This window comes from Apteryx mantelli, chromosome 1, assembly GCF_036417845.1.
Source record: "Apteryx mantelli isolate bAptMan1 chromosome 1, bAptMan1.hap1, whole genome shotgun sequence".
Classification (NCBI taxonomy): Eukaryota; Metazoa; Chordata; class Aves; order Apterygiformes; family Apterygidae; genus Apteryx; species Apteryx mantelli.
Genome location: NC_089978.1, coordinates 102337164 through 102443101, shown reverse-complemented (window position 1 = coordinate 102443101; position 105938 = coordinate 102337164). Strand labels below are relative to the sequence as shown.

The following is a 105938-nucleotide window of genomic DNA, read 5'->3' as shown; positions in this document are numbered from 1 at the left end:
CCTGAGAAAATCAAAGACAGAAATATTTTTGCTGTTGTTTTCAGTCTTTTAAACTTGCATTTTTTTGCAGTTGCTTATAAATTTCCCAAACTGAAATAATACTCTTTCCAAACTAACTCCAAGCTCCCCATACTCCTTCCCCCTCAAAAAAAAAAAAAAAAAAAAAGGGAAAAAGAAGAGGTCAGCCTGAAGCAACAGCCAGGATAGAAAACTTCTTCCAAGTAGTTAAAATTTGGCAAACCTATAAACAATGGAAAACAAACAAACAAGGCCTTAGCCTGAATATTCTGGACAGAAAAAAAAAAACCAACACAAAAAAACTCAAGACCAGAAACGTTTCAGCTTTTTCTCAGAAAGAAGTTAAGAGGAAACACATTATTTTAAATTTCTGTAAAACCCTTAGTCTTTTAATTGAAAACTCGGCCGTCTGGAACCAGGTCTTAATAATAGTATAGGAGGTGCCTTGGTGAGAGAGAGAGTCTCTTCTGTTCATTTCACATCTATCCCAAATCTCATACTAAGGATGCTCAAGGCTCTGAACATCATGCATGCAGGTACAGCAAGTCTAAGACATCTGACATATTCCATGTGTGTAGTGTAGAATATGGCTCTGTGTCACATATACAGTGAGTCTGATCTCAGTGACTATGTGACATGTACATCAGTTGATTATATTCAGTGTCGGGCTTACTGAATACTGGCTTTGAAACTGGGACTTGAGTCTGGCCCCTCGGCTTAAGGTGACACTACCTTTCAATATTATCATCCCCAGGCAAAGTTACAAACCTTTGAAGCATCAAAGTTTGCCCATGCGCAGTGGAAACTTGTTAACTTTGCTAAATTCCCCAGCAGTCTTGTTTCTACAATAAAGCAGTGGGCTAATTGAAATTGCTTATTCTGGCATGTGGTGGCATCAGAGTTCTGGGCGCTGGCACAGAGAACAAGAAGTATCTCTATTTTGTCTATTCAGCATTTCTGCTACTGAGGCCTGAGAGGAAAAAGTATCTCACTGAATGTGAAAGGACAAGGAACAGGGCTACTGAGGGTGGAGGGATAGATAGGAATGGAGGAAATAAGCTCTCTGGGGTGGAGGAGATGATGGAGTTGCATGGTACAGACAGGAGATTCAACTTCAGCACAGGGAATAACTGTAAGATCAGCCCTGGGCCCTGGGCTTCTTTTGGTAATTACTACTCTTGCTATGCTTTCTTGGGTTAGTCCTTTCAAATCTTGCTTTACATCATAGATACATCTTCTGATCCATTGTAATATTAGGACTCCATTTTCCTATTTTTATTAAATCTAACATGCCTTGGATTCTGTACATGAGCTCAAATGAGAGAAGCCAGTGAAGCCTTGTGACAGTTCCCATTGTCAATCTTCCATTTTACACAAGCCTAGATATTCAGTTTGGGCAGAGTATATTTCTGGGTCTGACTCAGGGATCTGAATTACTCACTTCAGGTGGAGAAGATCTGAGGAAGGCAAGTATCTGCCCTTTTAGGGTTAGCTGTTGAGCCAAGGTAACTTTTGTTGTGATAGCATGCCGGGCCACTTCCTATAACATAGTTCAAATATGACATCTCATTTCTTACAGCTGAGCATTTGATTAGGTTAGCTGGCTTTTCAACATATTTGTGAAGTATGTTATATTCATTTCACTGGCATTAGCCTGTTAGTTTAGAATAGTTAAATATCAGGAAGGACTGGTTAGTACAGAACAGAAGACCTAAGTAACACGGTGTTCTGCACTCCATTTCACACAGGAAAAGAACTGAGTCTGTCTATTTCAGGTATAAAGTACCTGTCTAAATTTAAGCATTGTTTTTATGTTAGTCTGACATGTATGTAATTGACACTGTGTAATTAGCATTTTATGAAATGAATATGAATATAGTTTGGTTCTTTGGAACATGTATTAATTCGGACTTCTAGGTGTCAAACACGGGATTTACATTTGATACCAATACACTTAGGATAAGCTTAAAAATCAGAGTAGGGATGTTACCTCAAATTTTTTATATGCTTACACTACTGCAGATGCATCTTGGCTACATCCAGGATAAGGTTGTTTAAAAAAAAAAAACAGCTTCAAAAAGGAATATATTTGTGTTTTCCCTGAAGTTAGTGGGATCTTGATAGGAATGTCATTTTTTAGGCACTTCAAATTTTATGTGTGCTTTTCATTTAGCTTTGTTATAATTTTTTAATTAGAAGTTTTGAAGATTTTGTTCTGCCTGAAATTTGGCTATAGTAGTCCAATCTTAAATAGCTGAGGTGATATCTTTAGAAAAACATATGTCAATACATACAAAATTTGGTTGAGGCTTACTGTGAAAGGACCCACTATGTTATATAGATTGGAAGGGTGAAAAAATTGGATTTGAAGTAATTTTTCTGCTTTTGTTTTTCATAACTGAATTTTATACACCAAGAGATAAACTTTATGTGCTGTGAGCATAACTGTTATGTGCTATGCTTATAAACTTGATGATGTGTGTATTGATAAGCATCATAGTCTGTGCATTCATAAACATGATGGGCCCTACACATAAAAATATTAGCTATCAGGAGTTATGTTAATTTTATTCTCCAGAAGGGAAAGGATTTATGGGCAATGCACTTAAGAGAGAACAGAGAACTAGTTTTGTGCAACCACTGGCATAGTAAGTTTCATGTGCAGCTGCTGATAAATAAAATCTTTTGTGGATACACTTTCACATCTCTACAGGCTTTTACCCAGTCTGCATTACGATTTTAAACCAGAAAATTTCTATGAAAGGAATAGTTGCGAAGCAGTTTAAAATACTATTTATGAAATACGATCAATGCAAAAGCACAAAACGCAACAACAAATGAAATAGAATGAGTAGAATCCCTTCTTCTCCTGCACTCGCAATCAGGTATCATAGCAGTTACACAAAAACCACACCTCATCTTTATGTTATCAACACTTGCCAGTCTTCTATCATCACCCAGAGAAAAATACTTTTTCTCATATATCACATAACTATATACACCTTCCACAATTAGTACTGATGCAAGAGATATCAGTAGATAAAGGCGAATTGAAGAAGATAGTAGTGTGTAAGCTGCAGTGCTTGGCCAGTAATACAGGGTAACCATGCTAATACCAAAAGATACATTAGTAGAAAAAAGAGGTTGCTTTTATAATGCACATACTTTGCATTTGCAGGGGCTCAAAAATGCTCTATTTTATCTCACTGGCAAAAAATTCTTTTATTAAACTAGCATATATGTAATCAAACTTTGCATACTGTTGATTTTACACATCTTTAAGGGAAGAAGAAATCTTTTTTATCGAAGAATATGGTTCTCCCAAGTTCTTATATGTATTCTCTGCACTGTACTGGATGTTATATTTTAAATTTCATCTGTAAGATAAAAAAACTTGGTGGAGGGGAGATTTCAGAGGAACATTACTTTTGCATTATATTATGAGTTTAAAACATTTTGACTTCAATTGCCACTGAGGCAATCTTTACCTCAGTGACTTGAAGAAATGCTTTTAGACTACAAAATATATCTGTAGTGCAGTATTTTCTTCCCTGTGGAATAGAATCCATCTTAAAATCCAGCTCAACAATCACTTACTGGGAAAAGAAAAGTTATGAACACTGATATGTTTGCTAAACAGTGACAAAATATAGGAGTTACTGATTTTGCCAAACTCAGCCGTTTTAAGACTTTTTTTTTTTTTTTTTTTAAAGAGAAGGATAAAAGCTGCTGTCAGGGCCGTGAGTGCACCAATATGCCTAATTGCCCAAACCAGCTTCATCTGGGACCTTTACCCACCACCCTCTGCGCACTGGCCCAGGAGCTTAAGCTTAGGCCCGGGCCCCCAGTTCTTGCCTGAGCTGCACTGCAAGTAGGGCTGTGCCTAGCCTTGTGCCCTGCTGTCCTGACACGTTCACTAGATTTCCCAGATTGACCTTGCACCTGACTTGTCACCTTGCATCCGTCTGATGATCACTACACTGTCGCTGGCACCTGATTCTGTCACCAACCCTGTTTGCACTGCATACTGTGGTACAGTGTCCTTGTGGGTGAGGTCACTGTCCCTGCTGTGTCATGGTCACCCTTGGCTCCCAGCTCGTCTTCCCTCCTGGAGCAGCCTTGCTTTTGCTGCTCCCTGACAACAAAACCATGCTAGTCTGTCATATCCAGGCAGCCATGAGCAATGTCAGATCTGAATCAATTTACTGATGTGCTTGTTAAAAATAAGAGTACCAGCAATGACTAAGAGGCCTGCAGTAATTAGAAAGCATTCAGTTAAGATGCAAGGCTTTTGAATCATTACCTCTTGACTGTGCCTGTGTGTAGCACAACAAATGTATAAAAGTTTTTTCATCTGTCCCAACATTCTGGGGACAAATATAATTCGATATTCTTCCCCATTTGATAAGTGTGGAGATTGGCAAGCACAGTTCTTTATGAAGAAGAGTACAAGAAACATCAGCCTCTGCATACAGTCTACCATTTATGATACATTGTGCCACTTTGTAGCTAGGGCAGCCATCAAAGCCATTCCCAGATCAGTGAAGGTCATGAAATGAACAATGAAATGGGAAACGCTACTCACTTCTCAAAAGTACTACTACAAAGAAGGAAAAAAAGAGAATTTTCACATCCATATTTAAATACATGTTCAAACTAGCTACATTAGGCATCTGTATCAGATGCTTGGGCTCTCCTTCCTTCCTAAGCAAAGAAGGCCAACAACATCCTAGTATATACTAACAGCAGTATAGCTAGCAGGTTGAGAGATGTGATTATCCATCCTCCCTTACTCAGCACTTGTTAGACCACATCTAGAATACTGCATCCAGTTTTTGCCCCCCCCAAATACAGGAAAGACATTTGGAGGGCCACCAAGATGGTCAGGCTGGAGCACTTGCCCTGTGAGGAAAGGCTGAGGTACCAGGGCTTGTTCAGCCTGGAGAAGAGACAGCTGCGGGGGACCTAAGAACAGCCTGCCAGGACTGGCAAGGAGGTTATCAAGAAGATGGAGCCAGGCTCTTCACAGTGGTGCATGGCAGGAAGACAAAAGGCAATGGGCATAAGTTGAAACAGAAGAGAATTCAGACTGGATGAGGAAAAGTTTATTCAACATGAGGACAACAAGGCAGTGCAGCAGGTTGCTCAGAGAGGTTATGCAGTCTCCATCCTTGGAGGTTTTCAAGAACAGATTGGATAAAGCCATGAACAACCTAGTGCAACCTCAGAGCTGACCCTGCTTTGAGCAGGAGTTGGACCAGAGACCTCCTGAGGTCCCTTCCAACCTATGATCCTATGCTCCTAAGTGTCTTCTCTCTTTTCACTGGCTGTATAGAAAGGCTAGGCTCTGAACTGGATGCTCTCAATCACAATTAGATGTTTACAGTAGCCAGTATGAGTGACTTGCTTCCCTCTTCCTCTCCTGACCCCCTAGACAGGATCTGGGAACCAAAAGAATTAAAGGAACCTATCCCAAATAAGCTAGGCTTTGACAATAATAAAGAATTTTATTGAAGTTTTTAAACACCAATGCAATACGTAAAGAAAAAATGTAATAGAAAATGAGAGATTCATGTGTTAAAATAATTTCAAATATTCAGTTTGTGATCATGTAGGTAATAAGAAAGAAAGAACATAAATGCAAGAAAAAATAATTAATGTTTTAAACTAAAAGATTAGTTCAAGGAACAGTATCAGGTATGGGAAGCAGTCTTACTGAAATTACCACAGAGAAGGTACTGAGGCACCTACAAATGGGAATGCTATGTGAATACAGATTCAAGGCTAAGAACAGTGTGGTTCAGAACCCTTCCTTTATTAATGTAAGCTTATTGTAATTTATATAAAGTATTTCATTGTTATTAGACTATTCTAATTTATATAAATATATTCAATTATAAAATCTATTTATATTCTATTTACAGCAATAAACTTATATTTACATACGCTGGCTTTCTGAACTTTGCCCGTGAAATACCCTAGCTCATCTCTGACTTGTAAATTTTGCAGCTCCAGTGAATTCTGGCCATCTTATTTCCTTCTTGCCTAAGTAAAGCTAAGTTGGACATTTGCTGCCTAGCACTATTACTTATAGCATCATCATATTCTACCACTTCAGTTTAACAGTACATTATTTCCTCTATTCTCTTTTGCAGGGTAATATTCTTTGCCCTACTAAAGGAGTTAAGAGTAAATTATAGGTCTATACTATTTACATATACATAAGAGAGGTAATGTGAATGTCAGTGGTGGTGGATAAGGTCAAAGGTAGTTCAAAATGCTTGGCACCTTGAAAGCCAGGCCACCACCATTTAAGTGTATAAATATAGATTTAGACATTTATATTTAATCTAAATCTATGGCTTTATTCAGGAATGTACTCCAAACATATCGATACTGGTAACACTTGACTGCATATTTAGCCAAACTGTAGCCATGACTGTCAGTGTTTAAATGCTCGAGGTTATTCTAAACAAATAAGTGTGACTACACTAATTTCAGACAGCTGTAGTATACTAGTGTACTAGCCATGCTTGCGTTATAGATTTAGCCATGTACAAAGACAGGAGCTGACCTTAATAAAAGAACACAGGACAATACACAATCCTGTCGAGGGAAAACCACTAATAAAGAACAGCCCAACTATCTCTTCACTAAAGCTTATGTGCCAATTCTTGCCTTCATCCTTGCCTGGAAAATGTTGCCAAAATACAAGCACCTGGTCCATCTCAGGATTTCCTGAACTGGTTTGGAGATGGTTGAAGACATTTTTGCTAAGGTCTTTTTATAAACATACCTGTAGTGAATAAATGAGCAATCAGACTTTCAGATCTCAGTTGAAGCAGAAAAAGGATGCATTACCTCAAGATTCTTTTGGGAAGGACCTGAACACCTTGCAAGGTTTTATCATTTCCTGATGCCTGAAAGCCATAATCTGTTTAACCTTCCCCTCTCGACCTTGCCCCCCCCCCCCCCCCCCCCCATCCTGGCAGTTCAACTGGTAGGTAGTTTAATGGGTCCCAGCACAAGGGAATTTGGGGTGGAAGTCACTAACAGTGACACTAGGAGATAGAAAATCCTATAGCCTCCTAAAGAGTGGGGATGGAGAACTGTAAGGTCTGACAAAGAGCCAAGTCAGCCCAACTCATTGCAAACCACCTGGTGGCCTTCTGGATTCATACTCCCTGTATAGCTCTACTGGGAACTGACTTACCACGTGAAGAGCAGGCTGGCTGACACATTAGCACTGAACCATATGTATGACGTTATTCTTCCAAAACTAGTTTCAGATCTGTAGCTGCACGTGTGTTTCCCCCACAGGTGCTCGTGGCATTCTGCCCTCCCCAGAGCGTTGCGGACAGCCTGGCAAAGCTGCAGCATGAATACCTGAGGGATAGCCTCACTCCAGCAGAAGAACCCTGCCAGGCAATCGACACGCTATTTTAGTAGCTCCAATGTGGCAGTCCCAGCGGGACTTGACACCACGGGCAGGCCCAGTGGGCCTCACCATTGGCATGCAGTGGTGATCATGAGGTGGGCAGGGGCATTCTCAGCATAAGGTCAGCACCAGCCTTGCCTGTTCCCTGGAATAGCATGCTGAGGTGAAACTGCTGTCCCCTGAAAAGCCTGCCCTACAGAGTGCTGGTCCACACAGCAATTAGCCTACATTAGCGATGCCACAGTATATGCTCCAGGGCTGAAACGGTGTGCATAGCCAGAGCCAGCCTGAAATGTACCTTGTAAGAAAACAATGTACACACAGCTGATTTGTTTTACATGTGTACTAGAAAGACCAAGCTGTTTTTATTCTGGTTTCCTAAGGCTGAGTGGACTGCCTCTTTATTAGTCCCTCAGTCCATCTCTCATAATAAATTTTAACTCCTGGTAAGGTTCAGCCACTTCATAATTTGACAGACCCTTCTTGGACAGGGATCTCAAACAAAGGAGGCTCAAAGAAGTTTTGTGAAAATTGGTCGCTGGGTGGATGATTGATCCTATTTAATTAGTTAATTTTTTCTCACTATAGGAAAAGCTGCACTATAAGCTTAACAGTGAATGCTTCTGTTTGGTCTGCCAAGCGGCACACACATAACCCCAAATGAACCACAGTACACAGTCCCCTTTGCTCAGATAGTGCAGAGTCACATGCTGGACCTCTGGGTAGTTCAGTGTCTGAGGTACAAAGGGAACCTGGAAACGTGAAATAAAATATTGGGCTGGGAGGGGATAGCAGATCTGGGAGGAAAAGGGGGTAGACAGCCATGCATTATTGCTTCTACTGCTTGAAGAACAATTTCTTAGTGTGGTGAATTCAGCTATGTGGCCAGTTTAGAGAAATGTAATTTAAAACCTGTCACAATTACTTTTTCCTAGCTAGCAGGAGGTTTTATGGTCATGTAGGCACACTAGCAGAACATACTTCTAAGAACTTTCTTGAATAGATTTGTGAAGTCAGGATACTACAAATATCATGTGTCAGAACTTCAAAGACAACACCCCTCCAGAGGGAACACAAGAAGCTTTCTCTTGACATCAAGAACAAAGTTTTCGTTTTAGCCAGCAAAGACGTACATTCTGCTGCACAGCTACAGAGCAAGGAAACTGTATTTTGTATCACTGGATAAGCTTCAAAAGAAGCTGCCAATGAAGGACCTAATTTTAACAGGATTGAGGACATTTTTTTTGACTCTTCCAGGAATTTCCTACAGAGAAGCAAAAGCTTTATATTGAATAGCTGTAGGTAGTTTCAACTTAACTGTGTTAAAATCAGCAGAACCAAATACAATTTTTTAGAGGGAAATGCATTGTGTTGTACTATCCTTCTGGATGTGAGTGAAACTTGATGATTATGTTAACCTAATGCCTTTTTCATCTTTCCAAATAAAGGGAAACCAGATCTTCCTAGAATTTGGAAATTTAGGAGGTAAAGGAGTTCCCAGAAGGGAAAGAGACAAGATTGCAGTACTTGATTCGCAACATTTGCATCTTCAGGATGGCTGATGTTAAGAGAAAACTGTTCTGCACTCCTACAACCACCATATTTATTTATCATAGAAACTGGTTTCAAAAGGACTTATATGACAGAACCTTAAAGGATACATCTTTCCTAAAATAAATACCATGGCCTTTTTCCCAGAGGCTTCTTCCCAAAAGACACCATTGTTTTGGGGAAGGACTTTGAAAATGATGCAAGCAACTTGTCAGACGTAAGATTTTCAACCTGCCTCTTTATAAAATGAGAACACCAAGGAATAAATCACAACCATTCAAGAGAATATCAGAGAAAACCCAGGGAGCAGCACTTTTTTTTTTTGTAGCAAGCCTCATCCGGCAGCAACAGTAGCAATTCTAGGACCTTCTGGTCCAGAGGCGTGCCAACCTACACAATATGCAGTATTGGCTGTCAATCCAAACCCCATACTATCAAAGCCAGGCTCTGATGATGACTCAAAAGCATATCTATCTACATTCAAATAGGTTACCATGGCAACCTCTCCGGCCTAAAAAGAGATGGACCACATTAGTTACTTAGCAGCACCTTTTTGACAGGCGAAACACAAGCTGCTCACTCCAGATGATGGTTTGATTTAGAATTAAGTCTGTCTGAGAGTTGCCGTGGCGTTCTCTGAAGTGTTAATGATGTAACCCAGAGAGAAGAACTTCTTCTAGGACTTTACTTCAAATCATGGCCTACCATCAAAGGGACTGAGCTATGTGGTGGCTTTGCCTGGGAGTCACAAGTTAAGAGGGCAGTTGACATCACCTTTTTCTACATTATGAAGAAATCTTTTCTAAAGTTCTCCTGAGCTAGATCCACTGGCATCAGAAGGCTACTGCACAGAGGATGTGCAAGACACCAAGGATTATTTGAAATGATACTTGCACAATGCATCTTCTAGACTGAAACACCTACTCAAAGTACAAATATTAGCCCCTGAAAAGGTCAAAGAGTCCCCATGACTGGCGTCAAAGAAGTTCAGAGAGGAATACACACACTCCAAAGGAAAAACTGCATGGCTACCAGAGCTTTTTAGGATTTGGGTCACAGAATAAAGTCACATATGGTTTCAGCACATATGGTTAAGAGGCAAGTGGTCACCTCCTACTCAATATGGCAAGATTTAAAAGGGAAAAACTGGCAAATATTACCCATAATCATATTCCACGATAAGGCAATAATGTGGTTGAAACAACTGAATGATTATCTATAGTTCAAAGCAGGAGAAGGAGATGGAACCAGGCTGATAAGATACTTAGCAACTTCAGTAGACTTGGGAAGTACTGAGCCCCTTAATTAGGAAAACATCTTCATCACAATGAAGAAATTGTAAATAGAAACTTACTGATGTAATTTGTGTTCATAAGAACACAGAAGTGACTACTGACAGAGCTATACTAAGTCTACGACAGGCAGAATGCTGGGTTGGAAAACTAAGAAGCCATCTTAAAATACTAGTTATGTGAATAGACATTCCTAATTCAAGATTAATGATGTCCTGGTAATCTTTGACAGGGAGTGAGAAGTTTCTGAAATTGTCTACTGCTTCCAACATCTGGAAACCAAGATAGGCAAACTGGCATCACATGCCAACTTGTACACTGTGCCCATAATCAGAGGCAAACAAATGAACCAAGAAACAAATGAGCAGAACTGGCCACTGTGGATGTAAGAAGGGCCATGTTTATCACACCAGTCGTCCATCCATTTCAGTACTGTCTCTTGTACAGTAACTGCCACTACCAGAAACTTTAAGGAAAACAATTACCGAACAAGCAGACCTAACAAGTAATTCCTTTCTAATCATTATCATTATCAGTTAGAAACCTCAAAGCATGAAAACCCATGTAATTTTCTGCTTTCCCCTCTGATTTACTGATCCCTCTATTCTGTTTCTTTGATACAAGAGAAAGTAAACAGGAACACAAATATTTATTTTATTCATCACTATATTCATCTGTCATGCCTTATCCTATTCTTCTTCTTTTAGATGACAAAACCTGTGTTTTCCCACCCAATACCAATAATAATAACAATCAGTTTTGAAAACCCTTTGTTTCGACTGTATACTTTTTGTGGTAGTCTTGTACCTTTGGAAACTCTTGGATTCTCTAACTTCCAGTCACAGCCACTTATATGCCGGTCCTAAGTCTACTTTGTTGACAGCATAGATGCAAATGCAGACCAAAAGTAGAGGAAAACAGGAAGGACTATATTTTTCAGTATAATCATACTGAAAGACAGACAGAAGGAGATATAGAATAGTCAGAGAAGGTTGACTGTAAATTTCTGATTAGGATACTACAGTGCTTTGAATGTTATATATTGCTTCACTTTGCACTTACTGAACTAAGAGAAACTTATACTGTTTTGTTGTTTCTTTTGCATTTGTTCTATTTTTCTAGTCTGTTGTATATTTTTTTCTCCTCTTTCAATTTTATTTCTCTCAGATCTCATTTCTCCACACTGTAGTCTTTCCTCTTCATTTTTCTTTTTATGTACTATTTTTTCTTATTTTTTCCTCAATTTTCTGCTTATTGTTACTCTTTTTGATCCCAAATATACTCAGTGTTCTAAGGGGTTTGTCTGTTAGGCAGAGAAAAACAAGTATTTCTTAGGAGCCAGTCTACTTATTTATAAAGAGTGTATGCAAAATCCTGTTTTAAAATTTGACACTGAAACTCTGTCTAAACCATCCCTAGGTTTTTGATGAAGAGTAAAAAGTATTGCAGAACTGGGAAGAAAAGGATTCTCAGTCTTTCCTCTCTCAACAGTCCCTTTTTCCCTAAAGAAAAAATTGTAAGATGTGGTAACTCCTCATTATGTAGAACAAAGTAGAAGTTAGCAAGTGCTGGATCCCCTTCTTCCGGATCAGTCTCTCTCACACATATTCTATTTCAGCTACTTCTTTCCAAGGCTGATCTCTTAGGAGCTCTAGGTCTCTTGCTGACTGTGTTTACTTTTCGCCTATTGCATGGAGTTCACTAGCAAAACCAGCTAATGTATACCCTTGTCTTCTAACCCTTATTCCCCCTCATGTCTGTCTGTGGAGTACCAACGCTACAGTTATTCCAGTACAACCATTTCTGGGATATATTACACAACAGATCAAGGAGCTGATCTGGTTTTAAAAACAGAAGAAAACATATCTGCTTGGGAGCTGAGAGTCCCTGCTTGAAAGACCCTCACTTCCCAAATCCTAGACCCAACCCTTTCCCTACCTGCAGCACAAAAGAGGACTTCTGGCTACTAGTGATGAGATAAAGCTCTGTCCTACTACCAGCCTAGGTGCTAGCTTTCCAGGTGGGCACTATTTTGGCAGAGTCCCAGCCTGGAAGGCCCTCAGATCCCTAACCCTAGCTCTAAACCTACCTGCAGTAGAAGACACAAGACCTACTCCCAATGCATATAGACGGACAACTTCATCCTGATACCAGCTCTCATCCTAGATATGTGGCCAGCGCATGATTCTGGTAGAATTCTAGTTCACAAGGACCTTGTTCCTTAATTTTAACCATTAGCAGCTTCAACGCTTTTTATCTGTTGAGTTACTGCACAAAAAATTTTGTAGACGGTGTGTGTGTGTGTGTGTGCATATATGTGCTTTTAATGTAATGGACATTTAAGAGACTATTGTACAAGAGAAGAACAGTACAGGTTATTCATTATCAAGATTATATGAACAAGACAAGACTATGTAGTTGTTATATGCTGGGGGGGGGGGGGAAGGCTACCACCTTATGTCCAATAGGACATTTTAACTTTCTCCTACACGATCTATGTGTTCTCAGTCCAAGTTGCCACATACCCATCTCTGTAAGCCTGGGTACAGCCAGCAAAATAAAAGCAGAGGATTACTGAGCAAGTGCACAAATGCGTGAGAATTCTGTAATCTGTTTAAGTGCTAGCCAAAAAAAAATTGCAACTTGCTACATGCTATATAGCATACTATAATATAGTAAATGCCACAATACATTTGTATGAGCTTTGTAGTTACATTGAACAGCAGAGCTAATCTTCCATTACTCTGCTGCTGCATGTCACCATCCAGAGCAGCAAGGAGATTTTAGCAAGGTTTACAAAATCCTGATGGGGCAGATCCCACTGTCACCAAGGTATGAGCTGCACTTCCTTACAGGTCAATTGGACTGAGCATATGCAAGATAGCTAATGCTTTCTAGATGTTTTTGATTTCTTGTGCAACATACCATGTATGCAGATATCTTAGGGCAAAATACAACAATATTAACTTGGGAGTCTTTTGAGTAGTAGCAGGTGATTCTGTATGCCTTTGTTACACTGCAGAATATGCATGTTGGCTTTCCTCATCTTGGGGGAAGAATTGCATTCTGATCATATTCTAAGGCAAAGAGAGGTGTCAAAAGCAGCTTAAAGTGGCCTCTCAATCTTTCCAGGGGTGAGGGGAACGAGAAATGACTGCTTAAACCCACTTAAACCATGCTGCTCCTGAACACCTACCACAACTTTAAGGTGCAATTTCATGGATGACTTAACCTAACCCCATGTTACTCAATGGGGCAGTCCCACGCTTCCTTCTGCCTTATGTTCCTGCCATCCCCTTTGCATCAGCACTTATCCTCGCCATACAAAAGATTTTTTTTTTCTGTCCGGGTCAGCGTGTCAATTACTCTATGCTCGCACTCCTATTGCTGTAGAAAACAGACAGAGCCTAAATGGCTGAAGGTGGAGAGGGTGTGGACTGCTATTTTCAACAGCAACAAAATCATAGCTCAGTTGAACTGCTTGTAAAACTGCATTTGTATGGCCATGGTTGGATAATTGGGGGACATACTACTTTGGCTGTTACTGCACCTACCTTTAGTTGTTTATTTCCAGCTCTGAAATTCAGAGAGAAATAACGGAATAGAGGAAGAAAAAGTAACAGCACAAGTGTTAGTAATATGTCCTAATTTCTTCAAGGAGCAAGGCTGACTGTGAACTAAAACAACTAGGTTAAAAAAAAATCAGGTATCAGAATTAAAATATTAGATGAAGGCCACATTCTACTTTTTGGATCTTTGTGGATATTCCTGGAAAAAAAAAATCCCTAGCATAGATTTACATTAGTAGGATGGAATCCTAAACTCTGGGCCATAATAAAAAGTGGAATTAAGTCTTCCCTCAAGAACCCAAGGCCTCCTTCCCCACCACATACCTACAGTGCGAGTGCCCCATGAGGCAACACCTTAGCGTTTTTATTTATTTTTAAAAATAAAAAAGAATACATATTTTTAAATACATCTTTTAGTGCGGGATGGGAAGAAACCCTGCACCCACCAAGCCCCCAGGACACCGCACCCCTCTCCCAGCTCCGGGCAAGGACACCCGCGGCAACAAAGGCGCGGCCCCCCGAGGCCTGCACACGCCGCGGGCGGCCCCCGCCTTACCTTGGGCCCGTGGGCTGCCGGAGTGGCACCCGTCCCTAGGGGACCCTGCTCCCCCCGGAGCCGCCCGGCCCCGCACTGCCGCCGCCGCCGCCGCCGCCTGCAGGCCGGGGAAGGCCCCGCCGCACCCCCGCGCGGAGCCGCTCAGCGTAAGGAGGAGGCGGAGGCGGAGGCGGCGCGCCCCCCCCCCCCCGGACCGTTACCGGCCTCGCGCCGCGGCGCGAAGGGAGCCACCCCTCCCCCACACCCCGGGACCCAGAGCGCCGGGGCCATCCCGGCCCGCAGCGGCGCGGATATCGTCACATGCCGGAGGGGCGAGGGAGCCGCAGTTGCCCCGACGACCAAGCCCCGCCCTTCACCCGTCGCTCTCTGCCCCACCCTCCCCACGTCAGCGGCCGTCTCCCGCCCGGCCGGGGTGGGGCGCTTGGGTAGCGTGATTGACAGTTGCCATAGTAACAGGCTCGCCCCGTCGCCATTTTGTCAGTTAGCTTTTTTAAAAAAAAAAAAAAAACAACAAACCTTCCCGCCCGAATTGTAGAAGTTTTTTTTTTTCCTTCCCACCTCCACTCCGAAAAAAAAATTATCAGGCAAGAAAACGGAAAAAACCACCACCCTCAAAAAACTGTCTTGGAGGGTCCGGCGGCGGCACGCGAGAAGTTCGCCCCGCGCGAGCGGGCGGGTACGAGCGAGGACAGGCTCGAGGCGGCGGCGCTGGCAGCGGTGCGCTGCGGTGAGCGGGGACGGCGCAAGGCCCCGGCGAAGCCGGTTCGGGAGGGAGGGAGGAGAAGGAGGAGCGGGCGGGGAGGGAGGGGGAGGAGATAGAGGCTGGCAGGCGGGGGAGGGAGGGAGTGAGGAGTTCCCGGGGGCTCGGTACGGCGCTGCGCTTCCCCCCCACCCCCTCCTCCTCCTCCCCCCGCCCGCTCGCGCGCGCCCGCCCGCCCGCCCGCCGCTGTCCCCGCGCTGCCTGGCCGGGGCTCAGGCCGCCGCCGCCGCGCCGAGCCGAGGCCGGGCCCCGCCGTTGCCGCCGCCGGGCGCTGCGCAGGTTTGGAACGCGCGCCATTTTGTGAGCGATAGAAAATCCAGCCCGGCCAGGAAGCGCCGCGGATCCGCCCGCCGGGCCGGGCCGGGCCCCCCCTCCCCGCCGCCCGGAGAGGAAGGCGCGCTGCCGGCAGCCCCCGCGGCCGCTGGCCCCTACACTCCGAGCGGCAGCGGCACCGCCGCCGGCCGCGCGGGCCCGAGCGCGGCGGGGCAGCTGGACTGCGGAGCGCACAAGAGGGAGGTGCTGCCGCGCCGGGGCCCCTGGCCGAGGCCGGGGGAAGCGCTCGCTCCTCGCTCTGCGTGTGCCCGCCGCCCGAGAGAGGAGGCCGCAGCCGGGCCGGAGCGCGGGGCCCGCCGCCCCCCACACGGGTAAGTGAGACACCTCAGCCGGTGGCGGGGAGCTGCGCAGCGGGACGAGCTGGTGCCACCTCCCGGCCCGGCGCGGTCGAGGGGGGCGCAGCGCAGGGGGCAGCTCCGCTGCCATCTTAGAGAGAGGAGGTGGGGAAAGCGCAGGGGCCTGCCGAGCCCCCGGCCGGAGCTAGCAGGGCCCGGACCCGCACCGGGCTTTGGACCCGGCCTTTCTCGCCGCCCTCCATACCGCTGCCCCCTTCTGGGGCTGGCCGGGCATGGCCGGGGGCAGTGGCGGCGGCCGCTCCGCAGCTCGGAGGCGGCGGCCTCTGCGGCCCTTTTCCCCTTGGTGCCTAGGAGAGGCTGTCGCTGCCGGTTTGGGAAGCGGAGCGGCGAGGAGGGTTGCGGGACCGGAGATGGAGGAAGGGAGTTTGCCTGGATCCTCTCGCTCTTATGCGCAACGCCCTGTGGTGGGCGGGTGCGAGGTCTCGCCCCGGTCTGGGAGCAGGGAGAGGAGGCAAGGAGGGTGTCAGGAGTTGAACAATCAGCTGAGCAGGTACCTGTTGTGGTGGAGGCTTTAGGTGCCCCTGCCTGCACCCCGGCAAGAGACTCGTGATAGGTGGGGAACTTGGAGGCCGATGAAGAAGGAGTACCTGTGTAAGACTACTGTCATCTGTGCTGGGGGTGGGGTGGGGAAGAGGGGAGAGAAGCAGTTGGGCATATGCATGCGGACATATGGGCGCTTCTATATTTTAGTGGTTAGCTGCAATCTTTTAGGAATTTTGCTTTGTGTTGCTGAAGAAATTAGAGACCGCATCTGATACATAGGGTGCGTTTTCTATGGAGTGGCATTTCCTCCTGCCCCCACAAAATCAGAAAACACAATTAAAAGTACTGCAATTTGAAATTTTGAAATGGGTACATTTTTGAATCTCAGTCAGCTTTGAAGTTTTCGGGTTAGCCTGTCCAAAGACTATGTAGGGGTTCTTTGATCATGTGTCTAGATTGCTACTGTTACTTAGTTCTCCTATTACTCTACAGTCATTGGGAGAAATAAACATTCATTGTTCTTTAAAATTAACAAGGAGAGAATATCTGACTCCAAAATAAATCAATAAGCATGTTTTTGACAATGTACAATTTTAATCCCAATGAGAGTGTGCTGTTAACTTTTGCCAGTAGGTATATATAGTCACTTTTACATGGATATAATATCCCAGGGGTCTAGATAAGTAGAAGTTAACTTTTTGTTATTGTATTAGTATTGCAGTTTCCTTTCCTTAAGAAAAGGAGTGTAAAGCTGAAGAATACATCAATGATGTCTGATGATAATTAAATACTACTACAAACAAAATGTTTTCTTATTTATCTGTCTGTAACTGTGCATAATTTGACTTATGTTAATGGAATAGTCTGTAGCCTTAAGAAGTTTTGGAAAAACTTGTTTCTCCTTTTCTTCCTCTTCCCCCCCAACATTTGTAGGTTGGATATTTTTGGAAAATTATACTTAATAAATTTAGAGTAATAACACTGAAATTAATTTTGAGTATGAGCTGATATTTGTCTGTTAACTATTAATCAGATATATTTAGTGAAATTTGGAAGGATGTATAGATATATATATAGAGAGAGAGACGGAGAGAGAGAGACTACTTTTGTAGGATATGCTTAATGCTTTTGGTTCTCTTGAAGTATTTAGAATTAGAACTTTTTTATTTGCAGTCTGAAGTAGACTGCATTGTGTTAAATTTACATTTTCTTCTATGAATTAAATATTCTGGCAAAGTCTCTGGGACTTACCAAGTTTAATTCATGGATTTTGAATATTCTTTGATTAAAGTAAGTCTGTCTTGTTCAAAATTGAATACAGAGCATAGTCTTAAATCAAGAGGACAATTCACACTTAAATTATTGTGCACGCTTTATAATTGTTTTGAGGCTAATAAATAAGAAAGACAATTTGTTACATCAGTAACAATGTTATAGTTACTGAATCAATACTTAGGAAGATTTTGGACTTGTCATTGGGACACCCCTCCTCCCATGTTGGACAGTTACAGAGAAGCAGCAGCAAGGATAATTTTACCAAATAGCAGCCAAGATTTCTCTATTTCAATGTCAATTTATGAGTAGTATTCTATTGCTTGTGCAAAATAATGATGTAGTAATCAGGAATTTATCAATTTTTAAAGTATCTGAGTTTTGTCGAGACTTGGAATTTACACATGATGCTCATAAATGACTTTTAACACACATGCTAATAGTTTACATAGAATAACGTGACCACTGTCTAGCAAAAACTGTGTGCCTTGTCTAAGCTTTTAAAGTTAAATTTAACTTAAGCATAGTTGCTGACATGTATATCACGTTTTGGAATCTTAATTCTGATAAGGCCTTGCAAAGAAATTTGTGTCTGGGTTAACTGTATTATTATGCTTTGCCTTAATGGACTTATGGTGAGATTGTTGGCTTTTTTTCACCTTGGTTCAAATGAGTTAATTGACACCTTAACATGTAAAATGAAAACCCCCTTTTAGGTTATGCTGTCATGTTTGAAATTATACCACCTGGTCATATGGTGGTATGCAAGATAACCAATTAATAAAACTCATAAAAATCTGAACTGAAATAGATGGTAATTTAAAGACTAAAATGTACTCTGACCAGAGAAGCAATCATGTTGCTATAATTATGTACCGTCTTCAGTGTTCCTCTGAAAACCTCTCTGTCAGGTGTGTTTAACCCTGACTGCAGAATTGTAGATTGAAAGTTTTTGTTATAATTTACGTTTTTAAGTAAGAATTGAAAACTGGTATATGTTTTGTTTTTCTGTAGTCATTTTTAATACTATCTGGAAAACCATTCTCCAAAAGATACCAAAATCCTTCTGATATCTTTGTTTTATGGAAGCATGGGAGACTTGTATAACTGCTGAAATCCTTTTGTAAATGGATCGTGGTGTTGTAGAATAGGATTATTTTGAGAGAACTGTCATTTTTGTCTTTATAACTGACTACAATGGCTTATTTTTTAAGTTACTTTACAATTTCATTTCTTTTTTAGTAAGGGTTTGTTAACTTATTTTTTTATTTTTAATATGACAGAACTTTCCTGTTAATCAGACATTTAAAAGTCTAAAGGAATTGATATGTGTATGTAGCGAGACTTCTTTTTTTCTATAAGACCATTTGAAATAAGTTTCCTTGGAAAAGTTTTTGTATTATCTTTCTTGTAAACTTGTGAGTGATGGGGGAAAAGTAAACAAGACATTCTGAGAAGGGGAATACTCTCTTCCTTCACCACCCTGTATGGGTCCTTCAAAAAGAGAATTCTGGGAACTATAGTAGTCTACTGATGACTTAAAAACACTGAAAAAACTTCTGATAATTAGAAACAACTGTTCCTTCCAGAAAGACACATTTGACAGGTACAGATATCTTATACTCTCTCTTGGAGGTGACACAGTATACCCACAGAATTTCAGTGACCTAATCATCAGTTGCATGTAGCAATTAACGTGGCAGTTTGTAATTGATCTCCATAGGTTATCTCCTTCCCTTGTTGGGAGGAAGATAAAATTCTGGTTTTGGTTCTGTTTTATCCAAGCACAATTGAGGAAAAATTAACTGCTTCTGCTAGTTCAAATGTATTTCTTTTCTTTAGGATAGGTCTTTGGTGCATACTTAGCTCTGGCTTTATTTAGTTTTTAGCTCCATTTCCCCTCATACTCATACATACAAGCTTTGTCCTGTATCTGTGGGTGCTTAAACATGGCTTACTTGGCTGTGAATACAGATCAGAAAAGGAGCTCTGCTTTAACTTTGCCTGGAAAGCAGATAGTGGTGAGGCAGGCTAAGTCATTCAACAAAGTGTCCCTTTGCCTCCATAAGGTTTATCTTCCCCTCTCTCCCTTCCTTTCTTTTCCCCCTCCCCAATCCCCAAGAGAAAGGTATTTTTTCCACAGTTGGTAAGGAAAGAGATGGGATGATTCATTCCAAAAAATACTGACATTATCATATCCTCATTAATTCCATACTGGTGTGTCCATATGATTTACAGGGAGAATACCCACTGAAGAGCTAGGCAGATGAAGGAGATAGTCCCCAGTTACTCTGCTGAAGTCCATACAATGTGAATACTTTGGAACCTCTGTTTGAAGACTAGATGGTAGCTATTTCAGTTACCTTGTATGACAGACATAATTAGTTTAATTTTAGCTCTGAATATAGCATTTCTTAAAATCAAGAGCAGCAAAAGTTTTTCTGCAGTTAAAATAACATAAGCCAGCAGCTGTTTGTAAACACTTCTTTGCAAAGTTTCTAGGATCCAGATATTGTAGCATTAAATACCTGAAAGTGAAACTGACTAAATGACAGTGAAATTAACTCCATTAACTGTCACTATTTTGTTCTAGCTGTGAGAAACCAAGCTTTCAATTTATGTATTATTTAAAATTCCAAAGCTTCTTATTTTCTTTCTTTTCCCCCAAAAGCAGATTAAAAATAGGCTGAGTTTTGGGTCAGCTAAAGGAAAGGTTAATAAGGTATTAATACATTTATGTGTTGAAAAGTTTCCTCTTTCTTTTTAATAACTGCTTGGATGGTGAAATAAGAAAGGAATGGAAATGTATAAATTGATAGCTGATGGCAGAGCTACTCTTGCAAAACGTGGTTGAAAAGATTCAGGGTGAATTTTGATGGGCTGCTGAAAAAAATCAAACTAGTAGAATGCTAGTTGCCACAACTATAATTAACTAAATACGTTTTAGTGATTAAAAGCAACTTGCCAGTGAAACTTCCAAGTCCTATTGACTTAAAAACCAATTGTTCATCCTGGTTTTGACTTCTTGGCTTCAAACATAGGTAGCTCACATTTTTGTTCATTAGAAACCCTGTTTACCCATATATGCACAAATCTTCGCTTATGTTACTGTGAACTGTGTAAATCACTAATAACTTCTCATTTACTTTGCTAGTGGGTATGTTGCTGAGGAGCCAGTCAGAGTGCAGCACATTCACTTGCTTTGTAGGGGAAATAGTTTTGTGTCTCTGCTATAAGTTTACTATTTAAACAGAAGGAAGGAGTAAAAAGAAGAAAAATATTGTCAGGTAGGGAAGTGCAAGTATTAGTACTTTCCCAGTTCTTTATTTTTCTGAACACAATAAATTTCCTTACATTGACCTCTGTTTGGTCTCTCCACTAATCACTACAGCTTTTGTTGCTACAAATAAGCACATAACCATATGTATTGTTGTTTTTACATACAAGTTTTACAGAAATTAAAAATAAAATACACAGGGTACATGTTTGATTCCAACCAAAGCAGTTTTTAGTACACTTTCTTTGAAAATCCAATTGATATTGTAATCTCAGTGACTTTCCTGGATCATTTCTGATTCTAGTTTCTTTGTTGCTATTCTTTCTAATGGGTAAGCAGGCATTAATTTAAAGGTATGCAAAAAATTGCAAGTTCATGTTTGAAATACATTGATGTCTGTCTTAATGCTACAAGAAGTGACTGATGCATGTAAATCTTGGGAGTTTCCCTTTCTGTAGAAGTTACTCATTACAAATGTTGGATTATAGTTTTGGAATAACATAGGCTAATGTACATTTTTCACTACAATCTGATATTCATAAGCTTAGAATCCCGTGTTTTTGTACTTAGGGTGACTTTGCTGTCAAAGTCCTCATGTACCTTCAAAAGTTCAGATTTTTATGGTAGGCCCTATGCAATGAAATAAGTGTTGCTGCAAATGCTAGATATGTACATGATTGCACGTATCTGTGTCTTTTCACTGAAACCAGTGGGATTTTTGCTGAAGTAAAGTTTTGTATGTACAAACTGGAGTCCTTGGGCTATAAACTTATGTTACACCTTCTTTTCCCCTCAAACAGAATCACTAATAGATGCAGTTTGGGGAGGAGGTCAGTTGACTGTGCAGTTACTGTATCTTCATGTTGAACAGTCCTTATACCTCCTCAAATTTGCCCTGAAGGTTTATTATTTTTAATATACATTGTGTTTTGCAGGCTTAGATTCTAAGTGAATTAATGTCTTCTGTGAACTATGTCTGCTAGAGACAGCATCATAAATGGTTCAGCTATGTTGAGGGCTGAGTGGAAAATATATATGGTTCTGTATTTAAAACTGTAGTTGAAAGCTGTATCATAAAGGCATACTTAAAAACTGTTTGGTTTTGCATTGTTGTACTGCTTAGAGAGCTGGAATCTGATTTCCATTTTGTTTTGTGCTGAACAACATGAAGTAAATATTTTTTTTTTTTCTCCGTTTAATCAGGATTTCATGACTTTGAGATGTTTTTCCATTCTTCTGTAATGTTCTCCTGTGTAGAATTTTTGTTATGGCATTGTGTAAATGCATACGTGTTTGTGGTTTGTTTGGTTTTTGGTCAGGTAAATAGAGTTGTGAGTTATTGTAAGTTGATTGTCTCCTGTAGTACAAAAGTTTAATGATAGAAGGTCTAAAATTTAATAATCCAGAGGTATGAGTAGAAATCGTTAATGGTATTTCATGTGGTCCTTAGAAGAGGATGTCTCTCCTGTCTTTGTAGGATTTGTACAGGGTTATTCTCACCTGTGTATTTTACACAGCGTGCAGTCATGATTTGTGGTTCATGATGTCCATGAGAGTCTACTTTCAATCTTTTTACCCATCAAAACATTCGTTTATGCATCTCTATGGAGCTAAATTAGCCACAGTCATGCTCACAGCATGGACGTTTTTAAACTTTATGAGCTTAGTTTTAAAACCTTGAGAAATACAGTTACACATGTGGAAACAGACTGTTGGAGCAGGAGTACTTAGCTGCCTTAGTTTAGTGGTTAATGATAATGTTGACAACTTTTGTTTTCATTTTTAATTTGATACTGGTTTTGCTTTCTGTGATGGAGATTAGAAACTTTTCTAATGCTTTTATTAAATATAAGGAAACATTAGAATTGGAAACAATTCCTAAATGTGGATGTGAAGGTAATACCTAGTACTTCATTGCTTAATTTGCATACTGCCAGACAGTTGCAGCAAACTAAAATGTTTGTTTTTGCAAAAACATTTCTGTTAAAAAAGTTAAGAAAACAAGGAAAACACACTGCTCTCTGGATATAAACCCATGTTATGTGTGTTATCACTACTTTTCTGCTCCTGTCCACAGAAGAAGTATTATTTAAAAAACAAAACAAAACAAAACAAAAAACCCTCCCCCCCAAGTAGTTTAGATGCCTCTGGTACAATAAAAGAAATGCTAAACTGGAATATTCCCTGTCATGAAACTTTTTCCTAGCACTGAGAAGTTCATGGTAGACTTATGTTCTGCAGTACAGGAGATATTTTCTTTTTTCATTCTGTCCAATGTAATAGAAGTTAATTTGTTTGATGATGAAAAAAAATATATATATTTTTTTTCATCAGGAGCATGTTCTGATTGAGTTCAGAAAATAAATTTTGTTGTGTGAAAATGATTTCCTTGGCCTTAGTTTACATTTGTTGCCTTTTAGTATGTTTCCAAGCCCTGTCACGAAACAGGGGGACTAGATGTTTTTAATTGACCTTCCTTTTGTCATTCATCATTTTATATATCTTTATCACATCTCTCTCTTCATTCTTTTCTTCAAAAGTATCATTTTTAGGCCTGTATACCTAAATCAGTATTTTGTTGTACTATTTGTCCTCACTCTTTTTCCTTAAGATTTTGGAAGTCTTATGGTTCCTACTTGACTTTATTGAGATGTGAAAATACGCAGTTATTTCTGTACAATGTGATGAAAAGTTTAACTTTTAGATTTCCAAATTTGAAAATTTTGCCCTTAATATTTCCTGATAAAGGATTCTGTATATTCTTTGTTTCTTTTTCTCTGGACTACTTTTCTTGTTTTGTCTTTTTTTTTTTTTCTTTTTTAGTCTTTATACCTTAAAGCAAAGCTTTGTTCGCATAAAACAAAAAAACTTGAGATCTGTGAATTGAGGTGAGATGGAAGTTCAAGATATATTTTTAGCAAGCATACAGTGGGCACAGAATACAATTTCTAAGTTACGTGTTAGTCATTTTATATATAAATGTGTATGTGTGTGTGTGTATATATATATATGTGTGTGTGTGTATATATATATAATTTTAAAACCACTCAGCTCCCAGCTTGACAAAGCCAATTTATTTATGTATTTGAGGAAACAAGTATGCCTTGTACGTTGTAAGTGTGGACTTTCTTCTTATATTCTAGTCATGTGTATATCTGTGGAATTGCCTTTGACTCAGTTATTTCCATAAAAATTCCCAAATTAAGTCAAGCACTCAAAGTCTGGCAAAAATGGGGAAATTATCTCTTGCTTTTGCTGTCTGCGATTCTGTGCCCCAGTGCAGGTCTGAATTGTCTTTAATCATGCATTAAAAAGCAGTTTTATTTTCAACAGGATCTTTGCTTCACTCACTGTATGGAATGGATAGTTCAGGAAAGATGCAACTGTTTAGATATAGACAATTTATATGTGTGTGTATGTATATAAAAGGTACAAGCTGTTAGTAATTGCACACCATTCAGACCTTGCACTTTGTCCGAGGTTTGTGACTCACTGGGCTTTGCACATGGACATAATGTTTTAGTATCTGAATCTAGCAAATGCTAACAGATTCTTTTAGCATCTTGTGGAAGAGAAATATTTTTCTGTGATAAGGTTCTAACGCACAATAAAATTAAGGCCAAAAATCTGCCAATTTTGTGTATCTTGCTTATTGGCAGCATAACCTGAAGCACTGAATCCCCCCCCCCCCCCCCGAACTTAGGCATTTCATATAATGCTTAATTTCTTCATGTTGCTTTCCATACACAAGAGCTGTTTGGGGCTTGCTAAGAGGAGATAAATACATATTAATACTCTGCTTTTTAGTGGGGAAATGAAAACAAAAAAGGGTAAAGTGACTTGCCCAAAGTTACATGATGATGTGGGGGGCAGAGCTGAAGTTACAGGTTTAGATCTCTTTTGTCTTAATAGCAGGATGCTGAGCATTTACAGTTGCATTTGATTTGAGTTTATATTCCAAGTGCTTTGTAATTTAGAGTAGTAGTCTGTCTCTCTTAAGGTTGGAGAGTGACTCAGCATATCTAGATAGTGGTCTGCTCACAAAACTTAGGATTTGTTCAGAATTTTGGTGGAATTAGAGTTACAACTCACTTTTCCCAAAGGGAATTCACTTGCCTTAGAAATGTATTTGCTTGCAATCTTTTGCCCCATTTGATATGCATCCCTCAATTTCTGAAAGAATTGACGGAGTAATCTAGGAAATAGTATCATTTACTGCATAGCTCTGATTTTGTTTCTGTGTGTCATCCTGATGTACTTGATATGCACCTGTTCAATGAATAAAATAGTGTTGGACTGTGTAAGTAAAAATTGTGTTGCAAAATATGTAGAAGAGGTAGAATTGATTATCAGGCCCACCTTAATTTAAACATTTCTTAACGTCTTAGCCTTTGATTTTTATGACAGTTATAAAGCTTTTTTCCTATGGAAGGAGAAAGAGGCATATAGTCTATTCTCCCAGTTTGTATAATTGAAACATCTCCATCTTGTTAGTACAAAAGCTCACACCTCTCCTACCTGATCTAGCAGGTTAACTATGACATCTAATAGAGTACTGATTTCTCAGTTTTTTGGGTCAGCCACTTGAGAGGGAAGAATTTGGAGAATGACAGGCTCCATATACAAGAATATACCAGTTGTATAAACCGCGCTTCATACACCTTGGCTTGGTTGGCTTTTGTGAGGCAACAGTGGCAAAGTGTCTTAAATTTGACTCTTCTACAGTAGTAATCTGCGTTCTAGTTTCAGCTGATCAGGCCTGTCATTGAGTTGTGAGACATTGCTCAGTAGTATGTCCAGTGAAGGGAAGCAGATTGACAAAAGCTGATGAGTAGAGACTGAAACTATTGGTCTTTTGCTGCTTGGCCTTTGCAGTGGCCAAAATGTTTTGAATGTGGGGAGATTTGGAAAGACTTTGTTATCTCTTTTTCATCGAAGGCAATTCTATCTTGCAGCATAAGATAAGATGGTAGGATGATATATATATTCAGTGCTGAGAGAATGCTGAGGGGTTTTGGCAGTGCAGCAAAGAACAGTGATATGGAGGAAAACCAGCAACATTGATTCTCTCCTCCCTTTCCTCCTACGCCAACCCATCCTCTCCTTCCACCCACCCAAATCTGTGTAGGCTTTCCTGGGGCTAGTGAAAGTTACTGTGTTCTCCCCCAAACTACATCTATGCCAAACTTGAAATAGTAGATAACGAGGAAGCAAAACATTGAAAATCACAACTTTTTGTTTTCATGAATCATTTACAAAGGGAATGTGGGACATTAGCAGTGATTAATTTGGTGACGTTATATGTGTTTGTTTTACAGCATTAGTTATCTAATTTGAAGTTCTTGCTGCAAGATGTAGAGGCACTGAAGTACTTTGAGGGAATTTGTTGAAAAAGTAGTTATAAGACAAAGCGTTCAACAAGCAGTTCTTTGAAGGCAATTACAGCTTAAGCAGTTCCCCTTCCCTCCAGATTCTGGCTGCTTGTTCCCACCTGCTTTGTGTTGGCACAGCTGTTTGTAAGACCAACCAGTGAATCAGACTCTGAAACTGAGTTGGCTGAAATATATAATTTTATATATATAACATTTGGGTGTGTGGGGGTGGAGAATCAGGTTACTTTTCAGTCAGATCAGTTCCCAGACCTGGTACACTGTGCTGCTGCTCAGACATTTGACAAGATAATGGAATGGGTTGTGTGGGTGGACAGGAACAGGGTGCTTAGAAGAGGTAGGGGCTGGTTAACTGGCTCTGGTAGCACTGTTACTTAATGGAGAATATCATTTTGCCACCTATCCTATAGTAAGTCGCTCCCCAGAGACATACACACACTCTTTCCCTCCTCTCTTAACTCTCTAGCTGTCTTGGACTCTTGCTCGCTATCTCTAACTTCTATGCTCACTCTCTCTCTAATGCTCCCACCCTAAAGCTGTCTTGCTTGTGTGCACTCTAACATGTGCTAAGTCTCTCTTAACAGAATCTCTCACTTGATGTAACACGTTCTCTTTCTCCAGCTCCTAAATCTTGCTTGCGCTCAGTCCTCTAACTCTCCTGCTTACTCTCTTAATCTGTCTCTCTTCTTGTCTTGAGCTCTTTTGCTAGTGTTCTCCCTCTTGTCTTTCCTCACTCTCACCTGCTCTTTTTTCTCTTGTTCTAACTTGTGCTCATGCCTTTTTTTTTTCTTTTGCGTCCTTTTTAGCACTTGTTCTCTTAAGCTCCTCTTTTTTTCTCCCTTGCTAAATCCATTACTCAGGTCTCTTGCTCACTCTTTTCTTGTGTGTGCTGTCTTATGCTTGCTCCTTCTCACTTGTTCTTGCACCCTCTCCCCTCTTCTAAGAACTACACTTCTGAGAGGGAAAAATACTTCAGGTTTCAAAGAAAAAAAAACCCTCTAAGAAACTCAAAGTTTTAATTTTTTGTTTTTGTGAACGCTACCACAAAACAGTGCAATATATAGATTAATTCTAAAGTCATCTCATGCTTCTGATGTTTTCACATGATTTCTGTACTGCCACAGGAAAGATACGTGCATACAAAATATTCATTGTTCCTGTTTGGAAAAACGGAAAGATTAATTGAAGTTTCTAAAGTTGATACTCTAATAAAAGATACTTTTCAGCAGTATTTATAGGATGTGAAGATAACTGATTGATACCAGAAGCTAAATCGCAGAGTAGAAAAGTTTATTTTTCTTGTTTCTACTGTACAGAGAGAGGCATTAAAAAAAATGTTTCTCTTCATGGTATCAACCTGATGACTTAAAAAACAACCCCTCCGCCCCCCCAACCAACACCCTTTTGGAAATTCCATGTTTGCCTGTCCTCTTAAGTGACCAGAGCTACTGGGACTATGCTATTGTTTCATGTATTCAGATACAAAGTATTTTTCTTAAAGTTACTTTGATTTTATTGATAACTGTTTACCTGTTTGAGAAAGTAGCTCTCTTTAATTGAGAAGACAGGAATGCTGATTCCCAGGGATGCTGATTCCCTAATATCTCAGCTGTGACTTCATCCACATTTTAATTATCTAAAGCTACCTCAAATAAAAACATGGAAGATAGGACAATATACTTGCTCTTTGTAACAGGAAAAAGCCACAGAATTTTTCCTCCCGTCTCCTTTGCTTCTCTAAGTCTTTGGAGTGGAGCGGAGGGAAGAGTACCTAAAGTCTGCTATATGGAAGGCATGCTTTACACACACAAAATCTGACAAACAACACCTTAACTTTTGTATTCTTGTGTGAGAAAGCCCGTAAACATAGCACTCTCCAATCTTGCAGATTTTTGTTTCATTAGGCCAGCTGCATTAGGTCAGGGTATGAAGAAGTGTATTATCAGAATGTACATGCTGACTGGCAGACACTATTCTGAATTACAATAATTGTTTTTGGAAATGTTCAGTTGGTCCCTTTTTGGTTAGTAAGTAAAAGTGTTACTTAAAAATGCTGTATCTTTAGTGACTTGTCTACCTTTTTTTTTTTTTTTAAATCCTTTCTATCTTCTCTTCTGCTTTGGGTCTTGTTGCAGTCTGCTTTTCATTAAATTTCATTCCTCGTATTTGTTTATGCATTTTTGTTGTTGTTGTTGTTAATGACTTTTGACTTGTGGTAAACAACATGGCATTGCTCAATTACTGGGGGTAGTTGAGGTTCCTTAGTCAAATAATGTTTTACATACTTTGATGTTTAGTGCCTGTCCCCTCCCTCCCCCATTTTTCAGCAATCCATTGCACTTTTCATAAATCCTTGTTTCTCTTTTTCCCCAGCTTCCTGTGGGTTGACTATTCTGTATTTCAAAACTTCCCACTTCTTTGCCTTTCAGGATGTCATCCATTTCCTTGACTCTTTCAGGAAAGGGAGGAAAACTGTTCAGTGTTTTCAAGCAATGTCTGTGTGGCAGACATAAACTCTACAGGTTAGCATGTCTCTTGCTTCTTCCTGAACACAGAGGTGCCATGAAGAAGGTCTCCAGGCTAGTAAGTCCTGTAAATCCAGTATGAAGCTAACCTAAAATATTTTTGAATAAAAATCTCTCTGAGCAAAAAAGGGAGAGTAGGCTTTGACTGCTCTGTGGGGACTGCCATGTGGGGGTCCATCTTCCCTCAGATAAATTCAGTGTAGCATCACCAAAATCCACCAAGGTGTCTTTTTCTTAAGCTATGAAATTTTATGTTCCCTTACGCTCCTTTAAGTTCAGTTCAAGTAGTCTCAAATTAGCAGTGCTGAATTCTGGCTTATTTCCAGACATGGCACTTTCTTGTTTAAAAAACAAAAAACAAAAAACTGTTGGGAAGAGGAAGTTCCAGTTCTAAAGCCTTCACAGGTGGCCTTCTGTCTCCATACTTAGATTGGAAAGAAAGATGTTAGTGGTGTATGTAGTGTTATAAGTTGGGACAGAGCTCTGTTATGACCAGCTTGACAGCTGTATTGTCATGTTTAGTATTTCCTTTTTGCCCTGCACTGGAAACTGGTAGTACTGAAGGGCTGTAGAGATAGGCTCCTTTAGGCTGCAGTCAGTCCAGTTGATGCACCTTGTGTGAGCTCTGAATCTGCTGTTTTTCTCATCTCTTTTTCTGTGCCTCTACAATTTCATATATTGCTCTGTTTCAGATGTGACGAGGAAAATTGTATTCTTTTTAAGGACGCTTTTGATGGCATCATCCACTGAACATGCAAAGTCACATTCATGATCTTTTTGTTGAGCTCTTTCACAAAGTGGAAGAAAGAGCAGATCTGTATCGAAAGTTATTTTTTTTACAACAGTACTTCTTAATAAACACAACACATAGCTACATGAAGTACTCCAGTTCAGTAATATTAGTAGACAATTAAAGAAAAAAATCTGCTTGAAAAGTTGCTTTGTTTTGGAGTCTTTCCATCTAGCAAGCTATTTTTGATAGCCTGCAAGGACTTAAGTGGGAGAATAAATGTTTTCTCTTCTTTATATTTCTGGGGTACCTCAGACATGTTGATCTTTGGAGGTCCATGGGGTCAGGATTTCAAAGCCTTTCAATTTTTTATTATTATTATTATTATTATTATTATGATGTTCTCATTTCCTTCCTGGAACATACCTTATTAAAGTAATATTAAGAATTTTTATCAGGGAAAAAAAATGCTACAGAAAACCAAATTCCTCTGGACAGAACTCTATCAGCTTGTGAAGCCAGTAGAGCTGCTATTTAATAATCAGAAAGGTATATAATATTAGTATGTCTTTTAGAATTATAAACTGATAATTTTATCAAAATTTAGTGCTATGTCTGCTTTTTGAACAACTGACTAATACTGACTAATAACTTGGAGGGCATTAGATTGATCAGTTTATGTCCAGCATAAGGTGCTGGAAGTGGAGTTCAGATAAACTATCCCAAAGTTTCAACTTTTTCCATTTAGCCTTTGCATTTCATAAAAGCCTCATTAGGCAAAGTTCACCTGAAAGGCCTCTGTTGGAGAGAATTTTCCTGGGCTTTGAAATCTTATTAAAAGCTTTCACCTTGATGAGAGATTTTTAGACTTTCGTCTTATGACTACTGTCAGAGAATATTTAAAAAGAAATTCCATATATTTCCCTTCTTGGTGACTATACCCAAAAGGGGATACAAACCAACATAACCCCAAGTTGATAGACTAAGCTTGGAAAACACATTGAGGAACATAATTTAACACAATTATTTTAGAAAAAAGAATTGTCTTGAGTTCTTTAAAGCCTTTAGTTTTTAAAGAGTACTCAAAGTACCTCAAAAAGTGTTGTATTTATTCAAATAATTTGGCAGCATCTTTAGAACTTAGAGATAACATTTAAATCTTCTGTGTTAAAGAAGTCTGGGGGACTTCTGAGCTGGGGTGGTCCCTTTCTTCAAGGATGCCTCTTGGTTGTTGCCATGTGCCAAGTAGGTGAGTGTTCAGTGTCACTTAAGGATCAATCCATTTCAGCTTGTTAAATACCCAGGTCTTCCCCTCACAGTGTGTATTTGAAACCCAGGAAGCAAACCTGAAGAAAGTTGTTTTTCTTTTGGGTCAGTGAGTGCTAAAGCCAAGCAAGGCAGGCAATAGACTCTCATCATTCAAGAGTGAGGAATGGGAAAGGGAGGAGTGCTGGCCGAAGAGGCACTCCCACTTTTTTTCTGGTAGCAGTAAACTATTAAGATTGGCTTAGCAATCATGTGCAACTTCATCCTTAGCTTTAACCTTCTTTTACTGTTGTCTGAGTGAAAGCAAATTGTCTCACATTTGCTGTGGACTGAAGGTGTGTGCATGTGTGTGTGGTTGGTTACTGAGGATCAGCTGATAAAGGGTAACTTCTTACAAACTTGACTCTGAATTTGAAGTGTTAGCTGTCAAATTGGCACTCTTCCACATTGAGCCAGCTTGAGAAGCTAAACACAAAAAAACTAACAATATAAGCATAAAAACTTTACTGCCAATTTAGCTACCTGAACTGTCTCATCATGAGGTGGAGAAGTCCCAGGAAGAAGAGCCTAGCCTATGTTTAGGGTATTTCTTCTAACTGTTAGTCCTGAGTTGGACCAGCTTGTGTAACCATGTACTTAGACTGAAGTTATGTAATGTGGTATAAACTGAGCTGACATCTTTTGGCACTGAAAGGTCTAGTCCCCGTTCCTCTTTTTATTCAAGCTCTAGGTTTTCTTACCTTCTGCTGAGGCAGTTCAGTTTGCTAAACCAGCAGCAGATGAACCTGACAAAGATGTGAAAGGTTTTTGGTTGGGTTAATGAGTTGGTTTGCTTTACTGCTTGTTCTGTCTGAATGCTGAAGCCTTCACAAGAAGGGGCACAACTGTGTATCTGGGATTTGGGAAAGAGGGAGAGGGCCTGCCCTTCTTATCAGTAGCAGCCTGGTAGATTATGCCTTACAACCAAGACAATTTCACTTTTAGATACAAAATCTCTCTGTAAGCACTTGATGCTTTGAACACTTTTCAGAATGGGTTTCCAACAGGTCTTGCACTCTTAGGGGAAACTGTCCAGCTTATTCCTGGAGGACTTCTGAATTAAGAGTTATTTTGTAAATTCTGCTTTTCCATAAGGTGCCTGTGACAGATTTAGAGTTCCGGCTCATAACCTTATTCTGGAATTATTCTGAACTATTCTAAACTATTCTGAACTATACTAAAACAATTATTCTGAACTATTTTTAGAAATCTGTGGAAATTATTTAAAACATAGGTAGAGAAGAAGTTGGTAGTTCCATCCTTTATGATTTACCAGTCATCAGAGCACATGCATGGGCTATAAATGGACCTCAGTTTAGTGTGTTTCTTGGCCTGAGAGGATCCAAACTCACATTTTTCACTTCCAGTAAGAACACCTGGCTTTTCAGATGTTTTTGGTGACTGTCCTTGAGTCCCATTTAGTCTGTGGTGTTGTACAAAAAAGGAAGAATCATGGGACAGAGGGGGAGAAGAGGAAACACGAGTCTCCAATCCAGTGAGTAGAATGCTTGCCATGAGGGAGGAAGAAAAGTAAATTTCTAGGACTTAATCAGTGCTTATGCCTTTTGGAGGAAATGGCTCCTAGAAAATGTTTTATTTTCTCAATGCAAAGATATTACGTGAATTATGTAAATGCAGCACAACCACCAAGTTAGGATTGGTGGATGATATGCAAATAAGATAGAGTGTAGGAGAGTATAGATGGGACATAGAATACTTTGTATGAGTAGAATTATTTTCAACTCATTCTTCAGTTATTTGTAAAGGACCTTTAACACGAAGTAATTTATATGGTGAAATTAAGTTAATTTTTTGAAGGATGTAATCTGGTAAATTGTGTATCCTTGCATTTGTGAATTCATATGGTGAAATACAAGTACTGTGCAATAATTTCAGAAATATATTTGAATGTATGTATTAAGTGCAGTTCATGAGAAATAGATTGTATTGTGCTTACGTTAAGAGATGTCTTGAATTTTGAGAACAGTGCTTTTCCTTAGCTCTTCATAAGACGATAGAAATGTTCCCTAGGTGATTGGTGCAGTACATCCAGAGTAGAGCAATTTTTGCTTTAGAATTCAGCTTTCTCTCTTATGGTTGTGTTGGTCAAACTGAGCCTGAATTAGGACTTAAGGCATATCCTGAAAGCCTGTGTATACCTAGGTTGGGAGAATGAGAGGTGAATGGTAAGGATGCTGGATTTTACTATGGTGAAAAGTCTTTTTCTGCTTGTTTTGAAGTGTAGTTGTCAGAGAAGTTTGTAGTTGCCGTATCTGATTAAATTTATTTCTTCAAATTCATTTATGTAGCCTATTATGATAGACACAAACTGTATATAGAAAAGGTTGTAAAAATTTTGCTAGTGTTCTTGAAGTAGAGGTAGTGTCTGTTATGACTGATAGCAAGCCAGCTGTTTAAGTGTGGTTTTGTGAGGTGCTTTGTGGCAGTTCAGTAAGAACTATCAAAGTACTCTGCATAGGCTGCTCTTTGCTTCTCTTGTGCTGTATTCATAGCCTACACAGCGAGCCTCAAATTTGCTCTCTACTTCTGCTTTTCTGTGGGCAAATTTGCTGTTTAGATAGTGAGCTTCTTAGGCAAGGGTCACCGTTTTGTTGTGTGTCATGCAACATCTAACGCAATGAAGTCCTCCCTGCATGAGTAAAATGCCCTATTTGTTATTCCAGCACAGTTCTAAAGTGTGGCTTCCTCCCTTCCAGTATTACTAAATATTTGGACTCCTGGCCCTGACCTAGGAACTGTTGGTTTCAAAGGTCCAGAACATCACAGACTGCAGGAAAATGCAAATAGAGTTCTCAGTGATCAAGTGGTATTATGCCGAGTATAAATGTACTAGCTGTTTGCACATGCTAGAGAAGAGTTGCCTTCTTATTTACTGTGTAGATGTTTAAGCTGAAAGTTAGACTCGGGCTCTGGTGCTCTGTGGAGTCAGCAGAAAGCTGATCAAAAAGGTGAATATTTTGCATCATGCTGAACTGCAGAAATGACTCAACAAAGCCTGGGCAGGTGCCAAAAGTGGCGCAAGAGGGGCCTGCACTGAATAGTTGAGGGCAAGGAGGGGTGTGGATGGGAACATAGCAGCCACGTTGAGATTAGCTTTGGCTTTTGTGGAACCACAGCCTGAGAATTCTTATTTTAATGAAATAACTCTGTTTGTTCATCAGCATTTTTAAATACATCTGGTTGTCATGGAGCCTAAACTTGACCACTGTCAGTTAATTTATTTTCAAAACTGTTAAACTTTGTATGAACTGCTGTTTGAAAGCATGTTGAACAGGATTTTTAAACATGGTGTTTCTGTACTGACATGTCTGGAGAAAGCCAGAGCTGGTTTCTGGTTCCAAGTTGGAAAGAGCTGGAAGAGCGGTTGTGGTATATGTAGTTTTGGAAGTAAAGGGTTCTTCCCCTTTTTCTTTAACTTTTCCATCTGTGAGTTTAGGATCCCAGTTACTTTGTTAGTATCCTAAAATCCTAAGAGTAATTCTAAAATGCCGTTCAAGTGCCTTTTAACATCAGTGGATCTAATTAAAAGGCAAATGTGAGTTCTGTAAGCAAACTGAAGTTGTAGTTCTGTTCAAGTTTGCTACACTTGCATCTTTACATGAGTTAACTGGAGGGAGCAGCATAATGGCTATTCCATATTCCATTATAGTAGTGTACTTGGGATATGTAAAAAGAACCATAGCACTGAGATTTTGAGTTGTGCAAGTAGAGAAGAAGGAAATCCTTCTAATTTGAAGAATGTGTTTAGAATTCCTTTTAGAAATAGCTATTTGTGAGCCAAAACTGCTTTGGTTGCTAGAGTGGCAGTCTGTTAAATCAGTTCCCCTCCCCCATCACTGCAGAAGGGGCAACATCTGCTCTACCTCTGAGGTACTGATTTTGACCATTTTAATATGTGAAGCTTGTGAGCTTGTCCTGCATAAAAATCGTCACCTGATGATAGAGGACTGTGTCCTCTTTACCCCCCTGACATGGGGGAGGAAAGAGGAGAAAGCTGGGGCCATCCTCCATCTAATGGCAGCCTTCTAAAGTGATTGCTCTCTAGATGTAGTCATTTGAATCTTTTTCCTTAGTCACTGGTGAGTTTACTATCAGAAAGAAGTTATGGCTTAAGCCATGTTGGGAAGACTTTAAGATTTGGCTTGCCCACTGATTTTTAAGGGCAATTTTTTTATTTTTTTTTTAAGAGAAGCTTCATGTTGAGTTCTGTAGGGTTTTTAGGATGAGAAAAATATGTAACTGTAACTGAAGAAATCTCTTCCTTTTTCTGCCCTTTTTAAATTCAATGGCTGAGAAATGTCTCTGTGCAGGCATCCCCAGCAAAACCTTTGAAGTGGGTGAAATCTGTCAAATGCATTAAGGAAAATTTTGGTGCTTGGGAGCAAATATTTTCATTTAATTTCTTTGGATACAGATAGAAATAGACAAGCTTCAGTTTTCCAGGGAAAATGGGGTTAAATCTGATTTATCATGATAATTATCATGATAATGTGGAAAGTTCAGCAGTACTTCTATATTATCACTTTTAATATCAGAAGTATACATACTCTGGCAGAAGATTTGGGGATTTGTGGGGTAAAATCTGGTGTAATTTGCACGCATACGTTTAACATATGGCCAGAGACTATGTAGCTACAGTCTGAATCTCCCAGACAGTAAAAGGCAAAGGTAGATTGTGGTACTGCAGCTATCGATGGGACTTATCTTGTGTGGCTCAATTAAGTAGCAATTATTCCATGGTGTGTTTGAAAAGGTTAAAAAATATTAAGGAAAAAAGGCACATAAGCCTTATCCAAGTTTTTATAAATGGTCACCATATATTTATAGAACTAAACAGCAGTTCGTGATATTTTATACAGAAGGCTCTATAGGTGTGTGTGTATCTCCATAGAGTAAAATATTTTGGAAGCCTTCAAGGTGAAAGGTACTACTCTATCAGAGCAGCCAACATCTAGGTTGTTGTAAACGTTATTGAAGTAACCAACTGTAGCTTGTCTTTTGAAACTAAGGTCACAAATTATCTGCTGCCAAAACTGAAATAAAGAAATAGTCTTATTTCTTTTAGACATATAATAGCATCTATACAGATAGTTTTCTAGAGATCTGTGTAAGTATATAAAATATTTTTATAACAGTTAGTTGTTGTCTGAGTAGGATTTTACATTAGTTATTCCAAAAGTTATTTTGTCTGTCTCTGTTTTTTGACCAATTCTTTTAGAGTAATGTTTATTAAAACATAATAATAACCTATGACTCTATTAATTTCCAGTTCCTGATACATGTACATTGCATCATGATCTGGAATTTGTCATGCTCCAGGGTAGAATTAAAAAAAGGGTGGTGGGAGGGGGAAAAACTGAACAGTTAAAATAACCAGTGATTGTGTCAAGATCCAGTAACACCTGATTTTTCATAATGGTGGGTCACTTGCATTCAAGAGACTCGAGCTTTCTATAATAATTCTTTGTTTTAAACCTTGGCAACTATCAAAATACTATACCATTCAGATGTCTGTTTTGTTTTCTTCCATTTGTTGATACTCGCTTTTGCTTTTTTTATACCTGTTTGGGCAAACGTTTGGACAGAAACTGTTGTCTGTACCTGTTGAAAAACATAATTTTATCTTCAACATAAAGGTGTTTCACTTAAAATATGCAGTCTGTGTTTGCAGGGAAGAACACCTGCTGTTCCCTCGCGTATATATGCACATGTAGTATGCGTGTGCGCACATGCGTGTGTGTATTTTTATGTATATGTAAAGTGGATCCTATCTCTTGCAGTTTTTGAGAGGTAGAAGCATTTCAGTAGACATCACTTGTCTGGAAAGTATTACAGGTGCTCTCCCAACTCTAGGCTCAGATAAATAAGTTGAAGTAGCTGCATCTGAGTACTCTTGCCAAGTCTCTGAAGGGTAGGTAGTCTTGTTTCATAAATGAAAGGACACACCAAAGAATAGAAATAGTAGTTAATGACCACTACATAGGAAGAATAGTAAGATTTACATAATTATGGGAATTTAGTAAAGACCTGTAAATAAAGTGATGTTGGCCACTTTCTGTTGAAATTTAAGTGTTCCTTTAATTGTTTGCTGCTTTATGGCTGAAAAAGATGGGGGAAAAGTAGGAAGTTTAAACTCTCTGCAGACTTTTTAGATCTGAAGTTTTAAACTGATGAATGCAAGTATATATAGGCATATGTTTTGTTTTGCATTTTAAAAGTTCTTTCCCCAACCAGAAGGAAGAGAAACAATTTCTGGAGAAGAAATGATCAATTTTTTTTTGGAGGACATCTGTAGAAAAATCTCTGCTCTGAAAAGCATTTCACAGCTGTGGGACTGAATTACACTGGATAAATTAGTTCACGGCCCTCCTAGATACTCTGCTTTTTAACATAACTTTACTTGTATGGTACTGTGCTTTTTATTTAATGTTTAACATATAGACTAAAATGGCTCTATTTCATAAAAATTAATTAAATCGTTGAATACCAGATGTCATCTGTTAAGGAAATCATAGTTAGAAAGCACATGTTGAACATGAAAAGGAATTAGATTGTTACATACGTCTGTTTTTGTAAGATGACATAGAAACAACTCCTACAGCAAAATATCTGGATTTCATAAATATCCTTCCTTTTCCTGGGATTGTGTTCAGTGTAGTCATATCTTGATGCTCATGTGTATATGAGTTGGAATTATTGTCAAGGATTGTGTATATGTGACTCCTTAGTAACGCATTTAAATTCAAGGTGACAATTAAACATTGCAAAAGGAAGTATTTGGTTATGCGTTCGGTCACCACAAACAGTTGTAAATGTTCTAGCTGATACTGCAGGGGATGGGCAGCTCCTGCTGTAGCATCTCTTTGCCTCTCTGGGATAAGGGAGGGGAATGTAAACAGAGTAGCATGACTTTGCTGTTCTAAAACTGTTTAACTCCACACTTAAAACTTAACCACATCCGTTTTGCCGGACAGTATTAAATGAGTGGAAAAAATAACAACTAATACATCCCATTTATGGTTCATCATATGGTCAGTGTACTGAAAAACACTGTAAGTTTGTGTTTCTGAAAGTAATATATTTTTAGTCAGTGAGTAAGTATAGAGACATACACAAATTATCCAAAAATTTATAAATGTTTGAACTTTCATAAGCACATGAGCTTTAGCATAAGCTTTTTTTTTTTTTTTTAAGTTGTATCAATTTAGTGCTCACTAAAACCATAGACTTTATTCTGTGTTTCACATGAACAAATATTTAAAAAAGTTCTGGGTTGTCTGGCTGTATGGATCAAGTGCAAGTTTTAGTCTGTTTAATTTCTTGTTCTTTCCACTTGAAATACAAGGAAAAGTGTACTTTTTTTTAGAAGAATTAATGATGTGTTCCTTTTCATTGATAATCAAAGGGCAGAATAGGTATAAAAATTGTTTGTTATAAATCAGACATTTCGGAGATTGAGATTGCACTCTTTGAAGTCTTATGTGAATTAATACTGGTATGACACCATTCTAGGTCCTTCTATGATAAAATAAGATGCACTTTAGTGTTTAGCATTTTGATAGCAACATTGGCTTAAGAAACACCTTTTCTCCCAGCTGTTTACCCCTGCTGCCAGGCTTCTCCTTCAGTTATGCTGTGCATCTGTAGTGAATCACATCAGCAAACTGATATGGGTTAAAAAATGATGGTCTTTTTTCTCCTGTTCTCTGTTTTTCCGCCTGGATCAATTTCCCAGTCCAGTTCACCAGGTGACCCTGTAGTTGAGTAGTGTTGCCTCAGCCAAGCAGGTAATGGCAAAAAGGATACAGGCACTTTAAACAGCGCTGCTTGAAAAGAAATTCTTGCTGAACCACAGCTGTAGTTCTGCCTTTGCCAGGTTTGAACTCTGGTGAGAAAGTTACTTTGTGATTTCAGTAAAGCTGTTTATGTATGCTTTCAGGCTTAAAGGGTTGATCCTTGCATCATACAGTATAAACCTAGTGAAACTAGGCATTCACAGTTTTTTCTTTTTAGAGGAAATAGTGCTTTTTTGAATGCTGAAAATAATGACTTTCCAGTATACAGGAATAATAATGGTAGGGTATGTTCTATTTTAGGTATAACTGTTTCATAAGCTTCTCACAAATTTTGATTTAGGAGCTGTTTCGCAAACTAACAAAGTCTTTTAGTTTAGTAGTATGCATTTACAACTCTTCAGGAAGAGTATAATGCAAGCTCTCAAGCTATTTTCTGGATGAATGGTGTGTCAGTGAAGTCTGGTATAAACTCAGAAAATTTTGATTGTTGTCTCCTTTTCACCCTACCTTGAAAGCTAGCTATGTACAGAAATGCCCTCTTCCTATAATTTTAAGATTCACTTTCTTAAGTATGGGGTAAGCAGACATATGAAGGTGACCGTGTTCATAGTTCTGTTGAATACACAAAGTAAACTGAGGAGAGGTATATTATTTTATCTTCATGGATTATTAACTTTGAAACCTAAAGATAGCCTTCAAATAGTTGCTGATTATTTCTGTGGAAACATTCAGCTAATAGGTTTTCCGTAGTGCCAAAGCACTTAAGCCTAAAGACAAGCATCTTTTGGCTTATTTGAGAGCATACTAAATGTGAGTCAGATCATCTGTTACTCTGTCTTTTGCTTACCACTCAGTATACTGGCATCAGGTATAGAAGCATTCATGTCACTATAAAAGTGGAGGGGTGTATTGGGTTTTCATGCTAAAACTATATATATACTTCTATGTATGTGACTTTTTTGTGAACCTGAGATAGTGTCCTGAGTTCTGCTTTGTCCATTAGATAAATGAAGTAGTCCGATTTTTTTTTTTTCCTTCAATTATTTCTTACATCTAACATTACATCTTTTGGTCCCAAGTAAAACAGAAGCAATAAATACTGCTTTCTTTTTTTAAAGCATTTTCAAGGTAATAGAGGTTAGCCTCTTAACAGAGGGCCGTTCTTATCCGTTTGTTCAATTTATATATATTAAAAACATAGAAAGGCCTATATTGCTGTCTGGAGGCACTAGTGAAAGCATTTAGACTACGCTATACTCTAAAAATGCATAACTAAATTCTGTTACCGTAGCTTTCCTCCAGCAACTATAATTTGACTAGGCTTCATTTTTTGACCTGATGTATGTTTACTTATATATCTAAACACATAGGATTTTACACAGTAACAAAATGCAATGTATGTGCTAAGTGCCATAACAGTGATTTTGGAATTTCTCAATTGTTTGTCTCTGGGAACTAGTCCTAGAAGTTAACAACAACAGCTAGCACCCTATGGAATTTATTTTTATGTTTATTTTTATTTTCTTTCTTCCTTTTTTTTTTTTTTTGGAAATTCCAGTAGTATTGGTTGTACTTCAAATTTTATTATGCCTGTTTTAAAAAAAATACCGATATACCAATATCTTATGTCAAGCAGCATCATTTGTTGTCCATGCGTAGTTTCACAAGTAGGCAGTTGAGATGCAGAATAACAAAAGCATAAGAAATTGTTATTATATACGTGTATATATGTGTATAGTCTTATATATGTCTTGCTCCATTATAATCCAGTATGTTCAGTGTTTCAATTTAGTGGTATATAGTTCAGGATAATTTTCCTAATAAATAAATATGTATTTTTGCTTCCAAGTAAGCATTTATATATTATGTTACTAGCAACAGGCCTGCATTTACCAAAGGCCAGTGACCTGAATTATGTTCATCTCTGACAACAGCGTGTGTAGTCATGAGATTGGCAGAGATTTCTCTGGTGTTTCATGAATATTGCTTTAGAAATTACAAAATAACCTTTCCACAGAGGAAAAGGAACTTCCAGAAGCTACCTGCTGTTAGTTTGCACAGTCTTTCAGTTTTTTACTAAAGGTGGCATATTGAATCTTGTAACATGATGATACTGAATAAAAAAAATTAATCTATACAAAGTGTTTAAATTAGTAAAATGTAAAAAATTTTTAAAAAAAGTAGACTTTTTTTTTTCCCGAGCTCTTGGGTGTGCTACATTTGATACTCTGAAAACTCTTGTTTAAATTTATCATGGATAGAATGTTTGATACATAAAACAGAAGTAAAATTGTTGCGAAAGCGTGTCTTTTCTTTAAAGTTGTTAATGACAGTTATCAACAATTTGCATACTTGCATTGGATGGAATGAGCAACATCAGAAACAATCTTTTAACTCTAGATGCTTTAATTAATATTTATTATATTATCTAAATGTTCAACTTATTACATGGCTTACCTACATTTTAAGTTTATGAAATAAAAAAGTTTTACGTATTACTGTTACTGTTTTACTGTCTCAAGATCCAGCCGAACTGGCTTCCTGTTGCGTTCATATATAATAAAAATGTCCCTGTTTGCAAAAACTCATAATCTAATTTGATATCCAGGCATACACAAAAAAAGGGAACAGAGGAAGATAATGAAACCTCTCCAGAGAGATCTCAGTAATTGTTTTTTGCACTTTAATTTTTAAGTTTTTATATGTATGACTGCTCTGAAACCAACTCTGCTGGTTTACAGCAAACCCTATTGACAAATAGATATAAGTTGGGTATTGAGTGTTTTGAAGGAAGGAGAGGATGCTGTTAAGGAACATCGTAGAATAAAACATTAGTACTCAAAGAGGCTAACAGGCAAACTGGACTCTGTGTTAGTGGGTGTTAGGAAAAGACAGAGACACATGAAAGCTTTATTTTTTCACAGCCACCACCTTTACAGTATGATGAAGTATAACCTGGGATAAAATATGTTCAGCATCTTTTGGCTAATTTATTAGTAAAGTTGAACCCAACATTTGAAATTATTCATAACAGTTGAATGGCTATGAATAGATAGGTAATCCCATCATCTGCATTTTGAATAAATCAGAAGAGCCTTGTGTGGGTAGGAAAATGAAGAGTAGAAAGCAGCAGTAATTAAAATAGGAAATGAAAGCTTGAAGTAAAGTTTTAGCATGGTAACTTCATACACAATTGATTTGTAAGGACTGCTTTCTTTTAAATGAAAGACCTTAGCTTTTATTCTTTTGTTTTGTTATACCACTTTCACTAATTTGCTTTTCAGCACCTTTCTTGTCATCTCTTCCTCCCTCAACTTCTTTATTTCCAATTCCCTTCTGTTCTGTTCCAGTAAGTAGATCAAATTGGATTCTTGAAGCCTAATAAATGTGACTGCTAAGGGGATTCATTTGTTCTAATAATGATCTTGCAAATTGTGTGGTGAGAGAGATTTATTCTTGACTCCTGTGGTCATCAGTTTATTATCTAAAGCAGGAAGCCCTTGCATGGGCTGTGGAGAAAGACTGTTGGCTCTAAGAACTTGGCAATGCAGAGGCACAGTAGAAGACACTCAGCTATCAAGTTTCATGTGTTGCCCTTGCAGCTATCGCATGTGATTCAGTTGTGTCTATTTTAAAAAGAAGAAAATGGTTTAAACTGTTAACATTTTTTCTTAATCCATCACTATATTTTTATGTTGAGCATCTGTGATACTGATGTCATCACAAGAACTCATTATCTTTGCTCTCCATTCATGTTTTAGGTAACTTTTTATGTTGTGGATTGCTTAGAATACAGTCCTGCAATAGACATCCACCTCCCGACTCCTGACCTTAATTCCACACTTTTATAGTACTACGCTAGTTCTTCAGAATGTGAAAGCTGTTGGGCAGTTTTAAGGAGCTTGAAGAAATACGTTGGTTTGTGATGGGTGTTGGATAGCTATGAAGTGGGTGGATGTGTTGATTCCCTGTCTTTAGAGTTATATCAGGAACTCTTCCCTGACTTCATGTAGCTCTAATTTAATCTTTTAAATTCTAAAATAATTCAGGTCTGTGTGTGATACCCTTCTGGTTTGCTCTCTCCCATATATTTTTTTTCTTTGTGAATCCTTTGCAAGATAGGTACCTTTGCAGAGTTAGTGTTATAAGTAATCTTTAAAAATGTTCTAGATTCATTTATGATCAGCAGAAAACATAGCTTCCCATATATATAAAGTTGCTTTACTACTATGACAAAATCAGCTGTGTGTGACTTAAACTGTTCTGTAGCTATAGCCTGGAATTCTCTGTGTTTATTGGATAGTACACTTTTATCAAAAGATTTCCTTTTTCTTATAGATGAGAATAAAGAGAATTTGCACTCTGTTGCCTGCAACACTATGTTGTATTTTGCTAGAGTTGCACTCAGTTTGACACAGCACTAGACTGTTGTAAAGCACTGGATATGTGTTAATGTGCATCTTTTGGAGGTCACCATGCCCATAGTAGAACTGGCAGAAGAGAATATATGAAAATACTACAGTCTTGTTTTGGCTGAAAATCAGCTAGGTTTGCTCAAACTATATTTGTTGATAGTTTGGACCAAGCTCACATAGTATTGCAGCTGATGAAGCAAATGAGGGGTCATCACATGATTCCTTGCTATAGTTGAGCTATGAGGTGGTAAAGACAGTGCAGTAATGTCTTCAGTCCCTGCAGCCACTATTGGAAAAGACTTTCTATAACCTTAGTGTCCATAGATACTGCAGTTAAAAAAAAAAAAAAAAAAAAAAAAAAATCTGAGTCAGAGAGAGCTTTTAAGAGTGGGACTGTAGTTCTGTAGCCTTAGGACATAGACTGGACACCTCTGGTGCTCCAGAACTTTGTTTGTTTGTTTGTTTGTTTTAATACAGTGACTATTTAGTGTGTCTCTATCTTTATCTTCCTTCCTCTCCCTTTCTTCTTGAATGAAAGTGTCTGTCTCTGCTGAGTTTAGCAGGATTAAGCTCAGCACAAGGCACTGCGTCTGTTTGTGTAATATATACACTTAGCCTAAGTACTAGACTGAATCTTTTATCCAAATTGAAGTGATTTAGGCACAAGAACGCCTAGTTTGTGGATCCTGTATAGCCTTAGGCGTTACTCATCAGCCTTGCCAAGATCATTGCTGTTGTGGTTATGGCAGTGAAATTCTAGGTGGCTGCTGAACTTCACTAGTGAAAACCAAGGCTTTTGATTCATGGTTGGGGATGGCCAGGTTTTGTTTGCCCCCTCCCTCTCCTGGAGGCATGGTAGCAAGAATTCACCTGATCATAAAGTAACAATTGAAGCACTGCAAAGTGTACTGCTACATGTGTTGGAAGAGTAATTTTTTCTTCCTTGTCTTGCTTTTGTTGAGTGTGTTGTGTATCTGTGGCACAAAGAAGAAGTCAGTGTGGTAACAGAAAAGGTAGCTGAGCTTAGGGTGTGTGCAGTGCTCAGACAGTCACAGCTGATGAAGAAATGAATGGGAACCACAATATTTTCCATTCAGATTACAATATCTAAGTCCATTTTAGCCTAAAAAAACTTTCTTGGAGATGCATATATCTGGATGTGTTTAAATAGTAATAGTCTAGACTCTACAATTTAAGTGAGCTGTTAGGCATTTGCAAAAGTTTTCTAAAATTCTCAGCTTGTAATTGTTTTGATGTTTTTGATACTTTGTCAAGTACCAATGGTATTTCTTTAGAGAACATGTGAAAAGCAAATAATTGAAAAATGCTTTGTCCAGTGATTGTTTAGTTGCATTATTTTTTTCATAATATTGCAGTTCTTTTTAACTTCTGTTAAAGATTTCTATTTAAAAAAACTCACCTTTTTCAATCTGTTCATCTTGTAGGAAGTTATAATTTTATTGTTCTGAGCATATTGTAATTTAGTGTATGGTGAACCTAAGTTCAGTTTCATGTGAGATACAGGAAAAAATGGACTTGTACGTTATGGACTTATGTGCTTTTATGTTTCTATGCTTTGTTGATTCAGTAAAATCCCACAGAAGTTTAGTCTTGTTTTATAAATATTGCTTTGAGTTTCTGCAAAAATCCAGAGATATTTAAGGGCTTTGCAAAGATGGTAACTATTAATAATTTCAATTTTGCAGGATTGAGAAAAGCGTTTTCAGAGGACCTCAATTTTCAGAAATGTTGAATGACACTTAAATCATTTTACCTTGAACTGTCTTTATTGTTAGGAAGTCTTTGCAACTTCTGTCTCTATTTTTACTGTTGGAAAACTTTATTTTGTGTTGGAACATCCTCATTCTTTTCTAGGGGATTTAGTTTTGTGGTTATACCTGGTGGATAGGTTGTGCTAAGCGCTACGTGAACCTTGTAGAATGGAGGTTTACAATCTTATACGTATCTTACTAATTAGTATTTATACTAATACTTTTTTCTTTCTTCATTTTGCAGTGTGGTTTGCTGTTGGAGTCCCTCCGCCCCCCACACCCCTACAGGATGATATGAGACTTGAAAGAAGACGATGCATACAGGTGATCCTATTTTCAAATGTTTTTAGAAGGGAAGATTTCTAGTGTTTTTGATTTAGTGTTTACTTTTTTCCCTTAGTCTTTCTGTACTCCCAATATTGTATCATTCCAACCTTAGTTGAATATTTAAGAATTTGCAGAATTATGAAGTATTTCTTTGTCCTTGAAAGTGTTTTGCAGTTTGCCAGGAAGAAAATGACTTTTCTAAATGGAAATGTATTATTTCCAAAGTTTTATGCAAAAAAGTTTTTTATTTTAAAGATGCTAAGTGCACTGCTTTTAGACTTTTCTTATTTGTTATTATCCCCTTTTAATCTCAGCCGAGTTAATAGGAAATGTATGTCACCTGTTTCATGGTACACTATTTCAATCTTTCATTAACTTTCTTTTAAAAGAACTGTTACAGATCTGTCTGAAAAAGTGTATACCAAAAAAACAGCTAAGCGTTCATTATACCTACTCACATCCTTGCGTCTAGCTATTGTAAAGGTTTCGCAAGAATTGACGAGATCTGTGAGCTTCTTGAACTCACTAGCCATTCTTAAAATTGATACTTTGGGAAGTTCTGCCATTTTTTGCTAAAGAAAATGCTGTGAGTACCAAGTGTACTTGCCAATCAATTAGCTTATTTTGAGTGATACTGTTGTGTTGGGAATATGTTTAATAATTTGACCTGAAAAATCATGATCAGCAGAAGTAGAATAGATGTTAGGTTGCACATGAGAAATGGGGTAATTCTTAAAACCCAAGTGCCCTTATTTCAGTCATAGCACTATCCATTGCTTATATTTTAAAGCATTTAACAGTGACGTACACATAATAAGACAGGTCTTTCATTTGCTTGTTCTGCTTTAAAACTCATGAATACTTGGGGCTGAAAAAAAGCTCGATGGATTTACGTATGCATGCAGATCATCTCCTGATTGACAGTCTTCAGTTGCATCAGCTGTTCATGCATAAACAGCTTTACAGGGTGTATTTACATGAAGCAGGTTGGATTAAGGCCAAGGTGCTGTAAGTGGATATTCATTCTGTAAAAGTAAGCATTTGTTCATCTACTTGAATGTTTGGAAAGTTGTGTGTTGATAGCTCAAATAAAGCTGGACCTAACTGGTTATAAAATGAGGGAGGAGGAAGAAGAAGAGGGGAAAAAAAAAAAAAGGTTCCAAGGGGGTGATATTTCATCTGTTTAAAAATATATATCGGGAGGAATAGCATTTAAAGCCTTAAAATTGAATCTGTTATGCCCCATAATTTGTGGAGCTCTGTCTAGTAAGCATTCATAGCAATTGATTGGATTGTAGGTCTTTTGTTAATTGTAGTATTGATTAAAATATAGCTCACCTTAAATACTGAGAAAATAGTTTGAAAGTTTTAAAAGTATTCACCCTGTAACTGAAAAGAGAGATAACTTTATAAAATATTACATTATGCACCTTATACTGTTTGAGAGGATTAGGCTTAGTATTTCTATGTGTTAAAATAATTTAAAGTAAAACTTCAGCACTTTCAGTTTTGCTCAGTTTCTGATGATGATGAGCAGCTTACAGAATTATGACTTTAAGTGATAAAAATGTATACAAGATTTTGGAACATGAGATTTTTAAATAGTATCTTCTAAAGCCCAAACTCTCATTTAGAAGTCCCATAGTAAATACAGAGTGAAAAACAGTGGTACCTTGACAGAGATTTTTGGACTTCTGACATGTCATATAAGTTGGAAATTAGACAGTTTCTTATTAGTTTTCTGTTTATTAGAAGAGCCAATATTAGTGTGCTGAGGTTCTGAGAATAAACATGATTTGCGGGCCTTAAAATGAAAAAATGTGCTGTCTTTATTTTATAAAATAAATATTCTGTAATTATTCTCTAATGCAGTAATAGCTCAGCAAGGGTAATATGTCTCTGCTGATGCCTGTCTCAAGTTCAAAGTAACTGGTCAGAGCTCAGTCCGGAAATTGAAAGGTTCTGTGTTGTTGAGGACGGTCCTTTTGCACTCTCACCAAGGGCAGGTTTCTGTCTTGGCTTCTGAGGGTGACCAATCTAGAGTTTCAGAGATGCTTGTCTATGTCTAGGCTACCTTGGTTAAAGACTATGAGCTTGTACAGTGTAAATAAATTGTATGTTGTAATGGGCATCGGTTCATCTCAGTGGAAACTGACCTACTCTGAAGCCCTAAAATTAACCAGGGTGTATCTGGGGAGAGCAACCCTCTTGAGGCAGAACTCTTTTCACATTCTCTGTCTTGGAATACTTAAATTTTAGATCACTATTTAAGCTGAAAATACAGAAATGTATTAAGATACACTGCTTTTTATTTCCTTATACTTTGAAAATCAGTCTCTCCAGAACATTTGCTGAAAGGAAGGAACTGTAAATGCCGATGCTATTATAACTGTTATGGTGGTGGTTATTATTTTTTATGTTGATAATCATAATAGCTACTGTTTACTTTCTATGGTATAATAGCATCAAATTTGGGATTGTGCTATGTACTTACAAGCAAGGATTGAGGTTGTGGCTGAAAGTTCATATTTTAAAAGCAATTGCATCTTGTCCTACACCTGTTAGGCAGAGTTGAACTGTGCAGTTTTTTGTTTTTTGTTTTTGTTTTCCTCTTTATGGAGGCTCCATTATGAAAATGGATTGGTTTTACAATGAAGGACTTTCTGGTTTTGGCTTTGATTTTTCTGGTTAGCTGTAGCCTAGGAATATGTAATTAAGAATAATTAATTGTCTGATCTTTAAGAGCTTGTGGCTTTTTGTCTTTTCTTGACCTTTGTAAGAAAAGGACTCGTGTCTCATTTGAGTGTTCAGAAGGGATCAGTGTAGATCTGCTAATCCAAAAGTACCAAGTTCTAGAAGGATCCATTTCTTCACACCACATGCTGATCCTCTCAGAGGAGATTAACTAGTAACAGCAATTGTTGGAGAAGTGGTGTTCTTAAAAGCAGAAGAGAAGGAAAAAAGGCTACATGTCCTGAACTGCTGTTTAATGATGATATGCTTTACATTAAAAGGCAACAAATATGTCTTCCTGATTTAGATCTCCCACAAGACTATTGAACAACATTGTTTGGGACATCTCCATATACTAAATATTTTGAACGCACCAGAGATGGGGACTGATTGATGTTGAGAATCAAGCAAGTGATATAAAATGTGAAAAATATTTTCAAGTTTGAAGAATGTTTGAAGTGATGATATTGCTCTTAACTTTTAAAAAATACTGTTCATGTTTGGGAGAGGGGAAAAAGCCATTCCAATGCTACTTAAAAACATTCAGCAAGAGCAACAATATAGTAAATATTTCCATAGATACTTGCTATTTCTTTTTTCAGCTGCATTGCTTATTAAGATTTAAGAAATGCAGAGCAAAGGCTTTGGGGAAATTCTTGGGTTGGGTTGGATTTATATTGTCTTGCAAATATTTAGGTGTTAGTTTTACATAAGAGTAGAACAAAAACTGAGAACTGGGCCATGTCTCTCATGTCTCAAATAATCATAATATTTTATGTGCTGATTTTACTGAACCTAGAATGTTTTTATGTATGATACTAGTTGTAAGAAGATTCTTGTTCTATAGCCTGAAAAAAATGTGTCCGGTATTTCTGCTCTGTATTTTGAAATACATCTGTCTTATGTTATACCAGTTCTGCCTCTAAGATAGTTTGTTTAAAGCTACTTCAACTTTTACCAGGGAATTCCTAAAACTTGCTGGGGAATCCCCTTTTTTATCATTCACCTGTAATTTTATGCTGTTGAAATGATGAATATGGTATCTGTAGTTCCACTTAAGTAATTGCATACGTGGAGTCTCATTTGTGCAACGTATGTGCTGTTGGCATAAAACCAGAACTGGTTAAAAAGGAGCAAATGTTTGGCCCATGTGCTAACTCCATATTGATGCCTGGTATGAGCTGGTTCTATTTTTCCGTTTGGTGGCTTTCGTTGCAATTGGATCGGTTCTGTCTGTCAGTAACTTTTTCACATCTTTGATCGTGTAATTAAAAGCAGTTTTCATTTGGTATTCAGGACTTGACAAGGCAGATGTTTTCATTTCATCCCCCTAAAAGGGAGGTGCCAAGAAAATAACTCACCTTAAGTGAAAGGGGTGCTCGTTAGCAGTATTAGTTTTAAAAATAGATAGCTAGTGAGCACTTTGGGTGAATAAGAATGCTTTTAGGGCTATCCGCTATTTTTACATAGATAACTCCACTGCAGGAGTTGTTCGTGCTGTCCTTCTGGTGGTTAGTTTCTTGTCAGCCATGGCCAGAAAGCAGTCAGAAATGAGTTGAGCGTAGTTGCTTATTGAAGGGCAACAGTTATCATATTGAAAGTGGAAGTTCTGCTTTTCAGAGATGGAGTCATTGACCTCAATGAATGATAACCTTGAAGTCAAGAGACTAGATTAATGCTCTAGTTTCTGTATATAAGATCAGAAATGTGAAAACCTGGACAGCTAAAGTTAGATTCCTGCATCCATATTTAAAAAGAAGTTGCCTATTTAAAAAGAAGAATGTTGTTTTTTTTTTCCTCTTCCAAAATTGCTTAGTATCTGTGATAATGAGGATTTAGTTTTTCAGCCTCAATCCTCATGTAAGGGGAAACAAGTGACCAAAAAAATCCGATTTCTGGGTTTTGGCGTGGAAGTGTAGCCTGATAGAAAATGCTACTTTTCTTATTTGGGAACAAACTGTAGCATCTGAAACAGAAAATCTTTAGAGGCTTCTGTTTTCCTTTAATTTGCTTCCTCTTAAGGGAGAGCAACTTTGAGAGGTTTGAATTCCTGTAGAAAGTCATGTTAGTGGTTGTCTAACGTTTCTTCATCTCTGGAAGTCTGCATTTGTGATAGGTAGCAAAATTAATTGAAATACTGTTTCTCAGGCTGTGCATTAGGAGCAGGGGTCCTACGATGGCTCCATGGGGCTCACATGGGTGTCAAATGGCAGTAATCAAGAGCAGTTTGTTTCCTCAACGGGGACAGGAGAGGGATGAAGAGTTCCTACACCTTTAAACGATTCTCCCTCTCCTATGTTAGCAGAACTGCGATGTTGTCGGCGCAGTGGAGAGAGAGCAGAGTTAGAGGAAGTTTGCACTTTTGAAAGTGCTACTTCACTGAGTAATGCTTCAAATAAAAGGATCTTAAAGGTACATGTGTATAGTTTTAATGTATTGGAAAAGTAATTTCTATTCATTTTGTATCCTGATTTACCTGGTCATCTTTTCTAAATATCTTTTTTTGAGGTAACTTTCGACAAAATATTAAGGACACCTTTCTTTCCCTGCTGCTTCAGTAGCAATATTGTGAGGGCAGAATTGATTTCTCTTTCCTCTTTCTGAGAGCAATGACTCATTTAGACTTGAGCAAAAATTCAATTCTGAACAAAAATCAAGTTCAGATTAAGAATTATTATAAATACTTCTTAAATCTCTAATAATTTTTATCTTTTTTGCAGAATTATTGGTTAATCCATTGAGAAAGTCTGAGGTCTCTAATGAACACGATGCTACAGATATAAAGTCTTTTTATAGTCCTTAAAATCAAGTGAACAGCTGTAATGAAAAAGCACCTCTGGTGTCAGAGTATTGGGTGTACGAATGAAAAGTAAAGGTTCTCCAGGGCAACACTGTAACAGGATGGCTAGACTGCATTTAGAGCTGTTAATGTACTCTCAGCTTTCTGCTGTATCGTGTTGACTTACTGGCTGAGGTGTTTGCCCGTGTGAGCATTTCTGTATAACAGAGCTTTTTTGTCCTGTTGTGTGTGGTTGTAGTACTAGACTTCTTTCTCTGAGTGATCCTGTTTGCCTGGCTTGGGAGCTTTTGGGGTGAAGTTAGAAAGGAAGATGAGTTCTAAAGTGACTCTTAGCCACGTGCATTGGTTTATATCCAGAGGGAGCTTCTTTCCCAGAGCTCAGCACTGGGCGACACTAATGCAGATGCTTGCCCTTTGCAGCTTTCTAAGAATCACATTTGAAGGTCCTGCATTCCTAAACTTCATCCTAGGGTGAAAGTCTTTTATTGATACCTGCACATGGCAATAGCTTTGTGTGGATTTGCTTTCTGTGGAGACAAAGTACCCTAAATTTGTCAGCTTCACCTGCTTCACTTGGCCCTAAAACTAGACAAACCTAATAGTGGCTTAATTTAACCATGCACTTCTCTAATTCCTTAGCTTATCCTATGTAGAATCCATAAGTATGGAAATAAAAGTTTGTAGGGGACACCCTATTTTATAAATTATGCAATCAGCTGAACAGTTGTATTCTTTTGAAGTTAGGTTTTAAGACACACAGAGAGAAGCCTTAGGATGGGTCTCTTAAGAGCTAGTCCTTAGTACCTGTTAGTAGTTAATAGAGATTCTTTTGATAATACTTCATCAGGTGAGGTGCAAGAATATGTTCCTAAGACTTGCTGAAATTGGATATTGTGCCATCTTAAAAATTGTTATTTCTTTGTTTCTAGTCAGTCTGCTGTTTCCTGTTCAGTTCAATTTATCCCTTGGTGTATGGAGTTATTATGTCTTTATATTCTGTGGTATTCCAGTCAGTGGTGAAATGCTCGTTGATGCCTAACTGGTATGCCAAGCTGGTATAGGTTACTAGCTTGTTGAAACAACACAGGATATGCTAGGACTAGATTACAGAGTTTTTTGGCTAGGTATGTGTAAAGGAGTAAGTGTTCCTCTCACCAGGTTTTACTAGATTTCTGTGTCCTAATATGTAGTCAACTATCCACGCTTATTAGCTTGGATATTTCCATAAAACAACTTAAGGAAGCACTTATCTAATGACATAAAAGGACTGACAAAATTCAGTCATAATCTAAGTGGATCTAGTTAAAACTTTCTGTACTAAAAAAGATAGTTACAGCTTGGAAAATATCTTAAAGCTGAGAAAATTTTAGTTCTCAGATTTTCATCTTAACGTTCTATTCTCAAAAATATTTATTTGTTGACAAACTGTCATGGACAACCGTTAGATCAGTGACCGGAAAAAACATAGCATCCTTGTTATGTTAGGCAATCATTTGTTTTTATGAAAGGTGGTGAACCATCAAATTTGCCGTTTTGACCTTTCATTTATCCTGTCAATGGCGTTAGTGGATAATTCACAGGAAAAAATATATTGATCAACCTAAGCAATAGTCTGCAGCAATCTTTTGGTGCCTGCGTTTCTTTAACAAATTAGTTACTAAGGTTCCTTTAATGCCATGCTTGTATCCTCAGTTTTTTAAGATATGCTTGTGCTGATTAATTTAGTTCTTCTAACTGCATACTTTTTCATGTGTTTCTGATCTTTAGGATTAGACCTTTTTTTTTTTTTTTTTTTTTTTAATCCAGGTTTCCTTAGCTTGGTGGCTTACGATGTGACACTTTTCTGTAGTCTTATTTTGACCGTTTTCAGGAAATTCACCAAATCTTGAAGTAGAAGAAATTTTTATGAACTGATACTTATTTCATTGTTTTATAGAATCCACTTTGTGTGTGAAGAGATAATCCAGCCTAAAGTTTGGTACACTATCCAACAGTATTACCTTGTCTCACAACATCTTTACTAACATCTCAGGGAATTTTAGTATTTGTGCAGTTTGCCTATTTGAGGTCAGTATCTCGCAATGAACTTGTTTCCACTGCCTCTGCAGTATTATGTGGAAGGATCAATATGTGTACTCTGCCAGGATTCACAACAGAAAGGATCACGTTTGAAGAAGTAGCTCATTTAACAAGGCAAAGTTGATTTCATTCTCATCTGGTTTGTGGGCACAAGTGACGTTTTACCTGGTTAAGCAGGCAGTAAGGCATGGAATAGAAAAGAAGCATTATAATACTGCGATTATTGTCCGCACACTCAGGGCTTTCTCACCATTCCTGAGGAATAAATAACTGTTTCTGGCAATACATGAAGCTCCCTGTACAGACAGCAGCGATTACAGAAGGCCAAGAAGTGGGGTGAATGCAACCACATCTTGATTTTTTTTTTCTTTCTTTCTTTTTTTTTAATGCTAGCTTATCTGTATTGGGACTTTCCATCCATCTTCTGTGCTCCTCCATGCTTAGATGGACTGAACTGAGACTGCAAGTTTTTATATATTAGTAAAAGTATTTATGATTTCACCTGTCATATTAGAGTTCTGACTTGCTAGTAATGGCTCTCAGAGGTTGATCAGATCCTTCCCTCTAAGATGGATCATAGGGAAAAATATATTTGAAACTGATGATATCTTCATGTATTTATGGCATACTGACTTACATGTATTAGATCAGCATTATAAAAACAAAAAGCAAAACTTTGTAAACATACTTGTTTATCCTCCAGTGAAATGTTCAGTCGTACTTAGGCTTTGTGCTAGCTTGGAATAAAAGGATGAGTTTGCCCTTCAGAATACTTCACTTGCTAAAGTCTATCAAAATATCTGTGAAAACAACAGATCTCCATTATACTTTCATTTACAACTTTGTTTTAGATAGGCTCCCACATTTTTTTGTTGATACTTTAAATAGGCTATTTATTAACTCTTTAAAGATTGTTTAAAAAAAAAGTATTAATCAGTTTACTCTTGCTTCTTAAAAGTAAGTTGTACATTTCTCTTGTACAATTAAGAGAGTAATGGTGAGTTGGTTTGTAATTGGAGACTTAACTGAATGAAGTGATGTATCCATACCATACAGTCTGAGTGTATTTCTATTGCTAAATCTCAGAAGATGTTGTACAAAAGCTAGTGTTTCTTTTAAGCTGAATGTTTGTGTCACTGGAGTTTTCTCCAAAATTCAGTTTTTCAAAAATCAGATGGAATGTTGAGATGTTGAAGACAAACTTTGATTATAGTGTTGAGATGATTTTGGTAAAATGAATAACTGAAAAATATAAGGTGGTCTCATGTAGTTTAGACTGGCTTGTGAAGATCTTTGCATGTTTATGTTTTGCTCCTGGTGATCCACAGGGTTAACTAATTGCTCTGCCCTTTGATCTCACTGTGCAGTTACTTGAGCAAAATACTAGCCTCTCTTAAATCAAGCGCCTTGCAAAAAAAACAGATTCAGCAGGCCAAAATCTTCAAGAAAACAGTGCAGTTTTTAGACACTCAGATTTGTCATATCTTCCTTCCTTCTTCTTGACTCTCCAGAATTTTACAAAAAAAATATTCACAGTTGAGTCTTTTATGTTTGTTTTGCCATTTTTCACTATTTGCAAGGAGATTTTCTCAGGACAGGTAAGAGACAATATTTGTGAAGTACACCGAAAGAGCTGCAAGAGTAGATGTAGTCGAAGGAGATTTAAGCATAAAATTGCATAGACCAAAAGGCCACTTCTGTTAGTAAACTGAACGTTCCCAGTCACTGAAGCTGATGACACGGAACAGCACACATCGGTGCTAGTTAGCTGTCTTAGCCTGCAAAACTGGGTGGCTGCCTGACAGTGGCCTGCTAGGAAGGATTCCTGGAACATGGTGACTGCCCCATGTTCCCAGGGGTTACTGGGCAAGAGTGCTGGTTGGAATGGACATGCTAACATTTTGCCAATGGAGTGGATCATAGCCTTGTGCTGGGGAACCTTCACAAGCACGGATGCGTCTACTAGTACAGACATACACAAATGCTTCAGGTCCATGTTTACCAAGCCGTTCAATCCACTGTTCTCTGCTAGGTCTTTAAAGGAGGGCTGTTAAAATTCCTTTTCCCTTCCCCTTGGACTTCACTGTTGTTTCAGGAGAATATTGCTTTTTTCTTCTTGATCAAAACAAAGAAAATCCTGTTCTTTTAAATCTGTTATATATAGATGCTTTATATATATAATTCTTTTTGCCTGACCTGGAGCTGTAGGAATATTCCCTCCCTTCTTTCTCACTTATAAAGCCTGAGAGAATTTTGCATTGTTTTCCTTTAGGATTACTACCTAAGTTCTCTTTCCTTCCATCTTATGAAAACTTTTTTCTGTAAAATTGTTCTCCTCCTGTGACTTGGACTGAGCTAATGGACCTTATGGGTCTTCATGACTTCTTCTCTGAAGAAAAGAGATGTTCCTCAGAAAAAGAAGCTGTTTCACACCCAAATTAATCAGTCAATTTTCAAATGAGGATTTTGCAACTTTAGCTTAGAATGCTGTGTTCAGCTTTCTATTCCTACAAAGATATTGGTAGCAAAAGGCCCGAGGCAACAACTGTTTGAATTTTGAGAAAAGCAAAAATTAGTTGTTGTGTTTTCTGTTTGTTTGTTTTTCCTCTGTATGTCTGGAGGCATGTGGAGCTCCAGGGGAAGACAAGAACCGAAACTTCATTCTTTCTTGGGAGAGATCCAGACTTTATAGGCTGCCATCCAACTGCAAAATTTCTGACACACTGTGTTCAGAAAAAGTACCACCAAAATGTAGTTAGCTGAATATTCCACTTTTTCAATAGAAGGCAGTTTCCTTAAATAGCATTTGGGAGCTAACTTCAGCTGGAGCAATGATTTGGGTTAAAAACACTGCCAGATATATAGTGACGTCTTTTTACTTGAAGTCTTATTCTGGCTGCAGGTATGCAGCTCGGACACATGTAAACACTCAATGTATATTAAGACAGCTCGGGAGCAATTTGATGTTTGTCTTTCAAATCTGTGATCTATAGTCAATATAACGCTAATGAAAAATCTGCTTTCCCTTTTTTTGGCGGGGGAGGGGACTGGTGAGAAAGAGAATGGAATTCTTGCTTTGCACAAATGTACTTACTCATGATTTACAGCTTGGTTATATTTTAAGGATATTTTATTAAAAATATTTTATTGCTTTATTTTGTATCACTCTTCTTTCCAAAGATTGGAGTTTAATAGCAGTATCTTTTTGCCATCCAAAATCCATATTTTCCTTGATAACAGATAGCAATAGCCTCATCTTTCCAAGAGCTGCAGTAAACCCTTAGGAACATGGTTAATCTCCCTCTTATCTAAGGTTTTTGATCAATTTAGAGAGAAGTGAATTGGTGTCTTATGAGCAAGTCTATCTAGCAGGCTACTTGGACAAAGTGATTTGTGTTCCCCTTTCAAGATTTAACTTCACAGTTATTTATCTAATGAATCTGCTGAATTTCATCAAAGACCAGGTAATTAGACAGGTATTGCACCTTCTTGGATTAACGGGACCTCTGATAGATCTTTTCTTTCTTTCTTTCCATATCAAAGTCCATTCAAAGATATGAACTATCTGCAAGAATTGATCAGTTTCTGAAAAGAGGAAACGTCTTAGAAAATTATTTGAAGCATCTGTATAAAGATCCTTCACAGAGATGCATCAGTATGCTAATTTTGAAGAGCTGGAAAGCCTCTTCACTCCAGCTCATTCTGGGGTCCTTAGTGAAGTTATGGGGGAAAGGACAGGCATGTTAACCTCTAAGTATTAATCTGTATGCCTAACATGCTTCTGGCCTTTAGTAATTAAATCCTATCTGTCTAGTTTCTCATTGAAGTAGACAGAATGACTGTAGTATCTAATCTGTCTGATAACAGGAGAGGTTTGTGTGCTTGTGCTGTGGACTATTGATCTTTCTTCAAGTTATAGTTACTGATTCTCAACTTTATTCTTTGGGACTCTGGTCACTCCTTCAGAATTTAGGAATAAATGAGACCCCCACCAAAAAAAAGTTTCTTCCAGATGGTGCAAATTTCCCATTCTGCTGATGAATGTAGATTAGAGTACAGAAGATGCTTTGGATTAGTTGTCCCCAGTGGATCGTCTGACCTCAGATATCAATCTTTTTGAATGCACAGAAGCTGAAGAAGGATGAAGAGTCTTACAGTGTTCCTCAGAAAGCTAGTCCTCTTCCTCCTTTTGTTTGAGCAGAATAGAGTATGAAGCAGCAGCATTAAGGAACATGAGTTTCTTTTATCAGAGCAGTCAGCAACTAGCCGAATGGTAATGTCAGTTTTTTGTTTTGAAGAACATCTTTCCTACATCTTACTGGAGAAACTCAAGCTAATATATAGAATGAGAGAAGGTGGGGCTGTTTTTTTTTTTTTTTTTTTTAGTTTTGGAATTGAGTCTAGTTTTTAGAGTAGCTCCTCAGACTATATACATTTATACAGATAGATATTAAAAAATACTTCATAGCAGTAAATAGGTTAATTCTTGGCAGCATTTTCAGGCGCATTAAAAGCAAGTAGAAACAGATTGGGACATACATACATGTTTGTGTGCTCTTATTTAAGAGTTTTCAAAAGCTTTGCTTGCACAGCTATGCATCCATCTGTGATAACCAAATGATAAAACTCCATATTCTCTTGGTGGGAGTTTGGGCAGTGTTGCAAACTTCTGAAAGCTCTGTTCCATATGTGTAGAAACATGTTTGCTTGGCTTTCTCTAAAAATGACAGTAGTTATATTGTCCTTGGTAGAAGGAACAGAAGATATGAGGATGTCCAGTGAGAGATAAGAGTGGATGGGGAGAAGTGGGAGAGTAACCATTTCTTTTTATTTGTGGGACTTTAGTTGGTCTGAAGTGGTGTTCCCTTCCCCCTCCACCCCCAGTAGAATTTAATGGAAAAATGACATTCTTATTTGCCACACATTAGCCTAGACAAATTTGTTTATTTTGTTATTTCTTTTATATGCTAGGGTTATGTATTTGAGCATTTTTCCTTTATGCCATCACTAAAATAATACACTGAAACTTTTTGACCATGGATTTCTGCATATAAAAGAATTGTAGCTTCCCACAATGAATTTCTTTGTCATTCCCTCTTCAAGTACAATATTATAAACTTTGCAATTTGAATAGAAAAGCTGGCACACAGAATAGACTAAAAAGGGTGTAGGAGCCTAGAAAGTCACATTCCTGTGTGGAAAGGTGCCCCCGACAACAGGAACATCTGCTGCCTCCTTTTGGATGATGAGCACAATCTAGCCAAATATTCTAGTTGTTGGAACTTTAAACCCTAGGCAAGACAAAAGCACCAGTGATGATTTCAAGAAGCTTTCCACAGATCACTCTTCTCAGCCTCAGAACCAAGCAGACAGACCACTCTCTTGAATCCTGTGCAGTTTGCAAAGAAGGGGCAATTGACTCTTGAAGGTCAGTTTGTGGTGTACCCCCGGAAAAGATCTCTGCCCTGTCTTCTGACCACACTTTTGTGGTCTGAAGACTAATCTCTCTTTCTCCTGCAAGGCGTCTCCCAAGTTTTTCAGGCCTACAGAGAGTGCAAGAGATATTTACTTTAACGTCATACCCATGACGGTAAAGACGGACCATTAGGAAAAGCTCTAAGAAAAAGAGATCATATGCAACAAAACCCTCAAAGTTTCTACAGTGAAACTCTGGGCCAGCCTGATGGCAGTTCCTGTGTCTGTAGAACAGCACTCTGTTCTGTGGCCAAATACGAATGTGTTTAGTGGTTCACTACTGAGGTTCTCACTAAGTGAAACCATAGAGGTCATAGCGACCATAGAGGACAAAATGGAGCTGATAGGGGACTTCATTGCTAGTACAAACTTGTTTCTCATGCACAGGAAGATGGCTTAGCTTTCTTTCTCTAATCAGTGCCACAGGCATGTTGGAGAAGTCCCTCCAAGGCCTTGGGGACATGCTTGTGTACAAAGACAGATCAGGTTACATTATTCTCCGTCTTCTCTACACTGTGGAGCCCACAATGAACTAATTATCAGCACATGAAGAATGCTATCTCAGTAGATACTTGAGTTCTTTTAATGTTGTTTCCTCATCAGTAGTTTGTGCAGCCCCACCTTTCCATGATTCCCATTTTGCAGTATAAAGTTTAAATGTTGCTGGCATTTTGAAATATAGATTATTTGCTAATGTCAGCTCAACTAGTACCACCACTGTCTCAAGAGACTACCACATTTCCTTCTCACAAATAAGGGCAGAGACAATTGTGCCATTTCTGTCCATCCCCTTTAGTTTCTAGGGATGTTTTGAATAGAAAGGCTCCACTTACTTTTTGGGGGGAGAGGAAGAAAAAAGAGGGGAAAGTCTTCTATGTTGTCTTCTTCTTGAAGGTGCAGATAGAGCTTTCTGAAATTACTAAGAATTGTGGCATTTCTACAGATTCCTACAGCAGTCTTCAAGAGGCTGTCTGAGACTGACTGACATTTTGAAACAGTTTTGTGCTAGCTTGTACAGCAATGCCAGTGAATAACACCATATTGCTTTCAACCCAGATGCTTTGGCAAATATCAGCTTCATGTGTTGCCACTGCTTGGCATAATGACTGAGGCTACAGAGCAGTAGCAGGTGGTTTGGATTTTTCTGCTCATTTTGCACCAACTCCCTATTTTCTGCAGTGGCTTGGAGCACGATAAACAATCTTACTCTGTGGGGGTTTTTTTGTTTGTTTGTTTTGTTTTTTCTGGTAAGGATTTTAAACACTTAGATACACTTGGTAAAAAGTTGTGCTCAATGGTGGTCTACCGGATGAGGATAGTAAGTTACCTTGCTCTTCTTTTACGAACATAAGTGACAGTGTGCTTTGATTATTTCCCCCCACCACCACCCACACACAAATTTATCACTGTGGTGACAGAAGGCCTTATTACTTCGAGGACTGCCTTATAACCTATCCTGGATGTAGGAGACAGGTAGTGTTGGCCATTGTCTTTTTAGAAGGAGAGTCATTTCAGTTAAATTTGATGAAGTGCTTTTGTCTTTTGAAGAGCACTCTTGAAGCTTATCTACAATTTCTTGAAAGAGATCTTCAATACCAATCCCATCCAACCCTTACCAGACCCATAATCCAGACTTCTGTCCTATGTCTGGATACTTGGAGAAGGCAGAGGTGTTGCTTGGGCAGACCTTTTGCCTGCTTTTTATCCTGTCCTCAGTCTTCAGTTCAGCATTTTTGTAAGAGTGATGGAGGAGATTAACTTACATTTTTCCTTCCTCTGTTATTCAATTGTTCCCTCTGTTTTGTCTTTAGAAACTGGGCTTTCAAGCCTGGAATTGCATGAACTTGGTCACAGATTTGCTGGACAACATGGTTATGGCTTTTGGTTTATGCCTCTGCTGTCAGCAACCTTCCTGCTGTACCCCCTTTCAAGCATCTTTTCCCACAAAAGCCTAATATAGTTGGAAATGGCTGCTTTTTCAGTTATGGGGAGGAAGGCGCACCAGACTGGTTCCCTCTTACCTTACTAGCTACTTTCTAGTGCAGACTCATGCTGTTCAAACATATCACATCTCCAAGAGTGCATTTGCCAAAGTCCTCACTGTGGTAGCTGCCTGCCATACACAAAGCAGAGTGAGTCTTGGGAAGGACCGATCTCCTGAACAATTACCAAATTGCTCTCTGTGATTCAACTCATTTGGACTGAGGTTGAATATCCAGATGTCTTAACCCATATTCAGATGTCAGAATTTCCCTGTTTCTGCTCCGAGTTGCTTGCTCAGCTTTCTTTTCCTGTGACTGGCTCTTTGTGTTGCAAGAACTCTTCCAAGATGTGGGGAATCACCCAGTCCTTACACTAAAAGTCTGCATGATAGCACTAGGCTCTGTCTGCTTACATGGTTGCTTTTACTAGACCTTATATGTTTTAATATGTGAGAATGATTTTGTCATGTGATACAGCAGTTGTGCAGCTGTGTTGTATTGCTGTGTACAGTGTTAATTGACATCACCAGCACTGTGTGCCACACATAGCTGTAGGAGAACCCCCTGTGTGTTTTGAACTGGTCAGTCTTTAGCGTTAGTACGTCCAAGAATCCCTGAATATCTTAGTGGATGTTTTGAATGGCATTGGGCTACTCGACTATGAGTGAAAAAATTCAGGACAGTGTTCTAAGATTCATCTGTTAGGACTAAAGACTATTAGGGTTATCTTTTCTCCTCAGAAAGTGCCTGTGGCCTATCCCCATGATATCTTATGGACATATTCCTTCTCTTTTGACTGAGTCATGGCTTTCTCGTGGCTACTACTTCTACCTGGAAACTTGGATAGATTTTGATTCACCTGGCTTCCATCCTCTCCTTCCCTAGTTTTTTTCCTCCTTTCTTCACTTAGCCTTTTTCAAGGATTATTTTCCCATCATCACTTTGTGTTACTTTTACAGTTACGTCATGTATCTAGAGCTGAAAATTATTTCATAACCTGCACATTAGATAGTGCTTTTATCTTCTTGTAAGACCTTGGTTTGAATCAGGAGTGTGGTTTTGGAACAAATCTCTTGACAATCCTCACTTGCTACATTTAGGCTTGTGGCGCAGAGCAGTCTTGGGCAGAACAAACTGTTTTTCTCTTGGATGCGACTAAGCTAAAAGGTGCATCTCAGGAGTACCTGTGAAGCTAACCAACCATTAATATGCATTTATTGAATTTAATAGGACCAGAATGGAACTAGTCTGAAATAACTCCTCCCCTTCTGCCACAACACATGTGGGTATCAGGTTCTCAGCACCAGTGTGTTTCACTGTACAGATCTACTCCTATTGTATTATTTTACTTGCTAATGTTAGATATAGGCAGGGAATGTCTTTTGTGTAGTACTTGCCTGTTGGGGGGGGTGCAGCCCAGTCTCTTTCTCTGTGACTGCAGTGCTGTATGTATGCGGGCTCATTCCATAGTATGTGATATGCATGGCTGAAGAGATAACATGCCTTATTACAATACTGCTAGGATTAGAAAGTTTCCTGTTCTGTATATACCCTTTCTTTTACTCCTCCCCCCGCCTCAAAAAAAAAGTGGGGAGGTCTTGTTTATGAATCAGTTAAAATTATGTTTCACTCTCTTGTCTTACTGAGAGCACACTGAAATTTTCCATAATGTTGAAGGTTCAAGATGCATTGGTACATAACCTTTTAGATAAAGAAATTCTGTGATAACTGTTTCACCTTCCATCAGTTGCAGTGCCTAGGCCCTGGATAAAATGATGTGGTAGGAGATTATGGTTCCTTTACACTACATTAGAATAGTGTCCGATGCCTATAAATGTAATGTTCAGCAGGTACTCATCAACTGGAAGTATATTCTGACTTGACCAGTGGCACAGTTGTGTTGGGAACTCGTAAGAACTAACACCTGCAGGGGTTAGGACTTATTTAGCAATTACTCTATGAATTGAATTTGTGATGATCTTTTCACAGAACACAGTGTTAAGCTGAACCTCGAAGAATTGCTTATTTGTTTAGTGTTTGGGTCCCATTAGTATTTTTACTTACCTTTCCCTTAAAAATATTCAAGCCTCTTTCCTTACATTAAATGTTCTTTTCCCTCTGCACGTCTGTGGAGGCAAAAGACCCAAACCCAAAACCTTGCCAAAATATCCAGTCTGGTTTTCCTTGATGTAGTTTCTATGTCTTTCAGGAATGGTAGAATGGTTATTTTTACTGTTTCTGCTCTCCCTTTGCAGTAAAGGTAGAGTGTACCTTTCTACCTTTGTTTTTCTCCCCATATTGATGCTGCAGATGCAGCTGACAGGCTGCTGCTCTCTTAGTAACTTGCTGTGAGAGCTGGTATGCAATACCAACCAGAGACTGAGGGAAAGAGAGGCTGCATGTTACAATATAAGCAGGGCAATAAGGACACGTTGTCTTTGGCTTAGATTTCTTCCATAATGCCCCTAGAGGGGAAAGGTGGAGCTTTCTGAGAAGGAGGGGCCATATCATGGCAAACATGAACTTCAGTCTCTGCTTTCAGAGATTTTGTAACCATGGAATAAGATTTACAGATGTTTAGCTTACAATGTAGACAGAATTTAAAGTTTAATTGATGTGCACAACTCTGATATTTAAATGCTGGTGTTCTCATCATCACTGGTGTTCTCATCATCACTGGTGTCCTCATCATCACTGGTGTGAAAAAAGGAATTTTAATAGTTACTGTAATTTTTTTTTTTAGTACGTACTGCTTAGTTTATACTAGAAGTATTAAAGCCTCTGAAGAAGGAAATATATGAATTACACTTCAAAAATATTTTTCCTAGATCACAATATTATCCTAAAGGAATACAGTTTTTTCTTCTAATTTTTCTTTTTTTAAATTTGTGCTACTTGAGACAAGTGAGCACAATTTACAGTGAACCCCAAGCACTTTGGGGACATATCGTTGTTTGGATGAATGAACCCTGGCATCACTGCCTTTTGGTGATTGCTAGTTGCAAGTAGGTATTCAAACATACTTAAGTTTTTTCCACTAAAAACTAGTACTTTGAAATGAGACAAATCAAAAGATGTAATTACTTAAAGGTCTGTCTACTAAATACAGAAATTATTACAGAGGCAGGAAATTAGTCTTTGAAATAAGTGTTCTGGAATTGTGAGGTTTCTCTGTACTTGTAAAAGCTGAGTATCATTTCTGATTTTAGTTGGAGTTCTCTAATCAGCAGTAAGTAGATATGGAAATGTTATAGCTTGTTAATGGGGAATGATATGTTGTTTAGTGACTTCAAGAAATCTAAATGCTGTTTGTCGGGAAGTAAGGAGTGTCTTGAGACACCAATTGTTAAATACTGGTCAGAATATCAGTTATTAAATGATTGCAAAGAGCAGAAAAATAATTTAGTTTCAACTTGAAACTTGTGAATATCTAATGAAAGGAAATAGCTTTTTTCCTCACTCCAAAGTAGACTGAAAGCACCAGAACTATCTGAATTTTATTATTTTTATGAAGTAGAATATGGATTAAGTATGGCTGTGTGCCTAGGAGTTTGTAACTATTCTCTTTTTAGAAAATCTATCCCAAATTCTATTATTAATGCAGTGTGTAACTACAGTATACAGTCTCCAAATATAAAATAACTGCTCTATTAGTTGCCAAAGCTATGTACTGTAAACTTCTGCTTGAGTGAAATAAACCATTTTAAGATCGTCTGTGAAGTCAGCCATTGAAGGTACTCCCTGCAATAATTTCACCAGCAGATTCCCTATAATAGAGGTGTAATTTTTAATGGTAACTTTGTTTTTTTTCTGATTCAGTTTGTCATTTAAAAAGCCTTCTATCTGTGTATCTCAGCCTTCAAAAGGCTTTTGTTTTACATCATCAATTAAGTCTGTGTATGTTAATTTTTTGCCAACATAGCAATCCCAAATAAAGTGTTGAATAGCCAATTTGAAAGCAGTAAAGCAAGAAGACTTGAAATATCCATAGGGCTTTGCATTATCCAAATTCTGCAAGTGGAAGGAGGGGACATAGCATGGATTCCAAAAAATTTGCAGTTGGTTTTATTTTAAATTGTTTTCAACACTGTATAAGGTGAAATCTAGCTTTATGGTAAACATCAGAATGCAAGCTGAATTCATGTAACAGAGTGAAGTAGTTTGAAAATAAATGTGATTATTTAACTGTGCTGTAGAGTTAGAAATATTTTTCATTTTCTAAAAAACAAACAAACAAACAAAGAAGATATTCTACATCAGTTCATAGTATTGCATTTATTCAAACTACAAAAGTACTTTCAGATCCTCCCCCTCTCTTCTGAAAGCTGTTTTCTTTGGTCAGGTATTGAATAATTTATATCATGTGAGACTATTGCACATGATGTATTCATCCCTTGTTTAGCTCTTACATTAATGGTTTGGCATGCTGGCTGTACATTGATATGGTAGATGCTTGCCATTTTTTCTGTACCAACTGTTTAAATATATCTGTACTTCAGTAACTACAAATGGGAAATGACTTGAATTATTCTATTTCCCTTGTTGGTTTTTATGAGTAGGAAAAGATTCCCTTCTAATATATTTGTATTTATATTCTGGATTAAAGGAGAGCTTTAAAAATTATTCGGATAGTTATGCTAGCCTTACATTATGTTCAGCTGAAAATGCACGTTGTATTTAAAAAGTGAAGCTTAGGCGTTAGACAACTATAGCTGTCTCTCTCTGTTAGCCATAGGCATTGTTTAGGCACAAAATTTTTGTCGCTTTTCACCTGTTGTGCGGATCATATGGTTTGATGTGCTCCCTATGTAGCAGGTAATTTGTATTCAGTCTTAAATTAGTTTTGCACTGTAAACTTAGAATGATAAGTAATGTAATTTATATTCTCTTTGGAGGTGGAGAAAACAGAAGACATTGCAACACCAGAAACATATACGTAACTGTTGATAAAAGTATGACTCTGAGAGGACAGTTGAGCAGACTAGTAGAAGGATTACTGCTGCAAAGTGTTGGCCCAGGATGGATTGCCTGGAAAATCTTGTATGCCTGTGGTCAGATAATGCTCTTCTTTTGCTTATTGCTGTTGCACTGTTATAGGCTATGCTAGATGAGCATAAATCAAAAGGCAGTAATGTAGTTTAAATAGCTAAAGTGAGGTAAAGAATAGTTTGAACTGATTTTTGTGTGTGTCAGAGGGGTGGGTGCATGTGCTAAGACAATTTTATATAGTTTAGGACATAGAAGGAAACATTTTTGGTAGGTTTACTATTGATAAAATTTTCAGAATAAAGTTGTTAAGTGAGGCAGCCAATAAAACTTTCATTTCTCTTAGACTCTAGCTGTGGAACATACATTATTGGCACTGTTTTTTGGTTTTGGGTGCCATAGCGATTGATAAAGAAATACAGTCTGTCACCCCTTTAGCAATGATCCAGGTTGGTGACTGTCAGAAAGTCATAACCGGGAGGTGGAATAGAGTAATGATCCTTGGACAGGTTTGAGAAACATGGGTTGCTGCAGCTGTTGGGTCATATCCTGTACCTGGTCTCTACCTGGATCCGTGTCAGGTGCCAGTGTCAGACACCTTTCACAAGCACTTGAGGGAAAAAAAAACAAACAAATTTCTCAGGTGAGTGAATTGCAGTAACACTTTCACCTCACCCTCAGTCTGTAGGAAATGAGGTAAAACATGTGCAGAATCACTTTTGTTTACCGTGGCGTAGAGTGAAGCTGCACAGCTGTGTTCTTCTTTTAAAGAGAGGCAGTTGCTTCCAGAATAAGTCTGCTAGTCTTTGTATTTAGATACTTCATTTTAAGTGGTCTGCATGAGGGCAAATTTTAAAATACATGTGTGTATGTGTGCGTGTATGTGTATGAAGACTGTTGAAAGTGTCAATGGTCAGTATCTAGTGTATTCCTATATATAGTCACTGTCACGTATAGAAATACTGAAAAATATTTTTTAGGTAAGTTTAATTTTTGTAATTGTGGGAGAAATTGGCTGAATCATACTTAGCTTTCTTATGTTCAGTCTTTACTGTAGGTTCAGTTTAGTCAAAGGTACTGAAACTCATTTATCTGAATTCTGTCAGTGGAGTAAATAATAAAACAGATTCTTTCTTTTAGTCTTTTTCCTCTTTTTTTAAAAAACAGAAATTTTGTACCTGTGAAAAAGGAGTTCTTGCATTAAAAGTAGCATGCACTGATACAGTATCGCAGCCCACATAATTTTATGAGGCGACCTAACTAAACCACTGAAGGAGGACTTTCCTCCTTTTAAGTATAATTGTTGTATAAAACACTCTGAAGAATTTTAACAGAAAATCTCATGCTTTAGAGTGTTTGAATACTTTCTTCTTTGGATATTTTAACACCTCAGGACTTAAGAATATATTCTTCAAACCTTCATGGAGCAGAGCTATTTTGTGGAAAGAGAAGTTTAAATCCTAATGCTGTACTTAGCTGTAATCCCTGTGTATCATTACTGCATTGCCCTGCCCTTTCTTTGGGGGCGAAATGTAGAACATGACTGTAATCCTTTGTAGATGTAGCTAATTTTGCTTTAAACTTGAAAGTGTTAACAACAACTCGAAAATGTGACAAAGCTCAATTTCATTTCTTGTTTATTGCTTGTTTTCCTATTGGACAATAGAAAGCAGCTCTACCCTGGCAACTAAAGAATGCTATTTGCATAGCCCCCTTTGATTGGCCGGCTTGCTGACGAGCTCTTCCAATCAGACGGTGTCGTTTTAGTGGTAGGCTATGCTAATTATCTGCTGTTGCTGGGGTTCAGGGTGGTTTCTGCGTGCAGTTCTGCTGCATTGTGTTGCCTGGTGAGAGGCATTGATAAATGGGTATTTAATGATCTGCAGCAGTTCCCACTTACTGCGGACAGACACAGATTTTAGAACAGAAGCGAAATAAGGATTTAATTGCTGTTAAATCTCTGTGTGTGTAGTGTGTGTGTGTGAAAATATATATATGTGTTGTGTGTGTGTGTCTATATATGTGTGTGTGTGTGTGTATATACACATATATATGTGTGTGTATGTGTATATGAGAGAACCAGATTAGTTAAAAAAAAAAAGCTTCATTGGAGTAGCTTAAAACAGAAAGGAGTGCTGTGTAGATAGAAGAGGAATTTTATTTTATTTTATTTTAATTTAATTTAATTTAAATTTAATTTTATTTTTTAATTAAAGTGCCATGTACCAAAGTAAGCAGATTTAGGCAGTAAGCATGGCTTTGGGAACATCAGTGAAGTCTGTTTTAATACCAGTACTTCCCAAAATGCAGTAACCTCTGTTTCTGAGATAACTATCTGTAGATGGTGTGACTATATAATAATCTATTTCTAGAACACACTTGCCTTTAAAAATGGTGCGTTCACTTTTTTTTTTTTTAACTCAACTGTAGCTGTTGAGTCTGGATTTTTTTCCGTCCTGTATATCATTCCTGCCTAAGAATATTGGGAAATCTGGTCTTAAAATATTTTTGTTGCTTAAATCTGCATCTGTTTCCTTTTTGCTACTTTCCAACCTTTTTCTCCTGTTCAATCATGGATTAGTTTACCTTCTTCGAACCTCCTCTTCCCCCAGCCCTCCCTCTGTCATCTTTAGTTGTCCAAATTGTGGGCTCACCTCGCATAAATACTCACGTTCCTTCTGTCCAGCTCAGTAAAACTGACTGTAGGGTTAATGAAGTATTTAACTGAGTAAATCCATCTACCTTCATTTTCTTTCTCTCCTTCCCCCCCCCCCCACCCCCAAGGTTTGATACCACCTAGCATTTACTAATAATGGTGGAAATTACTTTTAGGAGCATAATTTTGGCCAAGTATAACCCTGGTGTCAGCAGGTTTGAAATCCTTTGAGTTCAGTTGGAATTGAAATTCTGGTAGAAGCAGTTAAATTTTATCACTATTCGTTGCCAAATATGTTTGGAAAACATCACCCAAACTGTTTTTTCTTTTTAATTTTTATAAAGTCAGATGAATTGGTACTTTAAACCCAGAAGAACAGACAGCATTCTGATATTTTAACACTTATTCTTAGGACTAAACCAATCGTGATACCCCTAAGTCAGATGAGTGATAGTCGACAACCGTTTACCAGTTGGACTCACCATAGAGTCTAAAGCATACTGTTGAGGGTAGCATATGATTACATCTGATTTTTACTTTGATGGTGTTTTGTTTTATTTTTTCAGCTGTTTTGTAAAACCTTACATCAGAAACCTGATAGCAGAGATAAATCTGATTGCTTTTGAGTAAAGCAAACATTTTCTTTTAATGGGGAAACTCAGTGATTTCCAGTGCGTTTCAGAAGCTAAAAAACCAAGATAAAATATAATTTGTGTGTACTTGAAGAGGAATTTGCATGAAGCCTTCTGGAATATAAGTGTAGTGTTTCTTTTATAGCACATTTAATGGAATGACTTCATAAGATCATGTCATTTTAAATTCTATGTCACTGTATTTCTGTTGTCTATATTACAAGGTTACCATGACTTATAAGATGGAAAATATTTTTCTCATTTTCACTTTTTTACTTAATGAATTTGACAGAACTTTCTGCAGAAGCAGTGTTTCCTGTTTATACTTGTTTTTTTCACAAGTTGCAATGGGAACTGAAGGACAGTTGTGGGCTTTAAACCTAGATTAAATATGCTTCTCTAGCTGGACTTAAGCAGCTGATTTTAAACCTTTGTTTATAAAAATATTCACACTTAATTCTTTGCTTCTCTCTATTATAAGATCTGTTCTGAACTTTCACCTTGATCGTAAAATAGCAGATATCCATTTTCTGCTGTCTTTATGTTCACGCTTTTTAAATGGCAGGATTTAAATTAGGAAACTTATAAACTGCATAATCTTAGACATAATTGCATAAAATAATAAAATAAACATAAGCATTAAGGGGGAGAGAAAAAAATAAAAATCAGGATACTCATCTTGGTACATTTTCACCAACATTGGTTTCCTCTGAAAAATGAGTAACTTTGTTCTATTCTCTAATCTTCAGTTTATATTCTCTCCTTTTAGTCCAACAGATACTATTAGTCTTTACACAATCGTCTTTTGAAGTTTTTAGTAAACGTTTCAAATGTCTTCAGTTTGTAAGCAAATGTTAGTACTCTTCTTTAAGTAATGTTTATTAAATATTTAATAATTAAGTATTGATTGCTCAGCTATTCTGTTTTCACTTACTTCATTTGGCATAATATAAATATCATGTTGGGCTGAATCATCAGCCAAACTACTTGAATTAGACCAGTGTTTCTCAAGCTGCAAGTTTATGACTAAGATTCGGACGGTGTTACAAAGTGGCAGGAAAACTTCTGAAGAATATTAAATGTATATTATAAAAAGATAAAGCTTAAATAAAAAGTATGTTGATGCATATGCAGTTAAGCAGTTGAGAATGTTTCTTCTCTAAATATGAGAATATCATCTCTTGGAAGATCACATGAAGTCGGTGTGTCAAAAGAGAGCTTATAAAAACAAACCACCCCCCCCAACAGTAGAATAAACAAAATCATTGATGTGAAGCTTCTCATTGATTTCATCACGTCAGTATCATTGCCCCTTTGCAGGAGGGCAGTCTTAGTTTTTATTACTATTCAGCAGAGATCACCTCATAAAAAATGGTAGGTTCATAGCAAAGGAGGTGGTGCTTAATGCAGCCCATGAATAAGCTGCGGAGCCCTTTGCCATGGTATGTTCTGGATGCTAAAAGCTGACATGTAAATAAGTGATTCAGCAAATCTATAGAAGAAGAGGATGCATCAAATATATTACATTAGTCACAAAGACTCTGCTTCTTGTAATTCCTGGACTGGAGACTAGAAGAATATGCCTAGCATGTACTGCTATATGCTTCCCCTGTTGTTCTCTTCCCAAGGTGTCTGCTGTTGGCCGCTTTCGGAGAAAAGATACTGATTTGGATGGATCTTTGCTTTGATTTACAAAGTAATTTCTATTTTAGTGCCCAGTTGCTTGAAAGAACTGTGCTACTTTCTAATCCTTAGTCCAACAAGAATCAAGCACCCTTTCTTGTTTGGTTTTGCCTGTGAGCAGGAATGAACATCTCTTTCAGACCTCTCTCATTTGGTTTACTTTTCATAAATACTTGAAACTTAACATCCTGTAAAGCTTTTCCTCTGTGGAGCTCTGTAAACCAGAGATTTACCTACTAGCATGTGTCCTAGTCTTTGCTAAAGTCTTTCAAATGCTTTATATACAAACTCAAAAATTTAAAATCATTGTACCCTTTGTCCTTAATCTGTGTCTCCTTGTTTTTCTGCAGAATGGAAATAAAATCCAGTCTCATAAGAATATTGCACAAAGAAATTGTTGTTTGTGAATTACATAGTCACAACAACAATGCCTACCGTATAGAATATGCATGTCGCCATTAATAATTTCATTTGGAACATAGTTGGAGGAAGTATCAAGGGATATTATGTTGAATACAATGCAAATAATAAGATTTATTGTATAGCTACCTATTTAATGAGTGCTACTTCCATTCTGTGTTTTAAAATAAATAGGGTATTCATGTAACTAGAATGTGTCATTATTTATTTATATAGAGGAACTAAATTGAAACTGTGTAAGTATTCTGATGTTTCCTAACTGCTGTGCATTGTGTTCTTCAATTTTAATGCTCTTTCAGCCCAGTGCATACTTAGGTGGAAGTTTCTGGTCTATATGAAGGCCTGTTCACGAGTTCAGTTCTTACTGCTTTGTAGAGTTGTAGATTTTTGTAGACTTCCTCTTAGAAGGCCTGCTTCTCACGAATAGAAATCTGAAAGCACTGTTCTTTCAGAGCTTAGGATTTTGACTTTGAAAGTTAGAGTAGGTTTCTTGTAGGTCTTAGCTAAACACCTGAAAGTTTTGGTATCTTGGCCTTCATTTATAACAAAATAATTTCACTTGCACAAAATTTTCTTAATTCCAAGATTCTCAAGAGTAATGTTTGTATGTTAATGAAATTTAGATTTGTGTAGTGTTGCCAGTGGATTAAATCATAACTTGCTCTGTTGTCTTCCATTCAAAGAGGTTTTATATGTGTGAATTTTAGAGATGTCCTCTCTTCACTTGTTGTGAGAGGCTTATAGTGAACAGTGGTACTCAGTCTTTCTAGTTAAGGTGTACCAGACAACTCCTTTGAGATTGCCAGGGAGAGGTACGTACTTGCTCTCTCCCTGTCACATGATGTACCCACTGCATTTCCACAGTGACATGAACTAGTGTTCCCCGAAAGTACAGGCCTCACTGCACAAAAGTTATAGGGTGCACGCATGTAATTCCTGTCCAGAGTCCCCCTCATGCTGCTTATCATCCAGGAGAGAGGGTAGCCACGACAGACATGGCGCTGTCAGAACAGTTAATGACGCCTGCTCTTGGCCTGTCTTTCTCAAGGCTTTTGGCTCCTTCTCTGCCACGTGACCAATTACATGACAGGCATGTCATGTGTCATGACATGAAGGTCTGCAAACTGTCGGGAAAGGTGGCACTCAGAAGTAATCTTTTGTCACCTGAGCGCTTCATCTTCTCTTAGCTTACTCCATTAGGAAAGAGCACAAGCAGGACTCTGTGGGCTAGATGAATTGGCCTGGTGAACAAGACTTGACAACATGGTTGTTTTTAAGATTAGGGTTTACTTTTGCTTTGAGAGATGGTAGTATTTGGCATTTATGTACAGGGAAGTTGGCTGAATAGTTATTGTAGAATAACTTCTGAAGTAGCTATTCTTAATGATAAAACGTGTCCAGAGGAGGAACTACTGTGGGATATTTGTAACAGAGCTGTTTGTTCTGCGGTAGCTGCTGCAGGTAATTTCCCTTTGTTCACTGGTTCTCTCTCAGCTTTCCTCGTTCCAGAGCAAGCTGAGTGAAGTCCATGCACCTTCAAATTCTAGTGCAGTCCTCTTAAATACAGCAAACAAGGACGATAGGCAAAACAGTATTTCAGCAGAGCAGTAGTTCACTTAAAAGTTCAGGTTGGTATTTGCTCGTTGCTTAAAAGATGATTGTTCTAAACTCTAAAATTCAGGTGCTTGATATTTATTATGCTTAGGCAGATCTAGGGTAGGTCTAACTTCTCTTAAATGTGGGTTTATTTGAATAGGGTTCCCAGGATACAGCTGTTTGTCTCTATTGCTCACTGTCTGTTCTAAGATGCATTGAAGCAATGCAGAGGTGGTTGGATATTAAAACAGTGCAAAGTGGAGTCCTTTCCTTTTTCCAGACTTACTTCTTAGAGCTGTACTCAGCATAGTAGCTGAGGTGTCATAGTGCTTGTTAGTACTGAGAACTTCTCCAAACATGGATTTTGAAAACTAAGGTTGACTAGAACTCTGCGGAAGGATCGAATTTGCAAAATTTGCGCGCACACAAAACACACACAAAAAAGGAGCATCTTATGTAAAGGAAGAGGGCTGTACAGTTCCTCAACTAATACAGGATTTTCTTTGAAGAGGCCTTTTGCTATTTCAGCATTCAGTAATTTGAATACAGAAAAATAGTGAGAAGGTGTGTGCCTTCATCTGCAGTGGCACTGGGAGGACTGGAAATAGTCTTGAAGCATGAACCAGCTGTATACACTACTAAGAACTGCCATGCTTGGTCTGTGGTGTAGGCCCACAAGCTCTTGAACTTTGAGTGTGGGAATGAGAATACCTGCTGTGGTGAATGATATTGGTCACACTTATTTTCTGGCTGTGCTTTCTTGCATGTTCTCATTCAACAGCAAATGTATCACTGAGATGGAGTATCTGTGCACTTTGCTGCATAACTTACAGAGTAGATAGGAGAGAGAGAATGAGGAAAGGAAGGATAGGACAGAAAGGAGAGAAGGAAAAGGGAGGCTCAAAATATTTAGGGTGTAGACATGGTCAGATCAGTGATCTTTATGGGGAAGGTGTTGAAGAATAAGAAGAAAAGTATTAGCAATGAAGAGATAAAAGGAAAGGAGTTGTGCAGAGGAAAACATTAGTGAGGTTCACACTTCAACACCAGGTAGCCTGACGGGCCAGGGAATACCCCAAGCAGTGTTGCCACTAATTCTAATGTAGTCCTGCGTTATTTCTGTCAGTTAAATGGTATTGTGCCATACTTTTCCCAGCCCTTCAATCTATGGAACTAATATGAAATTCTGCCTCTTCTCCAAGATGAGTCAAACAAATTGGTAGGAAACTGGGGACAATGAGATTATTAGAGATTATTAGAAAACAGCCAAAGTGTTCAATGGAAGTAGTAATTATTGCCTAGAAACCAAATGCAGAAGACCTGGGTATGGAGGGAGCTTAGAAGTTACCATTATTTTAAAGGAAATCCGTTACTCAGCAGGTGAGCAGTGAGTTCTCAAACATGGGTAATGACTACCCTTAAACTTTGAAAACTAGAAAATAGAATGCTGGTGTGACTTTTGCCATTTTCTCTGTTTCATCTTGCAATACAGTCAGTAGACAGTGAGACTTTTTTCGTAAGGGTGTTGCAAAGATTACGTTACTGAGTGGAGAATTCTCCATCTCTTGGTGTCCTGAAATCACAATCAGCTGCTGCACTGGAAGATGCTTTAGTCAATCATGAAGTATTATGCTTAATGTAGTAGCAAACCTGTATAACTCAGGTGGTCAGAAAAAATGTCACAATTACCCTTTTTTGTCTTTAATTATTAAATGTGGAGTAAGTTGCTATGAAGAAACATTAAGGAAATGTCACTTCTTTTTATATTCCAATGATTTCAATGACTGAATTCATCTTCTTTTTTATCCTTCAATATATGTATACCTAAATAGAATACTTTGGTAGAACTATGACAGTGGCCCAAAGAGAGTCACATACATATCTTGAGAAGTAGATTGTATATTTAATAAGTTGGGTCAACAGAAATGCAAAGAAAGTATTTTATTGCCATGGGAATTTTCAGGTGTAGTCCCATTAGACAGGAGCTGATCTAACAATTCAAGATTCAAAGAGAGAAATCCTGTCACTTGCTTTGTGCTGACATTTGTGGGTTTTTTTTTTTTTTTTTTTAGTGAACCAATTCATCTTGCTAATCTAGAAGAAAAAAAAATCTTAGGGGTGAAGTGCTTGTTGTTAGTTGTTTTTTTTTCCCCCCTCTCTCTCTCTCTGGGGTGGTGGGTTGAATTGGTTTGTGGAAGGCTGAAACAAGTACTGGATTGGCACAGGAGTGGTACAGAACTGTGCATGTGGATAAGGGTATCATTGCACCCCTTTTTTAGCAGCAAGTTGTTTGCTCACTTCAGTCGTTTATGTAGCCTCTCTCTATGTGATGGTAACTGTCAGAGAAGGCTCCAGGTTTTACAGAAGACACCTGGGAAAGAATCATTTTGGTAAAGATGAAAATGACATGTAGCAAGTCTGGATATGTATGTGGAATAGTCTCACTGTGTAAGTGCAGAAGAGGAGAAATTAGTTTCTGATTGCTATTCTTGACCTTTTTGATGGTGCTTATTTCTTGTTTAGCATTTGTGGGACTATAGGTCTAGCACTTTTGTTGTGTTTGGAGTCCAGAGTTGACTGTAGTTTGTATTTATTTGTATACAGCATTGAATGTACTACTACTCACAGATTTATGGTTTGTCACACTCCATGTTTAGAAAAGGAAGATGAAACACTCTGAATAAGTGCAACTTCTTATTAATATGTGAATTTGATATGTAGTGTGCGGGCTTTTTTACTGTGCATAAAGTATGTATGATATGTTCTATGGGTAGCCAAAGAAGTGACTGTGGGAAAAGCTGTAGCATGACTTCCAATTTTGTTAGACATCAGACAGTCAACCTGGAGAATAGACCTTACAGTGCTCCAGCTTTTTTGCTCACTGTTACTTTCTGGAGATAGTAAATTTACAAAAAACAAAAAGTAACTATTTTTATCATTTATATTTTGCTAGTATTGTGATGCATTCTAATGGATTGTAATGAAATCTAATAATATTCTGAACAGCTTCACTTCAAAAGAGCTGTAACATTCATGGCTATAGGAGAAAAAGGTACATCTCTCAAGGCTGAAATGTGGAATGCCTTCTGTAGCTCCTTTAGGGCAAGTTCTAATTTAGTCTTATCACAAGCAAGTACACATTTTTGGCTCTTCAACTATTTATTGTTATGCCATTCTCTGAACGCTTCAGGTAAGCCCCATTCTTAAGGTAGTTCTTCCCACTCCCAATCTGTAATCCCTTCTCTTAATTTACTTCATGCATAGGGATCTTGGCATACTTTTTTTCTACCGCTTTGTTTCCCTCCCATGCTGCTTCATAATGTGTAATCATTTCAGGGTACAGTGGTTAGCAAGGAAGACTGATGATCGAATAGACCTTGTTCCTTAGATTTTTCTATCCTGTAGAAGTCTAGGATGAGGCCTGTGATGACTCCTGGGGATTCTAGTACCCTCACTTTGGCCAGTGGATCAGTTAGTTTTCTGAATGTCTGAGCTCTCCACATGAATTCTCTGGCCACCAGGGGTTTTAGGAACTTTCTTTTCTGCAGTTTATGTATGCAAGTGTTCCTATTACCATAGCTGACTGGCTCTTAAAACTGAATGGATGCTGTTCTATCCAGTTCTTCTCCCCCTACTTTTTCTAACAGGTTATTAGATGTTTCTTGACTCATAACAGTATAGTATGAGTGTTCTGTTGGGATTAGCTGTGCTAGGGTAGAGTTGCAAGTATTGTGGGACAAAGTCTGAAATGTGGGCAAGGTCAGATATTTCATCAAGGATCGTATCCTGGACATTATTTTTGTTGATAGCTGTGACTGCTTTCGGCAAGGGAAGTCTGTGAACTCTTGTGTTTCCATTTCAGTGACAGTAAGAAACGATAAAGATGGAAATTATTTGGATACTGATCTTTTAGAGGCTATAGCTTTGGTTCTTAACATTTTGACTCAGTTCTTGCTTGCTACTGACATGGTTAAGGGTTAAATACTAACAGAGACTTTTAAAAATACCTTTCTGTTTGGTTTAAGAACATGCTATATGAATGAACAATTTCCATCCATCCACCTGTAGCAGACTTTAGCTCATCAGACACTAGGCAGGCTCTTGTATTTAATAAAATCCCCTTTTCTCAAATTCAGTGCAGCTGTGTGAAACTTAGTTTAAATTTCCACCAGAGAGCAATGTTTTATTTTTATATATATATATATATATATAAAAAAAAAAGGTTTCTCGATGGACACTATTTGGATAGACAGATGTTGACATCATTGTTAGTCTATGACTCCTCTTATGTGTACTCCAAACAGATAGATAACTGCTTGTTAATCACAAGCATTGACACTCCCAAAAAGTTGACTTGAATAATATAAGTTATTTGTCTAACTGTAGTTCTAAGAGAAGTTTTCTTTGTGATTCCACAATCCAATCTCCTTATCTTAAGTCATGCAGTTCTCTCCTCTGGGACTGTGCTGCTAAAATTGAGTGAGTTGGTCCAAGTGCGCTGCCTCCAGTTTGGAAGACCAAGAAAGCTGCAGCCTCAGCATCTTGCTGGTGGACTCTTCTTAAGAGAAAAAAAATGTGCATACCAAAAGTTTAAAGTTGATGCAAAGCATCTGCATTACAAGTGTTCTTTTGGGCCTAATTATATCTCTAACTCTTTTTTACTCTAATTTACTTACATACTGTCAGCCCTGACCTTTTTTTTTTTTTTTTTTTTTTTTTTTGTCTGCTGCATTATTCAGTTTATCCTCAGGTTTGTTGTGATCTTTTGAGCTGAGTATCAGAAGATACTATGGAATCAAAGTATAAACTAGAACACTATGTTATTGGAATTTTTATATGCATATGTCAATTTTCCAGTTTTTTAGGGACATAAGTAAACACAGATTTTTAAATGAAGTTTATTTTTATTAAAATATTCAATTTGCTAGATATCTAGTATGCTGTTGGGGAACTGTGGCCAGGGTGTAAAATAAATAAATAAAGGAAATGCCTTTTAAAGTAATAGACCCTAAAATTTATAATAATAGTATGTATTTTTAACTATCTGATATAAATATTGTTTTAACTTTGAATCCAGACACTGTGTTGTTGTTAAATTAAATTTTTTTCAGACTAAACAGAAAATTTGCAGAAAATAAAAGAGCAGAAAGTTGATGTACCAAATAACTTCTTATATGCATTAAACTTGTTATAGGAGTGTTCAGTATATCTTTAAGAGTAGAGGTACACTAAAGATACATCCTTCATAACTTTTTCTGTGCCTTATACAGGACCAGCCAAACAAAAACCAGATGTGAAGTTTAATTGATGTTCTATTTTCAAAATTATATAGATGGAAGATTAACTCTGATTCTCTAAGCAGAAATGGAATTTAGGCATTAAGAAAATACACTAGTGAGAAAAAAATGTATGTGGTTTATGTATGATTTTTACAGATGCAGAAATACATAAAGGAATCATGGTACCTCTGAGAGAGATCAGCTGATGCATTAGAATCTTTGAATATATTTTCCCCTGTATTTAATGTGAACTCGTAAAGTTTCTAATAGATACTTTTAAATCTAAAAACAAAGACGACCATCTGTTGCCCAAATCATGAGTGGATGTAAGATGTTACTTGGATTCAAAACAGAAAAAGATACAAATATTTTTAAAAGTTTACACTCAAATATTTAAATAATACTTTCACTGTATCTTTAAGTTTGGAGGACAATTTCACTTTCAGAGCTTACTAGGACTAAGTTTGGTTTAAAAATTACAAAATAGTTTTTTATGGACCTTTTACAGAACAATTAAGAGTAATTTTCTATGCAATATCAAGTTCACTTAGATTATAATGTTTTTATATCAGGGAATTCTTTATTTCATTTGTATTTGTACTCTGTAAGATCATCTTAATTCCTCATTGTGTTACCAGGGCATCACAATGCACACAAAGAAGTTGTTTGCATGTATCATAGTTCTTTTGAGAACTTGGGTTTTTCTTTCTTTTCTATTTTTGTTTAAGTAAAATGTTATTTACAACAGGTAGTTGTTCTACTTGGCCCCCTTGTTGGAAATTTTGTTTGAAGATTTAATGAATCACTGAGAAAATAGGGAGGTTCTTGTAGTCAACCAGTTTCTTTCTTTTTTTTTCTGGAGCAGTTTGTTCTGTTGATCTTCTAGTGGTAGTAAATTGTAACACTTGAGAAAAATGCCAGTGGTCTGTCAGTGGATGTTTCACTCTAAAATTTCATTTCACCCCTTTTTAATTAAGTAAAGTCTTCTTAAAGCAAGCTCTTTATCAAAAATATATTTTTTAAATTATCTGAATTTGAAATTGTTCTTGATTTCACCCCATGCAGTTCTTTGTAACTTACTGTCCTAATAGGTGCTGAGTCAATGAGGCAGTACGATTTTCAATACCATTCAGTTTTTAGTATCATTTCAGTTTTGTTTTTTCATAACATAGGTAGAGAATTGAGCAGTCAATTATTTTTACAAAAGTCAAATTGATGCGTGGTGTTCATCTCAAAAACTATGCAAATACTTATCTCTTTTCTACTGATTATATTTCCTTGCAAAGTTTTGATTGTAAAGGAAATGGGGATTTCCATTTCTGGTTAAGATGTTTGATTATTTCACATCTTGCTTCTAAATTTAATCTTACCCAATAATTGTGCTTCCAGCTTTCAGCTTGTGATTCCACACGTATTTCTTCAATGGCAGTGTTGGCTCCAGTACTTTTGGCTGCTTGTCCCATCCTGTCCTGTTTGTTATGTTGTGCCAACATTGCATCCATTTAGAGAATTTCCCCCCTCTGGCATAATCAGCAAAAAGCAGAAGGCAAGAGGATGGATGTTAAATGTGGAACATCCTAAACTTTTGTTAGCAAGCAGAGAAAATCAATTTGTTTTTTAATTCTGTCCTCCACTGTTAGAGACCTGTGAAGGTACAGGCAGACTGCGAACCAAGTAAATGTCATCTGACAAAGGTCTCTAACAACAGCTCTGAGAGGTGCGGGAACTGACCCACTTAGAGGCAGATTCTATCTGCCTGTGGAATTTGGCATTTTTCAGGAAGTTATAGAATCTAGGACTTTGGCCATATAATTTGCCATTCTCCTGCAACTTGATACCAAGCATTTTGTTTGTCTCTTGCTTTGCAGTTGCTTGTTGCAGTCTGATTTCTCCTTCCCAAAAAGGAATTAATTCAAGTTACAGTGCTTGCTACCTATACCCTGATGAAACTCAACAGTAGGAGTCAGGAAGCTGAGTTGAAGTACAGTGTGCATCGGAAGAAGGACGGAAGTTTAAAATGTAGGCTGGTGAGCTAAGCAATTTGTAGGAAGTATAACCATTGAGGCCATGAAAGATGAGCTTTTTTTTTTCTTTTCTTTTGGCATAAATCAGTCCTTAAAGTTGCTGTGAACAGCCTTGAAAGAGCAGATCCTGAGTTGAGGATAAATATGAATAAACACTTAATGAATAATTTGCCACAAATGAAATTGGAAGGGTTACTTCAGCTGGGTAGCCTTATCTTTATATGAGGATGATTTCTGTGTTGATCTATATGGAAACTATTGCATATGTTAAAACAATGAACCTAATAGTGCTTACATGCTCTGTAAGCTAGGAGATGGAGACTAGCTGAAGTAAATATTTTAAAGACATGAACTTCCCATTAAAATCCTGTATTGTCTTTCTAGGAGGAGAGACTTCAGCATGCAAACCTTCATCTGTTCGGCTTGCACCATCGTTTTCATTCCATGCTGCTGGCCTTCAGATGGCTGGACAGATGTCCCATTCACATCAGCAGTACAGTGATCGTCGGCAGCAGAACATAAATGACCAACAGGTTTCTGCCTTATCATACACTGACCAGATTCAGCAACCTCTAACAAACCAGGTATGTGGTATCAAATAGTCATTTTAGTATTTAGATGTCATTCTTTCTGTAAATATTTTTGTAAGCCATAAATACATTTTTTATAACCCATATATTTTACAAACTGATTACAGGATCAAGATGTATATATAATTTTTAACCAATTAGCTTCTGATTCTTCAAAGATGGGTGGAAGAGTAAGTTTTGGGGAGTTGTTTTTAAACATCTGGTAAATATTTATTGTGATTACTCCTAACATTTTTGAAATGAGAGAGAAGAAGGATTATCCAATTGGGGAGCTAGAAAGCAGGTTCGATAATGGTTGATTTTTCAGTGCTGTTTGATGTTAAAACACGATTGCTTTATTATTTGTTTTAATGGGGAATGTTTTGATTGAGAGTCTCTGGTTAGTATCTTTGGAATGTAGAGGTTTGCACAAAACACAATTTTTATTAATCAAGATACACATTTGTTAAAATAAATCACAAAGCTATGATATCACTGGAATTCTACTACTATTTCTTTATCCTGTCAAAATTAGCATTCTCTGTATGGTACTTCCTATCAGATATGGATACAGTAAGCATAGTTAGGAATAAGGATGCTTTTTGGCTGTCAAGATCAGTGCTTTTTCCTTATTGCCTTTGGCAGCTGAACTAGCTTCCTAAATACTAGCCTGCTATTTTACTAGCCACAAAAGCATTCCCCCTGTGTAAAAGATCATTCTGTTACTTTTTTAAGAGGGGCAGCCTACTATTGGAGATACAAACACAGGTAAGTTTCAGAACTTAAAATCCGGAAGTCAGTAAGTCAAAGCTTGAAAATTTGATGCAGACTAATGAGGCATGTTCCACTTAGGGAGAGCAGAGAATGAAATCTTTTGCTGCTCCCAGATTCGGGTATGCTCCTGTATTCAAGTTGGCTTCAGCAGAGTAATCTGCCATACCATCAAGAGATGCTCTACTGATATTGCACTGTAGAAACACTGTAGAGTTTCTGCAGAAAGAGGGAAAGATTAGAGAGAATGAGAACGTTCAAACTAAGTGCCAAGATACTTGATACTAAAATTTGGAGATGCATCATGTCGAGGACTCCGTGAAGAATGGCACTGTGAATGAATGGAGCTGACAAAGGGTGTTTTCACTTTCAGAAGAGCCACTCAAGGGGAAGAACAAATCTGTTTATGTAATAGTATTTAGCTCAGGAAATCTACAAAGCTGTTTTGTGTGACTTTGTTAGGTTAAAAGTCCCCTAGAAGATCCACAATAAAGTTAGTGAATCAATTCCTCAATTTAGAAAAGTTGCTGCGTTCCTTAAACCTTTCAAGGTACTTAGATAAGCCTTACACATTTGTGAGCTTAGTGCACATGAATGCTTAGTCATTCATGTTTTCTTTATCACCATCACTTGCTGCTTGTGGTCACAATGGCTTTAAAATGGCAGCTGAATGATAGAAAGCCAAAAAAAATGGCATTTGGAGAATAGCCAAGAATTGCTGACCAAAGAATGCAGCCCGCTGGGATGAGCATATAAATGTAGGGGAAAGGCTGTGGTTGGCCCCGGGAAGTCTTCCATAGGAAGAAATGATCAGCTGGCCATCTCTAGATAGGGATAATAAAGCTATCTTTGCACCACCAATACTGTTTTATAATCAGTGGTTTTATTTTCCCAGTTCCATCCTGATTTTTCTCCATTGTAGCTTCTGCCTTGCTATTTTACCATAATTGCGTGTCGAAGTCTATACAGTCCTCTCCCTACCCATCTCAGAACTGCTGCTCCTTTCTTTTATCTTCTTTGTCCACTGCTTTTGAGCACCATTGACTTTGAACGTGGACATCTTCTTGAAATCTTTTGCTTTCTTGTCTTTCATAACTCCTTTTGAGTTCTTGTGCTTCTCCCATCAAAATGTCACATAGAGTTCTCCTCATCGGGTTCCAGGTTTTATGTAGAGGTTCCATATGGGTCTAGGAGGGAGCCACAGTGTCTTTTGCCTTTGCACTGTCTTTTTGGTTAATCTCCTCTGCAAAACCAAGTTCAGCTAACATCTTTAGGCTAGTGACTCCCATCAGTGGCTCTGTGCCTTGTCTGTGTACAAACAGAATTCTCATTCTTTTATAGTTCTTTTGTGGATGTCTAGCTGTCAGTTCAAGTTCATCTTGATTAAAACACAACTCTTACTCTTTTTTCTTCTCATAAAAGCCCTTACCCTCCACTATTGAAGGTTTGGTGCTGTCTTACTTTTCTTCCTTGCCATGGACAACGCCACCATCTTGCCTCTCACTGAGGATATAATTGCATACCAACTAGATTTTCATGTCTAAGCAGTAGACACATCTTACAGATTATTTCTTTATGAAACTTCTACATGAACTCTTTTTATCCAGGGAGTTGCCTTGAATGTGCTGCAGCTTGTTTCTCTCTGTCCTTGATAAAAGCAATTCTGTCCTGTATATGTCAATTCAGGAAAAACTCCTACAAAGATCATTTCTGAACCAGCATTGTGTGACTGTAATATGTACTGTGTTCCTCAGCTGGAATCCCACCATTAGTTCTTTCTGTTAGGATTTGCTTGCCTATTATTAAAGCTTCTGACACCAGACTAACCTTGTAGTGATGGCAAACTGTAAAGTCAGATAAAGTGACATTACACATATATGTTTTTAGATAGATATGGTTAAGATGATCATATTTTCAATTTGGGCAGAAAAAAGGATTTAAAGAACCTGACTTACAGGTGCACAGACCAACAATAAACATGACACTGTGTTGATTGAAGAATAGGGGTTGTCAGTGAGACTCCTGTACAGAAAGGCTGAATTTCTGTTATAGAAGGCTCAGTAGATTGATCTAATACCCATAAAAAACAGTAGGAAGAAACAGGTGACTTTTGGCAGCTATAGAAAGCATAATTCTTAAAGAGCAAATATTTTGTTCATTTAATGTACTCTCTTGCATCCGTTCAGGCAGACGAGAAGTTAGGTGTCTGAGCTTCAGTTTCCCAGAATTGCCTAATGCAATAGTGGTCACGAGCAGACCAGACGATTGGATCATCTCTTGGTGCTACCAGTCCCACGAGCCTAAATATAGCCTATTTGGGTGTGATGTCAGAGTCCCACAATGTATGACTACTTGCCAGCCCTCTTACTCCCGGGAATGTTCCATTGCCTTGATAATTCGGTAGCCATATTTGTAAGCGGAGCGGGACTCTCCCAAGGAATGTGCTGGTTGCGCTACGACAGCCCGCAGAATCCTTTTCTGAGGTCCAGCCCCCATCTGCTGGCCACACTGCAGCACTGCATTGCCGGCATTGCTTCACCTTCACGCTACTGCTCGTAGCGTTTTCTTTTGCTGGGAAAGTCTTCCCTCTGATCTCCAAAATATTCCGTTGTTTGAGTGAGTGCAGTTCTTACTAATTAAAAATCTGCTAAATCAGTTGCAGAGCAGCCACGTATCTTTGAGCGAATCTTTAACTGAAGGGATCCAGGATGCAAATGTTACAAAGGGAACTTAGGTGATTGCTGCGTTTGCTGAACTGTGTAAAGTGAGTAGTTTGTCCAAATCCAGACAAAACAGGCTTGCTTGAAAATAAAACACAGTAAGAAGTGTCTGGTTTTGGCATCCTGATTTTTTTTTTTCTTTTTTAAGGAAAAATAAATATCAAGTAGTTTCTTTCTGAAAATAAATGTCGTCTTGATATTTCCTCAAGCTGAAACAGGATAAGGATACTCTTAGTCAGTTGCAGTTTACTTTTAGTATTTAGAATAGCAGCATCTTCTATAAACTAATTTTGATAAATGGAAAAAATGATCTCCCTTAGTATGTTTTTCAGGGTTTTTTTTTTTTTTATTGTCTTCCTTTTTAGTGAGGACTGACTCCTTCTTCAGAGGAGTATTATCTTGTTCCAGTTCCTGTAATGATTTTCATTCATAACCAAATAATGAGGAGGCTAGGACTTCAATGTTAATTGATTATTTTTATTTCCACTCCATCCTGCCTGTTTTTTGATTTGTAATTGTTTGCAGACTGTATTTAGATATTTTAGCAGTCACAGATTACAGGTTAGGAAACAGTAATGTTAATTTATATTGAAGTTATGTATAGTTACATTGTACATTACCCTTAAAATGGTCTTCACATGCCTTCTGTTGCCCCTGTTGCTTTATGGTTATGGTGGCCTAAAGTTACTCACCTCATCATTGGCAAGAAACAACTAACAGGAAGATACTTCAAAGCCAACAATGTTGATTTGTTTTTCACTTATGAGGCTTTAAATTACACTTAAAAACTGTCAGCTCTGTCCTTTTTGTTCAGTAGTCAGGCTTAAGGCTCTTGTTTCTGAAAAACTGCTGAATTCTAAAGGTTTACTCTTAAGCTGTGATTCTCCAAGTGCCTGACCTGCTGGCCCGATGGGGTCCTGCTCTTGGTTGTTGGTCTAACCTCTCTGACAAGTGCCGGAGCCAGCATGATGAAATCAGTAAGAACATGTGATTTAGAGTGAATAGAAGCGTGAGATCTGTGGGACCTTTCTCCTTTAGCAGTAACAAGCAATAATATTTCTTCGTCCTGTCTCAGCTGGTTGCATCCTGTGAATTCAGCTTAGCCTGATGTTAATGTAAGATAAGAGCACAAAAGTTTTCACAACTTCAAACGAGCATTTCTTCTGTGCTGTGTTAGTGTTGTTTATCTTCATCATGGATACTCAGATTGCCTGAAACTTCTGTCAGTAAAGTACAAAAGAATAGAAAATTGATTTACCTGATAAGGAAATTGAGGCGAGATTCCTGGGCAGATTTTGATAACGAATTCCAGCAGTTCAGGTTTCACAAAGCACCTGTAATTCAAAGGCCAGACTTCGCGCTTTAGGACTGTCAAACATCTCTCTCTCTCTATGTATCTAAGCTCAATTATCACCTGCAAAATTCAGGGTTTTGCTGAGCTGATGTTGGCCAGAGAAGTTATTGATGGCAGCTAGTTCACTGGAATGTAATGTGTTCTAGCAGGCAGTAGCAAATCCTTAGTCCAGTTACTCAATAATGATTAACATTATTATAAAAGTGATTAAAATGATGGCCAGGTTTCACTAGACTCTGTCACGAATATGAACTTTTTTTTTCCCCCCAGTAAAAGCATTTCCCTCATTTTCCTTCTATCTCAGACATTTTTAAGAAAAATGTGTTTATGCTCTGGCAACAAGAACTTAAGAGAGTGAATTTTTTATTCCCTTTCTCTCCCCCCCCCCCCTTGCCCCTCACTCCCTTCTTCTTTTGAAAATGGTTGGGCTGAATCAGGCAGGATAAATTTTTTGGAAGATCACCACTTGTTTGCTTGCTGGATTTTTTTTTTTTCATTTAAATTTATTTTACTTAAAGTTTGTTTGGTCCTTACTGTTACTTTTGTTCAGGAATCATATGTACTTGAGGAAGGAAGCCAAAATAAGAGGTAAATAACTCGCAGAACATGACTCAATGATTAAAGTAATTGGACTGAAATTCTCTCCCTACCTACATGTAGTTTTGACTCTGAGTACAGTCAGTCTGAAGAAGATTCCTGGATTTCTCATGTCCTGTTCTCTGGCACGTATATTTTTTTCTCCTGTCTTTGGCTAAAAAGCTGGAGTTTGCTGTAGGTTGTGGAGAAGAGTTACTGTGGCTTGTGGTTTTATCAATTAAACAGCTGTTTTATTGACCTTATGGATGCACCATCTATTATGTGGCCGCCTGCCACTGCAAGGGGACAGGGTTGACTTCCTATCCTATATTGTTGTGATGCAGGAAGAGTTTTAAATAGCAAGCGGCATAGGAGATGAGACTGGTCCATTCAGATGGGTCTATTAAATATGTCGTTACAATTGGAATTCTTGCTAAAAGATATTCTTAAAATATAAAATCTTCTTTATTTCTGCATTTTTTAAAATGAAATTTGTACTATATGCAGCCAGAATTTTTTAAATGAGTTTAGATGGTGATGGATTTTTTTAAAAAAATCTGGATTAGAGCATTCCATTAACTGAACATATATATTTGCTCATAAAATTTCCCTTAATCAAAATAAAATACAGTCAGTGGGAACAGTGCCATCTGTTTTCTAGATAACAAAGCATATGGCCAAAGAAAGAGAGATTATATATGTAGATGGAGGGAGGGAAAGAGAGTGTGAGTTATCTGTTCCTTCATTCACTAAACCTCAAAGTCTATGCTAGCTAAAATAGCATACCTGAGTTAAAAATCACAAATATTTTTTTTAAACTGGTTTGACCCAAATGAATTTAATACACATAATTCGGGCTTCAGTTGCTTTTTTTTTTTTTTTTTTTTTTGTATTTACTTGATTCTTCCTTGGTCTGACTACTTATTAATTGCTTCTCAGGAGTAGCTCATGTGCCTTTGGTTAATGGACAAGAAAATCAGATTTCAATTCCTTACTTGTAATTTAACTTCAACATGCCACCACCTTGGCTAGGTGTACTGATTCCATGAAGGCCTGAGTGTGGTCCAGTCAGCATGTAGTGGATATTTACTGACATACATAACTGTAATGAAAGTAGTTTCTTGTCTCTCTGCCTTGAAATGTAGCAAATCTTTTGATTCACGTTCTGTCTTTGGGAAGATCAGAGGTTGCAGTATTACTGTCTGGCCACCAGATAGAGACTGGAGCTTGCAAAGTAGGATATTTTGGATTTTTTTTGCAGTAGAGCATCCTTTGAAGCCAAGAGGGAAGTCAGTATTACCACAGTGATAAAGAATTTAAAAGTGCTATTACATAAAATGGATAATGACCACTTTGTTCCATAATCTTTTGTCATCAGAGGAAGAAGAGAGCAACCTCCTCCTCTAAAAGGATCTTGGAAGAAGAAGGGAATGTTAATGTTTTTTGAAATATAACGAGGGGAGGAAGAAGAGAAGGTCAACTCCTTCTCCTCTCCCACCCAAAACTTTCATATGGATCCGGGATAGCAAATTACTACCTGTTAAAAAGTTCATACAGGTTAAAATATGTCCTCAGAAATGCATGATTGTCTAAAAGCATGACTGAAAACACAGTTTTCAGGTAGGCAACTAGCTGCAAACATCTCAGAGATGGCCTTCAGAATTTTATGTATTTATGATTAGGAGACAACAACAAATTAGATTCTTTTTCTCCACGTTGCTTTTTTCAGAGTTGAAATAGAAGATTTTTTTCTTTTTAGTTAGAAAATTTGAGTGGCAAATTAGAAAATAAACATGAACACTTGTGCTACAAATTCCTTTTTCAAATTAGAGCAATCTTATGTCTGAATAGTTGGTCTGAACTATGGAGTTCTTCTCTACGTGGGAAATTTCCTCCAAACTAACCTTCAGCAACAGAGATGCTGTGGTGGCTGTGTCAGCCTAGGAGAGAGTGTAGTCTTTGCACGTATTCATGCACCGCAGTGTGATTTCTCCTAGCAGCAAGATCTAGCAGTGTTACCATGTTCCAGTAATCTCTTTAAATCTGGTGTAGAAATTTAAAGGAAGTACTTGCATTTGAAAAACCTGTAACAGTGAAAGTGGTGATTTAGGGTAGATGCTGTTCAGTTGTCTAACAGTGCAGTGTAAGACAATTGAAAATAATCGTATTTGGGTGTTACTTGTTTAACAGTGAACATGTTTAACAGATGAAAGGAAAACAACAGAAATGTTTTGGAAACATCAAATAGTTTGTTCAGAAAATTTTGAAACAAACTTTTCTGATATTGCAAAACATTTGTGGTCATGTGCTTGTAATAAGAAAATAATTGAAGGATTAATTTAGTAAAACTACTTGAAGAAAATTGATGGTCGTAGCGTTGTCCAAAAGTGAATTGATTAAAACAGTCACCCCAGGACATGCCCTATGTTAAAATTCCTTGAGGCAAGTTTAACCTGTATTTCATGAGCTCTGAGAAACATTCTCGAATCCAAAAGGCCAGATGCCAGTCTTGCATGGGTATAAAAATGTTCTGTGGGCTTATTTTGAATGGTGTACATCAAGGCTTTGAACTGCAGTTTCTTGGGAGCCTTCAGCTTCCCTGAGTTTCATAAGTTTTGGGAGCCCCAGCCATATAGAGATGCAGTAAGGTTGGGACAGTTTCCTGGTGTGGGGTTCTTTCCCTCCCCGCTCTCTTTCTCCCCTTTTGGAAATTTACCAGCACACTTAAACTCTAGGATGGGAGGGAAAAGTACAGCTTTCAGGGGGAGTGATTTTCGGGGGTGGCATTCTCTGTCTCTCTTTTGTTGGTGCTGTTTTTGTTTTCATGGGTTGTTTCTGTCTCTTTCTTAGTATGGTGATTTGCGTACATGAACTCAGATCCAATTTCAGATGTCTGCTTTTCTTTCCAAACTGCTTTTTATCAGTTTTGCTTGTGAGGAATTTTGGGGGTTGTTTCAACATGTTTTTTGTTGTTTTTTTTTTAATTTGGTCACTGAGCACAGAAAACAGAGCTATTTGTACAGCCACCTTTGCAAGTAATAATACCATGAAAGACAGAGGAGCAGTTGCTCTTTTCCAGTTCATTTATTAGTTCAACAATACTTTTACTTAAATCTGTTTCATTCTTTTTGTTGATGGCTTATGCTCTTCCCTCAGCTCTGCAGAAGGTTGAGTGTCGGTTTATCCGTAATTGGAGGCAGCGGGTCAGATTAAACACTTAGAAGAGAAGAGAGTTGTGAGCCCTAGCGTATTTGATGGTGTGAGATGAGATAATGTGAGATGAGGGTTGTGAGGCTGAACGTGGTGGCACCCTGTCGCCTAACCATCTTACTAATGAGTAAGGAAGTAGAAGAAGCTTTAACATGTATGAAACAAGCCTTTACACCAAGTAATAGAATTGCTTAACATGGCCTTTGGATTTATGTCATTGGAAAGAGAGGGAATAGAGAGAGACAGGCTGCTGACCAGCCACCCTAACCTCATCACTCTCTCTCCTAACTCCTCATTGACACCTTTGCTGGATGAGAAGGAGAAGCAGCTGAAGCTTGTCTGGTGGTACGTTTGTGCTGTTAAGTAAGCGTATGCTGGATAAGTAGTCAGCTTTTGCCAAATGAAATGGATAAGGACTTAATTTTTTCTGCCTTCTCTTCACTGGTAGTACTAATTTGGATTACCTCTAGTTTGTGACTTGTTTTGAGGAAAACTTATAGGAACTTTATCTTTTGAGATTTCGACCAAATCTTTAGGAGGAGTAGAAGTTGATCAGTAGATCCAGAAGTCTTTTGGGGCACATGCACGAGAAACAAGAGACAGACAGAACTTTATCACACACACACAGACACCTAAGTCTTGTTTCTTTAGGAAAAAATACAAAAATATTGGCCTGCTGTTGAAGACCTGTTCTAAAAGCTGCCAATTTTAGGAAACACAAGTGAGGAAACACTAGTTTTAAAACTTTAAAGCTAGATATGGTATTCTTGAGCGTGCTTCAGATTTCTTCTCAGGCCTAGATTTTGCAAAGCACAGTAGATCTGATTTTTTTTTTTTTTTTAATTTGAATTTAATGCGGTTTAATGTGGCAAGCTGCTGTTCCTTAGTTATACTTGACAAAGCTTAGTTTTCCAGTAGTAGTTATCGTTAACTTCTATTTGTGGTTTTAATGTAGCTATGCACTAAATACAGTTACAGTTCATGTATCAGTCATGAGGTAAAGGAGTGAAGTCAGCAAGAATCTGTATTGTCAAAGGAGCTGTATTTTTTGCAGGGGGAAAGACTGTTTATAGGAATTAAGCCTGATAGGTGTATTGGGAGAGTGTCTGGGATTTGGGGGTTGGGGTTTTTGTTTGATGGATTAAATCATTGCTTTGATTCCTATTTTTTTCTTTTTTATGTCTTCTTAACAAGAAAGATGGTAGAATTAAATAGCTCACCTCTGTGAGAGATATGGCAGTGTATAGATTTTTTCTGTCTAAGTTGTGATATTGTCGTATTACAGAGGCGAATGCCCCAAACTTTCCGTGATCCAGCTACTGCTCCTTTGAGGAAACTCTCCGTAGATTTGATCAAAACATACAAACATATTAATGAGGTAATGGCTCCAATTATCTTTTTAATGTGTATTGCTGTGATGCTTTTGTTTAGAAGACATTATTAAGTATATTTTCTATGAATCGTGCTGCATTTAAATGCATTTCTTTTGCTGGCATTAATTAGGGATTTTGTCTTATTCTGGGAAATCCTTTGACAATAGATAAAGAAATTGTGCATTATTTTTATAAAAGATAGTGACTGCAAAGGACAGAAGTGTTTTTGTCTGCCTTTGAATCATGTCTGAAGAAAACACCTTATTCCTCTGCATGGAGAAGAGTAAAAAGAAAGAGAGAACATAGCTTAATTTTTTTTCTTGAGTAATACCAGAAAAGTTTTGAATTTCTTCTTTTGTTGTTGAAATTTTTTTGGAGGGGGAAGAATCCATGATGAAAATCGATAAAAATTTTTGCAATAGATGTGGCTGAATGCTAAAAGCATAGCTTTAAATTTTCAAATGTGACTAAGTTCTTGGGTGTTGTAATTTCTAGGCCTGATTCTTCTTAAGTTCTGAAAGTCTGCTTTCTATATTTTACATCTCTTTCAAAAATCTTAGGAATCCTCCTCAATTACTAGTCACCAAGGAAATACTAGATTTTTTTTCTTATGCTTATTCATTGAGCATTCAGGCTTTGCAAGCCTTATGAAGATCTAAGGAACGTGAAATTTCCTCTCAGTCGTTCACATCTCATTTGAGCTCACTGATGTCACAGTCCTGCTTGCTCACCAGCACATGCAGAATTTTTAATGCTAGAGTTGATTTTCTGTTGTTTTATAAACAAATTTTGAGCTTTTTTGGTGTATGACATGGAAATAAGAGTGGCACAAACACTCTTTTGGCTCATCCTATAAAACTTTATGAATGTTGTGTTCAAGCTTTTAAGGAAAATAGTAAAGACCTGTTTTCTCTTGTTTGTCTAATTAATTATTAATAGCCAATGTAAAATACGAAACTGATGTATTTAACACAGGAAAGCATCAGTTAGTTTCTAACTCTTAGGTGGTTGTAGGGAATGTGAAGTGATTCCTGCAGTGATCACAGACTGGCTTGGAAACTTTTTTTAATCTTGTGAAAAGAGTGACTGTTAACTGCTGTTTCCAGTCTATTTAAAAACATTATCTCTTTAGTGGTCTCTGTCTGGGACTAGAAGCTGGGAACTTTTTTGTCACTGGCTTTTTGGGTGGTCAGACTAAGATGCTGAACTTCTTGGGGTTTTTTTGTGAATGTGGGTTAAATGTTGTAAATACCTATTGTTTTCCTTCCAGCAGCGTTTTTAAAAAGTGGTAGATAGATGTAATTATTTCCATGCTTAGTCATTATGCATGTATACAGTATTGTTATGCAACATTTACACGAATCTTTTGTTAAATATAGTAATTAGTAATTAAAGGAGGTTTTTTTGGTTTTTGAATTTTAATTTTTTCTGGTTGCATTTTAACCTTTCAAACCAGGCTGTTTAAAAGTTTTGATTGTAATTTCACTGTGTGTAGTTTACTGTGATGTATCTTTTCTTTTTGCACCTACGAGCTCAAAGGATCAGTGTTATCAGTGCATTTATTTAGGTCTGCTTACAAATTTATTTTTAATTATTCATCAAGATCTTGCTTTTGGTATAATTGCTTTACTTAAATAGAGTGATAACAAGAGAGGATTATTTGTTTTTCAGTATTAGAAGTCATATTTTAAAATTACAGAATTAGGTACGTGGGTACAGGATGATTATAAAAGCTTTGCTAAATCATTGCTCTAAAAAGTGCTCTTTTAAGCAATGTATTCTTCACCTATAGGTTTACTATGCAAAAAAAAAACGGCGGCATCAGCAGGGCCAAGGAGATGATTCCAGTCATAAGAAGGAGCGAAAAGTTTACAACGATGGCTATGATGATGACAACTATGACTACATTGTAAAAAATGGGGAGAAGTGGATGGATCGTTATGAAATTGACTCTTTAATAGGCAAAGGATCGTTTGGACAGGTAATACAAGCTGGGAAGCCTGTAATTCATGTGAATTGTAATACAGGTTTCATATGAGTTGGTATTGCTTTTTCAGTTTGAAATTGAACTCTTTGTTCTTAAGTCTGTCAAACTGAGTGTCTGTTCAAGACTCTGAAATCTGTGGTCTTTCTTGTTATTACAAATAGCATCTGGATACCCTTCAGTATATACATCTGGTAATGCATTTTGCAAATGAGCAGATCCTTAAACTTTTGCTATCAATCCACATTTTTAACTTTTTGTTTTGTGTTTTTAAATTAAAACATAATAGTACTGGTAATGGTACTAGGGATTATATATTCTCTGCAGTAATATTTGTTTTGACTATTGGTAGCAAGTCAAAGCTTGAGAAAAATGCTAGAAGGTTTCTTTTGTTTTTGTTAGTTTTCCTCTTATTTTGCCAGTCATTTTCAATATTGTGTTGTTGATTTACTACTTGCACTTGAATACAATACTTGCCTTAGTGCAGCTCCATGAAGCCTCAGTTCTATTTTGTGACATTGCTGCAAGAAACTTCACGTGATCAGTTGTGGCTTCATTGTAGTATCAAGTAAGAAAAGAAATTTAATTAGAAAGAATGGCAGCTCTAAAAATATTTTTTTCTCTAAATTTGGATATGTTTAGAAAATGTGTTTTACTGTATTTTGAAAACTCGAATTGAGAGATTTTGCTTATGTATGTGGCTTTTTCTCTTTCAGGTCGTAAAGGCTTATGACAGAGTGGAACAGGAGTGGGTGGCTATTAAAATTATAAAAAACAAGAAGGCTTTCTTAAACCAAGCCCAGATTGAAGTGCGACTGCTTGAGCTTATGAACAAACACGACACCGAGATGAAATACTATATAGGTATTCAAATAATTATTCTTACTTTTTATGTAATCATTAGGAATATTTTAGATCCTGCTGTAGAGCTTAGGATGCTGCAACTAATTCTTTTGGAGCTTAAGAACTAAAAAGAAATTATATAACTTTTTGCATTTCTGATATTATTTAGTTTAAATAACTTGGCATAAAAGCAACAGTTTGCTTTATATATAGGATCAGATCCAGAAGAAATTATAGGAAACATTGTGAAATAACAGACTTGTTATTCTGTAGCATTCAGATCTTTTGAAAAATTTTCTTTTCCAATTAATGGTATGGTCACCTGAACAAGTTGCCATGGATCAGTTGTTCCACAGAAGCTGTGGTCTGTGGTAGTTCACACCTCTTTCACTGCTTTGAATGTATCTTCACTTGGAATTGTCATGAATAAGAGCACGGGTAGTTAATGTGGAACAACATCACGCAATAGTTCATGGCTAGCTTAATCATTAATTTCTTGATCATGTATTAGAAAAGCTCAAAATGCTTTATAACAGACCTGAGATAAGTCTTGTGTAAATGTTAAGACTTGCCCCTTTAGATCTCACAGAACATTGCTAAAGCTTATAATTCTGACTGTTCTTGTAAATTGGCATCCTGTTCCCTTGAATTATTATTCTAATGTCACTCGAGCCAGCTCATGTGAAAAGTTTATTAAACTGTCTGATCTTTAGAGTAGAGATTTGGGCAAAAAACATGATGAAAGGAATGGAGCAGGATTCCAAAAAGAGAGATGGAGAAGTTTGAGAAAGAAAGATTAAGGAAAATGACACTCCATTTTTAAGCATCCTTTATTTTAGTTTGTAAAAGGTGAAACACTTAATAGCTATGCTGTTTTGATTTTCATGTATATATTGATTTACTAATTTTTCTTTCTGTGGTTTGGAAAGAAAACTTTGAAATAATGTTAATATATATTGGTTTTAAATTATCTTGTGTACTGATTAGGTTGTATTTTGACTTGTTTTATTAAAATATTATCTTTTCCTTTTTAGTATATATTTTATCAGTTTAGAAGTTTTTAAGGTATTTTTAACTTGTTTATTGGGAACATGCTAATGTAAAGTTAGAAACAGAACTCCACAGCATGCTACATCAGAAAGAGGTTTCAAAAACCTTAAAGCTGTGACCAGTTTTAGGTTAATGCACAACAAATAAAGGCACTATAGCCATTATCAAGAAAGCTCTTGGAATTTTTGCTTTTTAGAGTCTCTTTGTAACATCACATAAAATGAGAATGACCAAAACTTCACGTCTCACTGGGTGTCTTAACAAGAGATGGCTGTATAAACAGAGCAGTATTGGGTTTTTTTGTTTGTTTTGGGTTTTTTTGTTTTTTAAGTTCTGATAATTCTGAACACTGGAGAGGTATGATGCGCTGCTTTTGTTTAGGCAGGCACAGCTTATAACAGTTGTATGTTTGTTTCAGGCTAATCTCTTGATCTCTTAGGATATATTTATATTTGAATCGTTCCCCCTTGAATACAGCATTTAATGAATATGACAACATTAGTAAAGATCAAAAAACCAAACAGATAATGTTTTGAATGAATACCTTGTATTGCATGCTATGCAAAAACAGACCTTGGAAAACTGAGATCTCTAGGCACTTCACTGAAAAATACTACTCAGTATTGCTGAAAATAGTTGAATAAGGATAACACCTTTTAATTTTTTTTTTTTTGAGCAAATTATGTGTATTGCAATACACCGCGTGCTGTAAAATGTAGAGTTCAGGAAAAAAATGGTTAAATTAAGAGACTGGATTGTGGGTATATATATTTTAGCCTGGTTGCTTAAGGACATAAAGTTTAAGCATTTATGGTGTCTGTCAGCCGCACTCTATTAGCTTCAAACCTCCTGGCTGATCTCCAGATCTAATAGGGGTATCAGAATGCATCACGGCCTCCAAGCTGTGTGGAGAATGGTTGGCAGAGTAGGGCAGAAACATTCACAATGTGATGCCTTCACTGAAGGCAAGGTGTGGAGAGTTTAACCCTTACCCAAACTCTTTGCGCCATCTAACAGTGGCAGGTGGTACTAGGTGGCCAGGAGCAGGCTGGTAGTTACAGATCATCTGGGGTAAGTGGTGGTTCTGGCCAAGCTGGCAAGGTCAGCAAACGTGGGTGGTGTGGAGAGGAACTGCAGTCAGCTGGAGGCAGGCCGCAGGGACATGAAAGTTGCTGGTGCTTTCGTGGTGGGGGGATATTGGCAATAAGGCCAAGGCAGCAAGACAGCGCAGGCAGTCTAGGAGTGTTGTAGGAGTTGGCATCGGGGGGAAGCAGGTGGCCTTGTTACAGGTAAGCTGTAAGGGACACATGAAGAACTGGCTTAGAGTAAAGGAGAAAGTAAAATTCCGTGGGGCACCAAGTAATTACTTTAATTGAAAGTTTGAATTATGATTGGGCTAATACTGCTTGAAGACTTCATTACGAAAAAGAAGGGACTGTATTGCTTTTTATCTGAGGACTGAAGTATTTGGCCTATTTCAGTTTTCTTTTACTTGTGGCAACTAACCTGAATGTTCAAGAGCCTGGTAAACCCTGCTTGCCTGTAACAGGTTATTGTGGCAAAATTTTCACCTATTCCATGAATCAAATTAATTAGATTTGGACTGGATTGGTTGCTTTCATAAACTGAGATTATGCCTCATTAATACAAATGTGTAATGCCTTTGGAATTTTGATCAGTTTTATTAATTGAAGTCATCGAGGATTGTGACCTATAAATTGCAGTTATGTCTTGGTATGTTTTAAATTAAGCTGGCCTTACTAGTTTAAATTGTTTTAAGATGCTGTCATTTGGAAAAGCAAGTTGATGGCTTCTCTGAAACACAGAGGAAGCAGAACCCTGCTTAGGAGAATACTTCTAAATTTTATTAGTACAGTCTGTAGATGTACTACCACGAAGAATTTCAGAAACCATTCCCTCATTCCCAAAAGAAAAGAAATACATCTTTTTAGCTGAGAGGTTCTAGTTAATGTGTATAGTTTAGTTTGTTTTAACTGACGGGGAAGACTGTTTGGTTTTTAAGTCTTGTACTGCAGTGTCTTTTATCTAAGCAGGTTTATACTTTGATTTTCCTTCCTCTTTTCACTTCATTCTCCTCTTCAATTTCTGAAGGACTTTGTTTTTTCTTCTCTCCCTTAGTTATATGAATATTTTATGAAGAGTGGAAACGTATTAATTCAGGGCTGATGTATATACTTCAGTACACTCATGGGTTTTCAAATACTTTTCTGTGTATATTTAAGGGAAATTCCTAATACATAACTTAAACTAAAGTGTGATACATGTTCTTATTGTTATGTATGCTGGTGCATGTGTACTTATGTCCAGTCTGCTTGGACTTGAATACGGTTTTATGTTTATGAGGGGGAAGAAATAAACTCTCCCCTAAAAAAGACTGTGTGTGTTGTGGGAAAGGTTGCATGATGTGCAGTTTGTACTTCTGGTCTTTTTTACTGATGTTTTTAGTTCGATAGGGCTATTGATAATTTTTTGAGGACAAAGATTAGTTGTGAATGTTGTTGGATTTCTCCTTCAGTAAGCATGAAGTAACTTCTTTTGGAATGCTGTGCTGCTCCTCTTTATTTACCCAGAGGTTTTTGCCCCTGTTTAATAGCGGAGTGATACGTTTATTTTGAAAATATGATTTAAAAGACAGAAGAGTTATTTTTGGTTAATACAGCTTCACTAAGGTACACCTGAGGACACTTCAGATGTGCACAATATCCCCCCATACCCTACACATGGCAACAGTATTTTGTAAATAACCACACATCTAGGAAAACCATTAACTATGTCTTATCTTATTCACAGGTCAGCTTCCTACAGACTGATTAAAGTATTTAAGCACTGTGTTGTAATCTGCATTTAATAGTCATCTCACAGCATCTGTGTTAATTATTTTCTTCCCTTTTTTAAAGTGCATTTGAAGCGCCACTTTATGTTCCGAAACCATCTCTGCTTAGTGTTTGAAATGCTGTCCTACAATCTGTATGATCTGCTGCGCAACACCAACTTCCGAGGGGTCTCACTGAACCTGACACGAAAATTTGCACAGCAAATGTGCACTGCGCTGCTTTTCCTGGCGACTCCTGAACTTAGTATCATTCACTGTGACCTAAAACCTGAGAATATCCTACTCTGTAACCCCAAACGAAGCGCTATCAAGATTGTTGATTTTGGCAGTTCTTGTCAACTTGGACAGAGGGTGAGTGTGAGCAAAAATGCTAATTACACTATTATTGAATACGTATGAGAAACTTATTATTTTTAAGTCGTAGTAGCTAAATAGCTAATTTAAACTTCACAGATGCTGATTTAAATCAAATAGTAGTTAATTTTTGAATCTGGTATTAGGGATCAACAGTCTGTAGGAGATGTGAATTTGAATTTTAGTACCATAGATGAACTTCCCATCTTTTTTTTTCCCCCTTTTGGTTATGTTTTTATGCTATGTAATGTAGAATACATCAGCACTTAAGTCTGCTGCAGTGCAATGCTATTAAACACTTGCTCCTTTATTATTTTCTTGTTCTGTAATGTATTTCCTCCTTCTACTTTAAGATGTTATCTATTTAGTATGCCTTGAAGATAAGAAGGTATTTGGGCATCAAAACATTGCAATAATTGGCTCTTAAAGATACCGCTTATAACTAAACCCATTTTTACAAACACTTTAGCACCTGTAGATTGCCTGGATTCTGTTAGGTGGCATTATTACTCTGAATAAAGTTACATATATGCAAAGCCTTTCCAGGGCAAAAGACTGAGTTGCTTTCTGTCCTTGGTTCTTCAGATTAAGATAGAACCATGCGAATAAGTCAATGTCAAAAGAATTCATTATTGTGTCCTGTTGCTCATTTGCTTTGAAGGCAAGCAATTGCATTTTTGATTTGAGAAATGTTAAATTAATACTTAAGAACCTAAATAATATTGCTTGGATGCGAAAGCCTGTTTTCATTAGGGAGAAGAATCATCTTCCTCAGTAGTTCAATTTGTACTGATAATTTGCTCACTGAAAATTTTATCAGGGCGCGCTGTTCAGTGTGTGCCTTGTATTCTAGTATAGATGGATTCTTTTCTGGTTGAATGAATAACTCTTGGCTGTGTGAGTGATCACCTCCATTCAGGGTACCTTTGTGTTAGTTGTTTGCGCTGAAAACAAATTGTTAGCTAGAGAGGTAAAGGAAGACTTCTGTAGGTAGAACAGTCTGACTTCCAAGTGGCTTTGAAAAGACGATTTCAAACCTTCCAGGTGTTATGTGCCTGTGATGGTTCTATGTGTAAAGGGTATGAATGATATCCTTTTGCTTTGAAAAAGCTGCATGTTAAAAAACCTAAACCAGAACTGCCTTAACAGATCCAATATTTGCAAAAGAGATAAAATTTCAGAAGTATAAACAGTAATAATGAAGACAGGATCATTATAGGAGAAGAATTAAGAAACCTCATGGACTAACTGATAGCAAGCAGTGGTGAGGCATATATTTAGGATTAAGAAAAGGAATTTTTGTTATAAACTAGAAACTTTTCCATTGTGAGCAAAGGAAGACAAATAAGACCTAGATTGTATAGGTCAACAGTAAGATAACATTGAGATGTTAAGAAGTACAATTGCAAAAACCTAGTGTAATACCCCATTAAAGTTAATTTAAGTAGAGGTATGGAAACATCAATAGCTTTGGAAAGCTCTGAATCGAATTACTTATAACTTTGAATATAAAGTATAGGTTTGTTTGGCTTTTTCTTTTTGTTTGTTTGTTTGTTTGTTTGTTTGTTTTGATATGCCTATGTTTAAGCCAGTCTCCAGATTAAGAGTCAAGATAGAATTTTCTGCTGTGTGAAATGAGCAGGACTGTTTAGGAGGCTTTGTTGCTTTTTTGTGTGAGCTGTTTCCTAGTTCCTGGAATCAACTGGTAATTTCATCTACCAGACTTGCTGTTGCTGAAGGGGTTTGGGATATTGGCAAGGACCCGGCAACATCTTTATCTGTCATGTTCACTTCCTAGGTCACATAGTTGTGACTTTTCATCTTTTACTATAATATTTGTCTGAAGTGTTGTGTAATTCTGGTGTGGCTTGTAGAATAGGTGTTCTTTGGGTGATGCAACACTGAATAGTTGCATGATTCCCTGTAGTTGCCTGGGATTACACTAATCAACCCTACAGTGTAAAATACCATCATCATGAGCGAATGTGTACTTTTTTTTTGAGAGAGAATGCTAGTATTTTCTTAAGAATTAACATTTAAATATTTTTATAAATTTAATATATAGGTACTTTTTAGTATCACGGATACCTTATTTTGGCTTTGCCTACATACAAAATATATTTTATGGTAATTCTGTTTTGTGATACAAAATCATACTAGTGCTTCTGGATGTTGTGTATTATCTTTAAATGCTTTTCTTTCAGATATATCAATATATCCAGAGTCGTTTTTATCGATCACCAGAGGTGCTACTGGGAATGCCTTATGATCTTGCAATTGACATGTGGTCCCTTGGGTGTATTTTAGTCGAGATGCACACTGGCGAGCCTCTTTTCAGTGGGGCAAATGAGGTATGCGGTTATTAAATGGTAAAAGTAATTTGATTCTTTGTTCATTCTCATGGCTTTGGTCTGCTTTGTTTAATTATAATGCATAAATTTGGGAAATCTGGTAATTCTAAAACAAGTACACATCAACATTATGATAGCAATGTCTTTTGCCAGTAGTCTAAATTGCCGGGTTGTAATTTGCTGTTTCTGGTTTCCCCCCTTGCTTCTAATTTATTTCTTACATATTAGATTTTTCTTAAGCTCACAGTTAATTTACAGTTTAACTTGTGTGGGTAGTTAACATTTCCTTTCCATGTGACTCTATAGAATATTGGACTCCATCACACTGCTCAGTAACCTGTCACATGTTGTTTACAAATACTCTTTGTTTGGAACAGGTGGATCAAATGAATAAAATAGTGGAAGTTTTGGGGATACCGCCTGCTCACATTCTTGACCAAGCACCAAAAGCAAGAAAGTTCTTTGAGAAGTTGCCAGATGGCACTTGGAACTTGAAGAAGACCAAAGATGGAAAAAGGGTAGGTTACATAACTAGGCTGAGAATATGGATTGTTCCTTAAAAAATAAAAATACAGTGAGATGTTATTTGACTGTTTCATATTTTGTATTGCTGAAAGTGTAGCTTTATTGTTGTTTATTATTGTTTGGTGTGATAAGACAGGTTGATTAACATTTTCAGTAGTGTTGAATAGTTTCTTACTTTTATTTGCTTTATTTCCTTTTATGGCATATTTAAACTATGCAAATCCAACACTTAATGTTTAACTTGATTTCAAGCAATTTCTAACTTCTCAACAGGAATACAAACCGCCTGGAACTCGTAAGCTTCACAATATACTAGGAGTTGAAACGGGAGGACCAGGTGGACGTCGTGCTGGGGAATCGGGTCATACTGTAGCTGACTACTTGAAGTTCAAAGACCTCATCTTAAGGATGCTTGATTATGACCCTAAGACCCGAATTCAACCTTACTATGCCCTACAGCATAGTTTCTTTAAGAAAACAGCAGATGAAGGTACAAATACAAGTAACAGTGTGTCTACGAGTCCTGCCATGGAGCAGTCACAGTCTTCAGGAACCACCTCTAGTACATCTTCAAGCTCAGGCAAGTTTCTCACTAACAGATAATTAATTTATATTTCCTAATTATATTAAAAGAGTCTTTCCCAGATAGATGTCATCTTATTTTTTGTTAAAAAGCAAATGTGTCAGTCGTATACATTGAAACCATTTTTTATCATCTTCAATAGGTAACTACTTCAACAAAAAATTTAAAGTAGATTTACAAAACTGTGATTATCAAAGTCTTGTATTTTGACCTTGAAACAGTTTAAATACCTTTATGTTGCATCATTTTACAGGTTAATGTAAATTTTGTTGTCCAACTCTTGTTGTTGTGCGTGTTATGATTTTATAGGTGGATCTTCTGGAACAAGTAATAGTGGAAGGGCACGGTCCGACCCCACACACCAGCATCGACATAGTGGTGGACACTTCACTGCTGCTGTTCAAGCCATGGACTGTGAAACGCACAGCCCACAGGTATGGTCTTGAGTAGAGCTTTTGTCTGCTTAATTTATACAAATTTTAAATATTCATGTTCTGAGGATATTAAATCCCTGAAACTAATTAACACTTTCATGTAAGGAGTAGAGTTGTTTAGATATGGACCTAGCCATCAAATTTGGTTTCTTTTTTCCCCAACTCTTTTTTACATAGTTCTTTGTATGTTAGGTCAGACATGCAGGCAAAAATACTGCCTGTAGCTGTAACAGTTTCCCAGAATTTTGTAGAGGTGAAGGTTTTGTGTGTCAGTAATGAGTTAGGTGGAGCTGTCAGTGCTTCACCTTACACAGGGCTTCAGGGTATGCAGAACTCTGTCTTCCAGCCCAGTGAAGAACTAATTCATACTTATGTTCACTCCTGTTGAAGTACTTACTTCCATCCTACAGCGTTTATGTACTTCTCAAACATTATCACAGGCTGAATTAGTGTTTATACAATATCTTTTCTTGGAAAGAAGCGACAGCTCAACTGATAAACTACAAATAGTTTAGCAGTTTTTTTTATTTTACTATAGAACAGATAAAAAGTATAAATTAGTGTATATTAGCTTGGAAGAATTCCTGGAAGAATGAAACCAAAATGTGATAGTGATTGGTCATTTCTGTTCATCACTCTTACAGATGTAGAATTACAGATGTAAAACAATAGTTTACAAGCATTGCATTCACAAAAAAAGAAAAGAAGATCTTATTTACCTCCTTACAGCTGAAGGAAAAAAATTCAGTCAGTTTCTTTTTTCTCCCAAGTAGAGAATTTAGTGTGTAGCTAGATCTTGCTATTTTAATAATCTTGAATCAGCTGGGTTATTCCAGTACTGTGGGTAGTACTCTTCTAATGTTACTGACTCTGTTCAAGATATGAACTACAACATATTTGTTCAGTTTAGTGTGGTAATTGTATCCAGAGTCCCTATTCTGACATCAGGGCCTCATTGTTCTAGACGCTTTACAAATACTAAGTTGTTTATCACTAATATTATGTAAAGCTGCTTCTGTAATTTTGCCAGTAGGGTCACATGTTGAACTTGCTTTAACTGTTATTTTTTAAAAAAATCTGGAATGTGAGTTTTTCTTAAGGTATGTTTAGAGAAGTATATTAGAAATACTTTTAAACTGCGTACTTTTGTATTTCTGTAATAATTTTGCAACTGCATGGTTTGGTTAACTTTTAAAAAGTTAGAGGAAACATTAATAGCTTCATCTCTCTAATCTACTGTAAATGGATAGATTTAATTAATGATTTTAATTCTTACCTTGCCTGTTACCATAGGTTCGACAACAATTTCCTCCACCACTTGGTTGGACAGCCACTGAAGCTCCTACACAGGTCACTGTTGAAAATCATCCAGTTCAAGAAACCACCTTTCATGTAACCCCTCAACAACAGAATGCATTACATCATCATCACGGAAATAGCTCTCACCACCACCACCACCATCACCACCACCACCATCACCATGGACAGCAAGCCTTGGGTAGCCGGACCAGGCCAAGGGTCTACAATTCTCCAACAAACAGCTCCTCCACCCAGGATTCTATGGAGGTGGGCCACAGTCACCACTCCATGACATCCCTGTCTTCCTCAACTACTTCTTCCTCTACATCTTCCTCCTCTACTGGTAACCAAGGCAATCAAGCCTATCAGAACCGCCCAGTGGCTGCTAATACCTTGGACTTTGGACAAAATGGAGCTATGGACGTGAATTTAACAGTCTACTCTAATCCACGCCAAGAGACTGGCATAGCTGGACATCCAACGTACCAGTTTTCTGCTAATACAGGTCCTGCTCATTACATGACTGAAGGACACCTTGCAAGGAGGCAAGGAATTGATAGAGAAGAGTCTCCCATGACAGGAGTTTGTGTTCAGCAAAGTCCTGTGGCTAGCTCGTGACTAAACTGAAACTAAGTTTGTTTCTTGTGTGTTTTTATAGAAGTGGTGTTTTTCCAAAAACAAAGTGCAAAGCTGCTTGAATCAGAAGGAGATAAACTCACTGAACCGCTACAGGAGGGCAAAGCTGACTATTTTTTTAAACTTGAAAAGATTGCAAAGGGACAATGAAGTTTTTTGTTTTGGTTTGGTTTTTTGTTTTTGTTTTTGTTTTTTTAAGAGCCATGTCCGGACCCACCTTAACGGATAGCTTAGTGGTGTTCACCTTTTGCTTCCCCCATTTTAACTTGCCACAACCTAGTCATAGTTTTTTTTTGGGGGGGGGTTTCTTTGGTCTCATTCAACAGGGGTTATTGTTCAAATGTTAGTTGTAGTTGCAAACTAGTTTCTTTTTAAAGGCATTGCACACGACTTTATATAAAGGCCCTTTGAAGTTTTTGGGTGGGAGGGGAGTAATATATATATTTTTTAAGTTCCCCAAACAAACATGGGCACAGAAATGCAGTACTGTAAGAAAGAGGGACCTTCAGATTACACAAATATATATTCTTCAGCTGTAAAAAGGGACGGTTGTAATGGAGTTTGTAAGGCACATTAAGCATGCGAAGTGGCGGTGATCAGAACTCTCCTTATCTGAATCTACTGAGGATCAAAGCAGCAATTGTAATGGGATTCCGTGTGTCTCATCATTTGGAGACCACAGTCAGTTAGTATTGAAATATGACTGGTTTCATAACTAAGGTGCACTGAGAAGCAATCAACGGGTCGGTCCTGGCCAGTCCTTGGGAGGTCTAAGTGGTGGTCTTTGGGATAACCTTTGGCCTTATGGATTTGGACTCTTAAGTTAAAAGAGCCTACCATTTCAGATGCAATCACTTTTGGACATGCTTTTGCAGACAGTCCTTAATGCTGAAAACACAGAGAATGGGTAATTCAAGAGGCCTTTCTTTTAAAATAGACTTTCGTGACCCACTTATTGTAAGGTATTGCAAGGTCACTTTGCGTGTGTCATAAAGTTGACTTCCTTATTGGTTGAAGGTCACAGGAGTAGTGGTTTGCGTTTGATGGAAATAGCTACAACTGTGTCCCTTCCTGCTTTTTACTTTTTTCTTTTGCTTTTTCTCGGCACGTGGTTTCTCCACCATTACTTCTGCACAAAGATGTCTTCTGTTCATCCTGAACATTTTTAAAAATGCAGAATTTTATGTGACTGCTTTTTTGCCTCACAATTATGCTGTGAATTTTACAAAAATTTATTTTCTTTTTTGATAATTTATTGTACCAAAGCTGTTTTTATAGCACATAGATGTCTGTAACCAATAATGTAGCAGTTCTGCACTTTGACACAAGGTGTAACTAGACCATTTTTAAATGTCAGTTGAAAATTATGGCTGTACTATTGCTTAAACAAAACTGGAACTGTTGTTGAATTCATAGCCAATACATTTACAGCAATCTGTGTACTGAACATAATAGATTGACATCTACTTGGAGACTATAACATCTGTTACATTATAAGTGTGTTCAGGCTTCTGAAGGTAAAAGGGACACTAGATCCAGAAGCTATGAAACCAGCAGTTGATTCTTGTATTCCTTATTAACATAATTGTAAACTTGAAGGCAAGACCTTGATTGCATGAACAGGTCCAAAATAATAGTCTGAGTAAAGCAAAACGCTCACATGAGACCTGAGGTTAGCAGGCTGTATTTAACAGGTGCCTAATTTTGGGGTAATGCTGCCTTAATGTAACACAGTCAGCTTGGCAGTTGCAAAATTTATGGGCCCATTCAAACATTTATTTCTATGAAGAGTAAAAACTCAGTGAAAAACATTTGAACAAATAAGGGTAACTCACTTATTGCCCATCCCAGTTAACACTGTTTGCCCATTATATATTACAGAAGCAGTGATCTACCTCTGCCAGTAAGCCCTTTTAAAAATTAATTCAGCAGAAAAATATCAAAGTTCATACTGGTCAATTCCATGTGGCTAAGTCATTTTTTCTGACTAAAAGGTGGAATTTTTTTATACTTACAGTGGCAACACAGCAGCTGACTACCATGTAGATGCAAATGAATACTTGGGATTACCATTTTTTTTGTAAATCACAACTTTTTTATCAAGCAATCCATATTTCTTTTGTATTGACACATCAACCCTGTGGATGAAAGTGGTGTTTTTTTTTTTTTTTTAATTCAATAATTCAGAAAAGTTTACAGCAGTTGAAAGGCTGTCACCTTAGAAACAGAATGCTGAGTTTAGCAATATAAAAAGGAATCTAGTACTACTGCTGTCTAGGAATATAAGGGTAATATGAAATCTGGGTAATTTTTGTGTGCACTGGTTGCCACACCTTAGCAAGCATCAAAAAATAAAGCAGTTTTAAAATATTTGCATAAAGAAGAAATCATAAAATCCAGTGCTTCTGCATACTGTGTTATGTTACAGTCCAGTTTTGTGTGCTTTACTACACAGTTTGGTTACAGGACTTCTGTGCATTGTAAACATAAACAGCATGGAAAAGGTTAAATACCTGTGTTCAGATTGTAAGATCTAGTCCGGACTTGCTGTGTATATTGTAACGTTAAATGAAAAAGACAAGCCCTTTGTATTATAGTCATGCAGTCTTATGTATGATAAACAGTTGAATAATTTGTCCTCAGACTCTTTACTGTGCTTTTTAAAAAAAAAAAAAAAAAAGAAGAATAATTTAAGAAAAAATGTAAACATAGTAAATCTTCCTATGCAATTAACCTACTCCAAGCCATGGTATGGTAGGTATAATTATACTATAATATGTAAATATCAGATACATTGAAACAGACTTAAAAATATGAAAGTAAAAGTTGGAGGCGTAACAGATAATTTTCAGTTTTTAATTGAAACAGCAAGGTATACAAATCATTGATGTATGAACACAGCTCTGCTTGATTCTGATTGA

At 37.6% G+C, this 105938-nt stretch overlaps 1 protein-coding gene across 2 annotated transcripts; it reads left to right on the top strand.

Annotated features, from left to right (window-relative positions):
* The first annotated feature begins 15426 nt into the window (after nt 1-15426).
* Nucleotides 15427-105659, top strand: DYRK1A (dual specificity tyrosine phosphorylation regulated kinase 1A). 2 transcript variants are annotated; one of them, XM_067298655.1, is made up of 13 exons: nt 15427-15828; nt 45104-45183; nt 79376-79526; nt 79916-80115; nt 90017-90109; nt 91897-92085; nt 92805-92952; nt 96900-97186; nt 99394-99540; nt 99918-100058; nt 100339-100645; nt 100958-101082; nt 102376-105659. In XM_067298655.1, the coding sequence occupies exons 4-13, from the start codon at nt 79993-79995 to the stop codon at nt 102997-102999; spliced, it is 2184 nt and encodes a 727-aa protein (XP_067154756.1). In that variant the 5' UTR covers nt 15427-15828; nt 45104-45183; nt 79376-79526; nt 79916-79992; the 3' UTR covers nt 103000-105659. The 2 variants fall into 2 exon arrangements, with proteins under 2 accessions (XP_067154756.1, XP_067154748.1); XM_067298647.1 differs by lacking the exon at nt 79376-79526.
* The last annotated feature ends 279 nt before the right edge of the window (nt 105660-105938 follow it).

Bases quoted from the DNA above. Each gene is read 5' to 3' on its own strand.
- DYRK1A (XM_067298647.1), top strand. The intron at 99,541-99,917 runs GTATGCGGTTAT...TGTTTGGAACAG, and splicing joins TTTTCAGTGGGGCAAATGAG to GTGGATCAAATGAATAAAAT. The intron at 100,059-100,338 runs GTAGGTTACATA...ACTTCTCAACAG, and splicing joins AGACCAAAGATGGAAAAAGG to GAATACAAACCGCCTGGAAC.